Here is a 144,179-nt window from a genome sequence, read left to right as displayed (position 1 = left end):
CCCTCTGTCATCCCTCCATTTTCTTTGCGAATTGCATCAAAGTTTGATTGCCATGGTTTCTCCTCCTGTGACCTACAAGTTGTAGAGTGTAGGAGAAAGGTCCCACCCTGGGAACCACCCCAAAGGTATGACACCTCTATGGCAAAATACAAGAAACAAAACAGTGCCTCATCAGTACTTCAAGAAGAGTTTGCACACTTGAAAGACAGCTTTGATAACCATACTGAGATTTACACAGATGGGTCCAAGTCTAGTGCAGGAGTGACTTGTGCCATGATTTGTGGCACACACACAAGGTCTCATCGTATAAAAACATTTGCATCCATTTTTACTACCGAGGTTTAAGCCATTATTTTGGCTCTCAACTACATCCTTCAATATTCCGTAAAGTCTTCTGTTATACGAGGGGTGTTCAAGTCAAACCGGGACTTTCTGTCTCCTGAGTGTCCAAATGCCTCGCGCTACTTCTTTTTCGTCATTTTCACACGCGACAGGCCTTCGCGTTCACCACGCGGTGGTCCAAAGTTTGTGCAAAACAGAAGACACGTGCTGGATAAGATGGCCGACAACGAGGTGAGCGCGCACATCGACCAGCGAATTGTCATGAAGCTTCTCGTGAATGAAGGCGTAAAGTCATCTGAAATTCACAGAAGACTTCAGGCTCACTGTGGCCACGATACACTTAGCCGCAGCAAAGCGTTTGAGTGGCGCAAACGGTTCCGAAACGGCCGTACATCAGCGCAGGACGATCCCGGCCGGGGCGGCTCAGATCCCAGTGTCAGAGTTCCTGAGAACATCAAAGTTTTCGACGGTTTTCTGGGACAAAGCTGGCGTTGTTCATGTTGATTGTCTGCCCAGTGGTACCACCATCAATAGTGCATATTACTGCCAGTTTCTCAGGGATGTCCATAAGGCGCTGAAGCAAAAGCGGCCGGGACTCATCACCAAAGGAGTTCTCCTCCTACAGGACAATGCACGCCCGCATACCGCGCATCTCACGACACGCACCTTACAGGAACTTGGCTGGCAGTTGCTGCCACATCCCCCTTACAGTCCAGACCTCGCCCCCAGCCATTTCCATCTCTTCGGGCCACTGAAGGCGTTCCTTGGGGGTCGCCACTTCAGCTGCGACGTCGAGGTCAAGAATGCGGTCCGATCATGGCTGCTACGCGCCAGTAAGGATTTCTACGCTGCTGGCATCCAAGCCCTCGTGAAACGCTGGGACAAGTGCGTTAGTGCAGCTGGAGATTACGTCGAATAAAACTAATTTATCGCCTGTAAGTTCATTTTAGTTTTGCGAAAAATGAAAAGTCCCGGTTTGACTTGAACGCCCCTCGTATATACAGAGTCCTTGAGTTCCATTAACGCAATTTGTAGTCAGCACACAACAAATAACTTTCTTGTGCAGCGAGCAAGATCTTTAGCCAGTTCGATAGGAACAAAGGGGTACTCCCTCATTCTATGCTGTGTGCCCAGCCACGTAGGCATCAATGGCATTGAGTCAGCAGATCAAGCAGCTGCAGCTGCTCTCCAAAATGGCATCACACCTTTGGATCTCATCCCACCTCCATCTGAAGTGTGTAGTAGTAATGTTTGTTTACTTCTTCTATTACCTTATTTTTGAAGTAAGGACCGATCTCATCCGAAATGACATAGGACAGCTTCTTCCTGCCAGACTGAAATGCTGCAGCTATCTTAGAGTCCCCAAACGTTAGTTGGGAAATAGCAGTCGTTGTATCGCCCCACGAGAACGGGATCCCAGCTAGGACGACACCGCAGACAAAGTACGATTCCGCAGCAGCCACTTTGTCCGCTTCGCTTACAAACTCTTTACTGGCTACAAGAGAACCTGCTGCTGTGCCGGCCTTGTTAGTACACCGCTGCTGCTCCTGTGCTTCAAAGCTGCATCTCTGTGCTTTTGACTGTCAGCATGGTGTTTGACGACAGCCACATCGTGCTGGGCACAATTTACGGTTGCACTGCAAAGTAGGCACGATGCAAGCTCTGATTTCGACCCAGCCCTGCACTATGTAGCGATAGCGTATCCATTACAATCGACTTCATGGAGAACTTGAGCGTTGCTTTTTCCAGCCTGAAATGAACAAGCACTCAGTAACGCTGCAGTAATATGTCGAAGTGAGGTCGCAAAACGCGAGGCAACTAATAAAGATCCGTCTCAACAGCACAGCTAGAAGCAGCTGCCTGATCAGTTGCCTGCCGAGATCCATGAGCTAGCGTTTGACGATCAAAACGGCTGCGACTCCCTATCAAGAATAGCAACCATTGCTATTGGACGTAATTGCATGAAATAACCAACCTTTACGCTTCAACAGTGACATTCCAGTACGTCAACGAAGATGAACAGCCGCGGTCTACAAAACTTCTTACTTCCACGGGGCATTTCGAAGGTGGTGGTGGTGGTGATGGTGAAAGGGCTTGCCGTTGTCGGCCTCACGTATGTGGGCAACGTCACGACTGACGCCCTGGGGAAATGTGCTGTTTGGGGTTTTTCCTGGGTTTTCCTCAGACGCTTTCAGACATATGTCGGCACAGTTCCCCTAGAAGTCGGCCCAGGGGCATTTCGAACCCGTGTCTACGGAATACACGGCAGTTTAACAATCTTCGTCGACTTGGCGCGCTCGGCCGAACCGACACGGCTTGACGCGGCTTCGTTGTCTTTTTTTTTATTTAGCAATACTGCGAGCCCATCTCGGGACCAAGCAGGTGTCATCACAATAATCAGAAGTAAGCACAACAATACACAACTAGCAATTACATTTAAAAAAAAAGAGAGAAAGACTAAACATATTACAAGATATGCAAAACGAGGCCTATGTGAGCAGCGTGTGAACGGCATTAACAAATCCTATTACAGAATCAATGGATACAATACTGGACGGCGACCTGTTCCACTCTTCTATTGTTCGGCAAAAGAAATAATATTTAAACGTATCACAAGATACACAATAAGGAACGAATGTTGCGTTATGGTTGAGTCTTGCTGACTGGCGGGCAGGTGGGAAAAGGTACGTTTTGGGATCGATACCGAGACGGTTATTACAAATTAGGTAAAAAAATTTCAACCTCTGTAGTTTTCTTCTGACCTGCAATGACTCTAGGTGTGCCCGTTGCAACAATGCCGAAACTGAGTCAGAATATTTGTATTTTGAGTGAATGTACCTAGTGGATAATCTTTGAACACGTTCGTGCATGTCAATGTGTCTATTTGCGGACGGATCCCATACAACTGCGGCGTACTCTACTATGGGGCGTATGTATGTTCTATAGGCCGTTAACTTAACATCCGGCGGAGCACGCCTTACGCTCCTTCTGAGTGAACAGAGCTTCCTAAATGCAGAACTGCAGATGTTCTCAATGTGGTTATTCCAACTTATTTTTGACATTACCGTTACTCCCAGATATTTAACTTCGTCAACCTTTTGAAGCATCCTGTTGTTAATGTGATAAGTGAACTCTGTGTGTTGTCTCTTATTACTTATAGCCATGAACACTGTCTTATTAATAGTTATAGTATAGTTAATCCACATTCCCCACATGTCGCACCAGTCTGCAACCCTTGCAAGGTTGTCATTTAAAAGCAATGCGTCACTAGGGGATGAAATCGCGCGGTAAATTACACAGTCATCTGCAAACAATCTTATCTGTACGTTGGTTGTAATATCATTAACATAGATAAGGAAGAGCAAGGGCCCTAATACCGAACCCTGCGGCATGCCTGAGATAGCACACTCATTTCACCGGATTTTGCGTTAGATATATCAACGTATTGACAGCGGTTTCTCAAGTAGGCAGACACCCAGTTCGTAATCTTGTTTGATAACCCTATTCTTTTAAGTTTATAAATAAGTTTTGAGTGAGGGACAGTATCAAATGCATTTCCCAGGTCTAAGAAAATGGCACCTATTTGTCCTTTCTGATCGATCGCAGCAGCGAAGTCGTACGTTGTGACAACAAGTTGCGTGACAGTAGAAAGCTTTTGGCGAAAACCATGTTAAAAGCTACTAAGCAGGCCGTTAGTTTCCAGACCATTTAGCAAAAGCAAGCGCCACCTGTGGTACGCAAGGGCTCATGGGAACTTAGAGCGCCTTCAAGCATTACGATACGGCCAGAGGCGGAGGTAGAAGAACAACAACATTCCCGGTGTGCGCAGCATCAGCGTCAGCCGATATAAACCATATCCGAAGCAGACGACGGAGCAGGGTCCCTCAAAGTTCCCATGCTGCCTTGCGCCACGCGCTTGGTGGCGCGCGCGTCTTTAGACGATTTTAAAAAGATTCCCGAACAAAGAGAACAAAGAGAGCAAAGACATTCCCGGTGATGCTGCGCACATCGGGAATGTTGTTGTTCTTCTTCTACCTCCGCCTCTGGCAGTCTCGTAATGCTTGAAGGCGCTCTAAGTTCCCATGAGCCCTTGCGTACTACAGGTGGCGCTTGCTTTTCTAAAATGGTCTGGAAACTAACGGCCTGCGTAGTAGCTTTCAACATGGTTTTCGCCAAAAAGCTTTCTACTGTCACGCAACTTGTTGTCACAACCTTCGACTTCGCTTCTGCGATCGATCAGAAAGGACAAATAGGTGCCATTTTCTTAGACTTGGCAAAGGCATTACAATTCAAATAAAGGAAAAAAAAGAGAAAGACTAAACATATTACAAGATATGCAAAGGCATTACATTTGAATAACATATGTTCGAATAATTTGCAACATGTGCTGGCAAGGGTGATTACATCAAGGGGCATTACATTTGAATAGAATATGTTCGAATAATTTGCACCATGTGCTGGCAAGTGAGATCGGCCTGTAGTTCTGTACAAGCGTCCTGTTTCCTAATTTATGAATGGGGACCACCCTTGCACACAACGAATCGTTGGGCAAGGTTGCAGAATCAAAGGAACAGCGAAAGATAATGCAAGGATACTTTGAGACCCATTGAGCGTATCTTTTTAAAACGCGTTCGGAACGCTGTCAGGCCCTGCGGATTTATTTTTGATATGATATATGATATATTTTTTGTGGATATTTTCTTTGAGATTTAATAACATTTGTAAAATTCCATCCTCTGATATTGAAACGTCAGACACTGATGACTCTACACCTAACCCGCACTGAGAATCATACAGATCAGGGTTCGAAAAGACTGATTGGAAGTAGGAATTGAAATGGCAAGCAATGGCCTGCCGGTCGGACACCAGTTGACCGTTTATCGTGATTTTGTCCATTACGTCCTTAGTTGGAGAGAGGAATTTCCAAAATTTATTTGGTGATTTATTCTTTCATAAAATTTGGCAAAGTGACGGAAAAGAATGTTGTTCTGGAATCAGACAGTTTTTGTCTCAACAGCCGCGAATGTCTGTCGATTTCAGATCTCCGTCTTTTAACTGTCTTTTTATATGAAGTATTTCCCTAGTAATCCAAGGGTGTCTGCGGTTAATCCTCTTCCATGACAATGGTACAAATTGCCTCGAAGAATAAAATACGATACTCTTAAACTCATCCCACAAAACGTTTACATCGCTGCTATTACCAAAGTCAGCAACGTCGAGCAGCAAAGTCGACCTGTACTACAACTTCTTCATTGACATCTGAGAACCGATAATTAAAAAGTTAGAAAATTAATCACTGCTAATTAATTGACAAGGGGCGATGAAAAAATATTTTTGGATAGACCACACAACTGCCAAGCACGTACAGTTTGTTGCATTTCTGTAGAGCACTCCGTTTTTTCTTTAGCCCCTGGCCCTTTTTCGGTGGGACACCCTGTATATACACGACTCCGTTGTTCTATTGATCAACAGCAAAAGCGAGCGTGCAGAGAGAATACTACAGCGGTGCTACAGACAGAGGAAAGACTCTTGAGGGTCCACGCATGTCCCGTACACGCGAATGCCGCTACAACACCGGTATACAATTTCCTGTTTTATCGCCGACACCGTGTTCGTTTATAGCTACATAACGAGCAAAAGAATTACATAACAAATAAGATGTGCGGCAAGGTACACTGTATAGAATGCGCCATAGTTTAGCTAAATGACAATTTAGTTGAACAATTTACCATCGGCCTATGTTCCGTGACAAAATGTTCCAAGCTTCCTGCACACAGCAGCTCGATAATTTAGGTTGAACGAAGAGTGAAGAGAAAGAAACCACGAAGGACGCGAGCTCGTGGAAGCACTAATCACTCTTTATTTTGTTTTTCGCCCTGTCTGTCACCACCCAACCAAGATAAGACATGCGGCCACGTGCTTTGCAACATTCCGATATCTTTCGCTTGCAGGAATCGTCGGCTAGGCAGACGTGACGTTAGCAAATGCCACATGGTTTCGTTACGAAGAACTGCGGATGCTAGTAAACGGTCAGTACGGAAAATAACGTAGTGCTGGTCCAAATATATTCACTATAAAAATAGCCAAGCATACATACACCGTCACACGCGGGACATGTTGGACTAGTTCAACGAGAACCCGCTTGGTTCGCAGCGAGCGCATAGCGCCGGAGCTCATGAGCTTGGCTTCAAAACAGGGGCATCGCGCATTCCATGTATTCAATATGGCGGTAAGCACACCAGTTCTTCTAGCCCACCATACTACTGTTAAAGGCGACATGGGAACAGGTGGTTTGTAGCTTCCTGCGGATACGACGTCACCTCACGATTTCCGGATCGAATTTTTGCAGTAGAAGCAGCAAGAAATAAGCTTGCCTGGTTGGAAGGTCCTTTTCGTGAACCAAGGTAGCCGCGCGGGGTAGTTGGTACATATCCATTCGTGGTAAATTTCAGCCAGCTGGACGATGACAAAGGAGAGGCACAAACTCAGGCTGAACTCACAACTTTACTGTACAGGAAAGAATACAGACCCGCGTTCGGGAAAGTGACGCCCCCATCGCCCGGTAGATAATACCTGCCGCAGTAGCTCCCTCTCACGCTTGTAGCTGGGCCGCTGTGGGAGTTGGGGCCGCTGTGGGAGTTGGGGTCCCCATGCAGAACTGTGCGTGGCTTACCAGTGTCGGAGGAAAACGGAGTCCTGGTGGTTGAGTCGAACCAGAGGTTGATTAGACCCATCAGGGCCCCTCTGGCGAGACGACACACCACTTTGGCCCCAGCTTCTCCTAGTCAGGAGGCCCTGGGAGGTCCAACCAGGATCGTTCAGTTCAGTCGTCATCCTTTTCTTTACCACTTCTCTATTCCATCCTTTCCCGTTCCTCTGTCTTTACTTCCTCTTTTGTTTCTCGGTGATGGCAAGGACCAACTTTGGGCAGTTTTTCCTTGATGACTTACTGCTCTGGGGTATAGTATTCGCTGAAGTACTGGCGTGTGGAACACGCCCCCAGCGCACGTTCAGTATTCTGCTCGTGCAAATAATGTTGATTCTTGTGCATTAACGAGTTCCTTGCAACCTGTTTCTGATTGACCGATTTTTGATGTCCACGTTAGCAATGTATCTGAACGTATTTCTGTTCTGTTTACTAACTTAAGAAGTGTCATGAATTAACGCTCTGCTCTGTCATAGATACATGTAATGCCTCAATAATTGTTTTAACTGAGACCTGCCAGTAGTACATGTAGGTTGAGAGACGACGACACTGCCACCACGGCAGCGCCACCGTCGCGTCTGGGCCGACTTCACTCGTGTATTTTTTTCCTGCGGGCGGCGGGAGGCGCGTGTGCGCAGGGTCGTACGCGTGCTTACAACATGCATATACATGCAAAGAGTCATACACAATAGTAGAAGTTGAAAATATATTTATTAAAGCCAATTATATATTTATTAAAAGCAATTATATTGTCAATTCTAATGCCAACTCGCGATTTTTTTCCCGCGCGCTGCGGGCGGTGCGTGGGCGGAGGGCTGCCCGTGTGCTTATAGCATACATGCAAAGAGGAATCATACACAACAAGTACAAGTTGAAATATATTTATTAAAGCCAATTATAATGCCAATAGTGCTGAGAATTGTGCCAATTGTGATGCCAATCAGGTGAAGGAGAAAAACGCAGCGAAAAACCTTCACCAACTGAAACAGAAGAAACAAAAAGGCAGTACATGTAGAGAATATACTTCCTCATTACTAATTTTGCAGCTGCCATATGGGTATGACCCAATGGCATTAAAGAGGTATCTCTTATCATCATAGGGCATGACTGCGAGCTTAGTTGTTCCCGCAGTATACATGCATTGGCGCTTACTACAATGGTTCTTTGTGGATGACTTACCTTCACACGATTAAACAAAACATCTTTATATACATCATGATGCAATTCCTTATGAGCAATACTTTTCTTAACACCTTTTGCTCTAGCAATTTGACTATCATCACTCAATCGGACGTAATACATTTTTGCTTTCAGAGCAACCACCTCTTCAATTATCCTAACCCCCGTCTCATCCTTAAAGCAGAACAGTGCCCCTTTATTCTTATTGCTATAGAGTGGATGATCAGTGGGATAGGATGAACGGTCGAGGTGATCATCTGCAATCTTTTTGATTTCCTCTTCATACTTTGACGTATGAAACACACCAATGATAGAATCGGTATCCGAATACATGATGGTAATGGGACAATTCAACTTTTCCAAGCGAGTGCAATAGACAAATTCATACATTATCAACTTGCTATAATCTAAAATACAAAAACCAATCTGCAATAGAAAGCTACATTTTACCTTCCTTTCCTTCATCTCATACAACACACAATTCTGTGACAAAATTTCAAATCGAATGCAATCATTTGAGGAGCTATATCTTTTGACCTCTTCTTCGGTGCATGCTATCTTAATTGATCTAAATCGCCTGGGAGAAAAGAGTGTTCTGCCATAAAGGGCATTACAGCTTACTTCAGTATCTGCTTTTCAAAGTCTGTTTGCGCTGCAATGCATCGCTTAAGAGGGCATACCAGCTCTCCGTCCCAATGTATTTCCTATGGAACAGTTTTTCTGCTTTTTCTCGGTAACCACTGCGCAGATTTTGACGCGAGTGGTTTCATCATAAAGAGGAAGACGAGATGAAGAGAATTATGTTACTATATTTCTCATACATGTCATATGCATTTTACGGGGACGTCACGAATGCGAAAAAAATACACAATTTTTCTCCTCCCTCTTTGAAAAGGTTTTTATTAAACGTCTATAGCCATTTTGAAAAAAACTTTCCATTTACTTTCTCTGGAAGTATTTCAGGAATTGATAGACATCAAATTTATGTCTCCCACTTTCCATTTTTATAAAAAAGCATGAAATGTGAGTACGGATAAACACCGTCTCAAAGCCCCGTAAACCGCGTCATTCTGTGTCGCCCTCTAGCGGTAGCACAGGAAAAACCGCATGGAACATTTTGACTGTATCCATCCGCCGACCATGCGGCGAGCACGCGCACTGTAGTGCTCCCTTTCTCCGCTTTACTTTCATGGACAGCTGACCTAGGGCATGGTCTTGGAGACCAGAACAAAAGCTTACTTAGCTGCTCGTAAAGGGATTATCGTCAGCCAGCATTGTCGCGGCCCGTGTAAGAGACCACCGAGACCAATAAACCTCTTCTTTTTTCGGTGCGCTTACAGAGAAGTGAGATGAGTTTATTAGCCATGTTCATATTTTTGTAACCTGAAGAAGTTCAGTCTCGTGCACGAAAGTCTTGTTACCATGTGTAAATAAATAAGTTGCTCCTACCGTTTAATATCACTCTTTGATCTTCACATGAAACGTCAATTTACTCGATTTTGCCGTTTTCGGTTTGTGCTCAGTCAACTGTCTCATAAGGCTAACGAGAATCTCTCGTATTTACGGTTAGTGGAAGACCAACTTCACAAACATTCTAGTAACGTTCAACAGGACTGCCTTGTAATGTTCGTAATGTTGAAACAGCCAGCAAGCGGATTACACACAGATAAATGTTTCTTAGGATAACAGCACTTAGAACTGCAGCTTTATTTGTTGCTTCTCTTTCTTTCTTTTATTGATCAATTTATTGTTATTTTTATCTTTATTATTTTATTTGTTATTTTTTTTCATGAACGCTCCACGTGAACCAATAAGAAAAATCGATTAAGCGGCCGCTGCACAATTATTTCCGCCCATGCAATGAGCAACACTCTTTTCCAGAACCCAAATTCACGTTCGCGAAGCAAGGACAACCAACGACAACTAAAGACAGCGACGGGGGAGGGGGATATATTTATTAGACGAAAAGGGAAAAAAACGGGCTAAAGGTCAGCCAAACGGGACCTCGGCTTGCTATTCCGGAAATACATAAATAAATAAATAAATACAATTAAGAAATAAGAGATAAATGAAATGGACACGATGGACCAGCACGTTAGTTTGTTGATTATTAGGTTAGTCCATCTGCTCTAAATGGAGCAATAAAAAAATCAATCAAACGACCGCTGCCGTTTCGATCAAACGGTGTCCGATCAAATGTCCCGCGTTCGATCAAACGGCTTTCGTTCTTGCAGAGACGATTTCTCGGGGGGACATTTTTTTCCTGGGGACGGTTCTTCCTGGGGAAATTTTTTTCGTGGAGGAAAATCCGGCATCTCGGGCGAGCTTTGATTATATGAAACGACTTCTCCGTGATCATTCCTTCATTTGGCAACTAGCGCTCATATTCATCTCTCGAAACCCCAATTTTGTAATTGCATCTGTGTTGCCCTTCAAGAATAGTGATTTTCCTAAAACACGCATAAATTTGGCTCACATGGTGTCCAATTCTTCAGCTTTTCCACGACCGAATTTCACGTTTTCAAGTTTGGATTGAATTAACTGAGACCTCAGCATCCAACACAACGAAAGCTGGAGTAAAACTTTACGCCTCAGAAGTTATTCTAAAAAAAGAAAAGAAGGCATATATTATCCTGTCCCACATAATAAGGAGGCCGAACTGCAGTTTTTTGCAACACTCAACAAGAACCTCTTATGTTGTCAGGAGACCATTGTTATTATTTTTCTACTCTGTGTCGTTCCATTTTTTGTTGAATCGTTCCTCTTAGCGTCCAGAAAAAAAAAGAAAGACTCAGTTGGGAATATCGCGACTCCCGCTGCGAAGCCTTGCCGCTCGACCTTTTCATATCTTCTTTGGTTGGTTTCCGTGTGTCGACCCGAAGCCTTTATCGCCCTTCACATCCTTTGTGCGCTTTTGAAAACTGGCACACCAGAAAAAAGGGAGTCCCCTGTCACTGGGGTTGTCGACTGACATCATTTTTCTGAGCGGGTGTAATGTGAAAGAAAAAGAATCTAGAACATGGGGCCTTTCAAATATGTTACTGAAATTTCATGGTAATAATAAGAAGTCTGTTCTACGACGGAAATTTTGAAAAGACTTTTGCACCAACGCCTTGTAAATGAATTCAGATATTTGATAACGCTTACTTACCAGAAATATACATATCAAAATGTCATTTTTGCATGAATAATAGAGTTATTATCAAGGTAAGCTGCATGTAAGCGAGTGCAGAAAAAAGAAGGAATACCGTTTCGAGCACTAGATTTTCCAGACTGGCATTGTAAGCGCTGTGTGTAGGCAATGTTTATAGCCTAATTTAGAGCCGCTGGTAGATCCAGTTGAGAGTCTCCGAGATACCGGCATCCGTACTATCCGATCACACTTGTACGTCGGCATACAGTAAGTATGCACTAGTAAAACAATACGAAGAGCAACTAAAAATTCCATAATGAGTCAGTACAGGCGCCAGTAACTTGTGGAAACAATAATTGTAGCATCAATATATAACAACAAAATAAAAATAAAGTACTCATATAGCAATAGGAGAAAAGCAAAAAGACGTGAATGTCTCGAATCGAACTGCGGACCTTTCGTGGCAAAGTCCGACACTTTACCTCTCGACAAACAGCGCAGAGGGCGCGGGCCGCCTTAAACTCGCGAGGTCAACCATGCACAATGGGGATTATTTCGGGAGTCGGAGGCGAACGGCGTGATAAGGACGGCGAGCGTGGCGCCATCTAGAACCGGGAAAATCGTGAATCGGAGTTGCTCCCCGACTGGTATGGCCTCTTAACATTACCATTCAATATATTCTTCCAAACTTCGGAAAGAGCTTCTATGCTGTGTGGAGGAGCCTCCTTTAAAATGTTTTCCCGTTCTTCTGGAGTACAGGTTGCAAGCACTTAAGGAAAGTTGAATGCTGACGTAGATTTTCATTTTGGTATGAAAACAAACAAATTGTGACTCGAGCTTGCTTATACCTGTTCGCAATCTTTGATGAGACTGAGTAAGTGGATGTAGGTCAATCTCTAGATAACCGAATGGTTTCTGTGTTGCCTTTCCGAATGCATTCAGGAATTATGGTAACCGCGATTTCCCATAGATGCGTCGTCCTAGAAGTTCGAGTTGCGCACGAGACCTTAAATTATTGAATAATATTATATATGTGCTGTTGTGGGATAGAGTGCGATAGTTTACATCATTATGGAATAAGTACTGACAGAGAAAAATAATTTATGCGTTCTTGTGATGTGATGCTCGCGTATAGAGATGAACCATGTCTTGCATAACATTCTTTTCAGTCATGAGATCGTCAACTATAATCAGTGTTGGTATGTTCTCATCCCATGTCTTCGGTAATTCGTTACTAAATGTAATTTTAGTGAATTCATTCTGCCAGCTAGCATCATATTTACTAACATAAAATATTTGTTCTGGGACTACACTGAATACTGATAGGTTCCTCAGGATGCTACGAACTAGGTAAGTTTTTCCTGACATGGAAGGACCACATACAATAATTCGCGCCGGGTGGATGAAAGAAAACGGTCTTATGTCGGACATTGTGTTGCAGAGGTAGAATTGAAACTGATAAAAAGATGTGTTGAAAACTAGATTTATTACCATTCAGTGCTTCCCCAACCATCGATTTGATCAAATTGACTTTTCGCAGACTCTCATTTGGTCCTGAGGAGACGCTCGTGTGACAAAACACGTCTGATAGCCTCAGCTTTTGCTTCATGAATTTCTTGTTTCAGACGCCATTTCCTCTCTTCGGGTGACTCGACCTCCTCCTCCTCCTCCTCCTCCTCCTCCTCCGGTTTCTTCTCAAAACAGCGACGAAAGAGCTCGCACATAATTATTTTGGGAGTAAGCTCCTGGTTTGGGGAACAAATAGGAAAATGAGGAGGTGGGCTCGTCCAAAAGGTAATAAATGGAAATCAGTGGAGAGGAGGTTGTATGATAATAAGGATGCGGCACGTTAAAAAGTGAAAGTTTCTTCCTCACTTCTCCGACTCAACTCAATTTGCCTCTCTCAAAAATGTTTGACCATAGCGGTAAGTTTTTGCTTTGCAATGTAGTTCATTTTCTCATGAATGTTGTCTTTTTCAGTATTTAGCTCAAGTCCCATATTCTTTTTTGATGATGGTAAGGAATTATAATGAATATGAAAAAGTACGAATGCAACAACTCAGGGAAAAAAGGCGCTGACGCCAGGAATCGAACCTAGGTCTTCTGATTTCTGGTCAGATATGCTACCACTACACCACACCAGCACGCCGTTTCCCATGAGCCATTGAGTGCCTCAAGTAAGGGGGGACGGACAACCAACCACGCTATTCCCATTCTCTCTCACATATTTCTCACTCACTCTCTCATTCATACACGGCCAGGGCGATCTGTGAAGTGTTTAAATTTTATTTCTCGTTTCAGCTCTGGAGTCGCCTCCGCCTATATGTATGTATTACCGAACTTTGTTTAATTTGACGTTAATATACGAGTTCCATTTCAGATGACTTTGGGGGAACAAATGATTGGACCTCTATATAATTATGTTTAGTTATTATTAATTGCTGGTATCTTTTTCAGCTAATACGCCAGTACCACCACCGACCCTGGAATGTGAGTAGAGTTATAGGATCCGATATAGATTACGATAATAAATGAGATTCTCTTTCAGATTATTGGAGTCCAACGCCGCCGCCGCCACAGTCGTGTATGTATTATTATAACGCGAGTATGGTTGTTGATATTGTGACTATCTCTTTCAGATTATCCAACGTTGGCTCCACACTGTATGTATTATTGAATGTATAAGATGATATTATTTAAATTCACTTACAGATTATTGGGGTCCAGTGCCGCTGCCACAATGTATGTATTATTATAATCCGAGTATGGTTGTTGATATCGTGACTATCTTTTTCAGGTTATCCAACGTTGGCTCCACACTGTATGTATTACTGAATGAGATTGTGGCTTCATATAATAATAATAATCCCTTTTTCAGGTCACTGCTGTGTCCAACATGAGTTACCGAGTGGTAAGCAATGTGATGATGTTAATTTCATGTTTTCTTTCAGAGTTCTAGTTGAAAGAATTTATTAAAAATGTTATAGTAAGTACGGAATTTAACGGAAATACGTATTTAACGGAATAGTAAATAATGAATAAATGCGTATATTCTGTACAGGGTGTCCCAGAAAACGTGTCATTGAATTATAATAAAAAAACTACGCCACCTAGAATCATGCGGTCAACAGCATTTGTTCTTAGTAGGTTTTTGCCACCTCTTAATGTGAATGTCATGTACTCCAGGTTTAATTACGTAAATATTCGCGAACTGAACGCGGAAATTTGCCAAGTAAAGGTCACTTTTTTACCCCACCAATATGAAGAGCGTGCCGAATTCACTCAAATTCATGATAATTCACAGTGATATTCACGAGCTACTCCAACGGAAAAAAATAGCCGAATATCATGCTTTTCGGAGCACGGACCATAGCGCGCGATGACTTTTTGAGCGCAATCGCTCTCAGTGCGGAGGTTCCGAAGCCAGCCCACAGAGTGATAGTAGAAAAAGTAACAGTTCCTGAAATTGGGAGAGGGAAAGCATTATCCCAGCGAAAGTCGGACGTGATAAGCCGTGCCTGTTTTATCTCTTTCTGCGATGTCGGGGAGGGCTGGGTTTCCAACTTCCTTTCGTCGGACTAACGAAGATTGCGCTGAAAAATTTATCGGTGCGCTATTCTGTGCGACCTCCGTAGAGCATGATGTTCGGCTATTTTTTCCGATGGGAGAGCTCCTGAATATCCCTGTCAATTTTCATTAATTTGACTAAATTAGACACGCTCTTCACATTGGTGAGTGTTCATATGCCATGTACCACTCTATTTAATTATTCACCGACGGACCTGATATTATTAGATGTTGTCGGCATTATGAAGATCATGGACTCACTCAAACTATCATCTAGTGCGGGAGTTGATGGTATTAATAGCAAATTCCTTAAAAGTACTTCGCTTTTCTCAGTTGCTGTTCTTTGCTTAATATTTCAACAATCTGTTGCTGAAGGGTGTCTGCCCTCAGATAGGAAAGTGGGGAATATGATCCCGTTGTACAAATCCGGAAGCCGCAGTTCACCCTTAAATTATAGGCCCATCTCACTGACAAGTGTACAATGCCCAAAGCTCTGGAACATATAATCTTCTCCCACCTTGTCAGTCATCTTGAATTTCACTCATTTTTCAACCCATATCAACACGGATTCCGTAAGTCATTCTCTTGCGTAACACAATTAATTTCACTTACACATAACCTTGCCACCATTCTTGACCGCTCATCGGCAACGGACTGCATTTTTTTAGACTTCGCTAAAGCGTTTGATAAAGTCCTTCACTCTCTTCTTATGCACAAACTAAGTAAACTCAATATTGATAACAACGTGTTGCACTGGATAAGTTCATCCCTAACCTATCGACACCAGTTCGTTTCTGTCAATGACCATGATTCAACCCTACTTCCAGTTTCCTCCGATGTACCCCAGGGGTCTGTACTCGGTCCACTACTCTTTCTTATATATATTAACGATCTCCCTGATTCAGTTAAGTCATCCATCAGGCTATTCGCTGACGACTGCGTTGTTTATCGCGAAATCATAACTGACACGGACATAGATATCTTACAATCGGATTTGACAGTAATCACGTCATGGTGTCAAAAGTAGTCAATGGCTCTCAATATTAACAAATGTAAGCACTTGAGATTTACACGCACTCAGTTTTTGTCCACACCATATTATCTTAATAACATACCGTTAGAGCAAGTAACATCTTAACCTTTGAGTAATTTTAACAGGCAACATATCATGGAAAACGCATGTCGACTACATGACTAACAAAGCTAATCGGACATTTGGTTAGTTGAAGCGTAACTTTGGCCGCGTCCCTAGCCACCTTAAACTAACTCTCTATAAGTCTCTAGTTAGACCCCAACTTGAATATGCCTCTGTCGTCTGGCACCCTCATCTTTCCTTGCTCACCAAATCACTGGTACAAATACAGAACAGGGCTGCACGTTTCATACTTAGTAACTTCCATCGTACGTCGAGTGTGACATTAATGAAACATTTATCGTTATTAACGCTTGAAACACCACGAAAAATCACCACCCTCGCAAGGTTTCACAAGATCTGGTTTCACAATCTTGCATTTAAACGTGAATATCTTCGCCGCATTACACACCAGCTAGATTAGATCATCTGCATAAAGTCCTTGTCCCGTCTGCCGTGACGAACACGTTCGCCAATTCATTTATCCCTCGCTCATCAGCTGCTTGGAATCACCTTCCCTCAACAATCTGTAACATTACTTCCGTCACGCAGTTCCATGTTGCACTAACGGATCATCTCGCTTACCTCGCATAATCATCTTTAGTTTCTATCTCCGATTTGTTATGCTTATGTATGTGTACAGGTAACTCGCTCCTATTGTATTATTGTCATATAACCCACTCCCCTCTGGAGTGTATACCTTGAAAGTAAAATAAATAAATAAATACGTCCAGCACTGGGATATGCTGACATTCTTTGGGACTCTCATGCTCAGGTGCAAATCGATGTACTGGAAAGTGTTCAAAAGAAGGCTCTAGGATTCGGTTACAATGCGTATGGGAGAGACACATCGATTTTATCGTTGTACGATGTATCAGGACTGGCACCAGAAGCTTGCCGTAGAAAGGCCAGACACCTAAACTTCCTACATAGTATCTGTGGTATAGTGAATGAACTGGTGGACCCATGACAATCGCTAGCTCGCACGATAGAAGTGTTCTGTTGTTCCCTTTGGCTAATCGTGTAGAAAGACGTCGCAATAAACCTCTTTTGGATTGAGAACATTGTGTACAAGCACACTGGCGACGAGCAATGTCAAGAATAGGACCCGGCAGAATAGCAGACTTCAACGGCACATCTTGGTCCCTGTGGGTCGAACGTCTGAAGTTCTTCTTCGTTGCACATGACATTGAAGATCCTCTCAACAATACGGCACACCTTCTCACTCGAAGTGGGACGGAAACTTTTGAGACAGCCCGAGCGATTTTCGCACCTCGACAGTTGGAAGACGTATCTTTTGAAGAAATTATGCTTCTTCTCTAGCGTCATTTCTGTCACCGTCTCATCACAAGTCTCATGTCACAAGTTTCATCAGCGGAACCAGCGTCCTACAGAATCGATCTCTGACTACGTTGCTGCCCTGCGGCTGGTCGCAAAGGATCGCAATTTTGGTTCCTGACAGGAACCCCTTTTTCGTCACGTGGATGCTACATCCAGTACCAGTGCCAGGGATCGTGCAGGAAGCACCTTCACGTCACCTGTCACTGCTGACTCGGCCGATGATCCTCCAAGCCGAGAACATACCCACGTCCTCACTCCATGTCCTTTTACGGCTGACTATTAGCCAGCTCATGTTTCACGACTACCTTTGGAGGTAATGCTTCGGGATCGCTTTGTTTGTGGCAGGGAGTCGAACCGAACCTGAACCGAAAACCGTTATTAACCGTTATTTTTGGCCGAACCGGAACTGAATCGAACCGAAACAGTTGAAGCCGTCTTGGAGCTGAACCGTTAAAAAAATACTGGTAGCCGGTTCAAATAACGGTTCATACGGAACTGAGGGCGGAACTTTGCATGTTATGTATGAACATAAAAACAACTTTTTTTTTCGTCTTTTTTCTTCAGTAATTAGCTTCGTAGTCTCCCTGTTGCTTGCCTAAACGGTCGTGCCCTGCAGGAATGCTCTGGATTTTCTGGAGTCGCAAAATAACAACAAAGATGGCAAATTGAAACTGTTGTGACGACTAATGTCTAAGAAAACACGTGGTTACCCAAAACTATCGTTGATCCCTAACCCTTATATATAACTTATATATAAGGGTTAGGGATCAACGACAGTTTTGGGTAGCATTCATGAAGTGACATAATATACTAATCAGCCTCAGTTATACTGGGTGTCCACCATAACTGCAGAACTGATCGCTGACACATAGCGAGTGTGAACTTACATAAGCCCCTTGAAAGTAAAGGGCCTGCCACCCTCATGCTGGTCATAATGAAAAGAACCGAAGCTGGTTTTCTTTGCGCATTTGAAATACAAAAGGTAAAAACAACCATACTGACATCGTATTTAAGAATCGCCAATGGGTCGAACACTCTGTTTGCATTTGCTCTGTCCGTGCTCTGTCTTTGTTCCACAGACACCACATGATAGCACGGCGGCGGTCACGATAACGCGCCTTTTACCTGAAAACCTCGGGCTCAGAATCGCACTGTTCCAACTAAACTTAATTAAAAAGCTAAAATGAGCCAATCCAACTACCATGAAGCGTCGTTTGCTGCTTGACGTATACTCGCGTCTACTGACTGGTAATCATAATTTCAATGACTTAAAGGAGCATGGAAATGATAGGAATAAAATATGACGGGAGAAGTAGAAATTACGATTCTGAGCCCTGTGATACATATTCGCACAAAAAGTTTGAGCGTAGCGCGCAATCCTGGCGCGAGAGGGAGCTTTGAATATCGCGGCAGAAATGCCCCCTCACTCAGCTGCCAGCCGCTGACGTCATGTGGCCGCACCGACTTCTTCTTTTTTTTTTTGCGATTTCTCCGGCGTCGCGGAGCCGGCAACCCGACCGAGCAGGACGCGTTGTTGTTCATCGGACGTTGTGGAAAGGACAGGTGATGAACCAGGGGCGGTCCCAGCGAAGTACTTTGGGGGGGGGGGGGGGGGCGACGTCTGCGAGCCTTTAGCCAGTCGTTATCCATTTGGGTGCGAGGGGGGAGATGGGTTCTCGACACGGGCTCAACCTTTTCACGCGCGAAATCCTATCATTGGTAACCTATTTTAGGTATACTGCCCAGCATAAAGCCTGTTGTACTCTACCTGGATCGCATTCATGTCGACCTAGCTACCATCCTTGTATCATGTCATCCTAGCTAGGTCCCGTCTGTTGTGTGTTGCGGTCAGCGGGAAGGATTGGTATGCTGGACAAATGACAGTCTTCTGAGTAAGGGGGTAAAGTTTGGGTGTGCGCCCTCTTCACTCTCCTTGAGAGTGTCACAGGGAAAGAGACGAAAACTGGACCAGGCTATGCTTTTTTTTGGGGGGGGGCGGTCGCCCCCTCCCCCCTTGGGACCGCCACTGTGATAAACTGAACACTCTTTAGACGACACGTCTGCTCTTCTTGACGAAACGTTTTATGGAGTTGGAGCCTAAGCTCCGCCAGGTTCCATTTCGCCACACGAATGTACCGGAGGCTGGTAAGTGATGCTGCTAAGTGTGAACGAACATTCGGATTGAAATATAGTGCTTCTTCTCCGTTACAAATGCACAGTCATAAAGACGCGGCGCAGTGACCAGTGTTTTCATTTGAAGAGGTCGTCGACCATCATGACTTCTCCGTGTTGTGGTCAACACTATGGGCTCTGAGCCGCATGAACACTGGCATCTCCGAGGCGAAAGAGCGGACCGATGAATGCATAGCTGTGTAACATTGCGCTTACCATATCTTACTGATACCAGGAGCGCAACGTCTCCACAAGCACAACATGGATACCAAAATAAAGTCCGTAGAGTTCATCTGCTAGCGATCTGTGAGAAACCCCAAAATACATGGCCAAATAAGCGTATTTAGCGTATTTTGAGTACAGCATCATAAATTCTCTCTCACAAACGAAAGAAACTGTTGTATATAGGTTTACAAAATTCCTACTTTCACATACCATTCGAGCAAACATCTTTCACAGACATGCCACCCTTCAAAAGTCCGCTTTCGGCGCAGCTTCTCGTCTCCATAAGAACGTCCAACCAACTCAAGGACCGGCTACCTTTGACGGCCTACACATTGCTTGCATGCTTCCGTTCATTGTGAACAAGCGGTCCTTGTTTAACATAGTCAGACCGTTTTGCGCTTACCTCATCAACGCTCCTATCCACGAAGAGACAGCATACTCATATGGTATGAGGTTCTGTCTGAAACATGCGACGGAAATACGCGCCGAAAATTAATCGGGTACAAGGTTGTACTTCAAGTATCATCTTAAAGGTAAAGCAAAACGGTAGAGATGGAATCTCAGAAAATGTATCTATTCGGTAGCCGGAGCCCTCAGTACTTTTACACAGGGATGTGCAGTAGTTAACAACTTGTTCAACTACTGCATGGTAGTTAAAAAGTATTTAGAAACAATTTGCAAAAATGGTAGTTACAACTACTAGTTAAACTTATTTTTTTGTAGTGAACTGCAGTAGTTAGGTTACAGTGGGCTCCAACTACTTAGTATTTTTGCACTGAGCCGTCTGTGTGCTTCACGGCCTTCATTGTGCTTACTAGCGACAGGGTACTTAAGGATCGACACACACAGTACATTCAAAATGCTTACGCCCCCTCCGTCGTCAGATTGGAGGCCACGACTGTATCATTGCATAGCATATCACTACATCAGTATATATGGAGGCGCGCGTGCTGTGCTCCGACTGTGGGAGTTCACTGTCTTCTCGCTCCCCACGCGGTGTATCTACAAATAACCGATCATAGATATAACGACGCGCACAAAATATCAGAATAGTTACAAATGTAGTTAAACAACTACATCCTAGTAGCTGCAAAGTAGTTTTAACTAGTGCGGCTGTGATGTAATTACACTCGTAGTTAAACTACAAGTTGACGCAGTAGTTAATAGTTATAGTTAAACAACTAACAATCCCAAAATTCGCGGTCACCCCCCGCCGGCGCACTCCGTCACTATACTCAGCCGCTATTCGGGAAGCTGCCTTACAGGATGTTAATTCAATGGGAGACAGCGTTTATGCCAATTAACAGCAAAACAGAATAAAATTTTTAAGATGTCATCGTCTAATAGAGAAGAACACCATGTAAAGAACCCCTGGAGACATGAAAGGCACCAGCAGAATATAAGCCTAGTGCACCCTGGCCAAATGAATTTTAATGCATTGCGCCTATGGGGATTCCGTCGATTTTTGCACATCGCCCATGTTTAGACTACGATTTTTCGACAAAGGCAGTCCAATTCTGGAAATGTCATCGCCTATTTTCGTTCAGTACGTCCTCCAGGCCACATACCAACCAGGGCACGATGTGTGAGTGTTAATCCTGATGCACCCAGGGCCTTCAAAGCTGCGACTCAGACAGGGTTCCCCTCCTAGGCGCTCGACGGACTAAGTCCCAGTATTATCGTAATACGCATGCGCTGAGACTGTACGGCCGGTCTGAAGGAGTTCGAAACGAGAACGGTCATTTTTTCCAGAACTCGAAGTGGCTGACAGAACAGAAAACTTTATTTTGAGTGAGTAATATACAAATGATATCGTTTTGTATTTTATATCGCTTTTATATTAAACTATACAACTTGATAAAACTGTCCATTTCGAGTGCCGCTTTGGAAACGATTTTGTCAAACGCGACCTCTCAGGGTGCAACAGGGGAACAACCTACGGTGTTTCAACACCGTGATCTTACTTTCACATACATGTATACATATTACAAAATTAGTTTAGGACATCTTTAGTATTATTTTTATATCAAATGATATTAAGCCCCGAAGTTGACGAAATTGGCCATTTCGAGTGCCGGTTTGGAAGCTATTTTGTCAAACCCGACCTCTCAGGGTGCAACAGGGGAACAAGATACGGGGTTCAAACCCCGTGATCTTACTTTCACATATACATACTACAAAATCAGCTTAGGACATCTTTAATATTAGTTTTATATCAGATAATATTAAGCCCAGAAGTTGACGAAATTTGCCACTTGGCCATTTCGAGTGCCGTTGTGGAAGCGATTTTGTCAAACGCGACCTCTGAGGGTGCAACAGGGGAACAAGGTACGGGGTTCAAACCCCGTGATCTTCCTTTCACATATACATATTACAAAATTAGCTTAGGACATCTTTAATATTATTGTTATATCGAATGATATTAAGTCCCGAAGTTGATGAAATTGGCCAATGGCCATTTCGAGCGCCGTTTTGGAAGCGATTTTGTCAAACTCGACCTGTCATGGTGCAACAGGGGAACAAGGTACGTGGTTCAAAACCCATGATCTTAGTTTCAGATATACACATTAGAAAATGAGCTTTGGAAATCTTTAATATTATTGTTATATCAAAATATATTAAGCCCCGAAGTTGATGAAATAGGCCATTTGGCCATTTCGAGTGCCATTTTGGAAGCGATTTTTAAAACGCGCCCTCTCAGGGTGCAACAGGGGAACAAGATACGGGGTTCATACCCCGTGATCTTACTTTCTCATATACATACTACAAAATCAGCTTAGGACGCTTTTTGCTTAGGGAGTGTCGTTTCGGAAGCAGTTTCTTCAAACGCGACCTCTCCATGTACGGCCTGGCACCAGGATTAAAGGGGCTTCGCACGTTTTAAAGGGCTCGATCTGCTGCCGAACTTTGCGGTAGCCTCTGTTACCATCCCAGTACAAGCCGTTCATAGTACCTTTTTGGCACCACGATACATATCATTTGAGTCATTGTAAAGGACCCTGCTGCCGCCTTTTCCAAATTTTGCGGTGGTTTGCGATGCAATCACAGGAGAGGGGCATAACATAAGCCGTCCCGTCTTTATCGGTGTGTAAAATGTCTGCCACCATGATTAAAGGGGTTTTTGTCCGTTTTAAAGGGCTCTGCTGTAGCCTTTTCTGGAGTTTGCGGCCGCATCCGTTATAATTCCAGTAGAATGGCAATAGCATAAGCCGTTGCGTATACTTATATGACTTTGGAGCTATGATACACGGGGTATCGACCGTTTCAAAGGGCTCTGCTGCCGCATTTTCCGTGTTTTGCGGTAGTCTCTGTTACAATCCCAGTAGAACGGCTTTGCACAAGCCATTAATGACATGTCATCGGCAGCATGATACAAGGGGCAAGTGACGACTTCTAGGGTCGCCTGTTCTGAAGGGCTATGCTGCATCCTTTTCCCGATATTTGCGGTCGCCTGTGTTATGATCTCGGTAGAATGACATAGTATAAGTTGTTGATAATATGTCTTTGACAGCATGACACAAGGGGTTTTGCTCGTTTAAGAGGGCTCTGCTGCCACGTTTTCCGAATTTGGCGATCGCTTGTGTTATAACTCCAGCAGAATAGGATTGCACAAGACACTGATAACTTTCTTTCTTTCGCTCCATGATACAGAGAGTATCGCCCGTTTTAAAAGGCCTTGCTGCCGCCGTATCCAAATTATGCGGTCTCCTCTTGCACAATTCCTGTAGAAAGGCATAGCATAAGCCGTCATGAATATGCCTTTGGTACCATAATACAAGGGGTTTCGTACGTTTTAAAGGACTCTGTTGCTGCCTTTTCCGCATTTGGTGGTCGCTTCTGTTGCGATCCCTGTAGAAGAGCATCATAAGCCGTTGATAATATGTGTTTCGAACCATGATTAAAGAGGTTTTGCCCGCTCTAAAGGGCTCTGCTGCGGTCTTTTACGGATTTTGCGGTCGCCTCCGTTACAATCCCAGTGGGAAGGGCAATAGCATAAGCCGTCTCGAATATGCCTTTGACACCATGATACAAAGGGTTTTGCCCGTTTAGAGGGCTCTGCCGGCGCCTCTTCCAAATTTTGCGGTCACCACTGTTAAAATCCCAGTGCAAGGGCCTAGTATAAGTCGCTGATAATGGCTTCCCTATGCAGAATACACCAGTGACTCTTTGTGGTGTATTCCTTGGTTGCCCCTGCCATCATCGGGGTTGCAGAAAGGTTACTTTTTACTTTTCTCAAAGAAGTTGGCAAGTGATGCAATGTTTCAGAATGACACTCTGGTGGTGGTGGTGATGGTGAAAGGGCTTGCCGTTGTCGGCCTCACGTATATGGGCAACGTCACGACTGACGCTGTGGGGAAATGTGCGTCCTGGGCCGACTTCTAGGGTCACTGTGGGTCATTTCTTGCAGGTCGAGGTGTAAGCGAATCATGGACTTGTTTATGCGTGCTGCACTTCGAGAAAAATTGGTTGATTACCATGAACAGTGAAATTCAAACGGTTTCGTAACGGATATGCTCTCAAGCGGTGAACCACCCCAGGCCATAGTCATGATTTATTTGTTGTTGTTGTTGTTGTAACGGATATGTATTTTCATATATGATGTCTTTTCCTCAGACTTTAGCACCAGTGCTCGTAGGGTGTCTGTTGCCGTGTAAATGTTCGGACTGCCGGCGATTTGCTGTGCAAGTTCACTTTTGTGCTCCGTATCTTGGCAAGTTTTTTTCCTTGCCATATCGTCGCGGCTCTCTCACGCTGAATTCAAACGGAAGGTATCAGCCTTTGGTCCTTTGCGCAACTCGTATCAGCAGCGAAGAGGAACGACAATTTCTTCTTTGTCATTGTTGTTGCGGCTGGCACTATCATCAATGCGCATAGAAGCCACGATGCGGTACCCGGCGTGATAAGATGTCTGCGTGATTTCGAGTGGAGAGAACCATTGGGTCCCAAGCAGCACAATGTACTGGAAGTCGAGTGCAATAGGGGTGGACGGTATGTGTCTTATCAATGTTCTTTAGTTTCCTCGGTCTGTTCAAGGCCTTCCACCTACCCGTCCACCCCTATTGCACTCGACTTTCAGTACATTTTGCTGCTTGGGGTGGTATATCTATATGGATACATACCTATGCGTATATGCATTGGTGGCCAAGGTGTATCGGGAAATCTCATGAATTACAGGAGAGTGGTTGGAAAAATTCAGGGGGAGTGTACACCTCCCTGGGGGGTGGGGGTAATGACCCTGGAAAGGACCGCAATTATAGCAAAGTACCTTAGCGTAAACAGCTGAGCGGTATAGTTATTAGGCATTCGCATATACAATTCGTCAATGAAAAACTTCACTTGACACACCAGCAGAGACAAATGAGCTTTTCGAAATGAGACATTGAAAATTTGAAAGGCGTTGCAAGTTCTTCGTACATAGTTCTTCACGAACGATTATCCCAATGTTCAAGAGCACTGGAATTGTCGGTTTACACACTGTGTTGCTGATTTTGCTTGCACTTTCAACGTGAAAAAGAAAAAGAAAATCAGGGAAAGAGAAATAATTAAAAATATTCACACAATGACCCTCGAACATAACTACTCCATCTATTTTTTTTTCTTTTTTTTTTTCAGTGCGCCTCTCTGTGCTCAGTATACAGTTTTTCGCGCATGATATCCGGAGAGGCTGCTGCTATGCTGTAAGCCCATAAACTTAGTGTAATAATTAAGATGATGTCATTCTCTGCACTTGTCTCCACTATAACTTCTCAATTATCATATTACTTACAGTGTAGCTTATCAAAATGCACGTTCAGACCAGATCGCTAATCGCTATAACTACTAGCTGAGGTTCATGAGTCACAAGAACTGCTCGAATGTGAATGTCTTTCCTAACGTCGACAGGAGCAGCACTACATCGAGCAAGGGCAAAAACAATGCCTGAAAACCTGGTTTCATTCCGAATTCTTCATTATTGGTGTGCGCGTGTGGGTGTGGGGGGGGGGGGGGGGGCAGCTTTATTCTATTTAGTGGTCAAGAGCCCTAGGGACACGGAATAGCTGACTGCAAGCCATGCACATGCGGCCCGCGTGTGTGAGAGCCCTGATTGCCCTGATCTAAGCATTACTTCATCTTAAGCGAGAAATAAATAATGTACTCGAGGGCGCGTAGCACTTGTTTAGCGTTATCTCCAAATCTGGTATTTAGTTCTGCTCCAAAATATCTGGTCCAAAGAAGTCGCGTTCGATCAAATCATTGCCACTCGCATCGCCACAGCACTCGCAGACGCCAAACTGTCCGTATCTTCCATTTCATTTAGTAATAACTCTGGATATAAACGTGATATCGAAGACGTCATCACTTAATTACGTAGTCTGTATATCCATGCTTAATAGCTATGAGTCCGCGGCCCATACCTGGTTCCCTTGCCAGAGCCTGCGAAGTAGCGTTTGGTCAAATCATTCATTTTCAAGCGACCAAAGAACAAACAGGAGACAAGATCAGACACAAGTCGCTCTGTTGTTGTTTCGTGTTTGTTCTTTGGTCGCTTGTGGATTTACACCAACCAGCCCAATCTATATGCTTCAGACATTTTGTCAAATTGTCGCCCAAGTGGCACTCACTGGCACCAATTTGTCAGTTTCCTCTATTTTAGCTCGTAATAACTCTTGATACCAATTTGATACTGACGGTATCATCATAAAATTACGTAGTCTGTGTATCGTCTGCGGACCGTAGCTGCTGTCCTTGCTGCACTCTTAGAACTCGCATTTAGTGAATTTGTCGTCCAGAAGGCTATCACAGGCGCCAACCTGCCAATTTCATCCGGCAATCTCCCGATATCTGGAAAGTCTCATGCTCGTTGCCACAGTTATACATCACGTCTTATTCTTTATCTTACGCGAATGCTCCCGGGCGTGTTATCGGTGTTGTTATCATGTCGGGGCGCGAAAAGGGAATTGTTCGCCTCAGATATGTCCTCCTCTCCCTGCCCAGATCTGTTCCTCCTCACGTACTCACGCACCACCCTGTAAACTTAGCTTCCTTGCGTAGTCCGCTGCTATCAGGTCAAGCCGGGTTTCAGAGGGAGTGTCCCTGAATGCTGCTCTTGAAAGTAGTTGCAGCATGTAGAGGATGATGGTCTTCCTCTACACGAGTCCTGACCGACAATGATGGAATGTCCCAGCGGGCAGATGTGCGTGGGCTCACGCTAGGACGGTACCGGTAGAACTGACGAGCCAGCACAGTAGCACGTGGCAGCAGGGGCACATCATCGTCATCATCGGTGGCCACCACAGTGCTCCCCCGTCAGACGCGGAGCGGGTAGAGAGACGCGGCGACAAGAGGCATGGCGCGGGAATGAGTAGTCACTTGGCGGTCGCTGATGGGCCACGAGTACCGGAACGTCCAGGAGGGTGTGAAGGCAGGTAGGGCGTGTGGCGGTGGGGCCAACGTGAGCCGTAGTCACGAGTATGTTCAGGCGTTGCCGAGCTGACGTGTCGTCAGGGTAGTGAGCAGCGGCTTGGCGATGCGGTAAGGGAGCGCTTTGCTCGACCAGGTGCCGCTGGTAGATCCTGAGAATACCATCACGATGTACGTAGAGGCCTGACGAAATGTGAGGGACCACGGCGTACCGCGACCGGTACGGGGCGTCGAAGCCTAAGGGTGCCGAGTCAGAGCAAGAAGATGGTGGCCTCCTACTACGAGCTCCTGGTGGAACGACGTGCTCGGGGACTCACGAGTTGTGCCGTAGCGCCATCGACTGCTGTCCGCACTGGGTTTGGTGGTGGTGAGGTTGGCTGAATTGATGCCTAATGGTGGTAGTCGGTGTTGAAATTTGGGATGGCAAGAGGCCGAATTACGCCGAACATGGTGTTCTTCGTTCGGGTCACCAAATGTAGAGGACGATGGTCTTCCTCTACACGAGTCCTGACCAGCGATGATGGAATGTCCCAGCCGGCAGATGTGCGTGGCCTCACGCTAGGACGGTACATGTAGAACTGAGGAGCCAGCGCAGTAGCAGCGCATGGCAGCAGGGGCACATCGTCTTCAGCATCGGTGGCCACCACACATCACATTACGTTCGCAACTGACGATCCGATGGCCTCAGGAGGTAAGCAACCCGTCCAGGCAACTCCCTTCATACTTCCCTACCGATTCGCTGGATTTCTACTCGTCTAAGCACATTACCATGTTTGTCGCGATTGCACTCATAGTTTTTAAAATTAAAATTCAAAAGTACGAGCTACACGGTGTCGAAGTGGCCATAAATTGCGCGTCGCTCATCAAGTGTGGCGGCAGAACTGCATTGAAAGCGGACAGCTGATGATGATGATGATGATGATGAGAGTTTAATGGCGCATTGACAACAAAGATCATAATGCGCCATAAACTGAGGTATGATTGAGACGGTGATGTTATGAAAGCGGACAGCACTGGGTGTGACACGAAAGAAGTTGGCTGCGTGTCGGCTACGCAGCCATCAGGAGCATCAAACCCGCCGGGAACGTGGATCACTGTTGTTTGACGAATCGGGCATTATGGGATTATTTCCCCCAATACGTCGCGCCGAGCCTTTTATCGCAATTTTGCTAGCAGTTAAACATATTGGATTCTCGGTAGCATGTATAACTTGTTGAGTTGGGTTTACAAGCAACAAGCTGTTAAACTAGGCCATCACCATAGATGGCATGTCTGCTTCGGAACCTTTAGGAATGTAGCACATTCCCGTGCAGACTGCTTCTGACAAAGTCAGCATAGCAAATGCTCTTTTGACAACGAACTGTAGCTTACAGGCAACTGTGTCAGAAGCAGTGCTTCCAAAGCTATTGAAAGTGAGTGCGGGAGCCGCACTCATGTTTAATTCAAAGAGGACCAAATGGATCCACTCATCAGAGGGGGCACACACATAATGTCCACATTATGTCCTGGAAATGTGCATGTGGACGACCCCTGGACCACTACAGGACATCCCGTGATGCAAGCGGGAATATCCACAGGACGTCTCCTGAATATCATTGTCCCCACGCGTTAAATTGCCATGCGTTTTGTCAGATTTTTGCGACTACTACATTAGTGCACGAACTCCAATAGTGCAATTTTCGTCAAATGAGTTTTATTTATTTTTCACAGTTTCACCTTCTTATAGCCGCGAACAGAGAGCAACCGAAAGGTAAGTTGTCGCTCAGTGACCAGCACACCATTGTTAGCTCACTCCTTCCATGGGTCGAGGCTCATTCCTTGAATTTCCTGACAGCAAACCACAGGATTACTGGAACAAGAAATGGAAGCACTATAAGGCGTTTGTGGGCACCAATTTAGTAATTAACGGGCTCCTCATGAAACATCAAATCAATAACACAGAGCCAGCAATGTCGCCGATTTCGAGTCGCGCTTGTATGCCCGAGGCAGTTCGCGAACGTGGGCTCCGAAACAAAACATTTAACAAGTGCCGTAATGAGTATGCGCGTCTGGTTATCCTAGTTCGGATTCTTTGTTTTTATAAAGCCTATTTCGATACGGTTACATCAGATTCGTTTTACTTAATAAGGAGAAAATTGTTTCTATATATGGGAGTCGATTTGTTTAGAGTTATTTTTGCGTTTAAAAGAACGATGTAACAATCCACGTATCAGGCTTCCCCCTAGCAACATTGCAGCGGAAGCACTGACAACTCTTTCATGCCATAGAAGAATAAAGCAGCGGCGCTTGTTTGACACTACTGGACGAACGTATCCTTGTCCAGAATGCATTCTACGCAATGGCCTCGTTCTTCAATCTATATGTCTTGGTATTTTCTGGCCTTCGCACGGAGAACCTCCTTGTCGCTACTTAGTCATGGACCGCCGAAAGAAAGCATCAGGTGTGCTTCCCATAGGCGTGCGTCGCGTGCGCACTCTGTGAGCCAGCAGATGTATTATTTATGCTGCTGACTGCCTCTTGACAGTCGTAATAGGAATGGGTTGCAAAATTGTTATATACAAACATACAGGGATACCAACTGCATAAAGTGAAAGATAAGTAGAAAAATACGACACTAAGAAAAATAACTGCTTTAAATGCTAGGTTGGTTGCACTGAACAGTTAAACTAGAAGTATTACACTTTCATCTAATACAATCATGTAATACGAGGGGCGTTGAAGTCAAACCGGGGCTTTCTGTCTCCTGAGTGTACAAATGGCTCACGCTACTTCTTTTTCGTCATTTTCACACGCGACAGGCCTCCGCGTTCACCACGTGGTGGTCCAAAGTTTGTGCAAAACAGAAGACACGTGCTGGACAAGATGGCCGGCAACGAGGTGAGCGCGCACATCGAACTGCGAATTGTCATGAAGTTTCTCGTGAATGAAGGCGTAAAGTCATCTGAAATTCACAGTACACTTCATGCTCAGTATGGCCACGATACACTTAGCCGCAGCAAAGCGTTTGAGTGGTGCAAACGGTTCCGAGACGGCCGTACATCAGTGCAGGACGATCCCGGCCGGGGCGGCTCAGAGCGCAGTGTCAGAGTTCCTGAGAACATCCAACTTGTGGAGCGCCTGATCCTCAAGGACCGGCGGATAACATGTCTCGAACTGGCTCGAAAGACGGACCTTTCCGTGGGAACGTTGAACATTATCATTCATGAAGACCTCCAGTTTCGGAAAGTTAGTGCCCGTTGGGTCCCGAGGCAGCTCCCCGTGTTTGACCGGCAGAGAAGACTGAAGATCTCCCAAGAGCTAAGGTACCGTTTCGACACTGAAGGACAGCCATTCCTTGATCGGATCATCACCTGCGACGAAACGTGGGTGCACCATTTCGCTCCTGAGTCTAAACGCGCATCAAAACAGTGGAAGCATCCGGGCTCGCCAGCTCCCAAGAAGTTCCGAAGCACGCCGTCTGCGGGTAAGGTCATGGTCACGGTTTTCTGGGACAGGGCTGGTGTTGTTCGTGTTGATTTTCTGCTCAGTGGTACCACCATCAATAGTGCATATTACTGCCAGGTTCTCAGGGATGTGCATAAGGCGCTGAAGCAAAAGCGGCCCGGGCCTCATGACCAAAGGAGTCCTCCTCCTACAGGAGAATGCACGCCCGCATACCGCGCATCTCACGACACGCACCTTACAGGAACTTGGCTGGGAGTTGCTGCCATATCCCCTTTACAGTCCAGAACTCGCCCCCAACGATTTCCATCTCTTCGGGCCACTGAAGGCGTTCCTTGGGGGCCGCCACTTCAGCTGCGGCGACGAGCTCAAGAATGCGGTTCGATCATGGCTGCTACGCGCCGGTAAGGATTTCTACGCTGCTGGCATCCAAGCCTTCGTGAAACGCTGGGACAAGTGCATTAGTGCCCATCTGGAGATTACGTTAAAAAATAAAACTAATTTCTCACCTGTAAGTTCATTTTACTTTTGCGAAAAATGAAAAGGCCCTGTTTGACTTGAACACCCCTCGTACAATAATCAAGCATTACAATTTCGACGGGACACTGGCCGACAGAAAAGCTTCGAGAGTTGTAGCGTTGGTTACATCATAGGAGCGTACATTCCAATCAGACACTGTTCTTGGAAAAAAAAAAGAAAATCTAAACGCATTAATCCGAGAGAAGGGAATAACAAACGTATTGAGATGCCGAGAGACCTGACAATAGACCCTTTTCAGAACGCTTCTGCACATGCTCTGTGACCCTGACGGCTCCGAAAAACGTCTCCTACGTACACAATAGATGACGCCAATATGGCATCGGCTGTAGTGTTCCTCGATATACTTATGCCAAGTATTGAGGCACCCTAGCCCAGTGTGCTTTGGCGCGCGCCGACTGTGTTTCTCTGCACAGGCGCTAGGAAACGACGCGAGTGTGAAAAAGGTCCATTCTAGCTTAGCTGAGACCATTTGTAGTTGGTGAGGTGTATCGAGGACAGTAAAGGTGATAGAATCATTTAGAATAATTGCAACTCCTCCGCCTATTCTACCTCTCTCGCACCTTATCATGGCATGTCCAGGACGTACGATTTCCAAGTCACCTATGCCCGAGCGTAGCCAAGTTTCAGTAAAGACAATGATATCAGGTTTGTAAAGTAGCAGTAATGTATTCAAGATCAGGGACCTCGATCACAATACTTTTTGCATTCAAGTTAATAAGCGTAAAAGAACGGGAAGTGTGAGAATGCAGATTCACACACAGTCAGTGGTGTACAATGCATGAGTCAGAGGCAGGAACAGAGGAAAAACCATGTTTCCCCTGTTCGACCCTGTTTTTACAATTGTTAGCCTATCCCATACAAAGGTTTCATTATTAATCCGGAGCTTATCGAAAGCTAGAGTTACTCTGTCACCAGCAGCTCTGTTCTCTCAGGCACTTATCCAAAGGTTACGTTGAATGTCCCTGATACGTTTAGAAAAGTCTTCTGATATTGAAATTCCAGTGCCCTTGAGGTCCTTATAGTTCTTGAGAACTTTTACTTTTTCCTCCAAATCAAACAATCTCCATATCATTTAGCGTGTACGGGAACTTGATGATCTGCCTACTCGGTGAATCCGCTGTACACACAATACAAGAACGTCTAGTCTATTTGCAAATACATCGCTGATAACCTTGGCTTTTAACTGGTTGGTATCCACACCCTGTTCCTCCAGAATACCGTATATCACTAAGTTGTTTCTACGGGTTCTATTTTCAAGGTCGTCGGTCTGGAGGCTTAGTCGTTTGAGGGCAGTTTCAAATTCGGTCATCTTGGTTTCATCTTGGTATTTGCACTTTCATGGCGTCGCATCACCAGTGTGGCGGCATGAGATTGTAAGCCCCCGATGTTGTTTCATGGTTTTGTTTCCGTGCAATAGAGCGCCTTCCTTCCTCCGTGTGTGCGCAGCGGGATGGGAGACATGCGGATTGCCGAGGCGTCGTTTCTAGAGCGCAAGCGCTTTTACCACAATATTTGGACAGGGTGACTTCGTCAATCATCTATGGTTTCTATGGTTCTCGGGGACAATCTGAACCGCAGATCAAGATGGACAACCAGCCGTCCCTCTCCAGTATCACCTTCGTGCTTCCCCTCCTTCCTTCTTTCACTCACGTACCCTCTCCCCGTAAGGCACCTGGCTGCGACCCCTTGAGCAGGCTGATCGCACTTTCTCGGAACATCAGGTCCGCCCCGCCCCCCTTCCCCCCACACTATGTGTGCGCGACGACTGGCCGCCGTGTTTGATGTTCGCACATTTTCTTAGCATCATCGAAGGTAGCCAACATCTACCAGTGGCGCGTTCCTCGCCATTTCAAAGCCTCGCAAGTTCGCTTGTGTTCTGCCGTCGCCTGCGCAGAGTGGGGGGACATTAAATGGCCAGGGGCGTGTTCACAGTCACGTAGCAGATTTCCCTTGACTTCCCTCATCATCATACCAGCAGGCGGGCCACATAGTAGACTTTGCGGGGTGAGCGCTAAAGAACCGTTCCCTGCCAGTCCCTCCGCGTATCATCGTAGCCATTGGGAGAGGAGACTGAACGACGAAAATGAGTGCGACGTTCACTTACGAAATACATTATGATGTCCTCGTCAAGTCATATCGGTGCAGTATGCGAAAGTCAGCTTAACGAAACACGCCAAATTCCATGAGTAGGCAATCACGATTAATGACACATACACTTGCAGTTTCCACATGACGTACACAGTGTGAAACACATTTTCACGTGCATCGGCGCCTATGAACGTGACGACGCCTTGAAATGACTACTTAGATATCGTTTATCGTGGCTGGTGACAAGGAACTAGATCGTGACGTCAAAATGGGTCCCAAACTACTCAATATAAAACAGAGTTGTACGTAACGCGTTACTAGTAATCAATTACTTTTTCAGTAAATTTTACCGTAATCAATTAATTTTGTGAGCAAGTAATTTTCCAAGTAATCTGATTACAATTTTCGGTAATCAATTACTGAGTAGTCGATTACTTTTTTAACCTTCTGCTAACCGTGACAACACTTTTCAGCAAGCCAATCTGATATTCTGTTCCAACACGAGTTCTACTGAAGCAATGACGCAGAGGTCACTGTGACGGCCGTCTCTAGTCCTCACGTGTTCTATGCAGACCACAGTAATATGATAATCCCTTACAACCGCGACCTTCTGGAGCAACAGTAACAATAGTAACAAGACGAAGCGGATGTTTCGACGCCTGTACGGTCGTCCTCATTAGAGTCACTAAATAGGGGTACAGAGTATCGCATTCCTTTTCCGCGCCGGAGCCGCCGTTCGGTGTCCGCGATTGGGCCCGATTGTGTCACGTGGTTTCTCCTTCCAAGAACGCGCCTCCATATTGAGTCACCTCCATCCAAAACCGTTTTCCTCGGTTTCGAGTTGGCTCAACTGTGCGCTGTTCTCCGGCGGAGAAGGGGAAGATAGGCGTCCCATTGCTAGGCGACACAGCCGCGCCGTACCCAAGATGGCGGTCTCGCTCGACGGCGTGGCTCAGTGTCGCAACTCTGCTCCCTGTTTAGTGACTCTAGTCCTTATCTGGGACAGAGGCGAAAAGTAACGGGAAAAGTAACGCGTTATATTTGTAATCGGTAACGGATTACATTTTTGATGAAGTAATTTGTAACAGCAAAGAATTACTTTTCGCGCAGTAGTAACAGTAATTGTAATCAATTACTTTTTTCGAGTAACGTGTACAACTCTGATGTAAAATAAATCGCCCCTGATCAATCTTTTTGGTCGCACTAAAACCAAGGGTGAAGCGAGTGAGATTGAATGTATCTACTTACTTGTCCGACGGGAGCCTGAACGCATTTTTCTGCATATGTGTGATGTCATCGCCATAGTCGCAGAGTATTTTTGCGAACGTTGTCTTCCTGAGTTCCTTCAACTGACCTGAAAAATAAAGAAATCGTGATGTGACAACTCGACCTTCATCGAGACTGTCACAGGAAGACTTGGAGTCAGCACTCATCAGCCAGCACTTTATTGGTACAGTTCTTTATGGCGTGACAAAGTCTCGCGGCATCATGCTTCTTGCAGTGAGTTCTTCAGCTGTCCCAATGACATCCACATAAAGCTAGACACTTTCCACGTCATATCGCTAGAATACGTAGGGCGATACAGGATCACTTAAACTTAATCACTTAATGCCCAATACGGACACTTCACGTGACTATTAGTAGTCCTCCACAGCACCCCACCGTCGCAGCTGAAGCAAAAAAAATGCAGTGCGAAGCGTATCGCCGGTATCGAGTTCGCAAACTGGGAACGAAGAGTTGAAAGATGAAAGATGGAAGTCACTGAAAAGGTTAGCCAGCTGTAGGAGTCGAACCCACATCTTCTGATTTACTGGTCCAGGGCTCTACCAATTCAGCTAAGCTAACACGCCTTCCCAGCGACTTCCAGGGCCCAGCCACTCTTTCTCACTCATCATCCTTTCACTCTTACATTTTTGCTCACTCATACACACATTCATACGACGGGATCGACGCAAGCGGCACCTGTTGAACATGAGACAACTGATGTTCTGAGGCTGGAACAACATACAAGGGACAAATACATACAAAGCCTCAAACTGCCTAAGAAATTAACGATGAAAGATGGAAGTCACTGAAAAGGTTAGCCAGCTGTAGGAGTCGAACCCACATCTTCTGATTTACTGGTCCAGGGCTCTACCAATTCAGCTAAGCTAACACGCCTTCCCAGCGACTTCCAGGGCCCAGCCACTCTTTCTCACTCATCATCCTTTCACTCTTACATTTTTGCTCACTCATACACACATTCATACGACGGGATCGACGCAAGCGGCACCTGTTGAACATGAGACAACTGATGTTCTGAGGCTGGAACAACATACAAGGGACAAATACATACAAAGCCTCAAACTGCCTAAGAAATTAACGATGAAAGATGGAAGTCACTGAAAAGGTTAGCCAGCTGTAGGAGTCGAACCCACATCTTCTGATTTACTGGTCCAGGGCTCTACCAATTCAGCTAAGCTAACACGCCTTCCCAGCGACTTCCAGGGCCCAGCCACTCTTTCTCACTCATCATCCTTTCACTCTTACATTTTTGCTCACTCATACACACATTCATACGACGGGATCGACGCAAGCGGCACCTGTTGAACATGAGACAACTGATGTTCTGAGGCTGGAACAACATACAAGGGACAAATACATACAAAGCCTCAAACTGCCTAAGAAATTAACGATGAAAGATGGAAGTCACTGAAAAGGTTAGCCAGCTGTAGGAGTCGAACCCACATCTTCTGATTTACTGGTCCAGGGCTCTACCAATTCAGCTAAGCTAACACGCCTTCCCAGCGACTTCCAGGGCCCAGCCACTCTTTCTCACTCATCATCCTTTCACTCTTACATTTTTGCTCACTCATACACACATTCATACGACGGGATCGACGCAAGCGGCACCTGTTGAACATGAGACAACTGATGTTCTGAGGCTGGAACAACATACAAGGGACAAATACATACAAAGCCTCAAACTGCCTAAGAAATTAACGATGAAAGATGGAAGTCACTGAAAAGGTTAGCCAGCTGTAGGAGTCGAACCCACATCTTCTGGACATCGAACCCACATCTTTCATCGTTAATTTCTTAGGCAGTTTGAGGCTTTGTATGTATTTGTCCCTTGTATGTTGTTCCAGCCTCAGAACATCAGTCGTCTCATGTTAAACAGGTGCCGCTTGCGTCGATCCCGTCGTATGAATGTGTGTATGAGTGAGCAAAAATGTAAGAGTGAAAGGAGGATGAGTGAGAAAGAGTGGCTGGTCTGTCCCTTCAGATGACGCACCCTGGAAGTCGCTGGGAAGGCGTGTTAGCTTAGCTCAATTGGTAGAGCCTTGGACCGATAATCCAGAAGATGTGGGTTCGACTCCTACAACTGGCTAACCCTTTCAGTGACTCCCATCTTTCATCGTTAATTTCTTAGGCAGTTTCAGGCTTTGTATGTATTTGCCCCTTGTATGTTGTTCCAGCCTCAGAACATCAGTTGTCTCATGTTCAACGAGTTGTTCGGGCTGTTGTTCTTATTTTGTGTCCACGAAGTATGCATGGGTAAAGCGCACTAGGGTGGCCTCAATACATGCCCTACAAAGTAACAGGACACTACACTCGAACATTCACTGCATTCATCCACTTTGGTTTCTTTCTTTTTTTTCCCGAGCGCCATCTGCCGCTTTCGCTTCCCTTGACTTCCAACATGTAGAGCCGTAGGACGTTTACATTATCGTGTGTCTTTCGGGCCCATTCGGTGGGTTTTGTTTTAATAGAACAGTAACGTGGCTTTAGTATGCTCAGTCCCCAGGAATTCGCAGACTTCCGATCGGATCAATCGAATGACACTTTGCAGCTTTGAAACCATTCCCGTCAATCAAATAAATGCCTCTTTTACTTGGAACCTATATTTCTCCAGCATGTTTTAGCGTTACCAGGCCGCAACCTACCACAATAGGTGTTATGTCGAAGACGCATTTGTAATAGGGCGTGTACTGGGCAGCACGGAAGCCAGAGGTCAAATGACGACGATGATGATGATTCGGGTTTTATTGGCGCAGCGGTAACTACGAACATAACCAGAAGTCAGCCGTAGCGGGAACAAGCCAAGCAGAGCTCCGAATGGGAACACTTCTGACAGAGTGGTTGAGGGAGCAACTCATTCCAATTGGTAGTAGACGCAGTGTTGTGCGAATAATGCCCAACAGTGAGCTCTATGGGGAACCATTGGGTCGTGCTATTGACGGTTGCCCAAATTATAGCTTTACCAAGGCGCGTTCCCACTGCCGGGCGGGGGAGCGGAACGACGCTCGCAACGGCAGAAACGTCACTTGGAGGACGCCGAAGGCCCGTTCTCTGGCACTGTCCAAACAGTCGATCCTGGTGCAATTGACGACGGCGGACGGCACCGACCGAGCAATCGAAGCAAAGAGCAAGACGAGAGTCCGTAGCGCATGGAAACAAATGATTGCCTCGTAGGGCGCGTGGAAGTCTCCGTTTCCCTCTCTTCTCCGTTCGCCGCTCCGAGAGCGCACGCCCGGCAGCGGGAATGCAGCTTACGCCTAGGCCGACGTGCAGCCACGCAGATGCTGAGAGCTGGCAGGTTAACACTTCCAGGCTTTTTTAAGTAACTCGAAGTCTCTTCATCTTGGAAATACGGGAACATTTCGGTGCACTCTCACTATCTTAATTCTACTCGTGCACGATTATATCTGTTCCCGACTGGTATATCGTTATTGCTATAATATAATTACGGTTCCGGGTTTTCCAATTCATCCAAACAATCAGAAAAAGACACGCAGATAAAGTTTAAGACAACTCAGGTTTATGCGAAAAACTTTTTTTTGGGGGGGGGGTATAGAGGGGGGGGGTTACAGTAATCCGGAGCCCAGGAAGAAAAACCATGCACTGATGACTGGCTAAAGGGGCTAGTTTCCTTCTGTTACCCAACTATAAGACGACGAGGCTGACCTCGAACCAAGGATATCCATCACATCGACTAGTACAGAAGCCTGGTAAACTGAAACCTCTTCTGACTTCTATTAGCTGTCTTCGGCGCTCAACACACTTTCCAACTATTCATATCAATCCAGTTGTCCGGTAAACAAATGGCTTAATTACCGGCAACACGACCCAGTCCACATCAACGAGAGCAACTGACGCACTTGACATTCGGGACGACTTGATAAAACTGTAGGCGCAACGCACGCGGCATATTGCCCAGCGCACAAAGAAAAGACCCTGTTTCTGTAACCGTGACTCTATGCCCCTACATTCTCACCTTCTGTGAAGGACCCGACTTGGCCTCCGTGCTCGTAGAAGAATCTGTCGGCAAACTTTAACACGTGGAACGTTTCCCCCATAATGCAGGCAAACACTGGGCCAACAAGTGATCCAGGAAGTCTGATTTCGGTTATGCCAGCCGAAAAGAGGTCGATGTCTCTGACGTCTCTGAAAACCAGCAAGCAAAAGTGAGTGGAAACTCGTGCCAATACTTGAGTCTGCAGAAAGGATTGCGGGAAGGTACTAAAAGAAGACTCGGACGATTCCTGAACACAACAAAGCTTGTGAAGTTATATTCTGCATCCCTACTCTTTACTCTAAAGATATCCATTATAGCGCAGGTGCATGCGACGTATTTCTCGGGATATTCTTCCTCAACATTGCAACAATGAACAACAAGTATATAGATAAGAAATATGTTACGAGAGTGGCATGACACGATAACCGTTATGTGTCAAAAAACGTTACTTGCAATTATTATTGCCGCGAGTTGTTTGCACGATGCTAATTGAAATCACTGACGGAAAGTTTCACATTTCTGCGTCTATTGTTAATAAATTAACGAGTATTGTTACATTGATTAATAGTGCTGCAGAGGAAACATAATCGTTGCATAAAGTAGAGAGCAGCAAACGTTACAAATCATTAAACGAGCCAAACTGAAAGCTTTCGCCCTATTGTATTAATCAACTGAGTACTGTGAGTAAGGTCAATACTGTTCATGCCATGGCGTCATTATCCGTCTGGGCACTGAAAGGATTTGCCTCGTCCAGCAACATCAACTAAGATTTTTTTTAATGATCCATGTTCTAATATGTGCCCTGTGCTACTTACTCGTAAAGTTGCGCATACAAGTCGACGATGTCATCAGGGATCAGCCCACGTAAGTCGTCAAAGCTCGTTATCTGGTTCCCAGTACAGTATTCAAAGTGTTCTACATAGCCTTTAATGCCGTGGTCACGACCCCTTTGAATGTTGATTGCGGCCAGATCCAAGCCAAGTACTTCATTTCTTAGACGGTACATCTGATTCGTCACGGCATCCACCATAAACCTGGTGAACAATGAAGAATAAATTAATTAATGTATCAACTGTGTACTAATCAAATCAATCAATCGTGTACTAAGCTTATCGTGAGTGTTGCAGGTCATGCGTAGTTCAGTAAAGGAAAGTTCGTGTGCCAGTATCAGGGGTTGACAGTGTTCGTGTTGATACCGGCCGCGGCAAAGCACAGATAATGTGCCTGTCTTAGCGTTCAACCGAATGCATGAGCAATGTTATTTGTCTCCAGATACTGACCATATCGCCGTAATGGAGATCGTCTGCCTTGTGACACCGGTATGGCCAGAAAGAAAATAATCATCCGTGGAGAACGCAAACGTGACGGAGTCTTCGAGGCTCTAAGGCACTCGCCTTTTTGGCGATATCGTAACCGACAGCCGCATTGTGCAGGTACTACATTTCATGTGTTATAATGTAGTATTTATATTAACTGTTCATCGTGAAGTAGCATTTCATCAGTGTCGATCAGCAAACTCTGTGTGCGGTGCTCTTTCGCAATAAGGTCCCAAGGGACACTTCCGCTTCGACACATTTTCTCAATTTCAGTCCATTACAACTACTCAAGTCAAAATATATGTATGGATGATATTGCAAAACAGTTCTGTCCAACCCCCGTCGTTATTTCTATGCTTCGTTTGTCGCATTTGTTTCTATATTATCTATATTAGGAAACGTCTCAACAAGAGTATGTACTACAATACGTTTTCGCGAAGAAAATAGTGGCGAGGGAAGTTACTCGTACTTTGGGACTGTCTAGCAGTAACCGTATGAGAAAAACTAAAGGGCTCAAGTTACTGATTAAAAAATTAAGACAAAAAGGGCGTTACAAGTGCGCTTGTCTTGCAGTGTAGGCAGCTCCTTAATTTAAATTGTAGCACCTACTGCTCCCTACTGCGTCCTCTACATTCTCTTGTCAGGTTTTGCATTTCCTTCTTCCTTGTTTGTCTCATTGCTTCCCAGTGTCTTTCCAAAAGTGTGGTGTGCTACAAAAGTGCTCCACATTGGCATGTCGCGCTCACTAATTATGAAATACAGTTGAAAAGCACATGTGTCTGCGTCTATTTCTAATAGCTATGTTTCCTCTTTACGGGTTTCCAAGTTGCTGAGCATCGTACCGCACAGTTATAATGTTGTTCAAGGATCTGCGCCCTACTCATTTCAGCTGTATGAGAAGGAATCTCCTAATTAACTGAGAATGAATAAACAAATAACATCGTTGAGCAGCACTGGATTGTCGACCTAGCAGTAAAATGTACCACAGTTAAGGATCCGACAACAGCAGGGACCCAACAAGCTAAGATCCGTCTCGCACGTAAGCAACAACACACAGATCCAATCTAGCCCATTTTGCAGTACTGATTTTTGAACACGAGGCAATGCTTGATTTGTTTAAATGCTGTTCAACCACAGGAGACAGATGTGTGGCACTGTAGAAGAATGCGTCAGAAAGCAAACAAATTTCACTGTGAAATAGTTGTCTACGTGCCAACTGTAATACAAACTGTAATACTCTTTTACTTTCTTATTTCTGGATTCAGGCCAAGCACAACCATATCCAGCAGCAGTATACACTGGAGAAAACTCTCACACAAGCCAAAGTGTCAGTGTAGCAGCAGAGGGACCCATCATTCAGGCACCAGACGTGACTTCTGCAGTTTTTTTGTCAATTGCCCTGTATTGGGCATTCAACATTCAGTACGTCGTACTGAAACTAGTCGAGCATCGCGATGCAGAATTACAATGCAGAACGCACAAAGTCTTATGGCAGAAGAATCAAAGAGGCAGCATTGATAACAGCAGATGATGCGTTGCTCACCAGCTGTATCTGTATCAAAGGGCGCGCATCCAATAGCATCTTCATTGATAATTGTTGTTATTTCTGATTATTCTGTATAATAAACGTATTTCTTCTGCCTTTGAAAAAAAGCAGACAGCACAGAGTAGCTATCGCCACCTGGAGTGCAGCCGTCTAAGCCAGGAATAAGTTGAGACTTTAGGGCTAGGTCTAAAAGTAGGCGTCTACTAGACCTCCGTGGGGTTAGATGTTTAGTGAATGTCTGCATCTTTATGTCTACTACACCTCTATTGGAATATACGTTTAATAGACATCTCACTTTGGAAAAGCCTACTAGACCTCTGCAGTTTCAGATGTTATTCAGACATGTACTCAAAATGGTCCACAAGACACCCTCGACACGTTAGATGCTAAACATCGTCGTATAGCACCTCATATGAATTGTAGACCACACTTGACAACTGTCAATGTCGTTTCTTTCTTTCTTTTTTTTTTTTTTCACGTGTGCAGGGGGTGGATATGCAGAGGTAAAATACGCGGAAAGGCTGCCAGGTCTGTGAGAGCTAGGAGGACCTGCTGCTCCGCATTCGTTAGCTGAGGCTGCCGGCAGGGCCGGCGAGAGGGTGGGGCAGCCGGGGATGGCGCCTCGTGGCAAGGGCCACTTCAGGGCCCGCAGTCCTATCAGGGGCCCGCTGTCCGCCAGGGCCTGTCATAATCATACAAAGAAGAAATACTGAACTCTATTATCACAACGGAATCGCGAGGAGGGGACGTGGGCTCTCAGATAAACGAGTTCCATCATGGGGCTCGGACATGCGACGCGTAATGTTGTAGAAGAAACATTACCTATTTTTAAAGAAAGTAAGTGGTTCAGGTAACGACAACAACTTTACTTAAAGGTGATTTTTTTATTCCGTGTTAGCGCCGCGAAGCAGCTGTGGCTATGAGCGGCGTACAGACGTGGACAGATGGAGAGAGGACAGCAGGAAGGAGTGGGGACAGGGGGGTTAGTGTGCGTCCCAGGCCGACTTCAAGGGGAACTGTGCAGACATTCGTCTGGAAATAAGTCTTCGGAAAACCCCGGGAAAACCTCATCGGTGAGAGGATTCGAACCCGTGTCACCTCCCAGTCTCGGCGTGGAAAGCGATCATCTTAACCACTACGCCACGGGAGCTGGTACTTAGAGAGGATGAATAGGGATTTTCATCGCCAGGGGCGATACTCTACCCCATTGCTGGTGGTGATGTGGGGAATGAAATAATGATCCCCTTCACCATAGGGATCGAAGTCCCATTGTGGTTCAGGTAGCATGCATACGCAAAAGAGCATGTTTCCATACAATGCATCCCTTATGAAAAAAAGAAGAAAATATTGACGGTCTGTAACACTCTGTTGACAAATGTCAATACGAGTATAAAGAAACACGGTAGGTTGTCTATTGCAGTCATGGGCAGTATCGAAGATACATGTATCTTCGATACTATCTTTCGATACACTTTGTGTATCGGTATTAGGTATCGCGTGCCAAAATGAGAATATCGGACTATCAGTATCGAAAATACATTTTTAGTGTATCGTGTATTTTAACGATACTCGATACTAAAAAAAAAAAAGCAAAAAAGTGCTGGCAAAATAGCTGTTCGGTTCCCCAAGCGCACGGGGCTTGCACCTTTTAGCACAGAGCAAAGTCAGAGGCTACCGGGTAGATACTGCAGTAGCAAACCAAAAGCAGCAGAAAAAAGTTTCAGGTTTATTCGTACGTATAGTCAAGTGCTCACAGACCGGTACGCATGAAGAACATCATCTTAAAGAATTGTTTTTTGCTAGGCTGCTTATGGAAGCGATCGTTTCAACGTGCAGCTTCATTAAATTCGTGCGGTCGGATACGTTGAAGCCCTTTCAGAAAGAGTGCGCTAAAAATGCACTATAGGTTACAGAAATAACTGAGAATTTTTTTTACTTCCCTAATCATATTACCAGCTTTATTATACTGGGATTTTAAGTGATGTAAACTTCGCTAATCATAACACCATAGATTGAGAAGTTACCCATCAAAAAGAACTCGTTACGAGTTAAGTTACCGTGTGAAAAATGTAACTAAGTTAGTAACGAAGTTCTTCAGCCTGAAACGTAACTCGCAGTTACGGAGTTACTTAAAGAAGAATGAGTTACTTCCAAGTTACTTCGGACACAAAATAGCACAACACAGGTGCAGCGCGCATTAGGAGTTGAGTTCGACCTTGCGCTGCCTGCAAGGAGTGCAGTGCGCTTAGATCGTTTTCGTTTATGTCCAACAATTGGTACGCTTTGCATCTTACTCCCTGTGGGCGCACAATGGTTCAGCTTCACTTCTGTGGCAGCGGTTCTTACTCCCTCAATAGAATACTGCCATTGATCGAATATCACGTTCTGCGTGGCATAAAATCCCATGAAAGAACCGGAGAGAAAGGAAGAAAATAAGTAGACGTGAGTGAAAAGCGAATTAAAAGTAACTTGGAACTTAGCTTAATTTACTTTGGCAAAGTTACCTGAAAAAAAAAAAACGAGTTCCTGTGAAAGTTACCACGGCACAAAGGTACCGAGTTAGGTTACGAGTTACCAAAAAAAAGGAACTTAGTTACAGTAACGAGTTACTCGAACTCTGCATAACACAAGCTTTATTATATTCAGGATTTCAGTGATGTATCGAAGTATCGACGATACAGTATCGGGTATCTGTATAGAAAATCAATTTCGGTTCTGTATCTTGTATCGGTATCGGAAATAAATTTTTGAGGGTATCGAGTATCGGTATCGAAGATACTTTTTTGTAGTATTTTGTAGCCCTGTATAGAAATTCTATTGACCTCCTATTCCAAATTGGTGTATGTATTGAGAAGTGTCAATAGACATTATGCAATCCCCATTGTCTTTTCACCATAGCTTTGGCGCACTATGACCTTAGTTGTCCGTGCGCCATAAAAACCTGAATAATCAATCAACATTATGCATTAGGGTCTCCATACAAAAAAAGCTAAAAAGCCGTTCCGGCAGCTGCCAATCGCTACACCCTGGCATGGTTTAGCTTGTGTGTGTGTGATGCAACACATGTAAGCTACAGGCTTATATATCGACTCTTACTGTGCTTTATTGCACGTTCCATGATGCAGCGTAGCTGCAGATCAGCTTCATAACATACCCTCTACGGCGAACGGGATGTCCGCGGCAGTAAGACATGTAGCCATTGTTTTGAACCCTGATCGCCATATTTCCTTTTCTGTTTCTCTATCTTCGTTTCGGGCACTGTCTAAGTCTAATTCGACAGTCAAGCGAGGGATTGTTTGGAGTATTAACTCTCAATCAACGTAACGTCTGTGCTTCTTACAATCAAAGTGACGTCTGTGGCACGTACCGGTACGTGCCACAGGAAGACTGGATAACATTTGTCAGAAACAAAGGGCGATCCAGTGTACGATTTCCCTCCCCAAAAATCATGACTGTCTATGTTACACGGAGTCAGGAAGAGTCTACCCGTAGGTGGTTAACTCCGTAATCAACCATTTACAGAGAAAAAAAATCATGTAGCTCTTCGCTGAACATGTCAAACGCTGTCAACAATCATATTTAGCCCCACGACGCAAGCGTGCAAAGAGCATTAATAAGTATGTTGGCATACACATGCAGCTCCCGAATAATATTACTTATTAATTTTGTGTGACAGAATGGCGTAAATGCAGGCTAGCTGGTCGATAAATTCCATGATAGGCAAGTCTGAGCGATGAGCAAGACCCGTAAACAAACACAAACACGAAGGCTCAAACCAGCAAGACGTTTAATTGATAACAACGAACTTCATGAACGTGTAGACGGTGCGAGGGAAGACAGAGAGAGGGGAATAGGGAATTTGAGGACAAAGTGAGTTGAAGGAAGGTCAGAAGAGCCGCTAGAAGGCCGGGTGGACACATACAGACGGCACACTAATACAACTGCCCACATTCTGTATGGCCAACGCTTCTCTCAAGAGACGTTTTCGCCTGTCTGGTTCCCACGCCAGCACCGCTGTCTGGGACCATAGGGGTTGACAATTACTACAGATTCTTAGATGGTCCGACAAATTTGAATCTGGGCTGTTTTTATGCTGGCCCAACCTTTGGTTAACGCATTGAGATGTCTGACCTATGTATACAAAGCCACAAGCTAACCGGATTCTATATACAACATTTTTTGCACAAGGATCAAACTTGATGGTTCTGTGTTCAACATGCCAGACTGCCAGACGTGCCAGACTCTGGTTTCGAAAAATGCGTTAAACGATCTAACCTGAAGTTGTTCCTAAAGAGGAGACGGACCCCCATCTCATTCGATATAGCTTTCAAATTATGTGAAATCTTGTGGTAGAACGGAACTACTGCAGTTTGCTTGTGTTTCTCATCTTCTTCCATTAAACGTTTAGGGCGAGCTTGAAACTGAGCAAGTAGATTGTGCTGTATTAGCTTAAACTCATATCCTGCTCTTTGTAATTTGGCGGTCTGTAGCTTGAGAGCACTGAACACAAAATGCGAGCAAGACTTGGTCAAGGCACTGGTTATCAAGGAATTTATCAAACTATTTTTCACCAATTTAGAATGGCAACTCCTTCTTAGCAGAAGGGGTTTTGTACTTGATGCACCATATTCCCAGCATAACCCACCTTTGAAGTGTAAGGTCAAATCTAAAAACTTCAACTTCCCGTCGGCAGGATGCTCTTCCGTAAATGTTAATTCGGGGGCCGATTCACGAGCCACACGTTGCAGTTCTACCAAGCAGGAGCGGGAACGAGACATAAATATCAGATCATCGACGTATCTAGCCACCAAAACAGTGTCAGGCAAACACAAATTTACAAAAGCATGTAAATGTAAATTTTGTGTGGCTCATATACCCACTGTGTAACGTATGGAATGTGAGATAATAACTACACCGCGTTCGGCAACCTGTGTAAGTTGAGGTAATTATAGTTCGCCAGAAATGCTGCACCTGAGGCACAACACCTTAAACCAAAGTTGGCGGTACTTTTGAAGTGTAATGAATGACTATAGCGATATCCTATTGTACTTCCCGAATATTTTCGTATTCCTGTTCCAAAAGAAACGTTTTGTTTATCCGCTCCGAACAGTAAAGCTGAAAAACACAGCTTTAAATGTGCTATCAACACAGTCGCACTAGTTTTGCAGCTGATCGTATGACGGAAACTAGCTTCGTAGCCAATAATATGCAGTATGTTATACATACCTGTTTGTGTTTCGCAAGTACAAGCTAAAAAGTTAGGAAACGCTCAGAACAACCCAAATTACATTCATAACTATTCAATTACGCTTAGCTTCTGAAAGTTAGTGACATTGAGGCATATTGTCACGTCATGCAGTCTGTCTGATTAAGAAGTAACTAGAACTAACCAAAAGCAATAACAAGAAGAAAATCTGCTTTATCGTTACCTCACTTTTTCTCTGTTTTCCACGCGTTCTATATTATGAAAAGTAGCGGTAGTGGAGAAAGAGTCCGCCGCTACCTAATTTAAAATGTAGCACGATCACTACTCCGAAAAAGTAGCGTAGTAGTACCGAAAAAAGTGAAAAAAATAGCGGTAGTAGCGCCGCTATGAACAACACTGTCTCGAAATGACTTTTTCGGAAAGCTGTCGTAAACTGCCACGCTGATTCTTCGTTATGGGAAGTGCCAGAAACGAACAAAGAGAAACAGAAAAGGAAATGTGTGGTTGCCGAGGTTCAAAATAATGAAGAAATGTCTTACTCCTACGGACCCCCGTTCGCCGTGGAGGATACGTCCTGAAAGTGATCTGCGGCTACGCTGCATTGTGGACCGTGCAATAAAACAAAGTAAGAGTCACTATATACCTGTTGCTTTTGTGTTTTGCACCGCACGTACACACAAGCTCATGCCAGGGAGTAGCGAATGCCACCTACCGGACCCGCTTTTCAGCATTTTTGTATGGAGTCTCTATTGCATAATGTCTACTGACACTTCTCAATACATACACGATGGCCAATTTGGAATAGGGTGTCAATATAATTTGCATGACCCATGTATATACAATAGTGCATACATCGAAATTCAATATCAAGGACATAGAGATTCTATTTACGGAAATCATCCTTACAGAGGCTATCGTTATTGTGAAGGGGCTCATTATTTCATTTCCTGCATCACCACCAGCAATGGGGTAGAGTATCGCCCCTGGCGATGAGACTCGCCATTCATCATCTCGCAATAAAGTTGTTGTTGTTACAGAAGTCCATAAACTGAGAAATGCAATAGGATGTCAATATGGTTCATACACCCAAAATAAAAACTCAGTACGCACCGACCTCCAACGCCTTCGCCGTCTGTTCGCTTAACCAACCTAACCTCACTTCGAAATTTACGAATAACAGCGTAATTCATTGCTAGCGTACGCGCGACTTCCATTTGTCCTCGTTCCTAGGAGTGGGGTCCGATATGAGAATTGTGCTTTTCCGCGGTTTAATCTGTCGGTCGTGGACCTTCGAAGTTTGCGGTGGACTAGGATGCTAGTTCCAAATCTGAGGCCATTCCCGGTTCATTTATTGGATTTCAGCCGTTTTCGAGGTATGTAGACGATGCATCAGATATGCTCTCGTGAGTGACAGGCATTCCCGTTCTTTTGTGTGCTTTTCGCTCTGCTTGCAGGCATCAGCGCTGATAGGGAGATCGCAAGATGCAATGCGGTGAAACTGTTGCTAACCGCTCTCTGTGCAAACGGTATGTTACATATTGACTCCTCCTATTGATGACTCCTTCACACTGACATGCAGTTCTAGCAATGTGTTTTCAAAATTTGCGAGGAAGTGCTGAACCAGACGATTCCCGTGCTGGCCTAGAGCACCAGAGACCTAGAGACCAAGTTTGCTCATATACTGTGGAGAACAAGTTGGCACGGTAGTAGTCATTTTGAACGTCGGTATTCAAAGCCACCGAGACAAGTTTGGTCGTAAGGGGCAACGATAATGCTTGTCTGCCAAGTTTTTGGTAGCAACATCATAACACTACGCGTAGTGTATATCGGATGTGGTTTAGGGCCTACAATAAAGTGACTAGACGAAAGACAAAAAAAAAAAAAAATAGTTGTACACTGTGCGACAAGCCGCGGTGCTACACAGGGCGTTTTTTTTTTTAATCATGTACAGAACTCTTATTAAAAAGCTACGAGCGCCACACTCATTCCGTTTCTGCGCCTGAGCTATAGGGCCAGGCCGATGAACAGGATGACTATTTACCTACAATTCATTAAATAGCCCTTTAATGAGGGAATTTTGGGCAAAAGCGGGATAGCAGAATCGAGGTACTTCACAATGCACGGTGAAAACCATACCATTAAATCCTGAAACTAGCATCGCTGAAACATCCATCGCTGAACTTCGAATTGCAAATGAGCCGAAACGAAAACAGCGCGTTCAGGAGCACATCACCTTTATATTAAACTACTATTTTCGAAGCTATCAGGTACTGTCGTTTCAGTATCAACCCCAGCCTCACTTATTTTGTCTAAAAGAGGTTGAAAAGAGGATGAAATTTCCCGAACTGTCCATCAAAATGTTTGCTGAAAATGGTTCTTCCTGTCGAGAAATACGCACACAAGAAATTTTCCCCCATGAAAGTGCGCAGTTTCTTAACCGCGCGGGGTTGAAATTGCCTTGGGACCTCTCCCCGACGTTCCTCCTTCCTTTCCTGTTCCTCATCTCGCTTGTTCACTACTGGACGGGTGTTCCTGGTGCATCCTTACGCTGAGTTACGCACATATGAGGGACGGCCAATCATCAGCGTTCCATTCCGTGCGCAGTGATGCCGTGGGTCAACAAACAGAAATGAAAAGGAATGCGTTTCGTACTCATTTTAAGCACCGATCTTCACTGTATAAATGAACCGCGTAGAGGTCGCAAAGAACACGCGTTTTCTTGCCGGTCCCTGTCTCTCCCAAATATGCACGGCGAAATCGGGATCATACACATGTAAGTATACGAGAGTTTGATGATCCCAACAGCCGTGTTCACTAGCAGGTACAAGGGCATTTGGTGCAATTTCATAGTCCATATAGTTCCAATATCGCAGGCTACTTACGCACATAGAAAGACATCAAACTTGCAATACCTGTCACGTGTTTGACTGCTTTGCGTTGTAAGGCCGCGGAGAATCGGGTCCAGTTCTCCGTCGTACAGCCTGAACGGGAAGAAGTAGTTTTCCTTGAGGGGAAAGAAGTGCTCCTCTCCGGACTTGTTATTACTAGAATCAGAAACAAAAGTGTAAAGGAAAACGGATGTAAGTGAGGTGAATTTGATGTGACTGCTCATAACAGTACATATGTAACAAATCAAACCAATGACCACTGAAACCAATTGCCGTCTTGGAACGCTACGGCAACTTCATTGTAAATGGTTGCGTAAGCTTCAAACAAACTTTTCTAAACACATTTGAAAGAATGTCCGTGTTCGTGGTTCTATTTTTTATGGGAGACACAAATAGAGCCACATACCAATAAGGCAGGGCCAGAAGCGTATGTGTGTGTGTGTGTGTGAGGGGGGGGGGGGATTGCTTCGCAGCTTAGCTTTGCGACACGATGCAAAACCGCATCAGTACACTTCCACTGCCTCGAGTATTTTCGGCACACGTTATCGCTTATAGTTTGACATGACTCACAACATGAAGAAATCTTGGATAAGAGTATGCCCCACACGATAGGCGGCGGTAGCAAACTCTGTCAGAGGGGTGGCGTCCAACATGGCGTTGTATTCGCTGAATCCACATTGCAGTGGCGTTATTCCGTACTGCGCCATCACTTCAGGACCAAGCACCACAAGCAGCCACTCCGTATACATGACGATTTGAAATTGGGCTGCAATCACCCGGCTGTAAAAGAATGACAAGTGGGAAATTAATCGGTGGGTATGCTGGTGGTTTTGCAGCTTGACATTATGGAAGGAATCAAAAGCAGGGTAACGCACACTTTTTTTTTAATTGTCTAATGTTTCAGAACAGGAGCGATTTTTTTGTTCTGCAGGCACCAGAGAGCAATATAAACAAAGTCACATGACCTCAAGATGCTGTTAATTGTGACATGTTACAAGGGCAAGATGGCGATTTTGCCACGATCGTCCGCTTAACGGTGCTTGCAAAACAGAAAAAAAAAAACAGGATGATTACGGTAGCAGATAATGCGATGTTTGAGCGCAGGTGTTGAGATTGAGTTATACACCACTACGGTACTTTCTTCAGGTAGCACTTTTATCCTAGTTCTTGATGGTCATGAGCGTGTGTTATTGCGCTTATATAGGCAGGAGCCGCAGACCGAGCGTGGCTCAGTACACTGCTCAAGTAGCGCCCTTCTCCTTCTCTTCCTCCTCGATCCCTCTCGACTTTCGCCGTGCACTCCGTCTTCACTTTCCTCCACACGCCCTCTTCACTCTCGTGGTACGCTCCGTAGACGAAAGCGTGCTGGGCGAACGCAATGCATCCTGGACAGGTCCTGGTCGCACGTCACAGCAAACGTCATGGCACACGTGACCTTAAAGATGGCGGCGCCCGTGATTGGCGGGCAAACCATTTGTAAACAATGCGGTTGTTGTTTCTGCGCGACGTTTTGGATGTCTTTCGATCACGGTAATTATTTTTATCCGATAATCTCGCAGTAAAACGTGCGGTTTTGCACATAAGGCCTCGTACTGTTTACGACTTCCAAAGATGTGATGATGGTCGCGCGTTAAGACTGACCGAGCCGGTGCGATGTACTTAAACTAAGGAGAAATGGGCTACCATGTTGCGGAAGAAGCACCGCATGGCTTACGCTGGCAAAATATGTTCATCTGTTGGATTTATGACGACAGAGATATGTCGGTAAGCGGCAAAACGACATGTAAACAAGGTCACCTTACCTCCAAATGACGTTTTCTATGACGTGCGACCAGGACAAGATGGCAGTTTTGCCAAAAGCATCCGCTTGAGGGTAGTTACAACAATGGCGGGTGTGTTTCACCCCTGTGTTTCTTCCTGACGCTCTCCCGTACGTTCATCATTCGCTTCGCTCCTCCTTCGAACTGCCGGTTACAACACCGACACCGCCCGGGAACGGTAGCCTGAGAGCTCCGCTCTAAGACGACGGATGTAGGCGCGTGCACCTCTGTGACAAAAGTCTTTACGACGGTGATGCATTACACGCACCACGTATTTTTGTAACTTTCGTCCAGCGGTCGCTTGTGACAAAATCACCTCCTTGTCCTGGTGCCACATCATAAGCAACATCATTTTGAGGTCGAGCAATTTTGTTTATATTCCGTTTTAGCGTTTGCTGACATATTCGCATCAGCATAAAACCCAAACATGAACGTATTTAGCCAGTTTAAATTATAAGGTGTCTCTCAAGCGACATGGGAGCTATTCCTCTGAAGCATGCATGCCTCGCATTCGGTTGAGTGAGTTTTAGTATCGGTGTTCTTATCACATCAGGGGGAATGGCATGGTGGTACGAGTGCAAGCATATTAGATAAAAGTCATTACCGGTGTCCAAAAACGTTGCAAAACGACGTACATAAAGACTAATCCCGTTATCTACACACGGTTTCGCCGTCGGTTACGGACGTCTCTACTTTTATGGCCACGTGTGTGTCGACGTTTCCAATGACGTATGAGCAGGACCTGTCGAGAATGCAGTGAGTTCACCTGGCACGCTATCGTCTACATATCAATACACTGTACGGCCACCCGCGTCCCTGTGCCATCATACTCTGCAGAACGTCTGGACAGTCTCGGTTTCTGATCGTCTTCGCTGCCGGCTCGATGCACCTCCACGATGGCCTGCTGATCCTTCCATTACATCGATTCAGAGGAAAATAAGAAAAACTGAGCAGACGCCTTACTGCACCGAGACGCTGCGGAAAAAAGAAAAAAAGGCTCTCTTGACCGTGCGAGGGGCTGGATCGGTGGACGCGTAACATCTCGGATATCCCTAAAGCTGTACAGTGCATTGCAATGTACAGAAGGGGGGGGGGGACATGAAAGCTTCTTAAAATACATATGAGAGGTCGTATAGCATATTGCACGGCTTATGCGATTGGTCTTCTGAAGAAACGCGACTTTCACAGTGCATCACCCTTATCTTTTGCCTAAAACCTCCCAACGTTTACGTTCACCCGGCAGCATGCCTGTGTGCTTCAATAGGGCCTTCCGTCTTTACGACACGGCTACGCTGCGCAATATATGACACGGCTGCGCGGATGGGGCGGGTTCCATTGGTTTGCTGGAAGGATTTAGCGCGACAGTTGTGCACGCTAGGGGTAACGAACCCGTTACGCAGTCGTGGTTAGGAAATAGTTAACCTAAGGTTTACGAACCCGTGACGAATACCTTTCGTGTCACTTTTCTTGAGAAGCAGAGAAGAGGCAAGGTCTTAGTACCAGTCTCCGTCGCGCATTAATCACGAACGACGCTACTGATGAATTGCGCTCCCTTTGCATTACTACCAAGGTTGCGACATCTTCCATTCTAGAAGGAGCAATTTTGAACTTCGGTTGTACTTCAATATTACTAAGTGATTTGAAATTGCAGTTTTGGTTCGGTTTCACAGACACCGAATACGGGGGAATGCCGCAAGAGGAACCAGAGCTCTTGGTATGAAAAGACTAGACGAAGTTGAGGTCAAGCAGAATTCCTATTATACGTATTGTTTTTCAACACAGCCACTCCACTGCCAATAAATATAGCCTGCGAGAGGACTTACAAGACATCGACAGGTGTCGGAAGTATACGAAACTATAGGAGAAGGTTCCTGATGCTCGTGCACATTTAGCGCTCAGCGCAGGAGCTGTGATGCGGTCTTCTTTGCAGCATTTCATAGATATTCGAGAGTGCTACGACACTTAACTGTCTTTAATAGCTCACCTGGACACAACTATACATTGACATATGAGGTCATCTACAGGGTGTGTGCAGCAAAACGTGACCCGCATTTTCACATGTAACTCGTTGTCTACTTACCCGAGGAACTTCCGGTGGCGTACGATGGCGTATTTCTGCGTGCGAAAGCTACGAAAAAATCCTGGAAGCCATACTCAGCGTAAAAAAATAAACAGAGCGCGAAAACATCGGCTTCCATGCATTAGAATAGGGCGGTCGTGACAGTGCATGGTTGTGCATGGCGGTCTCAGGAGAGTTATGTGCAGGCACCGCTAGGGGTACTACCGATGAGCATCCATGTGGGACATCGTTTCCATTTCTGCACCGATAACTCCCCTAGCGGTACTTGAATACAACTCTCCTGCGTCCGTTATGTTGCCCTATTCTGATGCACGCAGGCCGAAGTTTTCGTTGCTCTGTTTATTTTTTAAGCTAAGTATGGCTTCTACGATTTTCTGCAGATTTCGCACGCATAAATACGCCATCGTGCGCCACCGGAAGTTCGTTAGTTAGGTAGACAACAAGCTATGTGCCTACACGCGGGTCACGTTTTTCTGCACACACCCCCTATATAAACTGCCATATGCATCGTTGTTCAGGTTGACCTGCCTTTATAATGAAAATAGCAGTTCAGTGCAACTAAACAGGGCACAAAGAAGGGGAGTAGCGATACATCTTATCGTACCGAGCTTCCTGAAACAGGCGTTCGTCATCCCAAGAAGGGTTCAGCCTCTGGAGCGTCCGAGCAACGTCATTGTGACGTCGTAGCCATATCACGTGCAAAGACATCAGCGCAGGTTGCTCGTTCACTCTCACGTCGCCTAAACGGAAAGAACAGTATACATTTGAAACGAAACTTTTATCGTACAAGGGGTGCTGAGAAGGGAAAGATACTCAGGGCAACGCTTCCTTATGATTATTTTCCGTAGACTGGAAAATATAGCTTTGAAATCATAAGCACACACACGACAAAATTCAGAGTAACCTCGTTTCAAGAAACAGAAAAGTACGTTGCAGTAACTCTCTCCACCTTTGCAACATCCAACGACACGACTGTGGATAATTCTTCAAGAGCGTGTAATACAGTGCGTCGCCAGCGGAAGCGTGCTACAGAATCGCCCCATGCTATAGTTTGCAGTTCGTATAGTTTATAATTGCCTTGGTATAGTTAATCCAAGGGAATCTGGAGGTAAGGTTCGGCTTATTTAAGAAGCTCGTTTTCAGTACAAGAGTTCCGTGTACGTAGTTATCGTCAATCTGCGGCCACTTCCAATGGGCGAAGGACCAAAAGCCTCCACGCCAAGCATCCAGAGCTAACCAGGTCAGAACATATCGAAGCGAATCGTAATCACAGGCTGCATACTTCTAGCGGTGCAATGCACAATGCTGGTTGAAAAGGCGAAGTGACAGAAAAAAAGAAAAACCCTGTTGAGTCGTTGATAAGTACATTACATAAACTAGCAGACCTAGCACTGAACCTCGAAGAACATCAGGAAGTAATAAAAAGAAAGAACATAGCCCAATATCGATGGAGGGTAGTATCGCAAAAACTTGACTTAGACAGCTTGTGCAGTAGACATGAGCGATTGATTGAGTCAAAGGCCTTTCCGAAATTGAGAAACGTGGCGACAGCCTTGAGGCGGCCATCGAGACTAAACTGTACAGCGTGTACAAAGCAAGAGAGTCGCATATCACAAGAATGACATTTCCAGGATCCATGTTTACAGAGGCAACAGAAGTTGTTCAGCTCTGGGTGAGAGGAATAGGTTTCAAAGATAGGTTGATTAATTCTTGACGACACGGCTGTCAGCAAAACAAGATAATAGTCAGGCAGAGATGAGATACAACTTGTTCTTTTTTTATATATTTCAGGCATTCAATAAAAAAAATGCCAATACAAACAACTGTCTGCAACGGCTGGTAACGCGTTGTAATGAACTCCATTCGTTCTTTACGGTGACGTATCAACGTTCATTAAGGTTCCGGCTTTTCGGAGTTTTGCATTTTCGGAGAGTGTTTTGTCGAATTTTATGAATCTCAGAAAATTCAGAAAAATCTGTCGATTGTATTTTACAACTGAGATAACATACTCGCAATTCGGACAAAGAGCAACGGCAATGGAAGGATAGCGTCACAAAAAGAATAACCAGCTGCTTCGCAGAAACGCATACCGTTATGCGGCAGAACTTTCGGACGACAACCTCTGTACCACGATCACTTCGCAACAGGGTACCCTGTTTCGTGACTTCAATGTCGGGGTGCCTCTAGACAAGGCATTTCGTTCAAGTGTACAGCCGCCCTTTTTTCGTGGCGGGGGGCAGGCAACCCCTGGTGCGAGGCAATCTTGACATAGAAGGGAGTGAACCCTTTTATTAATTAACCCTTTTATTAATTAACCAGTCATTAGGATATGGTTTTTGCTAGCCGAACTCTCGGTTGCTAATACCCCCAAAAGCGAGGCGTTCTTCGGATAAATCTGAATTGGTTTCGAATTTTACCGGTGTATTTTATTCGGATTATTTCGGATAGCTACGAAAACGAAGACCTACCAGCTCTCACCAACTCCCCATAGAGCCCATAGTATAGCTAAATTCACACAACACTGGGCACACGACCAATGAGAGTGCAGCGACTGCTTCCTCAATCCTCCAATCAGAAGTCTTTCCGTCCGGCTCGCAGCCCGACCGGTTCTGGCTGTTGCTGACGTCTGCTTTCCATACTGGCCTGTACCGGCTACCCCTCACCTCTAAGTCTACTAGCTTTCATGCACGTCGTAAAGTTATTCCGTGATTCCCAAACAACTGTGAAAAGTGTCGTAATGAACAAATTTATTTATACTGACACAATCGGCAGATTGACACATATACATGCACATATGGGCGTACTGAGTCCATTGCGTAGCGCTTCTTAGCACACTGGAACAAAGTTCAAACTTGCAAAACACGCATATCGACACAGCTTATTCCCAGCAACGAACAACTGTCACATACTTGCGCACAATCGCTTCATCATCATGTCCTTGCCTGCTACACGTCAAACATAAAATGCTGCTTCATGAATAGTATGTTCTTGTCACCGCTATGCAGATCTGACGGCGCTCGAACATGTTCATCGAGCCAGAATTCACAACAACACTTCAGTTTGAAATCCGATAGGTTCTTCGTAGACCGATGCTTGTGGCGAGAAACAGTAGAACACGATCAAAGGCACCATAATACACGGATAAAACGGCGATCGGCGAACGCACTTGCCTCCCAACGAAAGACACCGCCAACGCGGCGCCCACCCCACAGTTCAGATTTCAAATGAAACCGCCGAAGGAGAACGCAGCACGCAGGCGAGGAAGCGCGAAGTGCCGTTTTCAAATTCTCGCAACCAATCCGGACACGCTTGTGGCGTCCGACCAATAGAGAGGCACGGATTGCTCCGTGCGCAGTAACACGCATTTCGATACAGATTTTGCGAGAACTGTGGGGGGGCTGGACCTACCTTCGTGCATTGTGCCAAACGCGCTTAAGTGCAGTAGGTTCATAAAGACATCGTTGACGGTAATGTTTTGGATCAACTTTTCTCTCTCTCTTTTTTTTTTGAGATGGTACTTCTATTTCTTAATGTATTGTGAAATTGTTGAATTTGTTACTGTGGTAGTTTCGCAATTATAGCGTACCTGAAGTACATTCCGGCGATCACGTGGTGGCGGCACGTGACACGCCACGTGGCCCTGCAACGCCACGGCCGCGCTTACACAGTGATGGCCCTCTAAAGCTGTCACTTTGAAATGTGTTTACCCTACATAGGATGAAAACGCTTGAAAACAACATTGTCATTGTATCAACCCACCGGCTAAGAAGCATTTGTTTACTTGTCCGCTGGAACGCGTACATCTGTCCATCAAAGGATCAGTGGCCCCCGGAAGCAGCTCGCGGTTATTCACAAGCTGGAATGCAAGGAGTCCTGTGGAAAGAAAGAAACAAACACAGCAAGCATAATTAATAAGGTAGACCATATTAACGTCATAGAAGAAATGACATCGAGGATTGCTCGAAACGTTGCTTAAGTAATCGAGTAGTCCATCAACAACGACCATTCAATATATTTTTGGCTCCACGCCGTCTTTCGCTGCGCAAGTCAATTAAAAAAAAAAAAAAAAAACTCCCCGAAAAATCGGCTTTGTGCGGAGCAGCATGACCTTGGAGGCCGACTTGCTGTTGTGACGTAAGTAGACCGTGTGACGTAGGACCAGCGAAGTCCGCATCCGTGAGCAAGCCACCCGATCGGCATTTCCATTGTGTTTGTTCCACGGCACGGAGTAACGTCATCCTCACTTCTTTTACGGCCATTAAGGAGGGGTTGAGGGTCTCTACAGCCTGTTCGTATCAAAGGCGTTTGCCGGGGTTTACGGATCAGCTGAGATTGTTGTTCTTGAATGTGCTGCATTTGTTCTACGACCTGCCGCTGCCAAAAAAGTAAAAATATGGCGGTGCTTTCTTCGTTTATAGAGGTCCGCGTTTTTAATAATTAATAATTAGTTAATAGAAATGTAAAACTAATGCTATTCAATTAATTACAAGAAATTCTGATATTGTAATTGTGGTGTATGGTGATGCACAAGACTGGGAGGTACAATGATGGAATGCCGCCACCGGTTGGTCTCAGGGGTTTCCCTGCGACTTCAAGCAGGTTACCCCTCGAGTCCGCCCATGGCACGTACAAATTTCATCTCTCCTACGAGTTCATGCGATGTCCCTATCTGCCGTATCCATGGATACGCCCGTTTGGTGGAGGCAACGTCATCTTTGAAAAGGAGGCGTTGCTTTTTTTTTTTTTCTCTCTCTTTCTTTCTTGTCGGTCTTTTTCTCCTGCCAGCCTTATTGCTTCCCAGACCGTGACTCAAGTGTTGCGTTACAGTTCGTTGGGGACCGCGAAGTGACGGGTATTTGCTGTCCTGCGTAGCTTCATCGCTGGTTTGAGTGTTGTCCTGTGGTGGTGGTGGGGGGGGGGGGGGGTGCGTTTGTTTGATCGTCCGCTCGTCACCACCCGAAACTCTGGGAAACGCTGCCTACGTTAAGAGGTTGCCAAACACAGCCGTGTTTTGAGCGGCCGTAGCAAGAGAGAAAAAGCCACAATAAGCCTATGCATTGCAGCCAACTTTTGTCTTACACAATTACGAGGTTTACGAGGTTAGTTAGCCAAAATTAATTAGGACAACGCCCCAGAAAGGTTTGCTAGTAGAGCCATAAGGTGACCCACTTGGCCTAGAATATGTTGTGCTTTGTTGTAATATAAAATAAAGATATTTTCTACCCATAGTTAGCACGGACACTCGTATGCATAAAGGCAGCGTCTATCACAAAGATAGCGCGCAGATTCGTGCAGCGATAAAAAATCCCCGTCTTGCGTAGCGTTACCGAGGCTACATATTAATGTCGCACACCCTTGAAGCAGAACTTCACCGCGTAAAGTACGACCCGCATAGGGCATCATTTCAAAACCGCCAGCGCGTAAAACGCACCTGCGGCAACACGTGGGCCAAATGGCATGGATGGAGCGCGCGGCGTGAAACGGAGATTTTTAGAATCACGCAGTGTTGCCAGCAGGTGGCCAGTATGCAATAATAATACACACACAATCGAAAGACAAGGGCCTCAATTTTTTCGTCCTTGTACAGTTTGAAAAGCTTTGTTGAGAGGCCTGCCACGACAACCACAGAGCACGTGGATACAGCGTTGAAACCAACGCACAACCGTTTCCAATCGGTGTGGAACTGGGAACTCCATGCAGAGCAGTTCTCGCTGGCGCGCACGAGCGCGCTTCCCGGTTCTCCGTGCGAAAATTTTGTTCCGAGCGTACTGTGGTGCGTTTTTCACGCTGAATTACGCCGCAAAGCAGGTGAAAACGCTAGAGCTCTGCGCGGATGAGGTTTTTGGCGTCCGCATCCGACCCGCATCCGCTCACACGTTATACGCATCCGATCCGCATCCGCAGCATACACAACAGTTTACATCCGCATCCGAACCGCTGAGCAAAACGCACCATCCGCATCCGATCCGCAAAATCCGCACGTTTCGAAGGACGCGTAGAGGCCACCGGAAGCATGTTGGTATAATTTCGGATGCCTCCATGCTGTCACGGAAGGACTCACGACGACAAGCAAAGGTAAACAAACGCGATATGGAGAGACCTCTGGAACGTGTGGAACGCTACCTCGCCGGTACTCGCGTGGTTCGAGACGCCAGAATGCCTCCTCTCCCGACTTGGCCGTGCATGGCCAAAGTTGAACCCGAGCATGCGCTCGCTGTCTGCGCGCAATGCAAATAAATTGCTGATGGAAAAATTACAGCACGCGGTATATAAGCATCCGATCCGCTGCTTTTGCATCCGCATCCGAACCGCATCCGACCTCGAGCCAGCCGCATCCGATCCGCACACCGCAGAAAGTGCTCAATTTTCATCCGAATCCGCAAGTATCTTGCGGGTATCCGCGGATATCCGCTTCCATCCGGGGATGGTGCAGGGCTCTAGAAACCGCCTGTACGCAGCTATTCGGTTACGGGTGTAAGAGGTGTAATATTGTTCTTCTACCGTTCGTAATTTTATTTACAAATTCTTGTTGAATACTTCTCCCTCGTAACGGCTGCTAGAAGCACCGCCATCCAGATACCTCTATCCGTTGTTACGTCATTTGTTGAATTGTAGAACCCAATCAGACGCCTACGCGGAGTACACATCATCTCGTCATCTGCCCTAGGTCGGTGAGCTGTCTAGAAGCAGCGAGAAAAAGTGGCGCTCTTACGCGATTGATTGATTGATTGATTATGTGTTTAATGGCACGCGAGTTGGTAGGATATGGTCGAAAATGTTGAACAGAAAATGTGGGATCCTACAATATACTTCTGCTTGTCATTCGCCTGACATGGATTGTTTTCTACGACGTGGTGTTTAGTGCCTGCTCTAAGTGTCAGACCGTCCAGTGCAATTCACTTTCTTTCTGACTCTGACGACGACATCACGCACCGTAGGCATTTTGTCCACAAAGCGGTCGGGATCCCAAACAGTCTTTCTACCATAAAGCTTAAATACGAAGACAACAAGAAATGCAGAAATGCGTGCGCACTTTGAAAATCAGTGGCGGACCGACCGACTGCGGAACCTAGCCGAGGTAACCGTGATCGCATGTGTTGGATACGGATGGATACGGATTACGGATTCATCTATGCAAAAGGTGTCACATCCAACACGTTAAAACTGCCGTTTGGTACCGACACAGTCGGCAGCCAAATGTTTGTTACCGTGGCAACAGGCGCGTGCGCGGTCGGCGGACGAGGAAAGGTAAGCGGGGCACCCGATTGCACTCGACTTTCAGTACATTGTGCTGCTTGGGTCTGTTTTAAGGGTGCAAGTCATGTCTTGGACGTACCCTTTGTGCAACACTTCGTACACTAACACAGGTGAATTTGATGATATTGCGATACAGTCTCCCATACAACATACCCTGCGCGTTTACGAGATAACGAAAAACGTTTACCATTTTCATAAAGCCGCACGCTGTCCATCACTCTCTGGGAGCTGCCGTAAATCTGTGATGCGTCCATGTAAGAGCTCACCACGACCTGCTGCTCTCTAGGCCCTATACATATGATGAAAAAATGTCAATCGTAAAATGCACAAGCGTGTACAAAGCGTTAAGGTCGGAGTGTGGCATGTTCGCAGTAGATAACTAGCGACGACGACTAAGAACTAATAGGGAAATAAACTAGATCTAGATGCCCTCTGTGCGTGAAAAGGCAGGCGACTAACGCACGTAATGTGGGAACATTCGTACTTTGTTACCATGCGCTCAGGATGCTTTTAATTACAAACACACAAGACTGCATATGCACAATCGGCAATAACTGCGTGCGTTTTACACACATATTTACATACAGACTGCCTCATTGCCTCAATAAATTTAACGTCAGTCCTATCATTTCCAACAGTTCACTGACACCGATGTTTTCCATTGCTTCATTTTTTTGCACGTTCTATTTGTTAGGGAAATATAATGCGCCATGTTCCCATGCTTTCTAGTCGTCTGTAGTACCCGTCGTATGCGTGCGCACGTGCGCCTTGAGCAACCTTTAACCCTTTAACTGGCGCAAATAGAACGCACGGTCAAATATTTTTTTTTAAAATGCGTTTATGAAGCTTCAAGAAGGCATAAAAGTGTAAAACTGGAAACGCCAGGTCGCTGTAACACTCCTAGGAATTTCCACAAATTTGTGGAAATTGTGAAAATTTATACAAATCGGATGTCAGTGAGCTTAATCGGTTCCAAGTACGCTGATAGACTGGTAATCAATGCCACCAACCCTTGGAAACAGCTAATAACAACATGGAGCATCCACCAAAGCTATGTAATTCTCACTCACTGCATTACCCCTGAACGGGCACCTCGACAATTTTGTAGAGTTTGGAAATGCGTGTTAGCAGAGAGCCCAATAAAACAAGAGAGATGATTTTTTTTGCTGTACGTGCTACAAGGGCCATATTATTACCAAAAAAGTTTGGATGCATTGCCTGGTCTCTGTCTGCGGAAATGTCCTGCACAAAGACGCTCTTTCTCCAAAGCGCCGTAACTTTTGGCGCGCGATCGTCGTCTTTCTTTTTAGATGCCACCCGAGACACCTATCGTCACGATACTTAGTCAAACAACAGAACATTATTTCAGAAGTAAAACGTAGGTGTCGGCACTCAATCAATCGCTTCAACTTCAATCGCTCTCCTCCTCAGAGAACGCCGGTTTTGAACATGCTCAACAAAATTTTTGTGGGAGCCTTCGCTTTGCAAGATTAAGGTAAATGTATACAATTCGTGATGCATTAGCGAAAGAACGTTACTTAGCGATGCCGCATAGAGTCGTGGGCACCCAACAGCAGCAGCAGCGACTCTATTGCGATTATGATGACAGAGGTCCTACTCTACCCTGTTGATCGGGTTAGTTTGGTGAAAATATAATCATAAGCCCACCCCATATCTCCACTCACACATGCTAAACACACTCTCCAAAAATGGAACTTCACCTGATATGACACGTACACGACCAAGCCACCAAGCGTTACGGAGAGCGATACCGTTATCTCGTCAGATATTTTGCTTTCTTTCTCTCTCTCTTTTTTTTTAATGAGTGTCTTTCGGTGGCAATTCGGATTGATGTTAAATGTCACAAAAAGACGCATGCCCCGATTTGCGCTCGGATCACAAGAGGTAACTGTATCGTTTGGCGCAATGGTTGGCGCAGAGCGAGCTGTGCAGTATTTAGAGTGACTGGCTGGGCTTGTGCGCGATACACGTCGATGCGCATTGTGCCCGGTCCCTTTAATTTAAAAATCGATTTTTTTGTGTGTCTGCACGTTATTGCACGGATTATTGCATAACGATTATTGCCTGTGTACAGAATGTTTTTTTTTCTTCCTTGCAATATATTCAATATCCATGTCTGGCAGAAAAAGTGCATGTATGAATGCAATGAATGCAAGAAATTTGAGACGATAAGGAAAGCACGCAAGACTATACACGAATGCAATTAAGATACGCTACAATAAAGGAAAGAAAAGTAACGATGAAAGATGGAAGTCACTGAAAAGGTTAGCCAGCTGTAGGACTCGAACCCACATCTTCTGGATTACCGGTCCAGGGCTCAACCAATAGACCTCTACCTGTTTGTAAACAAATGACGTCATAATGTTCGACAGCGCCAGGAGTTTGGTAGGGTTGAACTACGTTCAAAGCTAGTGGCGAACAAGGTCGCGCCTGAAAGCCACGGTCTAGAGGGGATTACAATTGCTCATTCGTGGAACCCAGCTTTTCCCTTCCGATCTGTTTTGGTTTCGGTCTGTCTACCAACGTCATGATGACGTTTGTCGGGTAGAGGTCTATTGAGCTAAGCTAACACACCTCCCCAGCGACTTTCAAGGGCGCATCATCTGAAGGGACAAGTTAAACACGAGATAAACTGATGTTCTGAGGCTGGAACAACACACAAGGGACAGATACAAACAAAGCCTCAAATTGCCTAAGAAATCAACGATGAAAGATGAAAGTCACTGAAAAGGTTAGCCAGCTGTAGGGATCGAACCCACATAGTAGAGCCCTGGACCGGCAATCCAGTAGATGTGGGTTCGATCCCTACAGCTGGCTAACCTTTTCAGTGACTTTCATCTTTCATCGTTGATAAGTTAAACACTCTCTCTCTCTCTCTCTCTCACTCATCCCCCTTTCACTCTTACATTTTATGTATGTGTCGTTTATATGTTGCTCCAGCCTCAGAACATCAGTTCTCTCATGGAAAAGTAACTTTTGCTTTTCACTAATGCTTCGCATGGGAAGGGGCTTTTGCGCTGAGGTTATAGTGAGAGCAGGCAGCGGACATTTAATACCGTCATCAGAAATTGCAGGAAAAGAGTGTAAAACATTCCTTCCGCTAACGACGAAGACATGCCCGACTATAGTAGTCTTCAACTTGAGAAGGAAAATAAATCTAGTCAGCTCTCAAACATAACAGCGCAGCAGATAGGACGGCTGGGCAGAGAAGGTTCACGCTCTCTCCTTCGCCAAATAATGTTATCCATCATACTCACCCTACATTCGTATTGGCTGTTAAGACTGGCCGCATGACACTCCCTGCCAATCTCTGTGAAGTCGGCCCAGGAGGCATGCCCCCCTTGCGATAGTCATGACGTTGTCCGCCTAAGCACGGCCGGCTACGGCAAGCAGTTACATAATCACACCACCACCGCCCTCTGAATCCCCTACTCATGGCGCATGGTGGCGCTGCAGTATTTCTCCTGGCGCGCTGTTGCGCCTCCTTATCTCCAACGGCGTATCTAGTTGACGGACTAGATTTCTTGTCCTTCTTAAGTTGAGCACGACTATAGATGCCCGCCGCGGTGTTATGCAGGTTTCACACTACCGTATTTGTCGTTCGTTTGCTTAAAAAATAGAACCTGACCGCAATACAACCCCATAGGCTCCAATGGGTCCGTTCTGGCTCCGGTGAAAACACGGTCTAGGAACATGTTCGTGTGAAGTAGACCTTCAAGTGTAATGGGCCATTTCAAAAAGTCCCAGGGAGCAGCGCGCGCCCTGGCAGGGCGTGCCGAGAAATGCTTTGCAAAACCAGAGCGATTTGGTATCGTCTCCAATCGTCGTCGTCGTCGTCGTCGTACTGGTGTATGCACCAACGCTGTCGCTTTGCACAGCATTTCCCGGCATGCCCTGCCGGGGCGTGCGCTGCTCCCTGGAACTTTTGCAAATGGCCTATTGGAGAACACGCGAAAAGCATTGCCATTATCTACTGGAAGGCACTGGAAAATAAGAAGAGACGTCGTTCGTCTTACCTATGACGCAGCGACTGCATGGTTGCGAGCGAGTGATGGGCAAGCAAGTCGTACCGAATTGGCGATAAAATGGGTCATCCTCCGGGACAGGAATTGGGAAGCATTGCGAGAAGTTCTGCGTCTCCACCAAGCAGCAATCCAATGCTACCTGAGGATCTGAAAATTTGCGGTTTACGGGAATCGAGAGAATGTGAGTAAAATGAGACCAGCCATTTTTTTTTTAAATAAATACATATGCATGCACAGAAATAAACAAACAAAATCTCCAGAAGCCATATGTCTATGTAAAGCTTGTCTATTTCTAAAGCGCGCCCGTATCCCAGCTGTGCACGACCGTTTTTCCCATTTTGCGACTCGTCGTCCCAGCGCAGGGATGTCACAGGTTTTCATCTTACGCTTGTTTTTCTATATATGCACTTTCTGACTTTGCGCTGCGGCCTCCACAGGTGTTGCTGACATGGAACACTGATGTCTCGCCGAGGCACACTGTCCGTGCAGACAAAAGAGTGCGTCCCAGCACTGTGCCAGAATGTGCCAAAGAATGTATATCCGAGAAAGTAAAATAGTTATAGATCCGGAGTCGCCCATATAGATTTGTAGCTACTAATACCAGCTAGTAGTACCATTTTTTAAAAAGGGTGTTTCACCTAACGCGATAGAAAATTGTATTAAAATTATGTTTGTCTGAACATCATGGGGTCATAGTTATTTATCTCGAGGGAGATTTCACCATTAATATCTGACCACTTTAATCAGATGAAGTTCGGGAGAGATAGAATTTTCCCAACTGGGGTTCGAAATTTGCTTGGTCAATCTGACGTTTTCTTGGCCGAAACAGAAAGCCTACGCCAGATTTACACCATTACATTGCAAAATATATTTCCTACTACTTTGCGAGCCGCGCAAATTACCGGACGCGCTCAATCTCCGAACGAAGCGATGCGAGGAGGACCTTTCACTTTTCCTTTTCCAAGCTTCTGAACCAACTGTGAACAACAAACCTGTGACCAAAAAATATGTGACCTGCTGTAGCAAATGTGAGCGACTGGAAGCTATTGTGGTGAACTGTATGGTGAACCGAAGGTGACCTCCAGATGGCACAGCCACCGAACTTTGCGCTAAACGGATCATTGCTATGTGTCGTGTGTCTTGTTGGTGTGTCCCGTTTTGTCGTTTTTCCCTGTCGTTTCCTTTTTTTTCTCGCTCTGTGCAACTTGCCGGCCGTCTCGGCAGGCAGACCGCCCTCTCTTTCTTAAGGTAAGTTCGATTAGGCCTGCACTGCCTGAACCAGGTCCGGTGGTGCTGCACTCGCCCGTTCGCTTCGCCAGTGCAGCCGAGCGCTCCCTGCACCATCTTGTTCGTTTCAAACCAGTGCACACCAAGTGTAGCCCTAGTGTAAGGAAATTCTGCACTCCCACAGGGGTCAGCTCAACGGTAGTGCAGAGTAATGGCGGCAATGGCAGCAGACGACACAAGGCAAATAATAGTTAATGTAAATTCTCGAACGTATCCCGAGAGAGCCGGAAGAAACGTTTAAATTCGAAGTCGAAATAACAATTCACTGCAGTTTCGGTGTACATTGGTACACGGTTCCTGTCAGTTCGCAGAAGATTCAACGCTATCACGGTTACCAGGTCGTCGAATTCTTCGTCCTCGATGTCAGAATCCAGAAGTTCCATGGCTGTTTGCACAATTATTGGAGAGTTCATTGTGTTCGAAATTAAAAAGCAGCAATGCACATGTGAATGAAATGTCACACGCGTTCTTACAATCCGTAGCGGTGTTAAGACTCGCGGAGAGCAGAAGGCCTGCACTAGCGCTGCACTTCGATATTCGTTTCGCGGCGGCACTAGTGTAGTTTTGATTTTGATTGCGTGTTAGCGCCGCGAAGCAACTGTGGCTATGAGCGGCGTACAGATGTGGACAGACGGAGAGAGGACAGCAGGAAGGAGTGGGGGACAGGGGGATTAGTATGCGTCCTGGGCCGACTTCAGGGGGAACTGTGCCGACATTCGTCTGGAAAGTCTTCGGAAAACCCAGGGAAAACCTCAGACAGCACAGCCGGCGGTAGGAACCTATGCTAGTGTTGCACCGTTGAACTGGAGCTGGCCTAGTGCTGCGCTAGTTCAGAACTGCCGCTGCACCGCCCGGAACTGGTTCAGGGAGTGCAAGTCTAATCGAACAGGCCTATAGTTTTTTTTCTTTCTGTCGATAAACGATAACCCGCCCCTGCCCCCCTGCTTTATAACGGCAGCATGTTTACAACGCAGTTATGTGAAAGAAGAGCGACAGGGAAACAGGAATGGGCGCGTGAGCGTTGTTCTTCCGCCCCATCGTGGAGCAACTTGACGGAGAACTAAGCTCCGTCGACAACATCATCATCGCCTCATCGTCATCATTTATAGTTGTTGTTGTCGCGCGTCTCGAAACGAGCGTTTTCGCATTTTCTTGTTCGCCTATCACCATTGTAGTAGTGAATGTCTTCTGCAATAGAATGGGGTGAATGCGGCATGTGCTCTCTCTTTCTGAAAAAAAGAAAAAAAAAAAAAAGAATACGAGGTAGACATGGCAAATTTCGGAGTTCAGTTGGGAAAATTAAATTTCTCCGAATTAACTTCGATAAATTCTATAAATTTGGGCGGCACGATTTGAATTTGAATGATTTGGGCGGCAGGGCGTTGTCTTTTCGAAACTTTTTTCTCTGCCGTCCTGTCATGTAGGATGGTAAACTTAAGTAAATAAAAAATGAAATAAAACTGATAAATATATTAGAGAGAGATAAATATATGTGGCCCCACAGTGTATTTCCAACACACTAGTGTGTTACATGTACATGTTACAGTGTTACACATTTACAGTGTTACACACATGTTACACATTTCCAGAACGCTATGTAAGTATGCAGTACGGAGTTTGTATTCACCAGTTTGTATTCACGTATAATGATGATGATGATGATTAGAGTTGTTATGGCGCAGCGACTACAAAGGTCATAATGTGCCAAACAATTCACGTATAAGCATAGTGTGTAGGAGTGATGTAGACCTACCTGATGAGGTAATTTCTGAACTTTACTTACTTAGTGAATCAGTGTAACTCTTTCGTTAGAGATTGCGAGTGGACTCACTGACTGGATTTGCTTCCTGCGGTGCGATGACTAGATCATGATCGACGATTTGACCAAACTGCATCACGAGATGGGTTATTTCGGGTGATGGCACATTCCTGTTTGCGTGCACCGTGAACGAGATCCTACGTGCATTTGGAAGAGGATTGCCAGACTTGGCGACTCTGGGTTCTCGAATACCTGAAACGGACATGCGAGTGTATGTATGTACAAGGCGTACTGTATAGGAGTACAGCTACACGTACAAGGTGCATAGCGGGCTGCCATTTAAGGGAAACCCACCAGTGTGTCGATACAGTTCTCTGTCGAAAAGAGAGCATGACATGCTTTTTTGAACGTAAACCCGTCTGGGTGAATCGGTTGATAGCGTGTTCACCTACTGAACCCAAGGATGTGGGATCGAATCTGGCCTAGGACGGCAGCAATTTTGTTGCGCTCTGACGAAGCGTACAGTTCCGGAGTGTCTGCTGCATATGTGTGGATGCTACATATCACGTCAGTCAGCACTGTAGCGTACCGTGGTATGATGATGATGATAATTGGAGGTTTTTGGCGCAAAAGCGTACCGTGGTATGAGACCCTCATTATAAAAGTTTGTTTGATAATACTCTCACTGGCTTTTATTTATTTTTTCTTTGTACGGCAGCAGCGCTCCGTTAGTAGTGTTCTCGTGCTTTGTACTGTTATGCGAATAATACATCTATTCTTTTCTTTTTTTCTGTACTCCCGTAAAAATAGCGACTATGATGTATGAAAGACTCTGGCTTAGTTTCAGCCAGACGGGCAGTTTTAATAAGGTCTCATAGCTTTCGCAAGTAATGACAATCAAAAAGGGTGAGCCTTATTCTGTTGTACCAAACAGCTCCATAAGCATTATGGTGGCATGAGGCCGACAATAACAGGCCCACGTCAACGGCAGTTACTCGTTTAGTCTTACCATCAGCGTACTCTGACGGAAGCAGCCGTCGCATGCAGGTGAATGTCTTTCCCCTACCGGGATCATGGAGATTATTGCAGGAGCCATCTGGCGTCCTGTATGGATAATTGGGATTGCACGTGAAATTTACGTCGCAGTACTTTTCACGTAGCCCTTGCAGAAAGGGTGGCAGGCTCATCTGACGAAACGTGGAAGGAGACTGGGAAGCTCTGAGAGAAAAGAGAGAGATAGAAAAAAAAAACATTCAGATTAAGCTTGCATACTTCTACTTCACATTACACGTTATTAGCTATGGTTCAACATGGTAAAGCACATTCGGCCGCACATTCACACCGCAGTTGCAATAAAACCCCGGCGATAATTCTAAGGAAAGAAATAGAGTTATTTCGGTATTCTTACCCTCCAGCAACCAGTGCCACTGCCACTTCTTCAAAGACCTTGGCCATGTTCGCTACTTCGGTGGATTCAGGCGTAGCTACCCTGAGCACTGCACTTGGCGGAGGGCTCACTCTGTTCAGGCTCTGTGCTGATGTTGCAAAGAGAAAGAAAGGTTTGCGTGAGTCGAGGTGGTCCTCAGTGCTGAAGATATTAGGGTATTTAACAAACGGTAAGTTGTATACTGGAGATGCAGAAAATAGTTAAATGGATCACAGGTGTTGCTTCTTGGTCTTGGTAAAGCGGTAAAGAGCGACTGCAGAACCTGACTAATAGACTGTGTTTTTCTGTGTGTGTACATAAACTAATTTACCGCCGGTGAGCAGTAAGCAGCAGAGGTAATATAACAGTGTGTATAACGGCTGCAACAAGCACACTTCAAGCGTGCGTCATGTGTGTATAAGCAGCGAATTTCAGCTGCAGCTGAAAATTTAAAAAGAATGTCTTCAACTCAAAATGAAAAAAAAAATCATTTTTGATGTTATGGGTTGTATATTCTTCCATACATTCGTATGTAGGACAGGTACGCAGCATTACCGTCGCTGTGCCAACATCTGGCGTTGCAGTCCTGAAGGGAATAGTCAGCTCTTCACAACAACCACCCGTAGTGCGCAGAAGCGACTGTGAAACCAGTTTTAAACACGCAGTGATCACAAAGCAGTTTGCCTATCGGAACCTGTGAGGTGCTCGACACGGAAGCAAGGACACTGATGTCATTTCCGCAGGAAAATACCGGTGACCTCTTGCGAGAGCAAACTGTAAAAACGCACGCTGCTACCTCATTCGCATTCGCTCATACGCTGCTACCCCAGTATGACGCCTGTGACGCATCCCTATGTTTTCCCATGCGACGTGGCTCAAAGGCTGCACGTCACGTCATGTGCACTAGCCTCATTTTCAGTCGCGAGAAACTGAATTTTCTGAATTCAGCTCCGAAATTTGCCAAGCCAACGTAACGTCCTTTGGCCAGCAATAGAAAGCGAACGTCGGGTTTGTCTGATTCCATTACAAAATACATTCCGCACTACAATGCTGAGAGACGAAAAGAAGGTGCGCAGATCGCCGTTTCGAGACGCACAGTCAGCTTCCCTCACTTCTCCGTCAAGAAGCGACGCGACGGAGGCTAGAAGGATATGGCCCTGCATCTTCAGATAACTTTTCGACGTTTCTGTTGATGACGGCAGAAGATTACAACGCCACAGTTACCCGAAACAACAGGGAGAAGGAACGAGGAAAAGGCTGGCCCCGGTTTTCCTCCGACGTCGCGTCTGGAAACAACGACGGTTATCGCACCTTTCTTTTTTTTTTTTTTTTTTTCAGCTATCATTTTTGTAGTAGAGAATGTGTGCAAGGGGGGGGGGGGGGGGAATTGGAGATGCGCTATCCCCCTCTGCAAAAAAAAAAAGAAAGGAGAAGAAGCGAAAAAAATTAAAATCTGCTACGTTGACTCGGAAAATTTCGGAGTTGAATTCAGCAAATTCAACTCCTGTGTACGTAGTAATTAAAGTGTACGTAGGTAATTACAAAAGGGCTCCAGAGGACATGCAAGTGGCCGGTGGAGCGTGAATGAGGACAAAAGTGTGTGTTTCCTGATTTCCGTAAGGACTGCGCGCTGAAGAGAAGCATTGTTGTGCAGCCGCAGGCTTGAGTCCAGAAGTGAGCTCAAGGATGCGGACGGTAGATACAGCTTTTATTTCTTACTGCATGTAGCACATACATAACTCGTGCCACACGAATGTACGCCAACTATATCTTGACACGACAAAAACACACACACACACACACACAAATAAAATAAAAACGTACTAGAAGACAACGGGGAAAGACAATTACAAGGGAGAACGTCTACCTCATTGAGAGGTAAGTGTTACTACAAACTCACTTCAAACGGCAGGCGTATGCAGGAGCATGCACTTTTGTGTATTGCTATATGTCAAATATCGCCGTCCCCGACGTGACTTTTCCAGAAATGTTCCTTTAGAATCAAGGCACTCATTCTACTCCAAATCTATACCCTGGAATTTTTAGAACCGGAGTGCCTAAAGGCGTTTGTGGCACTTCTACCCAAGGGGTGCCTTATAAATCTAAAATACGGTTATTTCCATCCACGTGAACCTGCCTTCCAAGTTTTACAGAGAATGGGATAATAGACGCGCAGAAAACCGGTAACGCACCTCCCGAAAGTTATTCGGCTGTGACATCAGTCCAGCGATCTCCGCCTTCTGGGAACACACGTGGGCCCCAATCTTCAACTCTCATATAGCCTGCACTATCGTTTTTTTTAAACGCGATATCACTTCTTTAACGCACTTTTGAGGCCTCGGTGTTCGCGTCGCGTCACACTGCTTGGAGAGGTTTCTTTATCGCGGTTCAGTAGGGAGAGTTAGAAGTATTGGAAGAATTAGAAGATATTTAGCAGATTGGATGGACTTCAATGACATAGATTCCGAAGACATGATAAGCAAAGCACATGAACCGTCTGAAGTGGCTGATATCACGACGCTGATCTTGGATTTGACAGCTTCATTTATCGTATAGTTTTCGTAGAGCGTTTCCGATCTGCTAAAACACCCTATTTTTTTTTAAATCTGGGTTAGCGGCGCGAACAACTCTACCTATGAGCGGCGTACAGACGTGCACAGAGAACGGCAGGAAGGTGAGGGGGACTGAGGGGTTGGCGTGCGTCCTGCGCCGACTTGAGTGGGAGCCGAACCGATATTCGTCTGGAAAGTGTGCTGGAAAACCAAGGGAAAGCCCAACACAGCACAGCTGGTGGTAGGATTCCAACCCGCCACTTCGTAATCTTCTGCACCACCTTGGCTGTCATCAACGAGCGGACGTTTTCACCGGCTCAGCCATGCCGCTGGTCGCTCCGTCTCTGCACAGCGCGTCTTACGGGATGTCGTCGACGTTGTCTGGTAACACGGACGCCGCGGAGTTACAGCAGCGTCGGCGGTGTGCTGCGGAGCAGTCGTACAAGTATAGAGTTCTCAGATGTGCCGCCATTGCTGAGGGAGATGCCGACGACGTGGCCGAAGACGAGGAACGTATTCGGCGTGCGGCCGATACTAGGAAGCGGCGTGCGACAAAACGTGTCGCCATTACACCAAAGGCCTGCACCATCCGCGGACGGAAGCGGATATCCGCAGGAAACTTGCGGGTTCGGATGAAATATGGACGCTTGTTGTGGTCTACGGATCGGATGCGGATGACGCCGGAACAGGATCGGATTGGATGCGATTGTTAATGGAGCGGATAGGATGCGGATAAACCGCTAGATTGCGCCACCAATTTTCTTCTCACTACAAAAAGTATGCCACTCCGGTGTTTTCACAGTCAGAACAAGAGAGAGGAAGTCGCCGCTGTGGACGAAGTTCGGTGACAGCAGTTTTCGTTATCCATTTTTATTTTTTTCTGTGCTGTTTTGTGCCGACGGAAAATAAAGTTTTTTTCCTGAAAAGTTGGCTAGATACAGGGTGTCCACGCTGAGTGTGAACAGATTTTTTAAAAATACATATAACACTTTTTCCAAGATGAAATCAATTGCAATATAGCATATGCTGAATGCTCCCTAGCAGGGCATTAGCAAAGTCCAAAGGCAATGTCTTAATTAACTTTCATTAATTAACTTTTTAATTATAAAAGCTACAAAGTTGTCCCAATGAGAACATCTGTTCCTTTCGGTCACCTGATATAGTAGCCGTTTTCAGAACAAAAATCCGTTCGATAGATCGCCCGCAAAAAATTCGTGAAGGAACGCCATTTTTTTCTTTATTTTGGTCATTGCGCTTCTTAGAAGACGCGTATTTCCTTCATCCCCAACGGGAGAGGGGGAAGGAGCACAGTGCCGCATCATGCGTCTAAGATGAGCTTTAACTTGCGGAAACAAAACAAAAACCAATGTACCGGGTGACTCTATCGGAACTGGCCTTATCTTGGGTTGCATTTTCTATTTCCTTTTAATCTTTTTCCAGGACGCGAGAGGCGATATTGTGTTCTTTCTCCCTCTCACATGCTTGGCAGGAGAAAAACCAGAGGTACGGTAAGTGACAGCGACGACTTGGCAGCGAAAGAGCTGGCTGTAAAGTTCGATTAGAAATTAACTGCGAATTTAACTGAAATACTTTGGAATGTCGTTCTGCGGGTCAGCCACATAGGAAGGCACGTGACAGTGTGGATTTGGCAGCATGGCTTTGTGGAAGACTGGTTCTTAGACGTGTTTGTCCATGTTTACTAGCCTCAGTAATTTCCCGTCACGTTCACAAGATCTCACCTACATCGTTGTGTGTATATTATTATAGTTGAAAATAATGTAGGAGGGCATGAGGGCATTGCGAGTCCGGTCGAATGAAGTATTTGTTAAGTCGTCAGGAAGTCCAGCCACAGTGGTATAACCGTTAGCGATGCTGACCAGGGCTGATGTTGGTTGCGGGTTGGCGTCGCGGTGCTGACTGGCTTTTTCGACGATTGCATTATTTTCTCATCCATAACGCGTAAAAGCCTATAGTGTTTCTTCTGTTTCATTCACTGTAGGGGAGAAACTATAAGGCAGAGCTCAAACACCATAAGAACACATAACATAAGAAGCACTTTATCGCTTGTCATGCGCCAACGCTTCACCAGTGTATCGATGCCGCAGGGGAAAAATATTGTGTTTATTTCGAAGCCAGGCATGCACCACCACTTCCAGGTCACCGTCTGTGTCGAACATCATTTCACCGTAAACGTCTTTGAGAGGTCCGAACAGATGAACATCGCTCGGTGTGTGGTCCGGTGAGCATCGCGGATGTGAAATACATTGCAAACGCAGACCTTTGATTCTCTCAGGCGTCGTACGTACTGTGTAGGGGCGCGTACTGTGGTGCCGCCGCAACACACCACACTTGAGCTAACTACGACGCTTTCACCTGATTGCAGCCTCCAAGTGAGTATCAGGCATGTCACAGTATGATGCACTGTGAGTCCCTTGGCCTTGTAATGTTCATCTTATAGGCCGAAGATCCCAGAAGTTCCGTGAGCATGAACTTGCCCACCGTTGGAGCTGCCAGGAACTTTGGTCTTAGTCAGGTAGTGCGCCATCACCCCTTGCATGCTCGCGGTCTCTGGCTGAGCGTGGTGGATTCAGCCTTCATCACCGCTGATAATGCGTCGAAGAAAAGCATCTCATTCGGCTTCATAGCGTTGTAGTAGGGTCTTGCAAGTACCCACATGGCGCTCCAGAAGGTCGCAGGGAAGTTGGTTTTGGTACCCACCTGGCCGATACTTTTTGGCGCTACAGGATGTCATTAATGGTATGGCGCGCTGAGCCGTGGCTAATGTTCAATTCTTTAGCCACTTCATTTATGGTGGCATGCCCGTTTGCGTGCGTGAGCCGTTGGATTCCACAGAGTCCATCAGGCGTCGTCGAAGTGTCAACTCGGCCGAAGCAAGGTGCTCCAGGCAAGCTAAGGTAAGCTACCATGTGGTGAGTCTGTGAAATTGATGACGTGTACTCGGTTCTGATATGCACTATGATGACGTACAAAGTTTTTTTCTATAAGTACTTCCTCTTTGAATAAACTTCATTTAGAGAGTCTGCAGGTGGTGTGTCCCTTTCATGTTCTAACTCCTTTGTCCGCGTCTATTGCTCCAGTAAGCCGATATGAACTTGTACCAACTACCCCGCTTTGTCCCTCTTGTGCCAGGCAAACTTGACACTCTACTTTGGAACATTTTTGTGCCACCCGTACACCTGTCGAAATTACACACAGACGTCTCCATGCTTCAACTGTCCTCCTATGTTTAATTGTCTCATTAACTACATCGTCTCCATACCGCTTCAAAATTCCGCGATGAATATCCGCGGGCTTTTCGTCCTCTGCACCCAACAGTCGGATCACCGAACGCTACTCCTACCTGGTACACTCTAAAAAGGGGCCGGGCATATTTAAAGTGCTGTGATCGCGTGACATTTCCCATCAAGCCGTCCGACAGGCGTGCACATCTCCCTCTGGTAGCGGGCCAAAGCATATATGCAGCGCAGCAGTCTTCATTGGATTTAATTTTTGTTATAGTTGAATAGCGAATACTTTTTCACTCTGCGCCTTAAAACAATCGGTATGATTCGGGTAATACATAAAATATTACTATTACATTATCAGTATCCCTTAACATCTGACATGAAAGTAGGTCCTCCCATTCAGCATACTAAGTAATTCGAAGACTACGCATCTCGTTACTGAGGGCATTCCACAGGCTTCCGATTTTACTGTGTACGTGGTACCACCGTAGTTCTTTTGTCAGCGACTCTGCTGCAGAACGAGCGCCGACGGTAAGAGTTCGAACTGTCTGTTTGACAGTTAAAGTGGGTGCAGTTTCAAGTTGATTATTATCCACTTATCTACAAATAATACACTTTTCTGAGAAAAATAACATGACTGACTATTGTCTACCCATGCTAGCCCTGTCAATCCTTCAGTCATAAAACATGTCCAGAAATTAGGAAAACACATCGTTGTTCCAGACGATGTTCTTCTATAGTTGTGCAGGGGCACGGGTGATGTCAGAAGGTTTTACCATTTACAGCGCTGTAGAAAAAAAAAGATGTAATACTTTATGTCACTTACGGTTTCTCAAGTCTGTAGTTGACTCGTCCACATTCCGCTGCCATAACACCTGCAGTGCTGTATTTGCTGCTTCCGCGACAGCAGCATCTTGAACGTTTTGGGAATTCGCCGAAGGCAGCCAAACACAGAGCAAGGCCACGAGAACACCTCCTCTAGAATAAAGACATGTAGATGTTACTTATCATATCACGGCACATAATATCCAAGGAAGAAACACTCTTTTGAAGTCCCTAAATAGGGCGTATGTGTTCAAAAGAGTGACAAGGCGTTCTTTCTCTGTCCGTGTCATATGCCTCGTCTCTCGCGCCAAGGAAACATGCCGGAGGGTCAACGTGTGCAGCTGAAGCAGCTGGTTATTGTGTTTCGTTGCTACTATACCACCACAGGAGCCAAGATCGTTTATGTCGTCAAGCAGTCTATGAGGAGCAACCCCTACACAATACTGAACTAGAGCGGCTCGGTCCCACATAGCAATTTCATGTACAATAGTCATATAAATATCACTCATCAATTGACTTTCACATATCACAAACTGCGTCGTTTGCTTCAATTCTTCCGGTGTATTATACGCCTTGTTCATTGAAGTTACTGCTTGTTGAGGAAAGAGAAGGAAGGGGCTGAGAGCCCGCGCCCTTGGGGCGCCCTGCAATTTTTGGGTTTGTTGTTGGAGTAAACGTTTGGACGTTGGGTGGCGGGGTTGTGCCCTTCCTTTCCGCAACATTTTGGTGCCGAAACCGGGATAGGTTCCCCTCGCGTTACCCGGGAACCACCAGCTCTCGTCGGTTTTCGGAAGGACAACCCAGCCCTCGTCGCCGGACCGCTACCTATCGTGGCCGATGGATTGCCTTAGGCAGACCCGTGCCATCCTACTATCAGCAATTATACGTCTCATCACCGAGTCAGAGGCGCTACAAGCAGCAGTTGCAGATGATGATGCAGCAGTTGGTGACATCGTGAATATCATTGATGGACTGGAAGAAGAGTCCAGGGAGCTCAAGGACCTTGACGACGCCATTCAGGAGGTAATCGACGACGAGGCATTTGCGCACGAATTCCTGGAGGCCTCCGAGTATCAAGACTACATCATCATTGCTGTTTAGAAGCTCGCCGCTTCATTGCGCAGAACCCTCCTCCTGTCCTATCGTCGACTGCGGTGAGATAGTCGAAGACAGTCGAAATTGCCCTATTGCTGACTCCGAGGTAGGAGGCAGGTCTGATGAAAGCAATTCTGGAGGGGATACCAGAGAGGATTCTGACACGTCAAAGGACTGCTTCAAGCGTCAGCAAGAACGATACATGGCAAGAGATAGTACTACTGAACCCGTACCACGAATGAGGCAAGATGGCAATCCGGTGGAGACCCCATATATTTCTCCTGTCCAGCCAACGGCTGAAGATTTTCTCGTCTCTACGGTCTCGCCTAGCACGAGCATCGACAAGTACGACACTGTTCCTATCACCGTCGAAGCCAGTGATCCAGAACTCCGTGTGCCGTTCGCTCCATTCACTGAGATAGGGCTGTGCGACCTCCTCAAGAGCGGCGGCCTGCGACGTGCAGGACACACCGTATCAACGCCTTCTCAGAAATCGGACATTAGGATCGCGCTCGCTGGCAGACGCTTCATGACGTGTGTCCGGACATGGTATGTGAGAAAGTCTGTCGTTACACTGCTGGGGGGGGGGGGGGGGACCCGCACAGCTCGCTGGAGGACGCTAACCTTCAGAAACCATCGGACAGCGAAGGTTGGAGCGCCCGTGGCCGCGCGCCGGCAATTCAGTTTGCGAATGCTGCCAACGAGTACGGCTACGACTCTATCGGCAAGACAGCACCTTCTTTGTCCCGAGGGTGCCATATCGTAGTGGCAGCTGCCGGAGCAGCCCGTGGACTCGACATCAAGGATTTTAGTTACGTTGTGAGTTACGATCGGCTTGAAAGCATTGACGGGTGCGTCCACCGTGTGAGGCGTACTGGACATGTGGAAAATTTGGGCCAAGCGACGTCTTTCTACGACTCTGATGCTAGTGGCTCTACTGCGAGGGCGCTCATCAAGACGCTGACGCTGTCCAACTTCCAGCAGAAGGTCTCCAGGAAATTGATTGAAGCACGAAGCGAAGGATAGTGGGACGGGTAGCCTTTTCGGAGGCGCATCATCACAACGCTTGCCGGGAAGAATGTTGAGGAAAGAGAAGGAAGCGGCTGAGAGAGCGCGTCATTGGCGGGCCCTGCAATTTGGGTTTGGATTTCTTGGTTTGTTGTTGGCGTAAACGTTTGAACGTTAGGTCGCGGGGTTGGGTCCTTCCTTTCCGCAACACTGCTTAGCCTTTTGCAATCTGATAAAGGTATTTCCACCATTGCATCATGTGGTCACGCCGTTCCTCACGTTAAACGCGGGTGTTGGTTGATTCGTTAATACCGAGCGCTAACGTAGAAATGTTGGGTTGTAGTTGTGGTGACATTGTGCAGAAAGGAACAAGTAGCAAGGGAAAATACACACAGACGAAAAGGAGACAACGCAAACAACGACTGCTGACTCCCAAGTGAATGTTTATATTGCCGACAAACACGTTTAAGGCGGACTCGCTTCTTAAGAAGTCTATGGGAAATTTTTGTTCGCAGGGTTCTCGTAAACCTCGCTAAATTTCTACACGAAACAGGTACAGGCGTGTTCCTCTCGAGTTTATCGAGGGAATGACATATTTTTGAAGGCCTGATGCAATCCACTGATTTTTGGCGAATTAAAGCTTGTCAAATTTTGAATACATGGGGGTCTACGGGAGATGCAACAAAGTCGCTTCTCTAGACACGCCCGCCCGCGATATTTGGGCCAAAATGATGTCATTTCCTACAGTAAGAGTCGGGGGAATTGATTGCAATCCACAAATTTGACAAGCTTACTGCAGATTTCTAGATCCCTGCGAAAGAAAATAATGGCTTTGCGGTTTGCTATCATGTCTTGCAAGCTGGCGCCGATTACATTACTTCCTTAAAGCACAGGAGGAAATCAAAGCGAAGTAAACAATTTTGCGACGGTGCGGCCAACTCTCTCCGGATGCGAACGCTAACTAGACCGCATGAGTCAGCCTTAAGTACACACAGACTAAAGAAATTGAAAATTACATGAAGACAAGTAAGGTAACCACAGATCAACGGGCACATCCGGCCTTTGCCTACTGTAGATACAGTACTTCTTGTGATAGCATCGCAGCGACGTTGTGCTTGTACACTGTTCCTCTCCATGTATGGCAATAAGGGAAGCCTCAAAAAATCCTGTCGAAACGGTATCCGTTAGAGAGGGCTAGATGCAGGAATTCCTAAAGATAGGATGACTTCCGTATTCCATCCATTGCAGACGCAGATGGCCGCGCAGCGTCAGGCTATTTGCCCGTAATATCGAGCGATCTGCAACACGCGCAGAACGATAGTGCAGCCGCGCAATTAGCGAATTTAACATGAGTTAGACACGGATTTCGGGGAAAATTTTCAAAAGCTACCATATAGCGGACCCACAGCCCAAAAGCTAAGAAAATGAACTGTCGTAAAGCGCAAATACTACATGGAACGTTAACTGGAATTGTGATGTCACATCGTAGTTTGCAATCCGCGTTATATAAGGATGGAGACTCAAAGCCTTGAACAAGTAGACACAAATTTCAGGTCAGCCCCCAAATGAGCAGCCTGACAAACGTGCCGTCTACAGGGACACCCGCTTTCTCTGCGACATGGTTGATTTCGGTTACGTCATGACTCATACCTTCTCGAATGGCAAACACATTTTCGGCTGTGTTTACGACAGCGAGAAGCTGGTGTAGGTCATGGCTCTGCATGGGCGGCTATGAGGAAACGTTTCTGTCTACTGTCCACGTTGCGGTCTTGCTGATGTTACATTCATCCCCTTCAACTCTGATGAGCAACTGGTTTTCTGAGGCGTATTCATGACGAATTTCAGACTTAAATGACACCTGTCCTCGTGGGGCGTCACCGGGGGTTCGCGTGATTGAGATGTATAGATGAATTCAAGATATCGCGGCCCTCATTAATGCAGTTCCGAGTAAGAAGAACAGGAGAATAATAATAATTACTAATAATAAGTGTTTATTTCTCGTCAGCAGTGATACATACAGAGCAATGTGGGACTGCTAGGACAAGCCAAAAAGCTCGGTTTATGTAGTGCCAGGCCGTATTGCTCATTGTGTGCTCGTGTAGTATTGAAACGATGCGCTCAACCGTCTGCTGCTGAGCTCTCGTGATGTCAAAATAAGTGTGGAAGGGAACCGAGATAGCAATATCGAACATGACCTGATGGTCGTTGTGATCAAGTTTATGATACAGCCCGTTTCTGTCTATTATTGTCTCTGAGTTGTAGTTGAGCTTGTAATACAAGTGGTTCGCCACTTTCCTCTATGGAATTCAGCAGGTTCTGAAGCTTCCTTCCGATACGGCATTAGTGATACGGGATGCATTGTAGACAGGAACGACATTTGCGCTGCTGGCTCGCTGCGCCCACTGCTGCACAGTGCGTCTAACTTCTGTTGCAACTCCTCGTTTTTCTTTTCCAGGTGTTTCGCCACGTCTCTTAACTGCGGAATTTTACTGTTGGTAGTTCCGTCGTCCTGATCTTGTTTTGTTAATACCTGTGTAGAGGAGATGGTATTACCCTACATGAGTCCTGATTGGTTAGTGATGGAATATTCCGGAGGGCCGGATGTGCTGGGCAGCTTCTCAACCCGTGTCTTCACTCCGCTTCTTCTGGCTGCGCGTGCCCGTAGCTGGGCGACCTCCTCGTTATCCAAAGACCGCTACCATCTGAAGATGCGACTTCATCCATGGGTGACGAAAAGCTGCTATCACTTTGAGCAAAAGAGTACTTTTTCTTCCCTTTAGTGGATTGCACTTACGTAGCAAGGTTTGATAGTTTTTAAAGAACATTTTGTTCGCACGATAATCTTCCATGATAATGCAAATTAAAGAAAACGAACATTATCCTTTGCTCATTGAGGAGGAATTTGCGATTGAGTAAACGTGATGTTCGAGTTTTCATTCAGCAAAAGCTGCTATTCAGCACTATAGCTATTTAGCAGCTATATAGCAGTTTTCAGGCGTTGCCAGACTGGGAATAGATAGACCTGTTTCATAACTCAACAGCACCCAAAATGACGCATGATCGTCCCAAGTTCTTTGCTTCTACTCGCATATGTGGTTCCCACTGAATTAAGGAACAAAAATTCGATGGTCTTTCAAGTACTTCTGCAACTAGATCATGCTTCCTATAGGTCACTTCAACAGTTGGATGTCAAAGCAACTTCGTGAGTTTTCACGCAGATGCCATTCTCAACGTTAGCTTTCCCGCTGGCATGTACCCTGCGATGGAGAGCTCCCCTCACCTGCTGCTGCTCGGGATAGGTGCTTGGAGCATCGTAGGCGACTTTTCAACGCCGATTCACACATTGTGACGAGGCTGGCCTTCTTGTGTATCGCGCATCTTGCTCGGTGGGGATTACTTGGCTCTGATCTTGCATACCAGCAATACTATTTATGTCCCAGGGGAGTGATGAACTTGCACTTCACGCATAGCCTTTCTATATAGCCTTAACCTTCTTAGCCTTTGAATATGGGTCTAAGGACCCATATTCGATACATGAGACATGTTGAAAGTTGATGAAAGACGGGAACCACGACGCGCAATTTTGTATATACGAAAACGAAAGTGTCCAACAGGGTCTCCTCATCAGAACAAACCCTAACAGGGCACGTGCTCCTTCGTCCAAAGGCTTTACAACTCCGCATCACTTGCAGTGTGTTGATTTCGGTTAACACATACATAAAGAGACGATGATGAGATGAGTTAAGTACCTCCGCCCGCATTTTCAAGGAGTACAAGGAGTGAGTCTGCACTAAGGGCCCTTGAAAACCTTTTTGAAAAATCAAGGGTAATGAGGGATTTCAAGGGCCTGACCAGCACTCGTGCGCCCACTTGTGAGCTCACGCAGTGCTCCCTCACCCATAAGTGAAACCCCGTCACGGGCACACCTTGGTGCTCACTTTCCCTTCTCACCCCATATAATATATCTCGGGTCGGGTGTGGGTGGGATTTTCGAAAATATATACAGGGTGTTTCACAAAAAACCCCCGGCTGAATAATTCGTGAACAGGTGGCGCCATGGAAGAAATTTCTTTTTGGTAGAGATCCTTGGGTCATCGGCCATGAACTGAGTAGTGTGCGGCTCATTTGCATACCGTCACTAATTAAATAAACATGCTAACTTTTAACTTTTACTTCGCACGCTTACGGAACCCCTGCTTTACGCATCGGAACCTTCAGCGAAAAGTATTCAAAGAAAAAAACCGCGTCGACACCTAGTGATTTTTTCGAGTAATTAATTGGTTTCGGTTTATATATTTCTTGCGCGGAACAGTACACCTATGCGCTCTTTCGATCAGCCATCCGGCTGTCAATTTCGCGCTTCCGGCCAAGAGATCCAACGAGTCAAGAGATCCATCGAGTTAGGAGATCCAACCGGTCACGTGACAGGCGAGTCAAAAGATCCAAAGCATCAAGAGTTCCAACCCGGTCAACAGATGCAACGAGTCAGGAGATCCAACCGGTCACGTGACAGGCGGGTCAAGAGATCCAACCACCAACCAGTCAAAGCGTCACACTGGTCAGGATTAGCGGCAGAAAAGAAAGTCTATCCCTTACCATGTTCATTGCAGAACGATTGCGCTCGTACGTAGCATTAAGTTAGGAAGTAATATGCCCGGTAACAGTGAAGACTTTTCGGTGTTTTCTCTCTTCTTACCACACACGCACACCCACAAAAAAAAAGTAAGCGAGAAAATCCTGCGGTTGTGCTGTAGGTTACGGCGGCGAGTCCCTCTTTGGCCTTTGTACGTTTATGTCCATTGCCCCCAGCGCCGTAACACGCTATGCCAGAACGGATGCTTGTTACCAAGAATATTGAGCTCAACTTACAAAGACTCGTAGGCCGCAGGGCTTAAAACTTATCCAATTGTCGCGTTCTTTTCATTGGCCCCCACCCTTATCACGTTATTCTATTCTTTTACTGACCGTGCGGGAAAATACTGTCTGACTGTGCTTTCCAATGAACATTGACCCGTCACGTTCATTGACCTCAACCCCAAAATGCAGGGTATACTGCTGGATTCATAGTTGTCTTTGTACTTTTGTGTCCATTGGCGCAGCCGTCCCCACGTTATGCCAGAACTGAAGTTTCTTACCAATAATAATGGGCCCAGCCGCAAAGTGCTTTGTCTTTGTCCTTTTGTGGACGGCGGGAAAAATTAAGGGAAAACTTGATACAGAATAGCACACATACACAAAAAGAAAAAAAAAGATGTTCGGGCATATGAAGCTATCTTTCGTACCCTGAGAGAGTCCATGATCAGACGGTTCCGCCATGCAGAATGTCTGTCCACAACAGCGACTTGACCCTTAGACTATACGAAGTGTTTGAATAATCAACGTGTTTTAAACAGCAGCCGGCCCACCCAACGTGAGTGTACGTAGCCCACGCTAACTGTAGAGATAATCTCTAACACGAAGCGCTGAAAAAAAAAAAAAAAAAAAGACAGCACTCATATAAATCCTGCGTTACAAACAGGTTGATCTTACAATGCAACCACCTGTTTTTAACACAAATGACATAAGAGAACTGTCGGCTTTTCTTTGACTGCGCTATGTGTTACAAAGTGAGTAACTAAGTCAATGAAAATGAGATGTTGATTTCGCACCTGCATTTGTATTCTATTTATACCGCACGTAAAACGAGTCCCTCGTATTTCGATACGAGTAATTTGATGATGATGATGATGATGATGATGATTGGAGTTTAATGGCGCATTGACAACAAAGATCAGAGTAATTTCTGCTTAGCGATGTTAGAGTTAACGACGTACCACAAATGCGTCAAAAGATCCAAGCCTGGCGAACCTTCAGACGAGTCAAGAGATCCAACCGGGTCAAGAGATCCAACGGGTCAAGAGATCCTCCGAGTCAAGAGATCCATCGGTGGATCTCTTGACTCGATGGATTCCGCCTAGTTCACGCACGGGGGCGACAGAAGATTAGGAAGAGCCGCAAGAGACGCTTTGGTATTCGTTCTCAAAGCGACTGATAAACAGCGCTGGCGGTTCTTTCGTTCCGTAGGTGAGATAGCGTGCTCTTACCATGGATGACGACGAATGCGCGCGAGCGCTGTGAACTAGTGGGGTACACTCTTAAAACTTCGCTACACCACATAGCACGCTCCTAGCCAAACATCATTCCGAATCTCAACATTCTCTCCCTTGATTTGAGGAAAATAGGAGGCGTACGCTTTTTTTTGTACCAATTATGCCGAACATAAGGGGAAAAAAAGGTCCCTCCTCCCGTTTTCAACAAATCGAGCGAGAAGGTTGTCATTCGGGATGATGGTTGGCAAAGAGCGTGCTATGTGGTGTAGCTAATTTTTAAGAGTGTACCCGACTAGTTCACAGCGCTCGTGGCGCATTTGTCATCATCCATGATAAGAGCATGCTACCTCACCTACGGAACCACAAAACCGCCAGCGCTGTTTATCAGTCGCTTTGAGAACGAATACCAAAGCGTCTCTTGCGGCTGTTCCTAATCTTCCGTCGCCCCGGTGCGTGAACCAGGCGGATAAACACGAAATTGACAGACGGATAGCTGATCGAAAGAGCGCATAGGGGCACTGCTCCGCGGAAGAAATATATAAACCGAAACCAATTAATTACTCGAAAAAATCACTAGGTGTCGACGTGGTTTTTTTCTTGGAATACTTTTCGCTGAAGGTCCCGATGCGTAAAACAGAGTTTCCGTAAGCGTGCAAAGTAAATGTTAAAACTTAATATGTGTGTTTAATTAGTGAGCGTATGCAAATGAGCCGCTCACTACTCAGTTCATGGCCGATGTCCCAAGGATCTCTACCAAAAAGAAATTTCTTCGATGGCGGCACGTGTTCACGAATTATTCAGCCGGGGGATTTTCGTGAAACACCCTGTATATGGGGGTAGCAGGCGCGTGCGTGCTCCACTTTTAATGAAGCAGGGGTTGTGAGCCTGGTGCGGATCTTGCACGTGCGGATGCGGGTCGAGGTAAAAAAAAATCCGACCCGCGCAGGACTGTAGTTTGCACGCATCAGCCCAACGTCTCTTTCGGCGATCCTCGAACATACTCATGACATATAAAATTCGGTGGTCTGTGATATATGCGACGGCCGTCATAACATTTAAATACCGATTCAAGACTTTTAATAAAGCTCCGTGAATCAAAAATTAGATCCCAGGTTTGAGGCAAATTGATCAGCCCTTCCTTTCCATACCTCCGTTTACTGTAGTACACTTCTGTTACCAATGCTGTAAAGGGTGCTGTGTACTGGCCAATAGAAAGGCGCTCCAACAGCGCCAGTATGTTGCTCATGGTCTTGGAACATCTGGCGTCTACGACTCAGCACGAAACAACGTATACAAGCAATGCTGGCGATCTCAAGCACTCTCCAAGGACAAATACCTTCACAAAGGAGACGAAGTCGTCTTACGCTTGAAAGGATATAACGAAGCGAAATGTTTCTTCAGGCGGTAATGGGTTATTTTTGTATCTGTTTGTGAGTATGTGTGTGTATGTATTTTGTAAGCTAATGCAGGAACCCGCGGAAGAAATCGCCCAGATAGAACGCTATCTCCTACGGACGTCCCAAATAGGTCCCAACGTCCATGTCCTGAAATGAATGTTAGGAGGTCATCTCAGGGAGCTACATCGATGGACGTAACAGCCGTTTCAAGAATTGTCCGAATAGGGACCCTGAGGGGATGTTACATGGAGCATTATCGCGGGAGAGAGAGAACCATGGCAAGGTGTGTCGCATCGTGAGTTCGATTTTGGAATGCCTCAAACCAAAAGCACTAAGAAACACAGACGTTAGCGTGATAGTGACCTAATACGCCAAGCAGTTCTTCAGTCCAGTGTTATTGGTATACGCAATCGCATTAAACTTAAACACCTCATCCTTCAGTTTGATGATGATGATTCGGGTTTTAATGGCTCACGGACAATTAAGGTCATAGTGCGCCAAAACTGTGGTGAAATTATACCTAGTTAAACTTGTGCATGGACAATGATAAGAATGTGATCAGTTAAAGTTCGATACGATGTCTAGTAAAAACATATTTACAAATGCATAAAACAGCTGTATAAAATTACAAAAGATTGACCATCTCGATGTCTATCAAGAAGTTCAAAACTCTGCTAAAAGGGACGATAGCCTCATCATCGAGCAACAGGGCTGGGTGAAGAGGTAAATAATGTGTATAAAACCGTCTAAAGTAATGTTTACGATGGGCCTCATAATAAGGACATCAAATGAGTCTGTGTATAACGGAGAAAAGCTCACCAAAGTGCTCGCACTGAGGTGGCTCCTCACCACGTAGTAAAAACCCATCCCAAGCAGCACAACATGTTGGGCCAATATTGGACCAATATTGGCAATACTGGTCTAATATTGGTCCAATCTTGGCCCAATATTGGGCCGACTTTGCCAATATTGGTCAAACATTGGGCCAACATGCTGTGCTGCTTGGGATGAGTGATGAATGTATGTCCTATGCGTAACCTTGTTAATATCACACTTAGAAGACGATTTTCTGGGCACTCTCCACGACTTTGAATGTTCGGTTTACTCAACTCAAATGAAGCGTGTTATGTGTTTGGCTGTCCCACAAGTTTTGCTAGTTTATATGAATTGGTTGCTTTAGTGAAGACGCAATATCTTGTAACGGTAATTCAAAAGAGGTTATATCACTTGAAGCTACAGCTGCAGGAGCCTGGTCTGCTAATTCATTGCCCTGTATTCCAACGTGGCTGAGCACCCAGAATAAAATTACAGAATAGCCATTCTTGTTTATCGTGTGGGCTATGTACTGTGCTCGCTGCACAAGAAAATTATTCTGCTTGTGATCCTGCTGCTTGTGTGTGTCTGCTACAGATAGCATTAAAGGGACGCTCTCGTACAGCCGGGGCGATTCCGAAACTTAGCCAAAACTAGTTTCACGAGTACTGTACACATACAACCGTCAAAGTTTCATTCGAAATAACCAAGTCGTTTTGGAGGAATTTGTCGAAACGTGCCGTAAGAGCAGACGACGAAAGCTGCGCTTCTCTCATGCACACGTCACGTATGACGTCGGCCTGCGGGTGCGTCGTCGTTGTCATGGTAATTGTAACTTGCAGAAGCACCTTGGGTTGAGTAATCCCCTTTGCTCTCGAAATGGGGACACTCAGGCATATACCTCCGCGAGCGGAGAATGTTGTCCGAGCATTGACTGTGGGGTCTCCCATAATGTGGCGCACAATCCGATACGTGGAAGCTAAGTCACGTGTTTTCTTTCCGCGAGTACTTAATGCGCTTTTTAAATCAACTCGTACTCCTTCTCCATGTACGTCGTCAGCGACACTTCATTTCGAAGCATGATCAGTGTACAACGGGGAGGGTAACGGAAGCGCGCGTAATATATATTTGGTCGGAGCTGTAGTGCGACCGCGCGCGCCGATGGCCAGCAACTTCAGATTTGAGATTGTGGATGGGGTTGTTCTGCGACTTTTAACTTGTATTTGAGGATTAACATAGTTGTTGTGAACCGCCATGCTTGCCACTACTTAGAATGCGCGTTTTTCACCTGAGAACTGAAAGAAAATGTACGAGGGTTGCCGCGGTGCCCAGTAACTTCTGAAAGTCGTCTGCTCACGCCGATGCACTAGCGCGCGCAAAAGCAGACGATTTCTGTATCCTATCACGGACTTTCCCGCAGGGCGACGTGGCCGGTCTTATTGTTGCCAACACAGATCGCGGCATGCTCTGCAATCTTTATCAATTTAATTCGGTTATTTAATAACTGTGGCGTGTTTTGTCGGGTAAATTAGCAGTATTCCATTTTCAACAAAGGGCAATCGAATGGTACACTTTATGAAAGGGGCAGGGGGTACGAGACCGTCCCTTTAAGGGAATTCAGGGAATCCGTGTACACAACTGCTGATTTTATGCAGCCTTCAGGAATGCAATTCAGTGCAAGGATAATAGCATAAACTTCTGTTGTAAAGATGGATGCAATGTTTTTGATACGGTGTGATCTTGTGCACGTTCCAGAGACCATGGCACACGTCACTCCAGCGCTAGACTTCGACCCATCCGCGTACATCTGAACGTGATTCCGGAAGCTATGTTTCAAATATTAAAAATGTTGTTGTAGTATAGGCGTGACAGTGTTATGTTTGTTGTACTTTGTCAGTGTAATGTCAGATCTCGGGGGTGGATCCCAGTCACCCTTTAGTTTGACTCGCAGGCAAACAGGACTCTCTATGATGAAAAAAAGAAGTCACTGAAAAGGTTAGCCAGCTGTAGGACTCGAACCCACATCTTCTGGGTTATCAGTCCAGTGCTCTACTAATTGAGCTAAGCTAACACACCTCCCTAGCGACTTCCAAGGGTGCATCATCCGAAGGAACAAACTAACCACTCTCTCACTCATCCCCCTTTCACTCTTGCATGTTTTCTCGCTCATAAACACATTCATATGACGGAATCGACGCAAACGGCATGTCTTGCGTCGATCCCGTCGTATGACGAAACGAACGGACGTAACGAAAGGAGGTCGCAAACCCATCCCACAGAGTCATAGTAAAAAAAAAGTCATGGTTCCTGAAATTGGGAGAGGGAAGGCATGCTTCCAGTGGAAGCCGGATACAATAAGCCATGCCTGTGTTATCGCTTTCTACTATCACTCTGTGGGCTGGGTTTGCAACCTCCTTTCGTCGGACTGACAACTATTCCGCTCCAAACGTCATCGAGCGCTATGCTCTTGGTGCCCCGAAGACCATGATGTTCGGCAATATTTTCCGATGGCATAGCTCCTGAATATCACTGTCAATTATCCTGAATTTGAGTAAATTCGGCACGCTCTTCACATTGGTGGGGTAAAAAAGTGACCTTTACTTAGCAAATTTCCGAGGTCAGTTCGCAAAAATTTACATAATAAACCTTGCGTTACATGACATTCACATCAGGAGGTGGCAAAGAGCTAGTAGGATGACGTACCGTTGACCGCATGATTCTAGGTGGCGTATTTTTTTTTATTATAATTGAATGACACGTTTTCTGGGACACCCTGTATGGGTTTCTTTATCGGTTACAGATTTTTTTTAAAGCTGTGAGAGTAGCAGATGCCATTTTCACGGGCGGGTCACGCGACGGCTTGCTTCGCAGCGCTAACACGGAATAAAAAATATAAATAAAAAAAAAGTTACGCGACGGCGTGCGGACGGCCTGTGGGAAACAACTACTGGACGACTAGTTACCTAAAATTCGTTCATTAACTTTTTGATTGGTTGTTCTCGCGAAAATCTGAGACAGCAGAATTGGCGGCGACCATTGTTTGAACCCACCCTCTTTCTCAAAAGTCCTTAAACGAGCACGTACTTCGAGATACGGGAATGTCGCCAGACTTTGGTATGCAAATGAGACGAAACTAGAACTACGCACTTCTCGAGCGCAAAAACAGCGAAAGGGCGTTCGCATGGGAAGGCCACATGATTTGAAGCTATCAAGCTGATTGGAGTAAACGCTGATTCGGTGGCCAGACAGACCGCTTCCCGCCCGAAGCGATGTCATTTTGCGCGCTCGAGAAGCGCGTATATTCTGCTTTCGCCTCATTTTCATACCAGTGTTTGGCTCTTTATACCTCTATCAAAGTGCGTGCTGGTTTCAGGATTTTTGAGAAAGAGAGTGGCTTCAAATAATGGTGACCTCCAATCTGCTATCACGTATTTTCGCGAAAACAACTAATTAAAAAAAATCAATGAATTTTAGGTAGCTAATCGTCCAGTAGTTACATGCTCCGTCATAATGGGCGTCCGCATGGCCGCGTAAACCAATCGCAACAGTGGCATCGGTGCTGCTCTCTCTCTCTCTTTATATCGGCAAATCAGTAACGGCTGAAAAGCCCCTAACCGCAAGCGCTTATGTTCGCACCTATTCCAACGCATACCATATCTACAAAGTTTACATCACAATACATTCATTAAAAGCATTTCAAAGTTTGGGCGTAACCACACGGACGGAGGAGACAGAAAGCTATAACGCAACGGGGTAACAAAATGGGATAGTTGCTGTTCCATACTAATCGAATTGCCCAAAGCTAACAAAGAAAAAAAAAGAGGACTTGACAAGACAATGCGATATAGTTACGATTTGGTTACGGCACGATTTCGAACGAGAACACGGATCTTCTAAAATCAAAGTAGACTGACTGCGACAGAAATATGCTGTACCTGTTGCGCATGGTGCTCCGATGTGCCCTCAGCTGCAGAATGCTACAGAGATATATACACCGCAGTTCAATGGACGACCTCTGGGGCACAGATGGCGTTAGCAGGCACGTGTCTGCTTCCATGACGTGGGTGGTAGCTTGCAAGCTGTTCCCGCTTGGTTGAATAGCGACAGGAACACTGCTACCTGCTTTCAGGACGAGGCGCATGCGCCAAAAGTGAGACGTCCATTGTAACATGAGCATTTAGCAGAAATATATTTCAGGTAGCAGGGTAGTTTCATTGTTTACTTATAGTTTCATTTCATTTATTCGTTATCCCATAAACTGCATGACAACCTTCTTAATGCTGCGAAAACGAGCACAAATTATTATTCACCGCACGTTGGTTAGCACTGTCCTGAACTTACTAATGTGAGAAGTAAAATATATCGATATCAACGTCGCCATTTTTTTAGAATCACAAACGGGATACTCGGATGGGGGAATTAAACATTGCTACGTCAAATACGAGAGAACAGTGAGTTCTAGTGCATGGTACGCTGCGCCACTAGGTATGCGTACGTAAGGGATACCGTCGATGGTTCTGCGCACGTGCAAAACATACAGAGTGTTTCGCGCAGTGCGCAGAACCACCGCCCTATCCTTTACGTACGCATAGGCGATAGCCTACAATGGGCTGAAACTCACTATTAGTGAGTTTTAGTGCATGGGTGTTCGAGAACACAGCGAGAGCTGTCCCGCTCAAGGGCGTCTGCAGAAATTCACTTGCGCATAACTCAGAATAAAAATATTTTACCCTCAATCCTCACTTCACTCATTTTGAAATGCAACCATACAATAGTTAGCTCCATGGTAAGGGGGGCTCAATACGAAGCCCCTATCGCTGATGCTGGGTACGCCCACACACACACACATACCTGTGCTTTCAGCGAGATGAGAGATGCAGATATGTACTATTTGAAAATGTCATAATTCGATTACATATGGGGCGTCATGACCGGCGAGATCACGTCACGAGACTGGAAGTAGTTTGAAAACCGTTTGGTACCGTGCTATCTGTAATCAATCGTTTCAGGCGCGCACACAGCTGTTATTCAAAAAATTAGGTATAATCTCGGCACCACATTTATATATGAGTACATATTTGTTGCAATGTTATAATCTTCAGAACACCTTTGAATTCAGTGGATACAGAGCACATCACAGTCAGTGAGAAATGATATAGTCTTTCAAAGTCGTTTTCGAGAAACCTGGAAAGTTCCACGTATTCGAACATCGTACGGGTCACATACGGGCCACCGCGCTATTGAATAAATAGTGTTTTTTTTTAAAGAATTCAGAGCTCAGTAGAGTGAGTAAAACGGCTGCGCACGTATTGGGTCAAAGCCTTGGGCACTTTTAAGCTCTTCATTCGTAAAAGTACCCAGATGTGACACGTGACGTGTCATGTACACAAGGATAGGGCCGTACTATAACTATAGATATGCTCTGTACGGCGCTGAGGAACTGACGACCAATATAGTGGACGTCATCGTCATGTCATCATCGTCGTTTCCCCAAGGAGGAAAGAAAAATAAGGAGTGAATGTGACGTCATTCTGTGCGATTCCGGTGAGGGGAGAAAAAAACAAACAAACAATTCTCCTCTCCCAGCTCGCCGCAGCTGGCACAGGAGCTTAAAGGGGCCGTAAACAGGTACAAAAGGTGCACATTTCTTTGTGTTATGTTATTGAAACTTGTGCAGTGAAAACTCCTTGCAATTACTAACGCTCAAAAACAAAAGGCGCTTGCATACGGATGAAATATTCACTGCACTCTTTCGCATTTTAGCTCCGCCCCGCGCTCTAACTTTGCGTCATTTTGACGTAGCGCTTTCCTCACCAATTACGATCGAGTGTTCCACGTATGATTTTATTTGTTTATTTGTTTATCTTGTTTTGTTTATTTGTTTATTTATGAGTTTATTTGTCTATCCCAGTTGTGGCGACGTCTCACCGGCTCGGCTCGGGTCAACATGTAAGACTGACCAGAATTTTTTTAAATTCGCAATTTATTTTGCTTTCGGAAAAGTCTAGTCTCGATAAATATATCTATGAATCACGACGGGCCTACTCAAATGCAGTGGTGTATCAGTAATTAGTGCAGCCGCTAAACAACTGTCATAATTAATCTTAATAATTAGTTAAAAGAGGTTGACTGCGCCATTGCAAAGTTGTAGAGCACAACCCTGAGGAGTCGAGTCCGCTAGAACCCAGTGCCGTGTATTAAAACGAGTCTGGCCATTAATGGGACCTGCCAATACCTGAGGCTCCACCCACTTTTTGAGGTATGTAGCCAATCACAGGTCGAAATACAGTTGTCTATCATTACATCCATCCAGTACTATACCTCACTATTATTTACTGGGTGCCACCATTTTGGAGAAAATTGATGGGTTTGGATTGAAACGGATATCACTGGTGACAGACTAAAACGACGGATTTTGCGCCCACTTTTATCAACGCCATCTGCATGGAGAGAGGCATGTTGGGAAGATTCAGAATTTCAGAAATTCTTGCTGGCAGAAGTGATTGGCCAGGAGACGGGTAGAACCGCTTCTTCGTAGCAGACGGCTGCCGGTATGAAATTTTAAATTACGTAACGTAAGTAGATGGAATAAAAAATGCGCAAAGATGTATCAATAAACTTCAATGATATAATGCAAAATCTTACGCATCAGGGGCGTCTTTCTTGCTATTTTCATGGGATTGCTGTCTTAACTAGGCCTAATGTTAGCGACGAAACATTTTCATCTCATTTTCGCGTAAATAATGATGGCGGAGCGAAAGTTGAAGCTGATATTGCAGATACATACATGAGGATATACACTCACAGTATGAAATCAAAGCAGTCTGTGAAAAATTTTTTGTCACGGAATCTCCGTTTCGCAGTTCCAAGCACCATTCTCCATCTTGGAGAAAGTTTGGTGTTATGGTGGCCCCCATGGAAAACGTTAACCAATGAAATGACCCCAAGTTTAATTGACAGGTCCAGCCTCTTTTTGAGGCTCCTCCTAATGGCCAGACTTCCTTTTAGTACACCGCACTGCTAGAACCGAAACCGCAGCGCTTTTCTACGCCCTTGTAGAAAATATCGAAAATACAGAATTTTCGAGGGTGTGCGAGTTTTGCGGCCGCTTTCCCCATCCCCTTCACGCTGTCACCCTTTCACAACTGATATCATGCTGTCCCTCAAAGTATGGTGGGCTAGAAAAACTGGTGTGCTTACCGCCATATTCAATACATGGAATGCGCGATGCCCCTGTTTTGAAGGCAAGCTCCTGAGCTCCGGCGCTATGCGCTCGCTGCGAACCAAGCGGGTTCTCGTTGAACTAGTCTAACATGTCCCGTGTGTGACGGTGTAAGTATGCTTGGCTATTTTTGTAGTGAATATATTTGGACCATCACTACGTTGGTTTGCGTACTGACCATTTACTAGCATCCGCAGTTCATTGTAACGAAACCACGTGACATTTGCTAACGTCACGTCTGCCTAGCCGACGATTCCTGCAATCGAAAGATATCGGAATGTTGCAATGCACGTGGCCGCATGTCTTATCTTGGTTGGGTGGTGACAGACAGGGCGAAAAACAAAATAAAGAGTGATTAGTGCTTCCAAGAGCCCGCCTCCTTCCTGGTTTCTTTCTCTTCACTCTTTTTTTCAACTTAGATTATCGAGTTGCTGTGTACAGCAAGCTTGGAACATTTTGTCACGGAACATAGGCCGATCGTAAATTGTTCAACTAAATTATCATTTATCTAAACTATGGCGCATTCTATACAGTGTACCTTGTCGCACATCTTATTTGTTATGTAATTCCTTTGCTCCTTATGTAGCTATAAAGGTTGATTGATTGATTGATTGATTGATTGAGCTATAAAGGAACACGGTATCCGCGATAAAACAGGAAATTGTATACTGGTGTTGTAGCCGCATTCGCGTGTACGGGACATGCGTGGACCCTCAAGAGTCTTCCCTATGCCTGCAGCAGCGCTGTAGTATTCTCTCTGCACGCTCGCTTTTACTGTTGATCAACAGAACAACGGAGTCGTGTATATAAAAAAAGAAAAAGTGTCACACTTGCATTATTAACCGAAAATGCTTGAATGGAATTGATGCGATACAAAGGCCCCTAGAACATCATGTTAAATTCATTCTATCCACCGTTAGAGCGGCCTAAAAGCGCTGTTAGCTTTACATTATACAACAACAACAAATACACTGATAAATTATAAATGGGGAAATTCGCCACCTGGGTTGTGGCCTCACTACTGACAAGCACAATGCAGACTTCATAGATTATACAGTTTCAAGTTGAAAAGCCTAATATAGGTGCGCCCTATGACCTGCTAAGTGTACGCTTGGTGTGCCCCCCACCCTCCGTGATATTACTTTTCTCATACTACTCTCACTCGTTCTGAGACCTTTGTCCTAGATTCTGCACGTTACCTTGTTTACCATATGTGCATCTGTTTGCATTTTCGCCGCTTGTAGGCGTCCTGGGGTAGCTCTGTCGCGGCTCACATCCTCATCTTTTTCTGTTACCTACCCCTTCCAGGGTCCCTTCTGGGGCCAGCAGTATTCTGAAATAAATAAATAAATCGTTATATTTTCGTGTCGTACTTTTTCTCTTACGGATTTCTTCCTTCTACAGACTGCACATATGCGGACTGTGATAAGCAATTCTATCGCTTCCGTTGGTTAGCTGAAATTAACATATATCTCACGGTCATAGCCCAACACCGACTTAAACATTCCTTTCACAATTCCCCGTTACAGGACCTCGGAACCTAGAAGGTAAAGGTCGCTGAAATGAAGGCAAGGATGAGCACATACCACCAATACCACTACGCAAAGGCAAAACGGGCTGCTCGAACAGGTCTTTATCGTTATCACAGTACACATGTCCCAAATCCGAGGGCAGATCGGAAAGCGCCGACGAATATCAGGACTAATACCTAGGTGTGTCACTCGTTTGCTGCTGCGGGTGACACTCAAGGTCCATCTTGCATGCAGCGCAAACAAAAGGCACGCTGATGGGCTAACGGCAGGTGAGTAATCACGTGACGAGTAGCCCTGAAATCAGTCGCAAGAGGCGATTTGATCGCATAGCGCCAAGATACGGTTGGCGCCATCTCTCGGCAGGAACATCGGCGGGTACGTATGAGAACCGGCGAACGGCACACCAGTCTTTTTAGCTCACCATACTCAAAGCATGGGCACCCCCCGCTTCCTAGTGTCCCAGTCGATGCCACTATTTTTCTATTGTTAAAACCTGGAAGAAAGTACCACACTTATCGAGCAGCGGAATCAGTTATTCCATTTTTGTTATCTGCGTCGTTTTGGGGTGTTGAGCAGGTCAAACAAGATAACAGCGGGAACAAAATGAAAGGCAGCATTTTGGCGATAACATAGGCTGAGAAACGGCATCACTATTCCCCCTCCCACTCATGCCTTGGGCAAAGCGGGGGGCTCTGTGCTTTGCCGAAAAGCCTGATGTCAGTTCAGAAAGGGTAATACCGAGATGGGGAGAGGAGAAAGCAGCCACAAAATTCGCACAACGCTTGAAAATTGTGCATTTTCGCATATTTTTTAGTAGAGCACATAAAGGCGCTGCGGTTTCGATTCTAGCGGACAAGGCTGCTCAGGGTTCTTTTTCCTTTCTTTTTTTTTTTCAATTACGTGTTCAATTTCAGGTTTGAGTCTTAAACTTCGAAATAGAGGTATCGGACGTGTAACCTCGACGATATTTTGAAATCTACGTCTCTGTAGAGGTTACACGTCGCTAAAAGTTACAATAAAGGGTACTGATTTAAGAGTATGTTTACATTATACGTATTATGCCATATCGCAGTACCATAAGTAGCCAGGCACCCATTCTACTTAGATGGTATGTATGTATGTAGTTAGAGGTTTTCTGGCGCAAGGGCTACTTAGGCCAAAGAGCGCCAAGTCACTGATAAGAAAAATTCATGGATTATGTAATGAGTGATTTGTTTAAAATCAGGAAGACATTAAAATGTATGCATATATGTAAAACTTCTAGAGGTGTCTTGTGAAGAGTAAAATACCAATGATGACTAAAATACTTATATATTTCGTAAGATCTTGATACAATCTAAAAACCTTAAAACATTCACGTGGGGTACTAAAGGCTCATTGCCAAGCAAAAGCGAGGGATGTAATGGTATGCAATACCGATAGAATCGTGAAAAGTGGGTAAAACGATCCTGTTCATACGCTGGGCATGCTATTAAAACGTGAATAACTGTTAAAGGCTCCTGACAGTATTGGCACTCTGGCTGCGGTTGTCCAAGAAGTAGGTGCTAGTGTGTTAGGTGTGTGTGCCCTATTCTTAGTCTGGAAAGTGTGACTTCAAAGAAGCGATTTCGGTGATAGGAACTCTCCCACTCTTTAATTATTGGTTTTACCAAATGCAACTTGTTATTAAGTTCTGTATCCCATGTCAGCTGCCACTGTGATACGAGAGCCCTTTTTAGAGCTGGTCTGTAGTCCTGAAAGGGAATTTGCATAGTTTGCGGAGGAGACAATGATGCAGCCTTTGCTGCAGCATCAGCTAGCTCATTTCCAGCAATCCCCACGTGGCTGGGGACCCAGCAAAAGTGTATGTCATGCCCTTTTGCAAAGAGTCTGTGAAGGCGTAAAATTAGATTATGAAAGAGAGCATTTTTAGTTTGCTCTTTTGTTTTCATTGCCATCATTAGACTCCTTGAATCTGTGTAAATTACAGTTTTCTTTTTGTTTTCGCTCGATATTCTATCGAGTGCTAAAAAGACCCCATATAACTCGGCCGTATAGACACTTGCTCTTGGGTTAAGGCTAAGGTGCTGCACATCACCCACTTCATTGACGGCTGCAGCTGCTACCGCGTTTGATGATTTAGAGCCATCCGTGTAAAATGCAGCGAAGTCCCTATAGCTGTGTTTTATTCTCAAGAACTCCTGTTTTATAACAATGGAAGGGGTAGATTTCTTATTGTACTTTTCTAACTTGAAATTGCATAGAATTTCTTTTTTCCTCCATGGCGCAATCTCATTTTGAGGACGAATTATATGTTCTTTTATAAGCTCAACTCCACACTCTTGCGCAAACTGCTTTCCACGAATTGGAAAACTTGGAATGCACCTTGGCTTGTTTTCAAATAGTCTATTCATGTGATCATCTTCCAAAATACCTTGACAAGGGTGGTCTTGAAGTGAGAAAGCTTTTGCCATACAAGACAAGGTTAAGAATTTCCTCCTAAACATTAGAGACGGTTCAACTGCGTCGACATACAAACTCTGTATTGGGGATGTACGGTATGCACCAGTTGCAAGTCTTAAGGCTGAGTAATGAACAGGGTCAAGAGATTTCAGTGTGGACGATCGGGCAGATCCATAGACTATGCATCCGTAATCTATCTTTGAACGTATCAGTGATCTGTACACACGTAAGAGACACGTTCTGTCTGCACCCCATGTTTTGTGTGAAAGAACTTTCAGGATATTTGATGCCTTCCGTGCACGCAACTTTAGTTTCTGAATATGAATCCCGAATGTGAGTTTTGCATCAAATGTTAAACCAAGGAACTTATACTCTGTTTTCAGTGGAATAGCTTCCCCGCTAAGGAGCAAGTTGGGTTGTGGAGGCAGGCCACGCTTGCGATGAAAACAGACGCAAGCAGATTTCTCAGAAGAAAACCGAAAACCATTCTCATCGGCCCATTTGGTAAGGCGATTAATAGCTACCTGCATTTGGCGTTCACATATAGCAAGGTTGCACGAGCGGAAGCTTATTTGTAGATCATCTACATATAATGAGTATTGGATTGTAGGAGGGATGACGCCAACAACTGAATTGATTTTCAGGACAAAAAGCGTAACGCTCAAGACACTGCCCTGAGGGACTCCGTTTTCCTGTACAAACAGGTCTGATAATGTATTTCCGAGGCGCACACGGAAAGTTCGGTTAGAAAGAAAGTCTTGAATGCAATGGTACATATTTCCTCCGATTCCGCAATTTATGAGGTCTTGTAAAATTCCATACCTCCATGTGGTGTCATAAGCCTTCATTAGGTCGAAAAACACAGATAAGCAATACTGATTCTTAATATGAGCCTCCCTTATCTGCGTTTCCAGACGAACCAGCTGATCAAGTGTGGATCGGCCACGACGAAACCCACACTGAAAGTGGTCTAGCATTTCATTACTTTCGAGAATATATACCAATCTGTTATTAACGAGCCGTTCGAATGTTTTACAAAGACAGCTCGTCAAAGTAATGGGCCGATAACTTTCTGCACAGCTCGGGTCTTTGCCGGGTTTGAGAATCGGAATAACAGTTGCTACTTTCCAATCCTTAGGGATTTTGCCCTCCACCCAAATCCTATTGAAGAATGACAACAGAGCCTGCAGTGAAGGAGGTGGTAGCTTTTGTATCATCTTATAATGGATACTGTCAGGTCCTACAGCTGTTGCTTTGCAGCTCGACAATACTGCCTCAAGCTCCCACATCGTAAAGTCACAGTCATATTCTTCTTTTGTCTTTGGGCTTGAAAGCCTATTTCGTTCAGCCTTTTCTTTGTGCTTTAAGAATCTACTTGTGTACCCAGCAGAACTGGACACTTTGAAAAAGTGTTCACCTAATAGATCTGCCTGATCCTTAAGGGACGTGCTATTTGGATTACTCGTAGAAAGAAGAGGAATTGTAAAAGCCCTATGCTCTCCGTCCATTTTTCTGATTTTTTCCCAAACAGCTTTTGGTGGTGTTTGGCTGTTTATACCACTAACGAACCCTTGCCATGATTTTCGCCTGGCTTGTTTTCTAGTGTAACGGGCCTTGGCTTTTGACCTTTTAAACGCAATCAGATTTTCTGTTGTTGGAGCGCGCTTGAAAGAGTTCCAGGCTTTGTTCTGCGCCTGACGTGTTTTGCGGCACTCTTCGTTCCACCATGGTTTGGGATTTTTACGTAGTCGTCCACTGGACCGAGGGATCGCTTTTGATGCTGCATCTATTATGGTGTGTGTAATCGCTTCATTTTCATCATCTACTGATAGGTGCATCAGATGTTCATGATCGATTGTTGCCAGTTCTCTGTATGTGTCCCAATTTGCGTGTTCCAGTTTCCATCGAGGTGGACGCACCTCCAGCGTTGGTGCTAACGATCGTGTTTCTATAAGAATAGGAAAGTGGTCACTCCCATAAGGATTCTGAATTGCGGACCAGGTATAGTCCAACGACATTCCTGAGGAAGCTAAAGACAAGTCAATGCATGAAAATGTTTTATGTGTACTGTTATAATATGTAGGGTCACCATTGTTCAAGATGGTGATGTTCGTGGTGTCTAATACTTCCTCAATTAATTTGCCATGTGCATCTCTCCTTTCACTGCCCCAGAGAGGGTGGTGTGCATTTAGGTCTCCCAGAATAAAGAATGGCTCTGGCAACTGATTGATAAGGTCAAGAAAATCGCCTAGTGTGGGATTGCTGCTTGGAGGTATGTAAAGAGAGACTACAGTTGTCAGATTTTTCAGTTGTGCCCTAACAGCCACTGCTTCCAACGATGTATTTAGAGGTATCTCTTTTATGATTACACCAGAGTTAGCCACAATTGCAACACCCCCTCCGGTGCTACCTATGCGGTCCTTACGGTAGACTGTGTGATGTTTAAATAGTTTTGTGTGTGTGTTCAACATGGTTTCTTGCAGACAGAAGATATATGGCCTATGTATATCCAGTAGGGCACAAATATCATCATAGTTTTGAGCAGCGCCACGGCAGTTCCATTGCAATATAGAGATGCCCATTATACAGGTAACTAAAGGGACCAACAAATTAAGGGTTACTACCTGAAGCATAACTTACGTTTAAGGTGGCAGCACCCTTTGGGGGACCGGCCTTCGCTGCTCATTGGAAGGGGCGTTAGGCTTAGAGCCTCTACCTCTCCCTTTATCTCTTCTTTCTCTTTTTTCTTTTCCAGGCAAGCTGGATATACTCGATGACGACTTCTGCGACATGCAGTCATCATCATCGACGTCCATACTTTGAGATATCTGGGAAGGAACCTTTAAGTTCCCGTCCCAAACAGACTGTGCGCCATCGACCTTGGACGAGGTCGTGGCTCCTTTGTTGTGGCCAGTCTCTCGATTAGCCACTGGCAACGTGGGAGGCACTTGCGTGTCTCCCACATCCTGCTGGGGGGTGTGGAGTGGAGTCTCAGTTACCTGAAAACAGGTCTGAGTCTCCACAGACCTCCTCGGTGGTGCCACCCCCCTGCGCACCACGTCGGAAAAACTACCTTTCTTTGCAAAGTCAAGCTGTGCTTTTGCAGCTTTATATGTAAGGTTCTGCTCTGTCTTGATTTTAATTATCTGCTTCTCATCTTTCCAACGGGGACATGACCTGGAGTACACCGGATGGTTTCCCTCACAGTTTGCACAATGGAATTCGTTGTTACAGTTCTCTGGTGTGTGGTCCTTCCCTGCACACTTTGGGCAAACAGGATGGCCACGGCAGACTTGTGAACTGTGCCCAAAGCGCTGACACTTAAAGCAGCGCCTTGGGTTTGGGACGTATGCTCTTACATTACAATTAAGGTAGTCGGCTTTGATACTTGAGGGCAGTGAGTGAAGTTTGAATGATAGTATGATATGTTTAGTCGGGATCTCTTTGCCGTCTCTGCGGATGAATATTCGTTTTGCTGTGACGACTCCTTGTTCTTTCATACCTTCTTCAATTTCAGATTCAGAACAGGAAAGCAGTTCATCCTCTGAAATTACGCCCTTTACAATATTCAGTGTACGATGTGTACTGACTGATACAAGTGTGTCCCCTATCTCTGTCAGTGACTGAAGTGCGATGCTTTGCTGCTTCGTATGTACTTCTACTTGGATGGAACCAGAGTTCAGTTTTTTTGCTTGATAGGATTTGCCTATGGCCTGTTCAAGAACTTTTGCCACGAGAAATGGTGGTACTTTTGCCAGTGAGCTGTTTTCGTCACTTGGCTGAATAATCAAGAACTTGGGGAACCAAGGTTCTGGTGATAGGTCAGTGATGCTCAGTGTCTGTCTCTCGGTGCGACTCCTTTTGAGGAGCCGATCAGGTTTTTTTTGTTTTGATGTATCCATACAAAGAGTGTTCAGATTCAGTGCAGTCGGTGTGTCGCCCACCATCGAGCCCAACCAAGGGAACGTGCCCCGCACGCTAACACGTACCTCTGCACTATACCCTAGTGCAGGTTTCAAAAGAGTGAAAAGACTGCACAAGGTTGGCCCTCGCCGCCAAAGAAGGTGAAAGGGAAAGATGAGAAGGGAGGATAGAAAAGTAGTAAGCAATGAGCGTGGGAGATGGCGACTAAACTGAATAATCCTGGCCGGGCCTTCCAGGACCACCCGTCTATGGGAAGCAGAGGCCAAAGCGGTGTGTTGCTTTACCGGAGGGGCCCCGAAGGGTCCTAACCAACCTCCGGGTCCACTCAACCGCCAGGATCCCCCTTTCCCCAGACACGGGAAAGCCACGCACAGCTATACGTGGGGGTCTCCCTCCTGCGGCGACCCAACCGTGAGTGCAGGAGGGGGCTACTGCGGCTCCTGCCGGGCGATGGGGGCGCCAATTTCCCGACGCCGGGTACTTAGATGGTAAGAGCACAGTTCCAGCATGTAATTGGCTTGTCAAAATATTTAGCACGCACCATCTGTCATTTTTAAAATAAAATCTCTCTGTTGTGAGGTAGGTGTCCGGATACCTTTGAGAGGATCTGCAGATGTCATCCAGTATGTTCCTTACGTGTTCAGAAATGTCATAACTGCTTGATGCAAACGTTTTGAAATTTTCGTATTGCAAAATAAATAATCAATGTATGAAAGTGATGATGTCAAATATGAAACCGCATTGTTGTCTAAGTAGAACTCGCAGTTCCACGAGCCTAGGAGCCTTCTCTACTTATTCATAAATACGATATATTTATGTCACAGTGATACAATCTTAAGAACTACACATACATAACATACATAACATATCTAACCATTCGCGACAAACGTAGCTAGGTACATCTATGTCTAAGAACTCAGTACCTCACTTCATGAAACTAGAAAAAATCTCAATTTGTGGCAAAAATGAAGGTACTAGTGCCTTATCAGGTAACCTCAGATGCGATTCTCTATCATGTAATAATTGAAGTAGAACCACTCATGCTGGAGATTAAGCCCTAAGATTAGACAAAAATGTTGATTGATTGATTGATTGATTATGTGTTTAATGGCACAAAGGCAACAAAGGCCATAGAGCGCCAAAACTATGCTGAGTGTGTCGGAGACGATTATGGGAAAGATGATGTGAGAGAGAGTGTTGTAGTTAAAACCTATCTGCAGGTATGAGCGATGAGCGATGATTGATTGACCAGGATAAGAGAGAGGGGGATGACGATAGCAAGCGAGCATGGCAGTTAAAAGCTATCTACAAGTGTGACAATGAGATATTTACATGAGGAGTTCGGTGATAATGGATAAAAGCGGAGCAATGCTTATCATCTACATCTGACTAAGAAACCCACACGTGGTCAAAAATTTGATTACGTTATCAAACGGCACAAGAGGGGTGTCACCCAGTAGAAGGGCTGGGTGGAGTGGGACATGGTATCTGTAGAATGCGGTGAAATACTGTTGGCGTTGGTGTTCGAAGTGAGGGCAGGATGCCAGTACGTGCAAGACAGTCAAGCTGTCACCGCAGTGCGCACAAGCTGGCGGATCCTGACCTCTGAGTAGGTGGTGATGCGTGAGCCATGTGTGTCCAATCCTCAATCTCGCGTAAAGAACTTCGGATGATCTGTTGATGTGTTCAGTCCGATGCGGGGGAGAAACGTGTGGCTGTGTGAGGTGTAGCTTGTTATTTTCTTCCATGTCCCACTCCTGCTGCCACTGTGTGCAGACAGCTCTCTTTAACACTGGCAGGATGTCTTGGTAGGGTAGTCCTAGAGCTGACTCCTCTTGTGCCAACGCTTGCCGAGCCTCACGGTCGGCTCGTTCATTCCCCGGGATCCCAGTGTGGCTGGGGACCCAGCAGAGACAGATTGAAAAGCCTCGGGAACAAAGTTGGGTCGCAAGCGCTCGTACTCGCTTGACGAGGTGATTCTTGCTGTCATAGCATGAAAGCAGCGCACGCACAGAGCTTAGCGAATCGGAATAAATCACTGAATTTTGAAGGTCGTTTTGTTGAATGTGCCGCAGAGCCAGGAGAATCGCGTAAAGCTCTGCGGTGAAAACTGTGGCGTTCGTGTTCAGGCGTGCCGTCATAATAGAATCACCTTCAAGGGCAACGGCCGCCACACCATTGCTTACTTTAGTCCCATCAGTGTAGATTGCATGGTGGTTCCCGAAGTTATGGTGAATCTCCAGGAATTCCTGGAGAATGACAGTGTGTGCAGTGGATTGTTTGTCAAACTGTGTCATTTTTAAATTGGATTGTATTAGATGTCTCTGCCAAGGCGCAGCATCGAGGACTGCCTGCTGCAAGGGAACGCCAGAGGGGCTGAATCCCACACGGGAACTCGCCGCCTCCACACGAAGCGGGAACGAGGGTACAACAGAGGGCTTTGCAAGGAAGAGTCGCTCCAGAGCGGGGTTCACACTAGAGTGTACAACTGGGTCATCGCCCTGGCATCTGTACCTTAGCGCAGCCTTCACATGACAAAAATGTGACATAAAGCAACATTCACGAGATACATTGATACTTGCACCTCTGTATAATACACATGGCTTTCTTGTAGTTCAAGGTGCCGTCCCTCATTACTATGTAATCAACATTCATAGTACCACTACTATTGACGACCGGTTTTTACAGCAGAGGCGGGGGGGGGGCTTTGAACTCGAGGAGGCAAATGCTTGTGTCGCATTGTATAGTACCATCTGGGCATGGAGGTAAGAAACTAAGGAGATGCCCTAAGCGCCTCTCCCAATGCAAGCGAGCGTGCTGTGACCCGCGCATGACATTGTGGTTAGTTGCCCACACACGTGACCCATAAACGTCACGGCAAGACGTCATAAAACATGGCGTCCTCCATGTGCGCGGCGTACCTTACCTGAATACAGACACGAGCTGCGACCGAATAACTTGTTTTCGCTTTCATAACATCTTTGGAGTTAGAAGTTATCACACCCGTTGAAACACAAGATAGATCATCTCAGTGTGGAAGCAATGGATCACTAAATCGCTAGAAGACGTACGTACGTCATCGTGACATTGCCTGGCTTCTCTTCTGTTTTGCTCAACTTTTGATGTGATTTATCACGCGGCGAATGTTGAAACACCTCATAACCTTCAAAGTATTGTGCGAATGGACTTCTTGAAGGTAAGAGGTTTCCTGAAGATGAGGTTTGCTAAACTTCCAAGTCTCCGCGCAGACCGCCATAACGCCGAAACCTGTGGGGATCACGTGACTGGGCAACTAGATGGGCGTGGTATTGCCAGGAGCGACCGCTAGAGGGGTCCCACGGCCCTCCGATCTTATAGCCCTCTCCTTAGTTTCTTACCTCCATGCATCTGGGCTATACAGCAGAACCTAGCTGAGCCTTGGAGACATCTACGCCCACATGGATGACTGTGGACTTGTATAAGCCCTGATATTGTTTCTGTGTTGTTGCGTACAGTCTGATGCCATATGCACATGCATTACTGAAAAGGCGTTTCCTCTGTGCAAAGGCTTTTAACCGGATCCTTGAAGTCTATCTGAACACGTGCTTGGTTGCACTATTTGCACTGCCACATTGCTGCATTCCACTTTGTCCATCATGATAGCGGAAAAGTCACCAATCCCCCCCCCCACACACACACACAAATGGGATGATGATGTGGTGGGTCATTGTACCCAAATCGCACTATGCTGCGCCAATTGCAGGCCACGGTGTTCCTATTAGATGAAGCATACGTTCTAGGGCTGTCAGATAAGATTGTGATTGAGCGATTTTTCTACCTATATATCATTACTGCTCCGCATGGACAGTCCATTGTAGCTACTTCTCGAGGAACCTCCGAAGTTTCTATCCTGAGATCTATCTTTGGAGAGAAGATCTCTGAGAACAGCACTCCTTTTGTGTACAGCTTGGCCTATCCTTTTTACGGTGCTTTCCAACCGTTCCGACACGACGTCTTCCGGTGTGTCCTCACTATGTCGACCGGCAAGACTGGTCGGCATTGTGAGCCATAGGCAAAGCACACCAAGGAAGCCGATCGGCATAGTGAGGACGCATCTTTCGTTAGCGACTGTTCTGTGTTGGCGTAAACAACAGCAGCTGCGACATGCTTGCAGCACCCACGCACTCCATATGTACAGGTGCAGTACGTGAACTCCACGTATCGCTCTCGGTTGAGATGAAAGTTTCATCCTTGACCTCATTTATAGGATAGGGTATATTATATCGGCTAGGATGAAAATGACAGGAGGAACGAAGCAGTCGCTAGAGGATGAGATATGTATTTTATCACCTGTATCTTCACATCGTACACATTTTTCCGCACACTTCTTTGCCGCATTCGATTCGCCATCATCGAGTACGACCTCATCCCCTCCTCCTCACAGACTTGCTGGACATTGTTGCTTCTGCACAGCAATACCGCTTCCTTTTCTGTTTTTGTCTAAAACGGTCTTTCGCGTTGATACCGTCAAAACCCGCGTACTTTATGATATGACTTCCGACAGGATCCATCGTACTGAATGCGAGGCGCTTCCCTGAATGAACACAGTCTTCGCCGCGGAGGGCACCACCAGTTAGGTTACAATGCCCTCAAGAGCTCGCTCACGGAGTTTATTATGTGTCACCTACTCGCCCAAATTTCCATTGTAACAACGCCTACTGCATAATGTTAATCGTCGAAAGGATGTCACCTGGACGCTGTAGTAGAGGAAGACTATGAGGCAGAACCACAAGGAGGAAGGAAAACTAAGAAGAGAGCACCGCCGTTTGTTTCTGAATCACGAAAGTGTTGTGGAAATGACGACATACAGGGTGCGTCACGTAAGACTGACCAGAATTTTCTTAAATTCGCGATTTATTTTTCTTTTGTAAAAGTCGAAATCCGAAATCTAAGCCCTTCGAGAGCAGACTCACATGACCGTCGGAAAGTGTCTTCGATGACAAGTTGAATGCATTGTTGCAGTCCCGAACGAGAGGTTTCTTCGGCAGGTGCAGGGGCAGCTTCCTGTGATGAATATTGGCCCGTTTCTGTTTCCACGCAGGTTTATCGAGGACACTCGCAAGCACATGCAAGCATCTGGATCGCGGGACGGGAACCGCACCCACCAGACACGTGTTGTCATCCCCTATGTCACAGGCGTTTCTGAATCTATCCGCCGGGCTTTGCTTCCGTTGGATATCAGGACTACGTTCAAACCGCATGTTAAACTTCGAAGTCTCATATCAAAACCGAAGGACCCCGTCCCCCCGGAAGACCAGTCTGAAGTAGTCTACAAAGTACAATGCCAACACTGTGACACGTGCTACATTGGCGAGACAGGCAGGAAACGGAACACTCGTTTCAAAGAACATAAGCGGAACATAAAAAGCGCGACGCACGCCACACGGTTCAAGACGGAGCTTACAGAGCATTGTTCGGACACGGGGCAAGTTTTGACTTTGACAACGCGATGACCTTGGCTCGAGAAAAAAGTAGGGGAGCCAGAAAGCTTCTAGAGTCTTGGCACATACGTGGTGACCCCTCGGTTTGTAACAAAATCCGTGGCCCCCTTCCCGAACAATACTCCCATCTCCTTAAATAGCGACCGGTTGTGTAATCTCTCATTCAGTTTGGCACTAATGATGTCCGTCGCATGACGGACGAAACGTCTGAGTAAACCTTGTTATTTTGTTATGTTAAGTTGGAGTTTCTCTACTTTTTTGTCTAGCGATACATGGAGTTCACGTACTGCACCTGCACACATGGAGTGCGTGGGTGCTGCAAGCATGTCGCAGCTGCTGTTGTTTACGCCAACACAGAACAGTCACTAACGAAAGATGCGTCCTCACTATGCCGATCGGCTTTCGTGGTGTGCTTTGCCTATGGCTCACAATGCCGACCGGTCTTGCAGATCGACATAGTGAGGACACACCGGAAGACGTCGTGTCCGAACGGATGGAAAGCACCGTAAGAAGGATCGACCAAGCTGTACACGAAAGGAGTGCTGTTCTCAGAGATCTGCTCTCCAAGGATAAATCTCAGGATAGAAACTTCGGAGGTTCCTCGAGAAGTAGCTACAATGAACTGTCCTTGGGGAGCAGTAATGATATATAGGCAGAAAAATCGCTCAATCACAATCTTATCTGACAGCCCTAAAACGTATGCTGCATCTAATAGGAACACCGTGGCCTGACTTTGGCGCAGCACAGTGCGATTTGCGTACAATGACCCACCACACTGTCACAGTACGACAAATATATGTATTTAATTTACTGTATATCAAATGGAAAGTGGTTTTCAATATAATTTTTAACATTCGTCATGTAAGCCTCGCGGCAGACCACGTGTAATGGAAATGTCCAGCTTTTTCGGTTTTGTAAGGCTTTGTTTCTCGCGCTGCTCTCCGTATGATTTTGCTTTTTGAAAGTAATTTATTGTGAAAATGTGAGCACCGTCGTAGAAACGACGTATGGTAATGTGTTCCTGTCCCGACTGCGGCTCTCGCTGAACTGAAAGCAGCTCTGTCACGGGAACGTGTTTTGTTCGTAAGTACACGGTAACTTGCAATAGTCGCCCGTGTGTCTTCGAGTCATCTTGAATTGTTCATTTCGGACCTCAAACTCTTCCGCAGATTCATTTCACATCTTCTGTTGTTGTACAAATCTGATTAATGGTATTTTGAAAACGGCATTCTTTACCACTTAATCAAGGAACGTACATACGTTTGAAGTAACCGTTGCCACACGTGATGCTTCCGGTCCCGCGTACTCCTTTTGCATTCTGTACACTGTGAGTGGCATTCTAATACAACAGTAAACATTCGAAGACACAGAAATAAATTGCAAGCACGCGCACATCGTAATACTGCCATCTGAACTGAGACACAACTACAGCTCGCGTCGTCTGCTTTGCTGGAGCCATGCTGTCTGGAGGGTCACGTGAGCGGTCACGTGGTAGACAGGAGCATCCCAGAATGCAATGCGAGGCCGGCTACGCTGGTCCCAATAGAAAACTGTCGGAGGGGCCGCTTCTTGTGTTTCCTTCCTCCATGGAAAAGTGGGCCACGTCTTGCGGGCATTGTAAAAAGCCCCGTGACCCGAGGGGTTAAAAGAGGGAATCGAAGGGAAATAAGGTCACTCGTCCTGTGGTCAGCGTCGGAAGAAAAGTGAAAGTTCTGTCGGAAGCGATAGCGACGGCTTTCCCGCCACAGGGAAGGTTCAAGGAGCGTAGGCCGGGTTTTTCTTCGTGAACGTAAGTGTTGTTCCCAAGTGTGGAATCAGCAAGTTAGTGCAAGTACCGCAAGTGACGCTGAATTCAGTCAACAAGTGCTGTGTGAGGTGAAGTGTGACGACTTCAAGAGAAATCACCAAGGACTCCTTCCGGACGAGGACTGTGATTGACCACCTCCGAGGACTTCCCGCCGCTGCGAGCTAAGTTTCTATTGTTTGAAGGATTTTATTGTTTTGCATTAACGGTCGTGTTGTGACAGTAGCCCATACGTGACAGAGTTCAGAGAATACTGTGTTCTTTTTTTTTTTTTCCTCTATGGTCAACGCGCGATATGTTTCACATGTGTTTTAGGTATTGAGAGAAAAGTGTTGCCGCCTGTGATGCGTGCAGATCGTATTGTGCATTTCCGAGTTGTGTTGTAAGAGTAAATTTTTGATTTCTTGTTTGTTGATACAAGTGTTCTCGTTCACCTTTTCGTCAACTGCCACCCTTCGTGCTATTCGCTGAGTCCGAATCTTCACATTGCTCATGGATCTGGGGTGCTGCGCATCAGAATCCGGGAGCCCGTGACAATTACTGGCGTCCGCGACAGGACTCCGCAATAGCCGAGGAGAAACAGTTACGTAGGTGAACGAGTAAACGAGTTTCGGGAAAGTGTGCGAGGCACTAGATGGAATTGCAAGATCTGGTAGCTATTGGCAAGGAATTGGGCCTTCAGGGCGCGGCGTTGAAGGAGTGGATTGAAAAAGAGCAGAGAGAGAGAAGGGCTCAGGAGAGGGAAATCTTGAAGGAACAATTGCGTGCACAGGAGTTGGAACAAGTCCGAGAAAAGGAAGCGGCTCCGGCTGGGCTGAAGAAGCTAAAGCTAGGGTCGAAGATGCTAGGGCTAGGGCCGCAGAGGAGCAACGCACTTTAGAGCTCAAGATAAAGTTGCAAGAATTGCAGAACGAGGGAGCAATGGGGACTACGCCGAATGCTGCGCGAGAAGTCACTAGTAGCACGCTGCCCGTAACCCCGCATCGGTGGCTCTCTCTGTTCGACGAGAAACGAGACGATCTGGATGCGTACCTGGCGAATGGCTTGCAACGGGATAATGCTGGCCCAAAGAGCAGTGGGCGACGGCGCTCAGCGTATGTCTTAGCGGCGACGCGCTAGGAGTCTTTGCAAGGCTGACCCCCGACGACTCTGCGGACTATGACAAGGTTAAAAAGGCGCTCCTTCAAAGATTCAGGCTGACTGCGGAAGGGTTCCGCGAGAAGTTCAGGAACGGAAAGCCGGTATAGAGGGAGAAACCGGGACGCAGTTTGCGGCGAGACTCAGTAGTCTTTTCGATCGTTGGGTGGATCTGTCAGAGAAGAACTACGACTGTCTGCGCGATCTGTTGCTAACAGAACAATTCATTAAGGGATGCCAACCCAAGCTGGCGATGTTCATAAGGGAACGAAAAACGGGGTCGTTGTCGGATTTGGCAACTCTAGCGGACAGATTCCTAGAAGCTAAATGCCAGAGCAACCTGGGCAAAGGGAAGAGCGAGGAAACAGAAGCTGTCGAAGACCAGCGGCGTGCGTCAACCAAGAAGTACCCCCGCGAGCGAGAAGAAACACGGAACCAGAAGAGATGTTTCCTATGTGCCAGGGTGGGACACATCGCGTCTGAATGCAGATCTCGCCAGGTGAAACAGCATGGGGTGACATGTTATACCTGCGGGAAGACGGGACACATGTCCAGGTATTGCTCAGAGAAGACGCCGACCAAGCCTCAAGCATCGTGTATCGTAGCTCCGAGGTCAGAAGAAACCAGTTCAACTGAGGGATATATCACCGACGGGTACGTGGAGCTCAAAAATGGACCAAAGCGCCTTCGTGTCACCGAAGACGCTGTTTAGGGTAGATGGTATGCCAGTAGTCATGGGGAAACTGGGAAGCCACCGTTTTACAGTCCTGCGTGATACAGGCAGCAACACTGTCATCATAAGGAAGGTGCTAGTCCGAGAAGAGGACATGACCGGGGAAACGAGCCCTGTCTATCTGGTGGACGGCACCGTAAGGAACCTACCCGAAGCAAGGATAACCGTGAAGACGCCATTCTACACAGGGGCCCTGACAGCCAAATGCATGGACTATGTATGATCTAATCTTGGGAAACGTTCCTGGAGCACGAGAGCCAAGCGATCAGGAACCCATCTGAGAAGAAGACGGTGCAGCAGACCAGGAAATCTCAGAAGTAGACGTCGCCAACGAGAAGGAAAGCAACGGGAGTCTGAATGCTGCAGTAGAGATGAGGCGACAAGCGAAGCAGAAGACACAAGAGAAGAGAGAAAGGGCGCCGCTTCCAGTTCCTGAGATAGCGGGATGGCCATCTGAGCCGAGAGAAATTGGGAAAGAGCAAGAGGTCCACAGCGACGGAGCCATCGCGAATACCCTAATGGACGTGATTCAGGAGTTCACGGGGCGCGTCGAAAATTATCAGGGGAAGGGAGTGGGTTCGTGTCCACCGACGTCCAAAACGTTCAAATATGCATTTCCGCTGTGAAAACTAAAAAAGTCGGATGCAATGGGGTGCTTCCCGATCATTTGGCTCAACGCAGGAACGTGCTGACGAATATTCATTTACCGGCACGTAAGGAGGGTGAGTGTTTTAAATACAATACGCACTCGCAGAGCAGTCATCACACGTGAACGAAGCCGTTCCACAATTCATCAAGTTTGGAAGCTAATACATCAACACTTCTCACATGAAATTGGTAAGAGTGGTTGGTAATGGTTGGTAAGAGTGTGGGTCAGCTATGCGTAATAAGCGCTGTTTCAACAGTAAAATAGCAGGGAGTCTTAGGAAAACGTGGTAGTTTTACGATAACGTTTCCGAAAACATGATAAGCCAATCCCCTGATCATTCTGGAGTTGCTGATACCTGATTGACTGACAGCGATACGGAGTCGGAATCGGAGGGCGCTTACGATTTCATAAAACTCCCTAATGTATCACGTGGGCGTCAAGCAGAACGAAATAAATACTGATATAACATATCGTATCGTAAGCAATCTCTTGCGACCTCATAAAACATAGTTTTTTTTTTGTTTCTTCATATACTACGTCACCAAATGCCATTGAGATGCGCTGATATCAAGGCGAAGAACTTATCAGTATAGCTGCAGTTTGAGCCAATGTCTCCCTATCCTGTCATGCAAATCATGAAGATGGTATTTCAGCTGCTGAAGCTTGTCACTCACTCTACAATGACCCGACACGAAAGTGGACTAGCTTCGAGTTGTATGATTTAATGAAGAATGACCTGGAGACCATCTCTCTTCTACAGACTTTTGGGCTCTTCGCGAATTCACGAACGTGTCCACTATGCAACACCCCGATGAACCTCAACAGTGATAGTGACAGTACCGATGGCTATACATGAAGATGCCCGGCCTCCACCCAAGAAGGACGACAGCGAAAAAAGGCCAGAAGGACACGATGCCAAGAGCAAGCATCTGTGCGGAAGTGGTCGTTCTTCGAAAGACCACACCTTCCCCTTCGTACAATAGCGTTTTTCGCCTACTCAATTATCCTAGTCATACAATCGAGAGAGAGCTCAGACTAGCACATCAGACCGTCACCAACTGAGCTAGCTTCTACCATGAAGTGGTTATGCATACTACGATAACCCACAGCGAGCCCATAGGTGGCGAAGACAAAGTGAGAGAGAGAGAGAGAGAGATAATGGGTTTAGTGGCACAAAGGCAACAAAGGCCATAGAGCGCCAAAACTACGGTGAGTATGTGAGAGATGATGATGTGAGATAGAGTGTGTGTAGTAGTTAAAAGCTATCTACAGGTATGAGCGATGAGATGGACCAGGATAAGAGAGAGAGGAGGAGGACGATAACAAGTGGTCGAAGACAAAGTGGTCGAACTAGAAGAAAGCAAGTTCGACCACAACAAGTACAACTGGGGAAGAGAAGTGGACGGCCAGTGGGTCTTCCGTGGCATTGAGCGTGGCTCAAACAAGTGCTTCCTGGTGCCTGTGCCTTCACGCGGCTCCGGTGTACTCAACCCCATCATCCAGCACTGGGTACGGCCACTCGCTCGCTTGTGTAATCTTCGTTGTTCTTGTGTAATGTGTTCTCGTAAAGTTTATATTTCTCCACATGTGCAGGTCCTGAGGGATACAGTGGTGGTGGTAGACCAAAGCTGTCCACATAGATGAATCTATCATTGCGATCCATCATGTACAACAACCAATGCTCTCCCAGGCCGTCGTGTGGATGTGTATTAATGACAATGAAACCTTCTTCTTGAAGTGGCAAAACTCGATCGACAGCGTAGGTTCCTCGATCCATTCTCACAGTTTGAGGATTCATTGAAAACAATAATTCTAGAACATCCATGATTTAATCTAAGTGAACTGCAAGGTCGGCATTGACAGTCAATATCTTGGGGCTCTCACTTATAAGTATAATCGACACCGCATGAGGCAATGGTTTTGCAAATTTAAGTTGAATTCTACAATTGAATTCTACAATTCTGCCGCCTCTGGCGAAATCTTTTAAGACTTGTGCTTTAAGCTCAGATGCACTGCTTCTAATGGCTTCTTTCAAATGTTGTCCATCTGATAGTTTCCGTGCGAGATTTTTTGCAGCATTCATTGCGGTCTTAGTAACGTATGGTTGTGCTCGGCGCAGGAGTGGTAATGCAAACTTGCGCAATGATTTAAAGAATCCACTACACCTTTGAAACATTGGTCCCGAGTATGGTGTAAGGCCGCCAAATCCATTACCATAGTGGATGTCTGGGATTTCTTTAAGAAACATGTCTAAAGTGTAGAGCTAAAGCTGTTTTGCCTGGACCTTTGAAGTGGAGAGGTCGACCAGAGTCGTCACACAACTTAATTGAAATGAAATTTATTTCATTATGCAATGGATTAAAATATTGTATGTTTTGGAATGCATAATGAATGATATTGTCTTCCTTTGCAGAGTATGGGACTAATTTTAATATGGGAAACTTCTTTGCACCTAAATGCGATGATTCGATAATGTCACAATAAACTATAAAATGATGGAATAATGGTGTAAGCCTGAGGTGCATGTTTCCACTAGCAATGTTTGCAAATGTTCTAAGTGGTGCAAAACCCAACATATAAGAGAGGTATTCTGATAGATGAATGGTAACACCATCAATTGGATTGATAGTGCAGAGCTTTGTGTCCTTGCTATATATGAGTAGCGCTTTGCCCTCTAACTGATTGTTGATTGTATGATGACAGATTGTTGGGCTGCTTATAGAGAATTTGACAAGTCGCCCGACTACACACATCTTACTGTCAATCACCCCACCCACTTCAAGCACCCAGAGACCGCAGCCTGCACAAATACCATTGAAGGCACATGGACACATGCAAAGCGCTATATCCCAGCAGGTAGGCATATAACCTAATAAGGTTTCTACATTTAGATCAACGTATATTATGCACACATGTCGCAGAAACAGAGAACACTTCGCGGGATACCTGGCGAAATTCATGTTTGCCATCTGGGACGAATTCAACGCCTTCGTCGCTGCTGTGGCTGAGCTGTATCCCAGCTCAGTACCACAACCACAACGACCAGCTCAGCCGCCAATGCAAAAAACAGACTCCGGCAGCGATGAAGACTAGGCGTTTCCAGGAATACAAAAGCCACGAAAACCACGAGAGCGCTGGAGAGGGCTTGTTTTCAGTATTTGATGCATGTGTGGTTTTTACCCATTTTATTGCTGTCTAGTACTGCCTTGACAATATTTAATTCTTCTCATTGTTTTATCTAGTATACTGCTCTTGCAGTTTTTAATTCTTCTCATTGTTTTATGTAGCGTACTGCTTTTGCGGTTTTTAATTGTTTTCATTGGTTTATCTAGTATACTGCTTTTGCAGTTTTTAATTCTTCGCATTGTTCTACCTAGTGTACTGCCTTGGCAGTTTTTAATTGTTTTATTTCTGATGCCTTACTCTTATTATTTTAATTTAATATTTTCTAGAATCTCCGGCAATCTCCATGTGTAGCCGTCACTACTGTCAGTGTAATATAAGTATTGGATAGTGGACATGTTCGCGAACTTGCTTAGAGTCCAAAACACTGTAGAATTAAAAAAATTAAAAACTGCCACAAGCGGTCACGCGCTTGTGGCAGTAAAGAGAGCTTGTGCCATTGCAGCTATTGAGCGGATTGTCGAAGTGTATACCCTGTTATATATCGTGCATGTCGGGACCTTAGAGTGACTAAATAGCTAGCTATTTAGTGACTCTAACAACACCGACACGTGTGGTTGGCAAGGCACATAACATCTCAGACTCAATGCTATCGGTAGCTGCACTTCTGCAATGAAACCCGCTGCTGAATAGTGTACGTTGTGCGGATACTGCGAAACCCTTCTATTTCGCGAACCCCTAATTTTAGCGAATTTCGCGCATCGGGAAAATTCGCAAACTTTAAAGGCACGCGAAAATTTCAGAACAGAGGAGGGGGAGCTCGAGGAACTCCAGGAGCTCGCGAAATTTAGTAGCCGCGAATATAACCCGGTTACTCGATCCAGGAATATTGAGGGCCGCGAAATTAAAGGGTTTCATAGTATTCCGTTTGTTCCTTCTTGAAGTTGTATTTAGGGGAATTATAGTGCGCCGAAAGCACTCCACGGAAACGAAGGAACTAAAGGAACATACACATTTACCCAGGACAAGGAAGAAAATTAGAAAAACACCACCACAACACGAACGTTATCTGTGAAGAAGCTGAAAAATCAGCATGATATAAGCTGTCCCAAAGAAGGAACTCGATTCGCTGATCATGTTTGAGGGATTGCTATCATGAACATCGTGCGCCTTACCTAAGGGTGTGTACGCCGGACTGCTGGGCACGACCACGGATTTGGGTGAAGTTGAGCCCCTACCTCAAACGATTTTACGGATTGCCTTCTGCCGTTAGTGTCTGTAGATTTTCATTTTTTGTGTGTAGTGTTCTTTGACTGTGTGTGTTTGGTAGTGTGTACAGCCCTTTTAGCTTTGTAGCGTAATTTCTCTTTTCTCTTTTTTTTTAGGTTCCTTTGAGTACCCTTTTATTTATTTATTTTTACTGATCCGCGATGAAGTACGCCATGGTCACGGTGTTGCTTGACGACACTGTCGAGCGGAGATTCCTCGAGAGGTCAGATGCATTCGAGAAGCCAGTCGACGCCTTCCTTAGGAAGTATCGTCTAACGAAGGTGCTGGTTCGGTGTCTCTGCGAGTAACTCACACCAGATTTACAGCCGAGGAGGAGGACGCGGACTATCAGTGGAGCAACAGATCCTGATACCGTTGCGGTTCTACGTGACCGGAAGCTTTCAAGGCATCGTCGCAAGTGAGCGAGATTTGGCCGTAGCCCAGGGCACAGTGAGCCGGGTGCTGTTCAGAGTCGCCAACGCCATAGTGCATTACATGACGCCGACATATTTACAGTTCCCCCGCGAGCCTGCAGAGGTCCGCGCTACCATGACTGCCTTTCAACGGGAATGGGATGTGCTTGGCGTAATTGGTGACCAACGTATGACTGGAGAAAGGGCGACCTAGTGCAATAGATGGCTATAAATAGGAATATTAGCGAAAATATTGTACATTACAATTGCGGGAAGCACTTACACATTGCAAATAACACAATTTATTTTGCAGGCTGCGTCGACGGAACACTCGTCGCCATCCTTGCTCCCTCGGAAAAGTAGCCGCCACTACCAGAAAAAAGCATTCTTCAGCCGCAAACAATACTTTGCGCTGAACGCGATGGTCGCAAGTAAACGTATGCTACCCCATTAAACGTGATTCAAGCTAATAATAATAATAATTTGGGGGTCTACGTCCCAGAAACAGTGCCTACATGTTCTCATGAAACCTCGGCAACGCCATGGCGTTATCGTATGTATGCGACACGTCCATGAACTTCTTTGGACTGTTCCTTTTCCGGCGGTGCACATGACGCGTACATGTCGCGCCACAGTGAACTACGTCGAGAGCTCTCCTGAACGCATACGCCAGATGTAGAACAGTTCCTTCTGGCTAAGAGCAAGAGAAAGTAGTGATAAAACAATGATGGATGAAGTTGCACGTTTCTGTCAGGTGAGAGAGGCTACCCCCTAGAACCATGGCTTCTGACCCCACTGCCTGGTGAACCTCAACCGTCTACGGCCGAGGCCCTGTACAATTGTCACCACAAAGCCGCGCGCGGAAGAGTGGAGAAGTGCATCGGGACCTTAAAGTCACGATTACGGTGCCAACAACCCTACAGATCCACTACGAATCGCAGAGAGCTCCAAACATTGTGGTGGCGTGTGCCGTTCAGCACAACATCTGTGTGCGTGCACGCGCATCCCCTGCAGATGACGCGAACAATGACGGTGGTGAAAATCGTTGTGACGAGATTCCTCAAGACGTTGGAGGCCCATCCCGCGACGTGGCGCATGAAAACAACAACGATGACGCATACGAAGGAGGCGCTGCTGTGCGACGCAAGGTAGGCGAGGGTCTCTGGTAAGCTTAGACCTTCTTTGCTGCGCGTCTCTCGGATTGGTGGCATTTTATGTTGTGTGCCGCCACTTACTTTTTTCAATGCATGTGCGGCTTAAGTGGTCATGCTTGTGCAGCGGCCCATGGACGACGTAGGTGTTTTCTTGCTGCTACCGTGCTGACTCGTCGGTTTGGCTTGCTTGCTTAATATGGAGACTGGCACAGTCCTGCCGTGAGGCCACGAACATCTACCCGTAGGGACATTCCATCACCGCCGGTCGGTACTCACGTTGAGGAAGACCATCTCTTCTTCACCTATGTACGTTAAGCTGTTAACCCCGCCCCTGTCTGAGTTGTAAGCAAGTCTTCCGCAATATGGATATTCGGCTCCTACATAGCGCATTGTCGCGTGCATTTTTCTCGTTGAGGTATAAAGCTTAGTCGGACCGAAAGCTAGTGCCAGAAAGTCTCGATTGTTGCATATGTTCTGGAACATAGTTGTCCCCTACTAGTCAACAAATGTGTCACAAGCAAATATTTCATCGTAGATGTTGAGATGAAGCAGCCTTGACGAATACCTCTGTTTTTTCTACATCACAGTACATCTTGAAACTGTGATAACCGAAGACGGTCACGTAAAGACGGTGCTTTTATGGTCTTCGTCTTGTTTGCCTCAGGTTCTGAATTGCATTGAATATGACATTCGGAGCGATTTTTTTTATTCCGTGTTATTCCGTTTTTCCGTTTTTATTCGTGACCCGCTCCGCGCCGCGGAGCAACTGTGACAAAGGCAACAGATATGAACCAGCGGCGAACAGATGTGAACAGATGGAAAGAGGACAGCAAGAAGGAGTGGAGGACAGGGGGGAGCGAAATTTCATTACTGTTGGTGGAAATGGGTAAGCACAGACTTCTTGGCATGTACGAGGGGAGTCAAACCGGGACTTTTCATTTTTCGCAAAAGTAAAATGAACTTACAGGCGAGAAATTAGTTTTATTTTTCAACGTAATCTCCAGCTGCACTAATGCACTTGTCCCAGCGTCTCACGAGGGCTTGGATGCCAGCGGCGTAGAAATCCTTACCGGCGCGTAGCAGCCATCATCGGACCGCATTCGTTATCGCAGCTGAAGTGGCGGCCCCCAAGGAACGCCTTCACTGGCCCGAAGAGATGGAAATCGCTGGGGGCGAGGTCTGGACTGTAAGGGGGATGTGGCAGCAACTCCCAGCCAAGTTCCTGTAAGGTGCGTGTCGTGAGATGCGCGGTATACGGGCGTGCATTGTCCTGTAGGAGGAGGACTCCATTGGTGATGAGGCCCGGGCACTTTTGCTTCAGCGCACTATGCACTATTGATGGTGGTACCACTGGGCAGAAGATCAACATGAACATCGCCAGCCTTGTTCCAGAAAACCGTGGCCATGACCTTACCCACAGACGGGGTGCTTCGGAACTTCTTGGGAGCTGGCGAGCCCGGATGCTTCCACTGTTTTGATGCGCGGTTAGACTCAGGAGTGAAATGGTGCACCCACGTTTCACCGCACGTGATGATCCGATGAAGGAACGGCTGTCCTTCAGTGTCGAAACTCTTGGGAGATTTCCAGTCTTCTCTGCCGGTCAAACACGGAGAGCTGCCTCGGGACTCAACGAGCACTAACTTTCTGAAACTGGAGGTGTTCATGAATGATAGTGTTCAACGTTCCCACAGAAAGGTCCGTCTTTCGAGCCAGTTCGAGACATCTTATCCGTCGGTCCTTGAGGATCAGGCGCTCCACAAGTTGGATGTTCTCAGGAACTCTGACGCTGGGGTCTGAGCCGCCCCGGCCGGGATCGTCCTGCACTGATGTACGGCCGTCTCGGAACCGTTTGCACCACTCAAACGCTTTGCTGCGGCTAAGTGTATCGTGGCCATACTGAGCATGAAGTGTACTGTGAATTTCAGATGACTTTACGCCTTCATTCACGAGAGACTTCATGACAATTCGCTGTTCGATGTGCGCGCTCACCTCGTTGTCGGCCATCTTGTCCAGCAAGTGTCTTCTGTTTTGCACAAGCTTAGGACAACCACGTGGTGAACGCGGAGACCTGTCGCGTGTGAAAATGACGAAAAAGAAGTAGCGCGAGCCATTTGTACACCCAGGAGACAGAAAGTCCCGGTTTGACTTGAACACCCCTCGTAATTTGGGTTGGAAGTACACTTGAACTGTTCCTCCATTTCAACAATATCAACGATTGGTACTAATGCAAGGATCAGTGCCAGCTTTAGGGGGCTTTAGTACATCCGAATAGTTACACCAATTCCGGCTCAAACATCGGGCAAATCCCTATTTTAAATTGGAGCGACTGCAATCCATCACATTGATGATGTTTGATATGACGACAGGTTTTACTGTGTCGTTTTCGTTAGTTTCGTATGCTAAACCTCCCTATTATACGTCTGGCGTCGTGACCGTTTTGTCCGCATTACTCGAGGTACGCTGTGTCAACATATTTCTTATGCAAAGGTTCATTGGCATCATACTCTCGCAGTACGAAGTTTTAGTGTATCGGAAGTACTGAGAACGATTCCGAAAAGTCGATCTGTCTTTTTCTGTGGAGCTGCTGCCCTTTCATCGTTGATATGATATTACCACTGTCTGAATCGTGCATTTGCTATATAATTCATATCTATGTAGTTCAAGCCCTGTTGAAAAAAACAAAAAAAAACGAATACTGGACACACTGGAAACCAGTAACCAGTGTCATACCGGATTATGAACCCAGTCCAGAGATGGGCATAAATACACTTTTCGGGTATTTAAATATAAATACAAAGACAACATGCTTTCATGTATTTAAATACTGCCTATAAATACTTTATGATGAAAGTATTTAAATACAAAATATAAATACATTAAGGCGGACTCACTTCTTAAGAAAGTCCATGGGGGATTTTTGTTCGCAGGGTTCTCGTAAACCTCGCTAAATTTCTACACGGAACAGGTACAGGCATGTTCGCCTCTAGGTTACGTAGGGAATGACATATTTCTGAAGGCCTGACGCGATCCACTGATTTTTGGTGAATTAAAGTTTGTCAAATTTTCAATACAATCCCTTCTCTCGGTACGCTGGCACGCGATATTTGGCCCAAAATGATTTCATTCCCTACAGTAACATTCGGGAAATTGATTGCAATCAACAAATTCGACTAGCTTACTGCAGTTTTCCAGATCCCTGCGAATGAAAATAACGGCTTTGTCGTTTTCTAGCATGCTCTGCACGCTCGCGCCGGTTACATTACCTCCTTAAAGCGCGCGAGGAAAGCAAAGCGAAGAAAACAATTTTGCCACTGTGCAGCCAATTCCCTTTGAAAGCGAACGTTGTCTAGATCGCATGAGTCCGCCTTAAGATAGTATTTAAATATTGTAACTACTTCTGTAAATACTTTGAGCAGACCAGGCAAATTATTCTTTTAAATTATTGTGTAAATAGAGCCACATGTGGATATATATCTGCTGCACACAGTGCCACATATTTCTTTATTTTTCCGTGGTGCAGTGTAATGAGTTCAGCATCTTGCGTGGGCCGACTTTCCATTGAACGGAAACATCTCCTTGACCATGAGAGAACTGATATTCTGATGCTCAGTTGGTAGAGCCCTGGACCGGTAATCCAGAAGATGTGGCTTCGAGTCCTACAGCTGGCTAACCTTTTCAGTGACTTCCATCTTTCATCTTTACATCTCTTTGAGTCCGAGGAGCAGCATGAGGGGGGGGGGGGGGGGGGGGCTAGACAGGGGACAAACAACAACAACTCTATTTTCGGCCTTGGAGAGTGGGGAGTTTCATCGCAACAGGCGATACTCTACCCCAGTGCTTGGTGGAATGGGGGGAATAAAATAACGTGCCCCTTTACAATAACGATCGAAGTCCGATGGTGTCCAGAAATGTCAGAAGACCACGACCAGGATCTTGCAGCGGAAGGTGCAGCGTGGCTCCTCGTCGTTCCTCGTGCTTTGCAGCGGTCAGTTATCAGCGCCTGCCATGACGATCCAACATCTGGCCATCTGGGTGTCTTCAAGACGTATGCTCGACTACGGAGGACATTTTTCTGGAAGGGCATGTACCGTTCTGTGCAGCGATTTGTCAAGTCGTGTGTACCATGCCACGCCCGCAAAATACCAACGACGCGTCCGTCTGGCCTCCTACAACCTATCAATCCTCCTACAATACCGTTTGAGAAGATCGGGATCGATCTGCTGGGACCATTCCCTCAGTCTTCTTCAGGTAACAAGTGGATAATTGTATCCGTCGACTACTTGACGAAGTACGCAGAGACAAAAGCAGTTCCTTCTGGTACTGCCTCGGATGTCGCCCTCTTTCTTGTACAGAACATTATCCTTCGCCATGGTGCCCCGAAAAGCCTTATTAGCGACAGAGGACGGTGCTTTCTTTCGGAAACTGTACAAAACATCCTTAAACTCAATCGTACGATACATTGTGCCACCACGCCTTACCACCCACAGACGAATGGACTAACCGAACGTCTAAACCGCACCATCAGCGAAATGATCTCCATGTATGTTTCATCTACGCACGATAACTGGGACCTCGTGCTACCCTACATCACATATGCCTACAATACCGCTTGCCAAGCTACAACTGCCTTCTCTCCATTTTTTCTTCTGTACGGGCGCGAAGCTGTGTCACTTCTCGACTGTTTACTGCCACCGCTTGACGACGTCCCTCTGGATTCCACTTCGGCTCGTGCTCTCTGCAGTGCGGAAGACGCAAGACAGCTAGCCCGTTATCGCATCATAGACTCCCAGGACGGTCAATGCCAGCGATACAATGCAACGCACCGCCCTGTCTCGTACACTCCGGGAGATCTGGTATGGATGTGGACACCAACCCGACGAATTGGACGCTCCGAGAAACTTCTCCCGCGCTACACCGGACCTTACCGCGTCGTGCGACGAGTCTCTGATTTAAACTATCAAGTGGAACCTTGTACGCCACCACGCGACCGAAGGACCCCCGCCCTTCAGCTGGCTCATGTCCTCCGCCTGAAGCCTTACACGCCATGAGGACATGGCCTTCGTCCGCCGGGGGGATATTGTTACGAAGTGGGAGAGGAGGACGAAACTCACGCTCATTCATTCTCGCTCATTCTATAATTAAACCTCTGCATACCGCTTGCACAGCTGTACGTTTTCTCTTCACAAATTGGTGGAGGGCATGACAGGGGACAAGAACCGACAACGACGACTCAAAACCAGCAAATGAACTCGCTATCGCTTCTTCCACTTTCTCTATGTTGAATAAAGTGTTAGATACAATAGTGAGATCTTTGCGTTCAATCATATACACCAGCTTGCTTTCGACTTTCCATCTTCAGCAACGACAATGAAAAACTCCGTCAAAAATTGTGTGGCGCGCTGCAGCCATTGCCTGGAGTTCTCAATGAATGACTGACTTGATGATGATGATGATTAGGATTTTAATGGCGCAAAAGCAACTTAGGCCATAGAGCGCCACGACAATGGTATGAATCAAAGCCAGTTAAAAATAATCAATTTCATTTAAAGTCAAAATAGAAAAGGTGAAAAGCAGTAAAAATATTTGCATGTTCACAGGCCGTTCAGGTAACCTATGTCTCTTAAAAAGTTGTACACATGGTTAAAACTGATGAGAGGCTCGTCCCCCAGCAGAACCGCTGGGTGAAGAGGAATCCTATAGTGGTAAAACAGTGAGAAGTGTTGACGACGATGGTGTTCGTGACGTGTGCACACTATGAGTATATGCATAACTGACAAGGCTGTCCCGCAGTGCTCGCACTGTGGTGTCTCCTCACCTCGGAGAAGATACCCGTGTGTTAAGAAGGTGTGTCCAGCTCTCAGACGGCTGAATAGAACTTCATTTAATCGATTTTCGGAGTGTTGGACACTGTTTTATCTGAGGTTTGATAGTGTGCAATTTGTTCAGAGTTTGCGTGTCCGAAGAGCTTTGCCATTCCTTGTTGATAACATGTCTGAGAGGAATCTCAAATGTCAGTATCCTGAGCAGCAGCGGCAGCATGATCACCGCTCTCGTTTCCCTTGATGACTACATGGTTGGGGACCCAGTAAATGCACAAACTGTGGCGCTTTCCTTGTATCAGACTCGCAAGGTACTGTGCTCGTCTTACCAACAGGTGTTTGTGCATGTGGAGACCACACATGACATGAACTGCACTAAGAGAGTCTGTGTATATAACCGATGATGATGTGTGTGTGTTTGCAAGATGTGGTTGAGCGCAACCATAATGGCATAAACCTCAGCACTGAAAATTGACAAAATCTTGCTTAAGCGGTGTGGCTTAGTGTATACACCAGATACCATGGCACATGATACTCCTGTATTCGTTTTCGAAGCGTCAGTGTATATCTCCACATGGTCGCCGAAGTTCGGCTTGGGGGCTTCAAATTCTTGTTCAAAACTGGGCATTTCCGTTTATCAAATTTCGTAAGAGTTGTATCATGTTGTACAGGTGGATGCCAAGGAGATACCAGCTTACTGTACAACGAGGGTGGTAGATTACAGCTTGTAAAATTGTAACGTTCTACATCCCGCTGGACACGAATACTAAATGGAGGCACAGGATTTGGCTTCTTAATAAAGAGCCGTTTGAAACGAGTGCTGTGCAGGATGCTGTGGATAGCTCCTTACTCTCAGCCCATAAGACACTGCAAGGTAAAACCGTCGCCTTCCCAAGGACTTCCGGAACAGGACAAAGGACCATTAGTTTGATTCAACATATACAAGCTTTGAACCGGTGTGGTTCTGAAAGCCCCAAGTACCAGTGGTTGGTAAGGTACATAGGATCTCAGTCTCAATGCTATCTGTAGCAGCACTTGTGCAATGAAACTAGCTGCTATGAATGGTGTACGTTGTGTGAATACTGTAAAACCCGTCAATATCACGAGCCCTTAATTTTAGAAAATTTCGCACATCCAGAAAATTCGCGAACTTTAAAGGCACGCGAAAATTTTAAACGGAGGAGGGGGAGCCCGAGGAGCTCGCGAAATATAGTGGTCGCGAATATACCCCTGTTACTCGATCCGCGAAAATTGAACCTCTGTATGCAATAAGGGGATAAGTCGAATTATCCCCTTTTTAGTGTTTTTGTTGCAATGACATCTTCATACCATTATGTACCTGCCAAAGAAAATTTAGGACCGTATTGCAATTTATTAACCTCTTAACTTAACCTCGCTACAGGAGGTTAAGAAACGAGAAAAGCATGTGTGTCAATGGGATGGACAGCAAGATCAGACCCCTTTTCTACACATGCGTACAAATCGTGTAGCTTAAATTTTACTTGCGTGCAGAAATCAACTTGGACTTCCGCTCGAAAAACATGTTCTTCCTACCTCACTTGACAGTGTCAGCAGTGCTACTGAGCATTGTAATCGGAAAAGCGTGCGCACTATACTAATAAGTCATGTTTTGCTGGCCATACAGAACCTTATTTTCAAGAATGTGTTCGTTTAGCAGCACGATAACCGCGATCTAGGCTACTCAACTGCACAAAGGTAACTTCGGCCATATTGCCGTCACCATGAAACTCCGACTCGTGGAAAGTGTTTTTTCCTGCACGAAAGCCGTGTGCGTGTGGTGTTATATAGAAAAAGGGGATATGTCATGCTCCTGGATTTTGTTCAATTTCTGCTAAATCACACACCCAGAAACGACGCTAATGGGACATGCATGTAGAGTAGACATACGCATACATGTTACACATTTTGCATTTGCGTTGTTCGAGGGAACTGATCTGCAATTACTTTACCAAATATTCACTCGCAAAGTTCTCGGTTTGGGTTATCCCTTTATTGCATACAGAGGCTCAATTGAGGGCCCCGAAATTAAAGGGGATATGTCATGCTCCTGGATTTTGTTCAATTTCTGCTAAAGCACACACCCAGAAACGACGCTAGCGGGACATGCATGTAGAGTAGACATCCGCATACATGTTACACATTTTGCATTTGCGTTGTTCGAGGGAACTGATCTGCAATTACTTTACCAAATATTCACTCGCAAAGTTCTCGGTTTGGCTTATCCCCTTATTGCATACAGAGGCTCAATTGAGGGCCCCGAAATTAAAGCGTTTTACAGAATTCCGTTTGTTCCTTCTTTAGGCCCATTTAGGGGAATTGTAGTGCGTCGAAAGCACCCCACGGAAACGAACGAAAAAAAAAATACTAAATAAAAAAATAAAAAGAAACGAAAAATAAAATACTAAATAAAAAAAAGCGCGCGTACCATCAATTCTTTCAGTTGTTGGCCTGGCTGCCACATTAAACACTTCGCGTTCAGCCTTGTCTGCTGGTCCTTCTGTACCCTACAGTTTGGTGACCCGAACGTTGCAGTGTACATGGCACAGCCACCAGCCCCTACCACTTCCTCCGCCTCCGACGATGCCTCAGTGCCGTCGTGAATCCAGCACTACGCCATGCGGCAGCCGCCCTTCTGGAGCCACAATCCGGGCGTATGGTTCCTACAGGTGGAATGTCAGTTCGCTCTCGGGGGCATAACATCACAGCTGACCAAATTTCGCCATGTGATGAGCGTACTGCCGCAAGACGTTGCCGCCCAAGTGGTCGACATCATTTCCGCTGCACCCGCAGCCAACCAGTACGACGCGCTCAAGACCGCTGTCCTCGAGCGAACCACGGCTTCGGAACGCAAGCGCTTCCAAGAGGTCCTGTCTTCCGAAGATCTTGGCGACCGCCGTCCATCTGAACTATTGCGACACATGCAGGGGCTGCTTGGCGAGCGAGCCCTGTCCTTCGATGCCAGCCTCCTGAAACAACTCTTCCTGCAGCGCTTACCAACAACCGTGCAGATGATCCTAGCGTCTGCGTCGACTCTACCATTGCAAAAGCTTGCGGATCTTGCAGACAAGATCATGGAGGTTTCCCATCCGTCCATCTCAGCCATGCCCGCCGCACCGCCCTTGCCTTCAGCTGTTTCCCCCGCGGCGTCTTCACCATCCGCCCAAGTCCGGCTAACTTCTCCGCACGGCGACTCCATAGTCCAACCGCGCGAAGATTTTGGACGCGTCTCCGCCATGGTAGCGTCTGTCCTGTCATCGCGTGCGCCTTCCAACACAGACCCCGTTTCGCTCAGGCGTCGCCGACGCGATCGTCCGCGCTCCGCGTCCCGCTCACCCAGTCGACGCCGTTCACCTCGTCGGCCTCTGCAAGATGAGCCCATCGGCCCTTGCTGGTACCACCAGCGGTACGGCTCCGGGGCCCGTCGGTGCACGCGACCCTGTACTTCGACGGAAAACTTGCCCGGGGACCGTTAGCGGCTGCGACTGTCTCCACCACGCCTAGCAGCCGACTATTCTACATTGTTGACCGGCCCTCAAAGACTCGCTTCCTCGTTGACACCGGCGCCGAAGTGAGCGTGCACCCCGCTTCAGGAAGTGACAAGAGTCGTCCAGCTATGTTCCATCTTACGGCTATCAACAACACCGGCATTCCCGTCTTCCGACAGCTATCTGCCACCCTCGATCTGGGACTTCGCAGAACGTTCGCGTGGCTTTTCCTTGTGGCCGGTGTCCGCCAAGCCATCCTGGGCGCCGACTTCTTACAACATTTCGGCTTATCTGTGGACGTCGCTCGCAAGCGCCTGATAGATACCTCCACCCATCTGTCAGTTCAGGCTCGCTCCGTTCATTCTGCGAGCCCTCTCAGCGGCATCTCCATTTCTGCCCTCCACTCGCCATACGCTGCCGTCCTCAAGGACTTCCCAAGTCTCACGCAACCACCAGACTGGTTGCGCCCAGTCGCACACGATGTCGTGCACCTCATACAGACCACCGGAGCACCTGTTTTCGCCCGGGCATGTCAGCTAGCTCCGGAGAAGCTCAAGATTGCAAAAGCGGAATTTGAGCACATGCTGTCCACCGGTGTAGCCAGACCTTCCTCCAGCAATTGGTCTTCCGCTTTGCACACGGTGCCCAAAAAGACCGGCGACTGGCGCCCCTGCGGTGATTACCGCGCACTGAACCTTGTTACTGTGCCTGACCGTTACCCGCTCCCGCGGTTGCAAGACTTCACGGTCAACCTCCACGGCACTACACTCTACAGTAAAATCGACCTGATGAAAGCATATCACCAGATCCCCGTCGCCCTTGAAGACATCAAGAAAACAACAATTACGACTCCGTTTGGGCTGTACGAGTTTCCGCGGATGCCATTTGGTCTACGCAACGTGGCCCAAACGTTTCAACGTTTCATAGACAGCGTCATCAGGGGCCTCCCCTTCCTCTTCGCATACATTGACGACTTGATTGTGGCCAGCACATCTCCAGAAGAGCACGAACATCATATCCGCCTGCTCTTCTCACGCCTGGCCGCTCACGGCATTGTTGTCAATGTACAAAAATGCGAATTCGGCGTGTCATCCACAGAGTTCCTTGGGCACAAAGTCTCCCCGGAGGGCATAACACCACTTCCCTCCAAGGTCGAGGCTATCTCCAACTTTCCCCAGCCCCAATCTATCCGGCAACTTCGGCGCTTCCTCGGCCTCATCAATTTCTACCGGCGCTTCATTCCGCACTGCATAGAAAAACTCCGCCCCCTTGAAGCTCTTCTCACTCAGTCGAGCCGAGCTGCGAAGAAGTTGCTGTGGAATTCTGACGCCGAATCGAGTTTCCTCAAGATGAAGGCAGCTCTCTGCTTTGTCATCCACGGCACGGCGCGCCGACTACACTCATGGTTGACGCCTCTGGTATAGCCGTCGGCGCGGTGCTGCAGCAGCAGATTGGCACAGCATGGCGCCCCATAGCCTTCTTCTCCAAAGCCCTGAAATCTACCGAGCAGCGCTACAGCACTTTTGGCCGAGAGTTGCTGCCGCATACATCGTGGTCAGGTATTTCCGTTTCTTTCTGGAAGGTCGCGCTTTCTCCATCCTAGCCGACCACAAGCCCTTGACCTACGCTTTCCACTCGGCCAGCTGCCCAAGGGAGATTCGACAGCTCGCTTATCTTGCTGAAATGTGCACAGATATCAGGCACGTACCGGGGGAAGGAAACGGTCCAGCCGACGCCTTAAGTGGAGTTGCCGCCCTTTCTACCACCACGGAGCGCTTTTCGCACGAACTGCCCAACTCCACGATGAAGAGCTGAAGCGCTTGCGCAGCGCTAACACCACCTCCCTCAAGCTGCAAGACCTCCCCATTCTCGGCACTTCTGTTACCATCTGTTGCGACACGTCGACTCCCCAACCTAGGCCTTTCGTCTCTGTCACGTGTCGCCGGGCCGTCTTCTCGTCTCTCCACGACTGGGCGCACCCTGGCATCCGGGCAACTCAGAAGCTTGTCGCGGACCGCTTCGTGTTGCCTTCGATCAACCGAGACGTTCGCGCCTGGGTTCACTCCTGTCACCGCTGCCAGCGTGCGAGGGTCCACCGCCACACCTCCGCCCCCCTCGGGAAGTTCCAGCCTCCTGACGCGCGTTTCGACAACGGCCCTCTCCCACCATCTGATGGCTGCCGCTATATCCTAACCGCTGTCGACCGCTTCACCCGTTGGCCCGAGGCCACGCCGATGGCAGACGCCACCGCCGAGACAGTCACCAACACCTTCGTCGCTTCATGGTTCTCTCGGTTCGGCGTGCCGTCCCAGGTCACTACGGACCGGGGCCCACAGTTCAAGAGCCGTTTATTCAAGGGCCTCACCGACATCCTCGGGACAACTCGCGTCCGAACGACTCACGCCGTCACTCGCGCCGCCCTATTTCGCTCCACATCCCGTCCTCGGGCGCCAGGGCAAGAACTTACGCATCTCTATCAACGGCCGCGAGGACGTGGTTGCCGTCGACAGATTGAAGCCGGCCTACATGGATCTTGCTGTAGCGGACGCTGGACGACGACAATGATGGCCACGCGCGTGGAGCACCCGCTTCTCAGTTCCACCGGCGCGGCAATGGAGACAGGCCACCGTTATCGCCTCTCCGTGGCATACCATCATCGCCGGTCGGGGCTCATGTAGAGGAACAACACCTCCTCTACATTCGGTGACCCGGACGAAGAACATCACGTCCGGAGCAATTCGGCCCTTCACCATCCCAAATTTGTGACGACGCCATCGAGCAGCACTACCTCCGGCACACACGCGCTTCACAGATTGAGCCGCCTTCACTCCTACCGCATCTCGGTACTCTTCGCTCCTCTTCTCACGCTCCTCACTGCCGGCCGCGACACTCGAGCCTTGCGCTCATCAGCCGGTCGCGGCAGCCGACGCCTCGGCACGCTTCAGCACGTCTCGGCACCTCGCTCACTCCACCTGGGACTCTCGAGCTTCGGCTCCCGTGCCGGTCGCGGCACCCCAGGACCACGACACCGAGCGCCTCGCTCTCTCTCGCTCGTCTCTACCTGACGGATCGCTGTTCGCGTCTTCATCCTCTGTGAAATGCCGCCAACGTGTGCCGTGCCCCTGTTCGACCACACGTCACCACGTCTGCACGTCTACCACGGTCGCCCTCGACTGCAGCTTTTTCCAGACGCGTTACCTGGACTCCAGCTCTTGCGATGCGTCCGCAGCGCATCTGACGGCCGGGGGACCCCTGTAGCGGAAGCTGAACGACGACAACGATGGCCACGCGCGTGGAGCACCCGCTTCTCAGTTCCACCGGCGCGGCCATGGAGACAGGCCACCGTCATCGCCGGTCGGGGCTCATGTAGAGGAACAACACTCCTCTACACTTGCCACCGTCGACTCCTACACCACTGGTTCCTCAGCCTGGAACGGTTTCCCTCCAACGCGTGGTGTCCCGGCATCAACCAACACTTCCCCTTTATGCCCGAAGACCATCGTGAAACACGTCACGTGGGCCGACAGCTTCAATAGCGAGGGGGCCATGTAGTAGCCGACCGAAATGGACGACAAGCGCCGCCTTGGACGTTTCGTCACGACGCGTATCTCGCGCATGATTTCTATTGGGCGCGCGTACCATCGATTCTTTCAGTTGTTGGCCTGGCTGCCACATTAAACACTTCGCATTCAGCCTTGTCTGCTGGTCCTTCATTACCCTACAAACATACACATTTACCCTGGACAAGGAGGGAAAGTACACAACACGAACATTATCTGTGAAGAAGCTGACAGATCAGCATGATATAAGCTGTCCCAAAGAAGGAACACGATTGGTAAAACAGTGTAAAACAGTGATGTAAAACAGTTCCTTCTGGGTAAGCGCAACAGAAAGTAGCGATAATATAATGATGGATGACGTTCCGCGTTTCACTCAGGTAACAGAGGTTGCCCCTAGAACCGTCGCTCCTGACCCCATTGCCTGGTGAACCGCAGTAGTCTCCGGCGGAAGGCCGGTTCAGCTGTCGCCACAAAGCCGCGCACGGAATAGTGGAGAATCGGGACGTCACGATTACAGTGCCTACAACGCTACAGATGCCTCCACTAAGAACCGCAGAGAACATCAAACATTGTGGTGGCGTGTGCCGTCCTGCACAACATCTGTGTGCGTGCACGCCCGTCCCCTGCAGAAGGAGCGAACAATGACGGTGGTGACAATCGTTGTGACGAGTTTCCTCAAGACGTTGGAGGCCCACCGCCCGACGTGGCGCATGAATACAACAACGACGACGCATGCAAAACAGGCGCTGCTGTGCGACGCAAGATCGTGGAGGATCTTTGCCATATGAAACAACTCTTCCATGACTCAACAAACTATTCTATAAAACAATTTCCATTTCAAACCACTTCGACACGTTTTTATTGCTGTGCGGGCGGACCGGAAAAGTAGACGGGAGACAGTATTGTAAGCACTCCTCACGGCAGACTGACCCAGTAACCGAACCTAGATCTGAAAAAAAGGCCGCGGTAACCGCGACCGCTCCGACTCGCTAGCCCTAGGCAACCGGGCGGGCAATTGATGATGATAATGATGACTATTGCATTTTTGTGTCGCAAAAGCAACTTAGGCCATAGAGGCGGGCAATTCGGCTTCATCCCACTGACTTGTCTGATGCCTGCATGTGCCAGCATCACACAAGCCAGTGGGATGAAGCAGACTTGCAGAATGCGGCAGCAGCGCGGCACGAATGCAGTATAGTAACTGATAAATGGTCTCCCTCGTTTCGTTTATTCGCCCTTTCATAGCACTTATGAGCTAAAACCGTCGTGTTCACGTCGCACTTTTTTGCATTTGTAGCAAACTTATTGGGAAAAATAAAATGAAACACAGAGCGTTTGTGGTTCGAAACACCTCTGTCGCGTGTTTCTCAGGAAGGCTGGGCAATTTTACAACCGCGCAACCTCAGCACATAGATTAACATGTTAGTGAATTATCTCATCTAATTAAACAAAATGAACAGTTGCACCTACAACGCAGGGTGAGCGACTTATCAAGACTCCTCCTAATGTCCCTAACTTTGTACCTGTGCACTCCCTACATGCGCTTCACACACATGATGATGAGACGTGAATGCTGTACACGCATGAAGCTTTTGCATAAGCTCTTTGAAGCCTTGATGTATTCTTGTTGGGACACTGTGTATAAGCATATATGTGCACTCCACTGCAGTAGTGTGTGTCATTATCATCACTGATGATTGTTTTATTATCTTTCTGGAACATGACAGGCTGTCATGATGGCAGATGAAGGACATAGAGGGTCTTGCCCTTGCAGCTGTGGTTCTGCTCGAGCTTGAACAGGAACTGCATGGCAGCCCAGGTCAGCAGCGCAAACGTCATCGCAAAAAGTGTGTGGGTGAAGCCATATTTATAGCGGCGTGGCCAAATGAGCCGCTATGAAAATATAATGCGCGAGCTCGCCATGGAGGACAAAGACAACTGCAGGCGATACATCAGAATGGACGTGTCCACATTTGAGCATTTGCTCAGTCTGGTTCCGCCACCCATTCAAAAACAGGACACAAACTACAGGGAAGCCATTTCGCCAGAAAAACGGTTACCCGTCACCTTGAGGCACCTTCCAACTGGTGAGAAACTGAAGCCAATTCACTGTATTATATTCACGTATGCTGGACCACCATGGGGCTAATGATTGGTGGATTGCCAAGTGTGTTATTGAATTAGCTTTCTCTCAATTATATCACAATCATGTGCGGGATACTGTGCAGCATTACATGGCCTTCATGCTGTGTTTTACTGTGTTGTAGTATTCTGTATATGACATTATGCAAAACAAACCAATATTTTTTTCACGAGAGACTAGTCATCAAGACTACTCATTCAACTAAACATTCATCCATTTCCTTTAAGGTGAATAGTTCCACTTCCTCGGATTCCAGTTCGGTATGGCACACACTACGGTTGCAGTAATAGTTGATGATGATGATTGAATTTTATTGACGCAAAACTAACTCAGGCTATAATGCAGGAATAGTGCTCGAGGTGTGCAAGGCGCTGTATGCAGTTCTGAAGCCAGAGTACCCGAAGATGCCTACAACCGAGGATGAGTGGAAGAAGGTTCCAATGGCACTCGAAGATGCTTGGAACTTTCCAAACTGCCTTGCAGCCCTCGATGGAAAAAGTGTTCAGGTTCTGCCTCCACCAAAGTCTAGGGCTATGTACATAAACTACAAAGGCAGCGTCAGTATTGTGTTGAAAGAATCGTTGGAGCTGACATGGAGTTTCTGTACATCGACGTTGGGAGGAACGGGAGGCTTTCGGACAGTGCCGTGTGGTATCACTCCACCATCAAGAATGCATTTCAAAGCAACAGTCTTCACATCCACTCGCCTAGGTGCCTCAGGGAGGCGACACAACCGTGTCATATGCTATTGTAGCTGATGAAGGGTTTGCATGCAGTGCCCTTTTCTGCCAGATAGCTCAACGTCGAAAGACGAATTTATAACTACAGGTTAGGAGGGAGCATGCAAAACTTATCTTGCATTCAGCATACTACATACAGAGTTGATGATGATGATGATTCTAATTTTTCTGGCGCATCGACAACCAAGACTACATACAGAGTGCAACATAGATGTTGTTTTTGTAGTCGAGTTCTAGGTCCACCTCTTGAGGAGAGTATGCAACTAGAAGATGACTAACTACCTGAAATTCAATAATGATTTTTTTTATTAGGGAATTTCGGCCAAAACCGAGATAGCTGTTTGAGAGAAATACGCACATGCATTAAAAAATCCATCTCCGAATTTTGATATGCAAATGAGCCACAACCGAAAAAGTGTGCCTGAAGAGAGCGTCACCCTCGCCGACAGATGCGTATCTGGGCCAGAAAGCGGCTTATCTGGCCAGCTGAGCAGTACCTACTCCTATCATCGCCATCGCACGAATCACGTGGCCCTCAGACGCGAAATGAACGCTGTTTCGGGAACGAATTCGGGAACGAATATTTTAACGCACGTGCCTGTTTCAGCATTTATTATACATGCTTAAACATTAAATGGCTTGCACTAGGATATACTGTCAAAATGTCATCTTGCAGTTGCACACTTTCTTCGAGAGGATGTCCGTATGGCCGTAGAACTCAGCTGCAAAAACGCTCTATGCCGCAATCTATGCCGCTCTGACAGTTTTTATAAAAATTATGTAATAAAAAAAGCACCGCGTATAATGCGACAATAATTAATGTGACAAGGTCCCCATGAACTCTTGGCACTGACTGCGTACTTTCAAGGGAAAGAAGAGTGGTTGAGAACGCATTTGGTGTTCTGGCAAGTCGCTGGCAAGTTTATAGGAGTCCAATAGCATGTGTGTGTGGGGAGGGGGGGGGTCTTGCTGAAAACTGCCAAGGACATAGTGAAAGCCAAAGTTGTGCTCCATAATGTGCTTCAGAATGCGAGGTCTAACGAAAGGCTATACACCCCATCTGGCAACCTTGACACCGAAGATATCCTCACAAGTCATAATCTTTGATTTTTCAGTCTAATGCTCGCAGTTTGTTATAGGTTATCATACATAAGCCTGCTTTTCAGCGCATGCCATGCTATGGGACCACAAATGAGATAACCTGGGTTTTGTAACATACATCAGAAATTTCAATTATACAGTGCCATTCACAATTTAAGCATTCATCTTGTGTGTGGCATTTATTACCTTAGCTGCAAGTTCAGTGTCTTGTGTTGTATGATTGTGTACAATATTTTCAGTAGTTTAGCTCATATGCTGTATTATAGAAGCGTGTCACTTGCTTTCTTTTTCTTCTTTCGTTTCAATGCCTCTTGGTCTTCTTGAGGTTGGACATTCAACTTTTTCGTTCACGAGTTCCGGAGTAGCCTGACACTGTGCGTGTCACATCTCCATATTTTTAGTACCCCTCAATCAATCAATCTTTTTCAATTAGGCGATGTCAACCACGGTATGTGCAGGCAACATCACCCTGGTATCGCTGAAGGGCAAGGGCCACAGGGGTCTCAGGGACAACACCACACGATCAGAGCCAAACAAGTCCGGGAGAACGTTTGCGCCTATTTTAACGGTCCGGGGGCTGGGAACTGGCAGCGACGTTCTGTCGGACTGGAATAAGGTCAGCAAGTGCGAATGTGGAAAGACACAAAATAGAGTCTCAGCCAATGATCTTTGTGAAATTATTATGACTGCTGAAATAAACAAATTATGTTATTCCATGTTTTGTGCCTAGCGCTTTCTTGCATAATATCCCATTCTATACCAAGTGGAATGCAGCGAATGATAGCTGGCTCAACATATGCACAGCTGCCTTTAGAACAGCTGGGCTTGAGCTCAGACTTGAAGTGTCCCCAGTACCAGCTCTTGCCGTTTTCCGGGTGGGCCACTGCACTTGCTGCTATTATATGTACGTCCTGCACTAGAAGCACTGTGTTGTGTATGTCACTTGTCACTATCACTTGTCTGTGTCGTACGCCAGCTCCAGAAGCTACTAAGAAACATACAGATGTTATACATAAGAAAACAATATTACAACATAACAGCACTTCAAGTATGTCAGTGCTATGACTATCCCTAGTGTCCAAAACCTGTGTGCATGCCTCTTGGTCTAAAGTGCAAAAAATTGAAGAACAGCTATGATTATATGAATGACTGGAATGAGAGCCACTTCTCTAGCAGTTTACAACTTCTTGAAATTGTTGTTGGACTAGTATTTCCACTAGATCATAGCATCAAAACTTTTTTAACTACTGCAATATAGTACCAATACATTGGTAATTACTGTAGTCTTATTTATTTCTAAATTTTCCATGTGCATACACTCTAAAATTGGTTACGCTTATCATCACCCTTAACGCCATGCACCCATCAAAAAAAGGGTGACATCGCCACTTTCTCCCTTAGAACAAAGGTTACGCCAGGGAAAGTACGTTCCAAGTGTGACACCGAGGTGGATCATGCAATTTCAAGGGTGACAATGACGTTTCGTCGATGTCACCCTTGGGTTATCACCCGTACGAACTGCTCGTCACCCAGAAGGCTTGGTGTCACCCATAAAACAACAAAGAGTTAAACGCTCACCACTCTCTTTTCTTTCTTGCGCATGCATTAATTTGAACGCAACGAACTTGGATGCACTGACGTTCGCACGCTTTTCAACTAGTGTGGCAGTTTTCCGCCTCGAACAGTTGCTTCGGCTTGTGTGAGAATGTCATTCACTTCAGGGGACACTCATGGAGTGCATCGGGGTCGCTGCAAAGAAAGTGAGTGCGACTGTACGGAGTATATTTGGAATAGACGACGAAAGAGGTGATCCACATGGGTTGGTGTCCACAAAAAGTGTACACATTGGACATGAAAGGCTGACCTGTATTCTGCGCTCTGCCACTTCATGCGCAGTTGTAGGAGGTCCTAATTTGTTTGTTTGTTTGTTTGTTTTTTCACACGACGGAAAAAGTACATGATAGGCCGTATAGCCAACCGAAAGAGCGCACTGGTACGCTTCTCCGCGCAAGAAGTATTTAAACCGTTTTCGGTTTAAATGTTAAAAATGTTTCGCTGAAGGTCCTGTTCGGTAAAATCGAGGTTCTGAAAGCGTCCATTGAAAAGGGGCTTTTTTGTTTAATTAATGAGTGCATACTAATTGCTGTGCTCAGTGTTCAGCTCTTGACCGATGCCTTACACTCTTAGCAATGAACTTCACCGCATAGCATGCTCCTAGCCAACCATCATCTTAAATGATATTGTTATCAGCACTGAATGGTTTAAAACGGGTGGCGTACGCGTTTTTTGTGACACTTATGCTGTTCATAACTGTCACAAAAAGGGCGTACACCTCCCGCTTTCAACAAATCAGGGACGATAACGATATCATTTGAGATGATGGTTGGCTAGCAGCGCGCTATGCCGTGGAGCTCATTTTTAAGAGTGTAGGGATGCCCATTAAAAGAAATATTTTACATATCGCCACCTGCTCAGGAATAATTCAGCTGGGGGCCTTCATAAAACACTCTGTACAAGAGTGATGATAAACTACTTGTCCGGTCCATGCAGGTGACGTAATGCGTTGGCCTTCGGAAGGGAACATTTCTGAGACTCCTCTCCACATTCTTGTTTCGGTTTGATTGCTCGCTTATTTGAGGCATAATTCGTCATACGAGAAAGAAACAAAGTTGATGGCCGTTATACTGTGAATGTTATGCACAAACTACGATGTGCAGCAATTTTTTCACCCATCGTTCCGAAGTACTGGTTTAAGCAGTATCTAGAGAGGGGATGGGGTTGGGCGGGTACGATGTTGTCTAAAGGCTCTGTCCTCGTCAAAGCAATCGACCACGATTACTTCAGATCTCTTCTGTCATTGGTCCAGTGTGTTATCCTGGGATGTGACTCGCCTTATCGGTGTTTACTCCTGAGAACCCGAAGGCCACACCTGTGATCTGCCCCGCCCTGCCTAGTTGCTTCGGTTGTTTGATATCGGAAACGGAAAACTCTTGCGTAAAACTGGACTTCGTGGGAAATTTGCGAAAAAGCACGCTCGTAATTTCCTTTTTTGGTTTGTCATTTTTCATGACGTACAGATGTGCAAGACACCAATGTATCTGCGACACCGCGATTGTACTTGGCGTTTACAGCGGTGTGTGACCGTGAGATGGCGCCGACGGCACACGGCAGGCGACAAAGCACAAAACCCACAAAGGATCGAACGGATTGTTTGGCGCGAACCGTGAACGCGACTATAAGAAATCGGTTTGTGCTTTAAATCATGAGCTTCAGCTTATTTGTTATTTTTTGTGCGTGCTCGTGTGCTTGACATGCGAAATGATGTTATGGAAGTCTCATTTTAAAATGCTTCCTTCGCTCAAGTTGTGGGGGTGGTAATGGCACCGCAAATGATTGTTGATACTTTTACTCCACAAACAGTGAATTTTGATCGATGAGTATCTTGTATGCACACCTCTGTATTGCATGAACATCGATTGCACTACGCCTCGAAAAGCGGCCCTTCTCACACATACGCTCTTTCGCTACATTACTTTTAAGCTTTGAAACTAATCTTTTACGTCATGGTTACGACAAAATGACGCGGGGCCACGGTACGAGATTAGCATGAAGCCATGAGCTAGGGAATGCTAGTGAGAAATGCAGGGACAACTTAGACGGCAATATTCATTCATAGAGGCCAGACTCTACATTGGGGCGCCACTTTTCAGTAGCATATTCCACGGCTGCGCATACTCGCGTCGCCGCAGTCTTTATTGACCGCCGAAGGTACAGAAACCGACTGAACCACTGTCTCTCTAGTGTTCACTACCGTTTCATTTTACGAGTACGGATCCGAAACTGGAGTTGTAGTTCATTTGAGAAAGTGATTGTGTTTGTCGTACTTTCTTTTGTACCATTGCTGTTCGCTACAGGACGAAGAGAATGAACTTATGTGTGTTACGAGAAACTGTGACACTCGCTCTTGCCTTTTTCCGGGTGGGCCACTGCACTTGCTGCTATTATACAGGGTGTCCCAGAAAACGTGTCATTGAATTATAATAAAAAAACTTCGCCACCTAGAATCATGCGGTCAGCAGCATTTGTTCTTATTAGCTTTTTGCCACCTCCTAACGTGAATGTCATGTACTCAAAGTTTAATTATGTAAATATTTGCGAACTCAACTCGGTAATTGGCCAGGTAAAGGTCACTTTTTTACCCCATCAATATGAAGAGCGTGCCGAGTTCACTCAAATTCATGATAATTGACAGTGATATTCACGAGCTATCCCATCGGAAAAAATAGCCGAATATCATGCTTTTCGGGGCACTGGACCATAACGCGCGATGACTTTTTGAGCGCAATCGCTCTCAATGCGACGACAGGAGGTTCCGAAGCCAGCCCACAGAGTGATAGTAGAAAAAGTAACAGTTCCTAAAATTGGGAGAGGGAAAGCATTATCCCAGCGAAAGTCGGACGTGATAAGCCGTGCCTGTTTTATCTCTTTGTGCGATGTCGGGGAGGGCTGGGTTTCCAACCTCCTTTCGTCGGACTGACAAAGATTGCGCTGAAAAATTCATCGTGCGCTATTCTGTGCGACCTCCGTAGAGCGTGATGTTCGGCTATTTTTTCCGATGGATAGCTCCTGAATATCCCTGTCAATTATCATTAATTTGACTAAATTAGACACGCTCTTCACATTGGTGGGGTAAAAAAGTGACCTTTACATAATTTAACTTACGTTACACGACATTCACCTGAGGTGGCGGCAAAAACCCAGTAAGAACAAATGCCGTTGACCGCATGACTGTAGGTGGTGTAGGTTTGTAATTATAATTCAATGACACGTTTTCTGGGACACCCTCTATTTACAATGTATTGTACAATGAGGTTGTCAGAAGGCGCTTTTCTGGCTTTTGTACTACATTGTTAGAATGAGGGCTCAGTATTTCGTTCCGCACATCACCATCAGCAATAGGGGAGAGTACGGCTCTTGGCGATGAAACTCCCCATTCATAATCTTAAAAATAAATTTGTTTCTTCCATAACTTAAAAACCCGAGACTAGGGGACAAAAAACGACAAACACAGACAAGGTCTCAATTTCAATCTCAAACGGGTTTTTAAGTTATGGATCTATACCACCAGCTCGCTTGCTACCTCTCTATCCTCTTGTTGTTCTTTTTTTTTCTCCAAGCCGCGACATCGGGCACCTCTGCGCAAGTTCTCACACCACCGTAATGACATTGCACTGTAGCAATTTGCTGTATGAATGGCGAATGAATACAGTCAACAACTGTAGAGTTGTTATATTGTCTATAGCGCACATACGTCGTGTTATGTAGTAGTGCAGACTTATTGCTGTTGTATAGGTGCATTCCAACGTAGGAAATGACGTACACGGATACTGCATTCGTACCACAAGCAACTAACTCGCTATTCACCGTTTTTTGCGAAGAGGGTATACATGTTGGTTGAACAATTACGTGTGACAGATGTTCAATTCGTTTGTTGGACTCCATAGATGCGTCTAGATGGTGCGGCTCCAGCGTTGAATTGCGATTTCCTTTTCCGTTACGTGTTACGTTAATGGTGGAACCCAGTCTTCACCTATCACGAGGAGGTGCGCCTGGAAGACGTTAGACTCTGTTCAATTGCCACTGTTCAAGGGTGGATTTAGAGGAGGGAGTCAAGGGGTCGTAAGCCCCCTAGATGTGTGCTCTTGAGAAATTCTGCAACTATGGTTGTTATGTCACGGAATACCATGCTGCAAAAAATAAAGTATATCAACAAAGTATACAGTTGCTGTTTTCGCATGTAAAATATTTAAAACAGTGACATATTGGTACAGAGTCCTAGGTACTCGTGCACATCCGCCCCTGATGACAACTGTGCCGTGTACATTGCAACATATGAGCATCGGTTGTATTCAACGGCATGCATAGTTCGCGGTCCGGACGCAAACTCAGCGTCGAAACGCGCATGTCCACACATATGTTGCACCCAAGTCGAGCAGGCAACGTGTCTTTATCAATCGTACTGTCAGCGCGCATGGGCACGTTGGAAAGGAAAAAAAAAAAAAGAAGTATATGTGAAGGTGGTTGGAGGAGTCTGGAAAAATATCGGTAACGTAATTCCCTGGGGTCGGATTCACAAACAAGTTCGTAAGATTCGCTATGATGTCGTAGTCTACAACCGTCGTAAGACATCGTCGCAAATCGCGGGGTTCAGTATTCACGAAAGGATCGTAAAGGAGAGGGAGTTTCACGATGGGCAGAACAAGCAAGAAAGAGCAGCTGACGTGCTTCCTGAAATGTGACCGTGGGATTAATGAGCGATTGGGCCCGAGGTTATGTTATTGTTATAGCAACGACGTCAGCTCAACCAATGGGGCCCGTTGTATCCTATGCCACATGCCACGGTGTTTGTCAACAAAATCGCTCGGTATTTTCAGAAGTGTGTTCTGAAGTTGATATAGAAGTCACTCATCGGGCCTCAAAGCGTGTCCACCGGCCGAATTTTACGGAGAGCGAGATAGAGACCCTCGTGGAAGGGTACAAAACAAACAAAAACACTATCGACGCCAGTGGAGATGGAGCAGCAGGAGCTAAAGACAAGCAAAAGGTCCCTAAGCACATCACTGCAGCCCTCTTCGCGGTTTCGGGAATTACACGGAACTTTGCAGAAGTAGAAGTGGACAGACTTTAAAAGTTCGAGCAAAAGAGAGGCATACGATGTGGACGTTCGCAGGAACAGCACAATGGGAGGGTTCATTGGGAATTACAATAGTTGTTAGGGTGGATATTACAGAGAGGAAAGCTAAGGACGGCTATGAAATTTCATAACATTCACAAGTATATTAATTTCAAACGTCAGGAGCAAGTGTAGACCGCCGGTGACGATACTGGAGGAAAGAGTGGTTGGGGCCATTGACCGAACTGCTGTCCATGATATTCCTGGCAGTTTCGATATTGGTATGTGTGTGAGGGGGGATGAGTGCACCAAACACCCTCACCACAAACTTGTGTTAATTAATTCGCTGAGAATGCTGTGCTCAGCTCTGACTCAGCACAAGAACTCACCAATCCAGGCACATCCCATCGACCATGTCCAACGACGCCTCTTTCAGGGGCTACGTTTTCTCCCATGTGTACTTACCTTCAGAAAAAGCGACTGCGAATGATATCTATGTAGAGCCTGCTCAGCAGCCTCAGGCATCCGCCTCATGGTCAAGCAAGGACTCATGTTTGAGCAGGGGCATTCAGTGTAGAACCACGCACAGAACCACAAGCATACTGTACCTCCTCATGCTTCGTCACGTGCATTCACAGTGTACAGTCAATTGAGTCAATAATTATATGCCTGTCTTCTCAGATTAGTGTGTGCATGGCATTTCATGAAGGCGTCAAGATGACAGCCGCACTGGGGCAGAGGAAGTTTTGGAGACTCACAAGAAAACTGAGAAACATTTAGCAGGCCTGCTTGTCCTGCAATGCGAATGCTTGCCATATAGAGCAGCATAAGTATGGGGTGAACACATTGCCAGGTGGCAGCTTAAACCATGGCAACAGTGAATAGACTGCGTACATAAGAATGTGGAATCTTCATTTATTTAGTTGACTTCAGTTACAAAATTATTTAGGAGCGTATTCAGACATAAACGTGTTTTCTAAAACAACCACACTTTCCATTTCCCGGGCACTCCTCCTGCACAATTTCAGAATATGCACACGTATACGGAATGTTCATAGAGAAGGACCTTGCTTACGCTACATTGCATGACAACTGCCTGGACATGACCAAACATAATTTACCCAGGGTGTTTTTTAGAAGTTCACTCGGTGTGCGAATGAACTTCATTTGAGCGTCCACACTGCACTTGTTACACCAACGACGATGCGGGAACAACTGCTTTGTTTCACGGCCGCCAAATCTCCAATCCCCAACTGGAAGCTTCCACTTGAATAAAAACGAAACGCAACCATCACCTGCACGTCCCCGCGATTAGCGTGGCACCGATCAGTTGGTCACCTCAAGGAGGGAGCCAACACGTACGTCGCACAGGCTATACGAATCCCAGCACTTGACATCCTATGATAGCGTAGCAAGTGGCTCTCGGAGACGTCAAACAAGGTCACACGTTTCCAACAAGCCCTCTCACGTCGCAAACCTCGTCGCGGTTCCAACTGTTCGAAATGCACACCGGCCAAAGTAGGCAGCCATGTTTGCTGTTGATTGACTTACGACAGCTCTGGGCTCTCTTAGGATTTCGCCGTAACTTATGACGATCTTACGACGCCCGCGCTTCGTGAATCCGCACTTTATCGCAACGTTGTCTTACGACGGACTTGCGACAATTTTTGTCGTGCGAACTGTTTATGAATCCGGCCCCTGGTTCGTGGCGATAACCGGATTGCTTTATCTGCGGGGATTATCAAGAACATCGTGTGCTAGTACTGCTGAAACGCGGTCCTCTACATCACTTTTCTGTTGCACCCCGAACAATTGAATTCTCGTCTGCTCTGCACTCTTTAGTGGCTTTCCCTACCTTGGGGTCCCGTCCGAGTTTTATTTGTGTTGTGTGTTTGTGTATATATAGTGAAAATATTTTAATTGTACATAGCTGTCTTTTTCTCTGAGATCGGGGAAGTTCCCACTTTTTATATCTTTTCGTTCTTCTTTTTCTGTTTCTTTTTTGCAATGCAATACGCGTTGCCGAGAGCTCTGTTGGAGCACGCCGCTGAACGGACATTCCGGGAGCGCGCGGATGCGTTTGACGAGAGTGATCAAGTTTTCCTCAGCAAATATAGGCTGACAAAGGAACTCGTCCGCTGGCTCTGTGAGCAGCTTCGGCCCGCGTTGGAGCCTAGAAGGGCGATAAGGAAGACCTTGACAGTTGCGGAGCAGATACTGATTGCCCTTCGCTTTTATGCCACGGGCAGCTTTCAGGGAATGGTTGCCACTGACCGGGACTTGTCCGTCTCTCAGAGCACGGTCAGCAGGGTGCTGTTTAAAGTGACGAACGCTATCGTGCTTCGTCTTGCACCGCTGTGGATTAAATTCCCCCAAAGCCCTGCAGAGGTGCGCGCGGCAATGGCTGGTTTCCAGAGGAAGTGGAAGTTGCCTAGCGTCATTGGTGAGTGCTTCGTAATGTTAGAGTGAATGGCTTGTGGGGGATCTCTCAACAAATGTAACCATGTAACAGATCGATTAACAAAGCACACAATTTGCTACGTAGGCTGCATCGACGGCACGCTCGTCTGCATCACTGCTCCCTCTGAAAGCCGCGGGCAATATCAGAAGAGCGCGTTCTTCTGCAGAAAGTAGTATTTTGCACTGAACGCGATGGTTGTAAGTATTCATCCCCTACCTCACTTGCAATGATGTGTTTGCACTTTTTTAAGCAGCTTCTTGTGTCTAAGCAGAAGACCCATTGTTATGAGGTGCTGTCTCACAAAATATGGCTCACGTTTGAGAATGACGTGATTACGCATGGCAGTGGAAGATGTTTCACAAGCAATGTCATCATGTGTTTTAGGTGTGTGATTTGTCGATGAGAATCAGCTCTCTGGACTGCTCCTACTCCTAGGGGACACACGACGCTTACGTTTGGAGGCACAGTGAACTGCGAGAGGAGCTCCTCAGCAAGCATTCCTCTAACGTTCACAAATATCTGCTGGGTAGGCTCTACTGGAAGTAAAATGAGCCCCGAACATGATATTCCTCATTTTGTTCAGGTGACAGCGGTTATCCCTTGGAGCCCTGGCTCTTGGCTCCTTTGCCAGGCGAACAGGAGCCGTCGATACCGGAAGCGCGGTACAGCAGTCGACACCGACGTGCACGCAGTACAGTTGAAAGGTGCATCGGCCTCCTTATGGCTAGGTTCCGGTGTCTGCACCACAACAGGGGAACACTACCGCCCCCATAGGGCATCCAACATTGTGGTGACTTACGCAGTGCTTTACAACATCTGCATGCACTGGCGCGCGCCCCCCGCTGATGCCCAAGGTGAAGATGACTTCGATGACGGCGAGGCGAGCGAGGATTCCACGGGCCACCCTGTGCCCCCTCGCGAAACAGACACTTACGAAGCAGGTGTTGCGGTTCGAGCCCAGTTAATTGGAGACCTGTGGCGAGCGTAAGCAGCGCTGGCCGCGTCTCTGTCTCCTTGGGCGTCTATGAGGTTGGTTTTCTCATCTTGCTGTGGTCTGTTAAATTAACGTGTCTCCTTCTCGTTCAGGTGGTGCT

General features: G+C 46.3%; 2 protein-coding genes and 1 non-coding gene across 3 annotated transcripts; 1 reads left to right on the top strand and 2 right to left on the bottom strand.

Annotated features, from left to right (window-relative positions):
* Positions 1-13,433: 13,433 nt before the first annotated feature.
* On the bottom strand, positions 13,434-13,504 carry Trnas-aga (transfer RNA serine (anticodon AGA)). Its single transcript has one exon. It is a non-coding gene; the product is annotated as a tRNA-Ser (tRNA).
* A 15,376-nt stretch (positions 13,505-28,880) lies between these two features.
* On the bottom strand, positions 28,881-93,421 carry LOC135401371 (peroxidase-like). Its single transcript, XM_064633749.1, has 16 exons — positions 93,401-93,421; positions 90,136-90,319; positions 75,800-75,951; positions 69,159-69,285; positions 68,760-68,968; positions 67,823-68,002; positions 64,696-64,851; positions 60,846-60,947; positions 57,161-57,274; positions 54,006-54,141; positions 50,072-50,281; positions 49,526-49,657; positions 39,361-39,579; positions 38,525-38,694; positions 34,516-34,621; positions 28,881-29,047 (listed from the first exon to the last, which is right to left on the bottom strand). The coding sequence occupies exons 2-16, from the start codon at positions 90,255-90,257 to the stop codon at positions 28,987-28,989; spliced, it is 2,196 nt and encodes a 731-aa protein (XP_064489819.1). The 5' UTR covers positions 90,258-90,319; positions 93,401-93,421; the 3' UTR covers positions 28,881-28,986.
* Positions 93,422-125,537: 32,116 nt separating this feature from the next.
* On the top strand, positions 125,538-126,395 carry LOC135377516 (uncharacterized). The gene has a single exon (XM_064609991.1). The coding sequence runs from the start codon at positions 125,538-125,540 to the stop codon at positions 126,393-126,395; it is 858 nt and encodes a 285-aa protein (XP_064466061.1).
* The last annotated feature ends 17,784 nt before the right edge of the window (positions 126,396-144,179 follow it).

The sequence above is a fragment of the Ornithodoros turicata genome, chromosome 1, assembly GCF_037126465.1.
Source record: "Ornithodoros turicata isolate Travis chromosome 1, ASM3712646v1, whole genome shotgun sequence".
In the NCBI taxonomy this organism is placed as follows: Eukaryota; Metazoa; Arthropoda; class Arachnida; order Ixodida; family Argasidae; genus Ornithodoros; species Ornithodoros turicata.
The sequence above is the reverse complement of the archived record's forward strand: the minus strand, read 5'-3'. Positions and strand labels throughout refer to the sequence as shown.

Bases quoted from the DNA above. Each gene is read 5' to 3' on its own strand.
- LOC135401371 (XM_064633749.1), bottom strand. From the start codon at position 90,257: ATGGAAGCAGACACGTGCCTGCTAACGCCATCTGTGCCCCAGAGGTCG. The intron at 69,286-75,799 runs GTAAGTGACATA...TTGCAACATCAG, and splicing joins AACTACAGACTTGAGAAACC to CACAGAGCCTGAACAGAGTG. The intron at 50,282-54,005 runs GTACGATAAGAT...ATTCTTTTACAG, and splicing joins CGCCTGTTTCAGGAAGCTCG to CCGGGTGATTGCAGCCCAAT.
- LOC135377516 (XM_064609991.1), top strand. From the start codon at position 125,538: ATGCGGCAGCCGCCCTTCTGGAGCCACAATCCGGGCGTATGGTTCCTA.